The sequence below is a fragment of the Epinephelus fuscoguttatus genome, linkage group LG9 (assembly GCF_011397635.1).
Source record: "Epinephelus fuscoguttatus linkage group LG9, E.fuscoguttatus.final_Chr_v1".
In the NCBI taxonomy this organism is placed as follows: domain Eukaryota; kingdom Metazoa; phylum Chordata; class Actinopteri; order Perciformes; family Serranidae; genus Epinephelus; species Epinephelus fuscoguttatus.
In genome coordinates, this window is record NC_064760.1 from 3,615,163 (window position 1) to 3,759,341 (window position 144,179).

At 43.8% G+C, this 144,179-nt stretch overlaps 7 protein-coding genes across 9 annotated transcripts in view; 3 read left to right on the forward strand and 4 right to left on the reverse strand.

The window, feature by feature from the left end:
- LOC125895002 (protocadherin-12-like) overlaps nucleotides 1-5,688 on the reverse strand; it is a 22,439-nt gene extending 16,751 nt beyond the window's left edge. Inside the window, exon 1 of the mRNA XM_049586769.1 lies at nucleotides 2,824-5,688. Coding sequence (XP_049442726.1) covers nucleotides 2,824-5,688 — 2,865 coding nt within the window. The remainder of the gene's footprint in view (nucleotides 1-2,823) is intronic.
- The window catches only part of LOC125894793 (protocadherin-12-like), a 24,566-nt gene extending 18,483 nt beyond the window's left edge, over nucleotides 1-6,083 (reverse strand). For both annotated transcript variants that reach the window (XM_049586415.1, XM_049586414.1), the window contains exon 1: nucleotides 2,824-6,083. In XM_049586415.1, coding sequence (XP_049442372.1) covers nucleotides 2,824-5,688 — 2,865 coding nt within the window. In that variant the 5' untranslated portion in view covers nucleotides 5,689-6,083. The remainder of the gene's footprint in view (nucleotides 1-2,823) is intronic.
- A 15,755-nt stretch (nucleotides 6,084-21,838) lies between these two features.
- LOC125894820 (ganglioside GM2 activator-like) lies at nucleotides 21,839-34,634 on the reverse strand. The gene is made up of 4 exons (XM_049586460.1): nucleotides 34,381-34,634; nucleotides 32,068-32,220; nucleotides 26,617-26,799; nucleotides 21,839-26,075 (listed from the first exon to the last, which is right to left on the reverse strand). The coding sequence occupies exons 1-4, from the start codon at nucleotides 34,477-34,479 to the stop codon at nucleotides 25,920-25,922; spliced, it is 591 nt and encodes a 196-aa protein (XP_049442417.1). The 5' UTR covers nucleotides 34,480-34,634; the 3' UTR covers nucleotides 21,839-25,919.
- Nucleotides 25,920-34,479, reverse strand: gm2a (ganglioside GM2 activator). The gene is made up of 4 exons (XM_049586770.1): nucleotides 34,381-34,479; nucleotides 32,068-32,220; nucleotides 26,617-26,799; nucleotides 25,920-26,075 (listed from the first exon to the last, which is right to left on the reverse strand). The coding sequence occupies exons 1-4, from the start codon at nucleotides 34,477-34,479 to the stop codon at nucleotides 25,920-25,922; spliced, it is 591 nt and encodes a 196-aa protein (XP_049442727.1).
- Nucleotides 34,635-37,886: 3,252 nt separating the features above from the next.
- On the forward strand, nucleotides 37,887-83,555 carry shtn3 (shootin 3). 2 transcript variants are annotated; one of them, XM_049586435.1, is made up of 17 exons: nucleotides 37,887-38,155; nucleotides 47,970-48,030; nucleotides 64,013-64,107; nucleotides 65,909-66,089; nucleotides 66,876-66,973; nucleotides 67,164-67,245; nucleotides 67,606-67,700; nucleotides 68,311-68,457; nucleotides 69,126-69,279; nucleotides 72,993-73,167; nucleotides 73,445-73,515; nucleotides 75,690-75,790; nucleotides 76,408-76,422; nucleotides 77,770-77,832; nucleotides 78,078-78,207; nucleotides 79,123-79,429; nucleotides 79,887-83,555. In XM_049586435.1, exons 1-17 carry the CDS (start codon nucleotides 38,084-38,086, stop codon nucleotides 80,020-80,022), a joined length of 1,983 nt encoding a protein of 660 aa, XP_049442392.1. In that variant the 5' UTR covers nucleotides 37,887-38,083; the 3' UTR covers nucleotides 80,023-83,555. The 2 variants fall into 2 exon arrangements, with proteins under 2 accessions (XP_049442392.1, XP_049442393.1); XM_049586436.1 differs by having other exon boundaries at nucleotides 78,081-78,207.
- Nucleotides 83,556-85,776: 2,221 nt separating this feature from the next.
- thoc3 (THO complex 3) lies at nucleotides 85,777-91,764 on the forward strand. Its single transcript, XM_049586452.1, has 6 exons — nucleotides 85,777-85,972; nucleotides 86,533-86,689; nucleotides 89,121-89,325; nucleotides 90,652-90,813; nucleotides 90,938-91,038; nucleotides 91,404-91,764. The coding sequence occupies exons 1-6, from the start codon at nucleotides 85,793-85,795 to the stop codon at nucleotides 91,565-91,567; spliced, it is 969 nt and encodes a 322-aa protein (XP_049442409.1). The 5' UTR covers nucleotides 85,777-85,792; the 3' UTR covers nucleotides 91,568-91,764.
- A 19,788-nt stretch (nucleotides 91,765-111,552) lies between these two features.
- Nucleotides 111,553-144,179, forward strand: part of LOC125894824 (complexin-2) — a 60,630-nt gene continuing 28,003 nt past the window's right edge. Inside the window, exon 1 of the mRNA XM_049586464.1 lies at nucleotides 111,553-111,648. The gene's annotated coding sequence lies outside the window, so the exon portion shown is untranslated. The remainder of the gene's footprint in view (nucleotides 111,649-144,179) is intronic.

Here is a 144,179-nt window from a genome sequence, read left to right on the forward strand (position 1 = left end):
AGTGGGTTCTTTTCCTCTTAAAACAGCAGCCAGCCGAGGCTCCGTCTCATAAACCCACAGAAAGTTTATGAAGACATCAAACACTGAATTTTAGTGAAATGACATCTGATCCTCTAAATTCAATTTTTATGATGAATTTCTTATAATCAGAGGAAACTTTGATCCTGCTGCAGAATTTATTTGAGTCACTGAAGAGGACACTTCACATGACCAAAATATGTCAGTAACTTCAGTCTGATTTTGTCCACATTCCTTTAAACACTAAGTTGAGATGAACCAGTCACATGTAACATTTTAACTTTTCCAATTTGATTTACTAAACATGGAGAAGTAGTTAAGTTTTTATGCACCACATATCTCTGAGTTCTTTTAAATGAAGGCCAAAGACTTTTTTGTTTGCTGCTGCCTTTAATGCAATCAAATATTTGTTTATTTATTCTTGTACTTCATATTTGGCTTGTCTTTATTTACTATTCTCTTGCTCCATAATAGCTGTTTTAAATCGCTTTTAAATGTCATTTCATAATGTGTTTCTTTTGCACTTTGTCTTGATGCTCTTAAAGTTTTACATAAAGTTTTACACTTTGGACTGCCTTGTTGTTAAGATGTGTTTGGTCTTCAACGGGGGGTCCGTAGAGTTACTGCAGGGGGAGCCGCCAAATTATTGTTTGGGAATTAAAGTTTTTTATTTTTCAAAAATTAAAATGTGTCTGTAAATACTCTTATAATACACATTATTTGTGAAAATAAATTGGCCTATTCATACAAGAAGCATTTAATTTACAGTACATTATTGATAAGGTTTCCTATGAATTCTTGTGCATTCATGTGAGCTAGCTCCACCCATTGACCCCCAATATGCCCCAATATGGTAAGTACACATTATTGTTTATTGGCCTTAAACTAATTAGTTAAACCAGTTTTATACATTTTAGTCAAATTAACTAAAAACTAAACTAAAAAAATTGTTGACTTAAACAATTCTGTCAAGCTCATGAGGGAAGAGTTTTTGTGTCAAGTGAAAATAAAGTTTTTAGCATTTGTGTAGACTTTACATTAAAATTTGGTGTCATGGACTGATTGGGGTTCACAGTGTGCACTGATTGAACCTTTTACTGCAAACACAGCAGTTTTCTAAACCTCAGTATGGTTTCATCAGTGTGTGTAAGGCCGTGCTTTATTGGATGACAGAGGTTTTAATGATGTTCACTGTGAGAGTGTGATATTGACCTGTGGTGTGAGTGTGAGTGGTGCTTCATACTGAATGTGGATTCACTCCTGAATGATCCTTGATCTGAAGAAGTTACTGAACCATCACAGCTGAAATAGTTCCCAGTAAATGTTCCTTCTTGTTTGCTGAAACTACAGTGACCAGCTTTTTATTAAAGGTGACACTTCACAGTTTTGGTCTTTTCATGTGATTTAGTGACAAAAAGAAAAATACAGAAAAAGTATCTCTGACTCTTCCTCTGTATCTGTGACACTTCCTCTGTATCTCTGACTCTTCCTCTGTATCTCTGACTCTTCCTCAGTATCCTGCTCTGAATTCTGAGCTGCTGTTTTTAGCTGTATTTCTTCCCTCTGCAGCAGCTCAGCTCGCTGACACTGATTTTTGGGTCATTTGTAAGTGACAGAGCAGCGTGTCAGAGTGGTGTTACCTTACACTACAAACACATCACCGCTTACTTTAGCTGGCCTCACCCCCCTTCACCTCCTCAGACCCCACCCCCACCCCCACGTCCTCCTCTCCAGGTTCCAATATGAATCTGATATGTGATGTTCAGTAAAAAGGACTGTCAGAGCTTCTCGGGGGGGGGACTTCTGTCTGTGACACATGAGCACCTGAATAAACTCCACTGCTTTCTGGCTTCACAGTGATCCATCTCCCACACACACATACACACACACAAACCTCCTCCTTACTCCAGCCTTCAGGCTGTCTGAGTAAGTCATCACATAGGAGGCTGAAAAAGCAGAGAGGCTGCTGGGAAAGTGTAATGGAAGCTGGTCTGTGGGGGGACGTCTGTTCAGATTAATCTCAGAGACTGCAGGGAGACTTAATTACTCCAGCAGTAACTGTAAGCACATGTTGAAATAAATGTGATCACACGTTTTAAATGGAAGTCAGTGACATTTAAATGAGAGCAGCAGCAGAGGAGCATTAACCATAATGTTCCAGCTGTTGTGGAGAATGTATAGAAAGACGTTTAGTTAAATCATTAATGAAATGTAAATAGAAGAAGCCTAAAAGAAAAAATAAATGGAAGCATGAGTTTTAGTCCTATGATGTGATGTTTGATGTATTTTAAAGGGATAGTTCAGATTTTTAGGAGTGGAGTTGTATGAGGTACTTATCCATAGACAGCCTATCACATACAGTAGATATCAATCGGCACGCCCCCGGTTTGGAGAAGTGTTTATATTACAGGCGGTAAAGACATTGTTGCCGTCACAAATGTGGCACAATACAAGAAAAAATCAGACATTTCCCTGGTTCCCTTTCCCCCAATCCCCTAAACCCTGACGGGGAGAGACCAAAGTACCGGAGATGCAAATACTAGCAGCTTAGTTAAGTAAGGCAGATATTGACTAACAATTATAATTGTCATCATAATTATTAATTGCAGTACACTGCTTAGCTTCCATATCGGACTCCTGCCTCCTGTGCGATACTGTACACCATACAACCCCACTTCAAAAAATCTGATCTCTTTCAGTTATTTAACATGTGACATTCACATACGAGCCAAGAAACCAAGACAAACCATTGCAATTCACTGACAGGTACCACAGAGGAAGAATCAATGAGAAATGGCAGCTCACCTGCACTTCTGGGGAAGCTGAGGAGAGCTCAATGGAGTCTCCAAACGCAGCCATGGACAGTCGAACCAGGTTTCGAAGCATCTGCCGATGTTCTGCATCGGGCCCCCCTCGTCCCTCCGAGGTCCTCGGCCTCCTGAGAGTCGCCTGGGATGATGAACTCAACCGTTCCGCCTCCTCCCCTCCAGCGTGAGCCTGACGCTTCAAGGTGCTCGAATGTGAGACTGAAGAGGATGACGAAGGGTTTCTTGCTTTCCGAAGACTCCTGTATGAGCTGGCAGGCGTCAGAGGCAAAGTGCCATCAAGTTCGATATTCCCAGGTTTCCGTAGCGTCTTGCTGTAGTGGGTGGCAGGTTGATCCCCTTCAGGGTAGCCTTGGGAATGGAAGCTTGTGTTCATGACTGATGGCGTTAAGGTATACTGCCTGTCAGTTTGTGGATCGTCTGACACCATTGGAGGAGGAGCCAGTGGCTGGGCTTCACTATCATCCTCAAGAGGCTCCTCCTTTCGCCCTCTGATGACAGGAATTAGCTGGATGTCAGACTTCCTGATGTTCTTCTGTGGGCGCCTCGGGTGGCGAGTGTACGTCGACTCAGCCTGTCTGCAGTTGTACGCCCGGCTGTCCCGTTTCTCTGGGCGGCAGAACGTTGTTACCAAAGCGATGGCCAACAGGAGCAGCAGGCAGGTGGCACCCAGGCAGATCGCCATCATCATGGTGAAGCTGAGCTGTCCGCGGGTGCCAGGTGAAGAGTTCTTCAGGTGGTCCCTGAGATTGATGAAAGTCACCTCCAGAGTGGCCTTGGTGCTCAGGCTGGGAGTGCCCATGTCGGACACAGCAATGTTCACCTTAAAAGTTTTCCCAATGAGCTCGGTGGCGTTGGTGGTGTTAACAAACAGCTGGCCTGTCATCTGATCCAACCAGAACAGCCCATCAGGGTTTCCATCTGTGATGAGGTAGCTGAGCTGTCCGTTCAGCCCCGAGTCTGGGTCCTCTGCCTTTATGGTGGATGCAAGGAATCCAACAAGTCCCTCTCTGACCAAGTGATTGATGGGCGAAGGGGTGGAGTCCTCTTCTGTATCATTCCCCAGCTCCGTCACAATCTCCCCCTTGTCTGTGTTGACAGGTACACTGAGAGAAGCCACACCTTTTCTGGGCTTTGGCTCCTTGATGACAGGGTAGTTGTCGTTCACATCCTGGATGTCTATTTGCACAGAGGCCGTGCTGGTGAGAGGCGGATGACCCTGGTCAACTGCCTCCACCATGAAAGAGTAGGAGCGGGATTCCTCGTAGTCTAGAGGACGCTGGACGCTGATGACTCCACTGGTCGGATTGATGGAAAAAGATTCGGTGTCAGTTTCCACTTTGTTGGGGTTGCGTATGAAGTAGGACACTCTGCCGCTGAACTCCAGGTCAACATCGTGGGCTTCAACTTTGAGGGCATGGAGGCCTGCCACATTATTTTCCTTGACGGAGGCCTTGTAGAGGGAGGTGGAGAACACCGGAGCGTTGTCATTCTCATCCAGAACATGGACAGGCAGGTGTTTAACACAAGACAGCGGAGGATCTCCGTAATCCTGGGCAAGCAGCGTGATGTTATACTGCATGACCTTCTCTCGATCCAGGCTGCCGTCTGTAACAATCATGTAATTGTCACCGTGGATGCGTTTAAGGCGGAAAGGGCCTGATTCTTCCTGAATGAGCGCCCTCACTTTGCCATTTTCTCCTGAATCGGCATCAGACACCATCACCAGAGCCAGGAAGGTGTCCAGAGGTGCTCCTTCCAGCACAGTGGCCACAGGTGAGTTGGGTGGAGTCCAGGTCATGTGTATCCTCGGGGCATTGTCGTTTACATCTTGAAGCTTCACGTGGAGTTTGCAGTGTGTGGGGATGGCGTTGGGCCCGCGGTCACGGGCCTGGATGATGACTTCATAAGAGGGCTGGGCCTCATAGTCCAGAGGAGCTTTGAGACTCACAGCTCCACTTTGTGGGTCCACATAGAAAAGTCTCTGTACCTCTGGGCGGGTATGCTTACTGAGTGAATACTCCACCTCCCCATTGGCCCCCTGGTCCGGGTCAGTGGCCTTGAGGTTGATGATGGTTGTCCCTCGGGCTGTATCCTCAGATAGCTCCACAGTAGGGGTGCTGTCCTCAAACACTGGGCTGTTATCATTTGAGTCCTGAATATTAACACGCACTAACGTGCTCCCAGACCTGGGTGGGTTCCCTTTATCCCACGCCACCAGGATGAGGTCAAACGTGTCCTGAACCTCCCTGTCCAGCTCTTTGATCACCACTAGCTCTGCCTGTTTGGTCCCACCTGGTGCGACTGTCACGTCCAGAGCAAAATGTTGGTTGACGGACAGCGAGTAGGTTTGAAGGCTGTTTGGCCCCGCGTCAGGATCCACCGCCCGGTCCAAAGGGATCCGCATCCTGAGGCTGGCTGTCTCTGAAATCTCCACTTCCTGCAGCGTGCTGGGGAAGCTGGGACTGTGGTCGTTCAGGTCCATCACCTCCACGCGAACTCGCAGGCAGTTCACAGCTCCACTTTTCCTGTAGAGGACGCTGAAGGCCAGCTCGCAAAGGTCCGACCCACGGCACAGCTCCTCCCTGTCCAGCCGGCCCTGGGTGGAGACGACCCCGTCTCGAGTGCTGACGGAGAAGGGAAGGGCTTTCCCGTGCTCCACCACCTGGAAATCCTCCAGGAGGCCGCTTTCATCCCTCTGCCGGAGGTCATCGACCAGCCGGCCGACCCGGGTTCCCGTTGGCTGCTCCTCCCAAACCCGGTACTGGATAGTTATTGATGACGGCTCGGTGGAGCGAGCGTCAGAGCAGAGACTCAGAACCAGAAGCAGAGCCAGCAGCATCATGACGTGAAGTAACAAAAATCTCTAATGGCTAAACGCACATTTCTAAAAATCTTCCTGTGAAGAGTTTAAAATTTAAAATGACTTTGAAACTGTTTTCTTTTGAAGTAGATGAGAAAAATATCCTGTTTATCTACAACGAGCATAATATAAGATAAAGATCAAATCCATTTTTTCTTCACAATAATCCCCAGTTTCTTCTCGTAAAAACAAAAAACCACAAGAAGAAAACAGAATACCTAGAAAAACTGAAGCTCCAGCCTGGTCAGGAGACACTTTTAGAAAGCTATCATTAAGATATCATCCTGTCTCCGTCCACACTCTCTGCCTGCTGGTGTTACTCACTCATACAGCTGCTGGGCTCCAGCCTCTCACTTCATCCTCCTCTACTCAGCAAAGTTTTGCTCCGACTGAGAAAGTTTGGATGTGGGTTTCCACATGCAAGCGGAGCCGTGGCCAATCCAAGGGGAGGAGGAGGGTCATATGCAAATGTATCCAGACTCAACACAAAGAAAAGCCCTCGTGCCCTGAGGAAACTCACCACAACTCTGGAGTGCTTTTAAAGAAACACGATACCACCTCTCGGTCACTTAAAGCCTTCAGTCTGCATAAACTCATCACAGCCTGCAGTGTGGGCCCTTAAATCATCTGGAAAATCTGTGTTTTGTTAACTCTCAGTGGGGCTTAAGCCCACAGCAGCACATATTTGTACTTCATCACAGTGACGTACGATATGAGATATCTGAGCTCCTATACAGATAGGAAGATAAAAATGCAGCGACAGTTTGAGTGCTGTCAGTCAGTAACTCTCTGCTTCATTAAATTCTCCATGAAAGCAGATGGGCTTTTTGCACAGAGTAAAAACAATAAATTATCATTGTTTAATCTTTAAATCCAAAGTTTGATGGGTCCACAGTCGAGGACGTCCATCACAATGACAGCTTTTTTTTCTCTTCTCCGAAGCAACAGTTGTTTTGGTTGTTTGTCCTTGGAAATGAACGAGATGATGTGGTAGTTTTCATGCAGGAAAAAATATCCTTGAAGATTCAGCCAGCTATGAAGTGAATGTTTAAAATTCAGATGCCTGTCCTTAATGTGACAAAACCCACATTCCAGATTTTCAACAGATGTAATTATGAAGCGTCAGAGCGTTCATCACCAACCACAGAGGTCAAAATCATTTCCAGCAAATCAGCAGGAGCTCATTTCAGTCATTCCTCTGCAGTTAAATGTTTCTTCATCAGCTCAGCGAGATAATTTCATCACTTTAGTGAGTCCCAGAGGAAAAATCATGAAGCCACAGAAAATGAATATATTACCTATTTTGTTAGCAGGCGATTTAGAATTCAATCACATGAAAGACGTGCTCCAAATGGACAACTCTGGGTTTCACAAAAAGTTTCATGTAAATTTTTTTGTGTCATGTTGATTTTATGTAGACGTTGAAAATATCTTACTGGGCCAACGAACAGTGCAGGCTGTGACTGATTAACTGTAATACTGATACAAATAGTACCAAAGCTGTGCAGACACCAGAAACATTACAGTATTTACAACTGACACGCTGAACTCAGAATAAGCCATATACTTCTGTGTCTTCTCCTTGAGCTGCTCTTCTCTGGTTGGATCAGAAACCTGCAGACACCACGTTAAAACCATTAAAACCAGTTCAAGCTCCACAGCTGTGGATCCACTGACAGGAGCTGAATGAGTTTCCCAGCATGCACAGCGCTTATTTTTCATTTGGTCCCCAGAATATCCTGCAGGCTGAGAGAGAGTCGGGCTGACGAAGGTTCAAGAGTATCACTTTGCTCTCACTCAGAGGGAGGGGGACAGTTTGAAACATTAAGATATCTGCCAATGAGAGACAGACTTTCACTGGAGAGACAGGTGGATGAGTGATGAGGTGACAGAGAAGAGCAAGGCACTGCTGACCAGGCTGGGGTTAAATTCCTTAATATATGGGAGAGGAAATCCAGGATTCCCTTTCTCCACCAAATGAGCTCTGGCTCTTGAACCAGTTCTGTTCCAATAATCCTGAAGGCAAAATATGTACCTGAGATTCTCATTTTGCTTTTACTTGCATGGTTTTCTTTTTACTACATACCAGCGTTCAATGAGAATTGTTGGAGGGAGCCTGAGATTCAACCAGTGTTCATTTCGTTGACAACTTGACGAATTCTTTTTGTCAACAACCTTTTTTTGATGACAAACACAGGACCGTGACGAGCTAAAAATAGATCTTGATAATAAAAACTTAGATGAAGTCATTTTTGTTGACGAGACGTGACATGAAGAAAACGTGGTGGACTATCGGACGCTGAAAGCCGAAAATGGCCGTGCTTGTAATTATCTTCAAATGCAGCATGAGTGACAGGCTGGTAAACTCCAGTAAATAGTCTGCACCAGGATGTTTGGGTTGGTGTGAGTTGTGAGCTGTAATTCAGCAGTAAATAATCAGCCGTGTGTGTCTGACTGTGGATGGTGGAGCTGCTGAATGGATTTGTGGAGTTTGTTAGTTGCAGCGGTGGCTGTTAGCAGCTAGCTCCGCTCGCAGCCTTCACAGCTTCACCCCGCAGGACTCCACTCAGTCCGGACTGGAGAAGGTTTGTGGGTTGATGGTGTTTGACAGGCAGGTAGGAGGCTCAGTTATCTGTGAGTGTAGCTGTGCTGTAAGTAAACAGTCTGAACTCAGATCAGTTTTCTCTGACAGAGATGAAAGTTTAGTTTGAATCACCAACTCTGTGAGAGGACACCAGTTTAAACCTCCAGACTAACATGTTGCACATGAAGACACAAGTTATGTTTCTGCTTCTTAACAGTCACATGGATAAGTCAGAGTTTACAATGAACCTGGGGACAAATCCTAGTTGGCTCACATTAGTTATTTGTTGAGAGCATAAATAGAGAGATGTTGAGCTTTTCAAATGATGATCAGTAAGTGTGTGCTCGTAAATCAGCCCTTAAACCTGTCACACACTGCTGGAGACATGACAGTTTGGAAGTGTGCAGAAATTATTTGTCTTAACTACATTTTATATATCCACACACATGAATTAGCCTCACTGGATTAGTTTAAAGATGGAAAACATACAGAAGACATCGTGACTAAAACATTTTATGATGGATAAAAATGTGACTAAAGCTAATAAATATTTTCGTCTCAAGACTAAATCTAAATCTAAAATAGCTGTCAAAGTTCACACTGGATCCAACGAGCGTCTCACGTTATAATAAAGAGCTTCAACTTATTTTAAATGGTCTTCAACTTTCTGCAGACGTCTGTCGAGGCGATCTGAAGCTGAGGCATCCAGGCAGAGCAGAGGTCAGCCAATCAGCTTAGAGTATCAGTAAAACAAACATAGTCAGCCTCGTGTGTGTGTGTGTGTGTGTGTGTGTGTGTGTGTGTGTGTGTGTGTGTGTGTGTGTGAGAATCAGTTAGAGAAGAATGCTTTTGCAGACACACACACAGGAACACGTCTGTTTCTAATTAATTCCCCACCTGTGTGAAAGTGTGTGTGTGGTCAGGACGTTACACACCATCACTCCTCTCTCCAGGACTCGCAGTGGAAGCTGTTCAGCATTAACTCTTTCAGTCTTCCATCATCTGGGTGGTTTTCCTTCAGCTGCTGTGAATTATGAACGAGACATCTGAAGCAAAAAACTGAGAGAAAAAGCAAACCGCTGAATGAAGAACATCTGCAGCAGCTGCAGTGATTTACAGTCAGGCTGTGATTAAGGTGAATGGTTTTTTTTTACAGTGGACCTGCAAGTTAATCCCTCTTTTCTCCAACACGGCTGATGGGACACAAGATAAGAAGAAAGATCACAGCACACTGACTTATCTCTCACACACATTAAACACATTCACTCTGTTTGTATTCAGTGAAAGGAAACCTCTCTGAACTCTACAGTAACCAAATTTCCTACCAATCAAAATGGATCAAAAAGCTCTGTGGACACGTTCTGCTCTATTCAGTGTTTCTTTAACAGGCACTGAGACTTTTCTGGACTTTTCTCGTCACCAGTTCAGTTTAGATTATCGTATGACAGAAGAAGAAAGAGCCCCAGTGAGCTGTAAGATGACTGGATGAACTGCAGGCTGTGTGAGCACCAACAGTCTTTAGTGTGTATCCCTTTAATGTGCTGCTCAGCCGTTTGGTAGGGCACATTTTAAGTCACTATATCTTAAGGAAAAATGTTTCTATCATTCAGTTCAGGTATTTTTTGCTAAAAAAAATTCAACTAGATGTCGCTGTGTCTTTAAATAGTCTGCCTTTTCAGATTGCCTCATACAGGAAGGTAGTAACATAAAATCAAGCCCCCAGGAAGTGCGCCAGGCTTTAATGCCAATTTTCATGTTGGACAAACAGTGGTACTACAACTTCCAGGGTCTGTCATGTGACGCCCTGTGGCCCAAAAATACTTTTTCCCGTTGACTAACATTGCAAAAGACATGTCTGTAAATCAGTGGATAGATTTTTTTTTTTGGGGGGGGGTGTCAGTACACCCATGAATTGATCTGATCCGATAATATTTGGAAATTCTAGACAACACATCCTCACTGTGACCGTTACATGTCCACGTTTGGTCATGGACTTTCCACGTCCACATATGACATCCAAGGTACCCTGGGTGTGTTGGTTGTTGACGTTCTGGGACGCCGTGTCAACTTCAGCCTGTGATGCAAGATGCTTGGTCGCACCCGGCCACTGCAAGTCTCCACTGCACTTGCTCTACAGGCCACACAGCGCAGAGGAACTGTCAGTAATCCTCGGATCATTCAGGTAACTTTATACGTGAGAGTGAAACTATTTTGGTTTCATGCCCCACTAAACAACTCTCATAAGAATGAACGGAGCCCCACGTTCACTGCTGTATCCAGTTCCCCGAACACATCCATCCATAACAAGTCACTCCAGACACTTATTGTTGTTTCAAGGGAATTAAAAAATGAGAGGATTTTTTTCTGTTGCTTTTTCTTGGTGTGGACATTAAAGGGGTCAATGACCAGACGACTGCTGCTGAGTCAAAGACGAGAGAAAGATCATGGTTATGGTTCAAACATGAACATTAATTACATGCAAACTCTGGTCCCTTGCATAAAAGCTGGATGTCTTTCACTTCCATCCAACACCCCGATCTCCACCCTTGTCATCGGACTAATTATAGAAAGGCCAAACTACTTCCTGTGATTGTACTGAACAAATCATGAGATGCAGAATCGTCCAGTATGGATGTAATTTCTCCAACATGTCAAGGTGAGCCAACACGTGGTTTTGTCAGACCCATCCACCGCCCCTCCGGCTTGCTCTATAGGGAATTTCCAGCTCCTTGTATTACATTGCTGCAGGCAGCGTTACAAAGTGACGCACCTTTTGCAGCATTATAAACTGATGCTATCATACCACCGTGAAAGGTGTCTTTTTGCATCAGTGTCTGACGCCGAACTCACTGGCAAAGCCGCCATATTTGATGAGTTCAGAATGAGAACAGGTTGGAGAGTGACACCTTTCACTGCCCTCCTGTTCTACAGATAATAACTTCTGCGGAAAAATGTAGGTAAATTTAAAGCTTCACCTAGTTGAATGTGTGTAGGTGCATGCGTGCATGCATGCATGTGTGCGTGCATGTGTGACCCCATTAGCAGCCATTAGCGGTGCAGTCGCCAGTAAATTCACCTTTTGTTTGGCCTGAAGTTGAAAGCAGTTGAAAAATCCCAACAGGGTGTGTGTGTGTGTGTGTGTGTGTGTGTGTGTGTGTGTGTGTGTGGTTAAAAGCAGGATGTAGCTGATCTGCTGACCCACATGTTGTCAGATAAGGATCAGAGTGGAAGAAGAAGACAAATAGTTCGCTCTGTGTTAAGAGGACACATAGTGATTGTGTGTGTGTGTGTGTGTGTGTGTGTGTGTGTGTGTGTGTGTGTGTGTGTGTGTGTGTGACCTGAATGAATGTTTTCATCAAATCTAATTTACAACATTCATTCCAGATTATGTGTCACTGACAACAGGAACTTCTGAACAAAATATTTCCCCACTCACTCTCTGCAGTCGACTGCTAACAGATAAAGGTCTTTGCACACTGAGTCTGTTTTATGGTCGCGTTCTTTTAATCCGTGATCCGAAAAAAACAAAGAAACCTTGCACACTGAGTCTGCCACATCTTAAATCGTTGCAAAAATTCATGATACAAGACAAAATGAAAAGACACCTTTCCTGCCCTGCTTCTCTTCTCTGCAGTTACCTTTCCGGATGTTGCCGCTCTTTCCTTGTGTCCTCCAGTTCTGAAAGAATACTGTGCGCCCTGTTTCTCTGTCTCGTCACAAATGTGTCCCACCGCCACATTTTCTTCACTGATTCTTGGTCAAACGTCTCTAAAGGCTCTGAGGGCTGCAAAAAATGTAGAAAATCAAACCTGGTCCAAAAACCAGTATTTTGGAGGAAAGTTTTAGACTCAGTGTGCAAACATGATTGACACAATGTCAAGTTGTATTTATTTTTTGACGTGCAAAGGGAGTTAGTGTGATTTTCTGTATTTCTTTTATTGCCAACAGCGGGCATGTTCTGGGACTCCCTGAGAAGAGCTGCCCACTGAGGAGCTTCTTAGGCATGTGAAAATGTTATGGTGGTTAGTTTTTCATATATATATCTCTTACTTATTCAGTCTCTCCTTCAAAAGCAGCGCAGACTAATTTGGATCGATGTTTGAGCGCTGCTTGGGCGGTGACGGACAGTGTTTTGTGGCGGGTGTTGTGTTTCCATCAATACCAATCAGAGCTGGAGCCAATAAATACCATGACCACAGCAGGGTCATTTGACCCGGCTGTGAATGCCCATCATGACATTTCCCTTTACATTAAAAAGTCAGGTGTAAGTGGGTTTTTGTGCAGTGGAAAAAAGGCTTTAGATCACTGAGGGTTTCTCTTGTGTTGGAGAGAACCTGCTCTGGAATGGGAGGCAAAAGGAGTCCCTCAAAATGGTGACCAAAGGCCCAAACTCACTGGCAGCGAACACAGCCCATCAAAAAATACCCTATCAATTTTTTGCGCCACCCTGCGACACTTAATGCCACTGTCCTGTTTCAAGCCTCGCCACTCCTGGAATTAAATGCATTTTTCCCCTACTTGCTCTCTGCTTGCATCAGACCAGCTCCCAAAGCAGCTCTTTGATTCTCTGCTCCTACAGCAGCTCGACTCCTCTCCTCACCATGGAGAGAACTCTGTAACTGTTGCTGTGTCTCGTGTTTGACAAAGAATGCATGAGGAGAGACTCCCGTTATTATGAAGACAATGGCCAAAGAAGAAAAGGGGAGTTCTTAGAAATATGCAAAAGTTCCTTCAGTCCAAAAACGCCTCATATTCATCTCACGTTCAGACTCAACCCAACAGTGAATGTATCTCCTCACAGGTGCAGTGTGTGTATCTACAGCCTGATGTATCTGCCTCCGCCATTATTGTTAAAAACACATGACTGTGTGAGTGGGTGATGTGTTCCTTCATCGCCACCAACACACACACTGTAGTTTATTTTGACTCAGTCCCACACACTCCATCCTACTGACACAAACACTCACTACAGCCCCAAATGCACATTAATCTGCTGCTGAAAATAGTCCCCAACAAAGTCACTATTTCCTTCCTAACGCCACACCTTCAGTCCCTTCGTCCCATTGGTGGATCCCACATGACAACAGGTGATGACAAAGGCCTGTTAAGAGCCAATCAGTGAGGAAGCTGAACCCGTTCACCTCCAGGTCTATTGTCCCCCTGAACCACTAATTTGTTTGTTTACATGTTAACCTCTGACCTCTCTGCTCCTCCTCTTCCTCCTCCTCATCACCTCCTCTTTGACTTCACCTCTCCACCCTTCTTTCTCTTCCTTCAAGATTTCTTTCCTCCTTACCTCCTCCCCTTCACCCTCCCTCCTCCCTCGCCTGCTCTCCTGCGTCCGTGAGCAGGTTTCCTGTCACAGGAAACAGCCTGATGGTGGAGGTCAGAAACAGGATGTCCTGCAGAGAGGAGGGAAGAAGCGGAGAGGAGAGGAAACAAGAGAGGAGAGGAGGAGAGGAGAGGACACAAGAGAGGAGAGGAGGAGAGGAGAGGACACAAGAGAGGAGGAGAGGACACAAGGACAGAAGAGGAATACAAACAAGGAGAGGAGAAGAGCAGACATGAGAGAAGAGGAGAGGAAATGGCAAAATAAATGTCTTCATCTCTCTGACCCACCAGGAGGCTTCTTTTTATTATCATACATGTACATGATGTCAGCAGCTGCCAGGTTACCATGGAGATACAACACAACATACTGTAACTTTTACTGACACGTCACCATACTGCTCTACACTGCCCCTATAAGCTGGCCCAGAGGCATATATACAGACAGTGCAGGCAGTGTAGTTGCACTCGGGGCCTGTGGGGTGGAGGGGTGCAAATGATTCAGATCACCACCTTGGAACCACACCTGTGTTCAAAACAGAACTCACATTAAATTAAAAGTGTTGCTGTCTGCTGTAGGCGATATGCCCTCAAATATGAAAACCCATCTCCATCATGAATTTCTTTTCTTTTCTCTTTTTTTGGGGGGGTAAAATAGTCAGCAGCAATCTATAACAAATGATATGCTTATTCTGCATAAACTATAAACACTATAAATTAACTATTTAAGAAGAAAAACCTATTCATTTAAATTAATGATTTCTTATTTTCTTTGATATTTTTGTCATAATGATCTGCACTGATGATTGTTGGGTAACATGTATGTTGATGCTGTCTAATGTCAAGTCTATTTGATCATGATACAAGACGATACGATACAGGAGCTAGTTTAGGTGCAAAATCTGTTGAGACCAACGAGCTGAGCACATCTGCAAGTCCAGCGAGCGGTCATAAAAGCAGCAGTAAGAAAGAATGAGACAGAAAAGAACAAGAGGAAGAAGTAGTGTTCATTAATTTTCCATATCCACTTATGCAGTTGGGGGTCACAGGGGGCTGGAGCCCATCCCATCTGACATTGGGTGAGAGGCAGGGTTCACCCTGGACAGGTCACCAGACTATCACAGGGCTGCACATAAGAGGCCATTAACCGTCAGATGACGGGGACGGTGAAGAACAGGCTGACTTATGAGAGAATCGCCGAAGGACTGTCCAGCCGCGGCTTCCCTCCCACGTCACTGTTTACGTCACACGCTGAGCTACACGTTTTGTTACTTGCTCACGCCCCCCATTGCCCCGAAAAAGGCACATTCTGTATAAACAAAAGTAGGTAGGCGGCATTTTGCTGCACTCCCCGATTTTGTTTTTATACTGCCAATACTGAAAAAAGACGGATTGGGCTTTCCTGCAAATTTGTACAACTCCTATCTAAAAAGGGCTATAGAGACAGACAACCATTCACACTCACATTCACACCTACAGACAATTTAGAGTCACCAATTAACCTGCATGTCTTTGGACTGTGGGAGGAAGCTGGAGCACCTGGAGGAAACCCACGCTGACACGGGGAGAACATGCAGACTCCACACAGATGGGCTCCCTCACCCTGGGGTTCGAGCCAAGAACCCTCTTGATGTGAGGCGATAATGTTAACCACTGCACCACTGAAAGAAGTAGCAATGCTCCCTAAATTAAATTTCAGTTGCCAGCTAGTAACTAGCGTGCACTGGGGTCTGTGGTAACCACCTTACACCCCCTCTATGCTGCCGCTCCACTGCAGCTACACTTCATGTGTGTATTGCATGTTGTGACTGAGAAATGTCATGAGGAGAATAGTGAGGAGAAGAGTGTCATCAAGTGCACGTGGAGTTAAAACTGAGTCTGTCTCTGGTGTAAAGGTTCCTCTGTGCATCAGTATCAGTCAGCTGGCAGTGGAAACAGGAGACACGATCACAGCAGATTCATACGATCACAGGATTTAGTGTTTTCACTTTCCATGTTTGTGTGACATGCAGCAGAACATTATATCTTCCTCCACATCAGCAGCAGCACACACAGCAGAGACACTCTGAGGAGGATGAAGACTTTTTCACATTAAGACATCAGCTGTGTCAGTTTACAGGTCAGTCCATACTAATGTTGTATTTTTAAAAACATTTAATGGGTTCATGTTCGGCTCAATGAAAGCGCTGCTGGCTTCAGTTATTGATTTCAGCAGGGAGGAGTCTGGAGCAGAGAGCTCGCTGGCTTCAGGCTGACTGACACCAGACTTGGACACAGACTGTGGAAAGTTTCAGATAAATTTGGGTCAGATCTGTGGGTGTGTGGACGGAGCCGCGTATTAGTTTGTTTCATCTCAATATGTCTGTTTGTTACACACAAACTCTGATGGTCATGTTGCTGGCGTCTTCCTTCCTCGATTTTAGACATCCTCCTCCGTATCTCATTTATTGTGTGTTTGTTTCCACTGCAGAAGAAGAAGTGATGATGCACTTTGTGTTTCCTGTTTGTTTGGAAGAAACAGGAGAAGAAGAGCTGGATGAAGAACCAGCGCAGCGACGATGGATCTGACTTCTCCTGGTTTATTTCTCTGCTTTAAAATGACTGTGTACTGTAATGTGACTGTGTGTGTGTGTGTGTGTGTGTGTGTTTTCTGTCACTGTGTTATTGAACTGCTTAAATAAAGGCGACACACTGAACTGCAGACGCAGGAAACAGCAGCATCACAACATTTCTGTCTGCAGGCTGAACTGTTTCTTCCTGTGATTGTGGATCTTCCTCTGCCTCACACACACACACACACACACACACACACAAAGAGCACAGAGGCAGGTTGTGTCTGTGGTTGCTAAGTGGCCATAACCAGCACCGCATCATAGACTACTTATAATCCTGAGTGCAGGCGTTGTTTGTGTGTAGGCCTGAAATATTGAAATATTGTCCGTGGGACGGATGTAAAGCTCTGACAGCTCTGCACTGAAATGATCAACTTCTCCATCTTTACCACAGACTGATATTTACAGAAGAAGGGAGAAGTATCTGCTGGCTGTGATTAGTTGTTCCTCGTCACATGACATGTGGTACATGCTACTTAAAGTTGAACAGAGTTTATCTCAGGGCTCAGCATTGCTCTTCTATTTGAGCACTTCTGCTGTACATTTACACTGAAAACAATGAATTTGAGAGCACAAAAAAAATGTCGCATGTGTACGGCCCCTTAAGATGGTTTTGATTTGGACTTTTAAAATACACGTAAACATGTTAGTCCGACTGAAATCGTACTAAATTAAATTTCTCAAAGTCTGACAAATACCCAGATAATGTGATGGATGTGATTGACTGTAACTGAGAGAGATTACAGTACATAATCACACCTCAAGGGCGGCACGGTGGTGTGGTGGTTAGCACTCTCGCCTCACAGCAAGAGGGTTGCCGGTTCGATCCCGGGCATGGGAGCCCTTCTGTGCAGAGTTTGCATGTTCTCCCTGTGTCAGTGTGGGTTTCCTCCAGGTGCTCCAGCTTCCTCCCACAGTCCAAAGACATGCAGGTTAATTGGTGACTCTAAATTGTCCGTAGGTGTGAATGTGAGTGTGAATGGTTGTCTGTCTCTATGTGTCAGCCCTGTGATAGTCTGGCGACCTGTCCAGGGTGAACCCTGCCTCTCACCCAGTGTCAGCTGGGATAGGCTCCAGCCCCCCCGCGACCCTCAAGAGGATGAAGCAGTTAGAAGATGAATCATGCCTCAAGTTTTGGGGACTACAGTTCCCAGAATGCTCTGAGGGCGATGCTGAATTAACTATGAGCAGCTCCTGTTTGCAGTGTGCCCATGGATGTACAGACAACGATCACTGGGTTATAAGGAGCTTCATTCCTTCTGTGATTTCAGAGCAGATGTTTGTTTCTGTAAAATTAAAATAAATTCAAAAAATTTCCTATTGACATTAATTCTTATCAACTCCAGAATTCGTCGTCGAGCTTTCAGTGACTCGTGAAGTTTATTCTAATTAAATCATCTTTGAAGTTCTGTCAGTAATGTGCTGGATCAGTTTGGCAGATTTACAGGAGATGAAGAACACAGATAACTCCTGGCTGGAACGAACTGCAAGTTATCATGTGAAAATAACAGCTCTGATCATTTCTTATAATTTAATTCTACTGTGTCCTGATAAACTGCACACAGAGCTGAGGGAGAGACGTCCAGGTCTAAACTGGGTCACAGTCTGACGGCGTCACTGAACTCCAACACACTCAGCTTTAACAATGGTTCAATACAGAAACAAAACCTGGGTTTGATTTACAGCTGCAGTCACATTACAATCAGTGAGGACGCTGTAACTCTTACAGACTACTACGCTCATGATTTGTGTTCTTATAGATTTATTATCAGTCAATGTTCTGCACTGAGATTCTTCTTACAATCAGATTAAACTGTGTTGAATATTTTGTCTCTTCACTGTGAGATGAGACAGCTCCGACAGTTTTAAGTTGCTCAGCTGCTCGTCCACAAATCACAGGGCTGATTCCTGCCTCACTTCATGTCAGTGTCCGTGAGCAAGGCACTGAAACACCATTATCTTAGAAGAATAAGCTGTAAATGTGCTTTAACCTGCAGCACAAGAGCTTCACAACATTCACCTGCACACACATTAACACATCATGTTTTTTACTGTTTCATTTCGTCACCTGTTGACATTTTTATTTCTTTGTGAAGCAAATATCTTCAGTTATGTGTTTTTATCAGATTCAAGTCGACCTCAGTCAGTGGATTCATCTCAAACATTATTTAAACACCTTTTTTAACAGAGACATGTGCACCAGGAGAAACAGATAAAGTTTGAAGCTCCTGGTGCACTGATTGGCTCCCTCCTCCCCCCTCCTGCAGCGAGAGGTCGTCAGCGATTCAGCACACCTGAGCAGGTGTTGCTCAGGACACTTTATAACATCACCTGCATGACGCTCTCACCTTCACTCTGAGCTGCCAGCTGACGCTCACACAGCTCAGGAGCATCACTGCTGCTGCCTACAGTCATCATCAGTTCTGTTACATCTTATTTTCACTGCTCAGCACTTAATGGTCACAGTCTAACAGGAAGTCAGTTAAACTTCAGGGATATCAATCAAGTGATTGTGAATCAGTTCCAGCTGCTTCAGTGCAAATCAAAGTGACAACAGGTGCAAAAAGGGAATGGTTTTACATGTGGTGTCCACAGACAGCTGCTCTCTGCTCATCCTTCCTGACTGATTCCTCGTCCCGCTTCTTTCTGACACCATCAGTGACGCCAGGTGTAATTTCCTCTCAGTGAAACCAGTTCTTCTCTGTGTTATAACTTAATTCTGCTGCATCCTGACAAACTGCACACACAGCAGAGAGAGAAACATCCCAGTTTAAACTGGGTCACAGTCTGACGGTGTCACTGAACTCCAGCACAGTCAGCTTTAATCCAAACCAGGAGCTCCACATTTAAAAAGAGACTCAACAATATTAAAATATGGAATTTAATTTAATAGTTAAAGTCACATGACCATGTTTGAGAAAACACAGTGAAACACGTGATGACGTGTGGTGTGTGTTTTCTCCTGAGACTTTGAACAGTTTAAGTTGGATGACTGTGTCTGCCCCCTAGTGGACAGAATACCACAGTGCACATATAATTCATAAATCCAGTGTGTGTGTGTGTGTGTGTGTGTGTGTGTGTGTCTGGTGTCCACATGCTCTCTGAGTGAAACCACATTATTACCTTCTCCCTGGTTAAAACACTGCAGCTGCTGAAGCAGAGCACTTCCTGCGTGAGATGAAGAGACGGCTGCAGACCACACGTTCATCTAAAGTCAGACTGAAATTGTATTCTGCTGCAGAAAACACACACTTACGCACACACATGAAACACGTGTGCCATGTTGTCCTTTAGGAAACGCTCAGAGGGTTTGTGCACCTTTCACTGATTTCACGGTCTGATCAACCTTCATGTTGATCGAGCTGTGAGAGAAATAAAAATGTAAAAATGGGACGTGTTTAGTTTTTTTTGCCTCTGAAGCACCTTTATTTATTATGTTTTATATGTTTTAATGTCTTTCATCGTAGTTAGCGACTCTTCCATGACGAGCAGCATCGGAAAAACACAATTTTTTAAGCCTCAGCGCTGGCGATGGCTGGAGGCTTTATGTCTGCGATGATGCAGAGCCAACACCAGAGCCTACGCCGTAGCCTGACGTGCACCTCCCCAGAAATTTAATGCTGCATTCTATTGGTAGCCGGAACCGCGATTAATACGGTTTCCGGTCCGGAAAGGTACAAAAGAACACCCGTTTTACCTGGAGGTCTCGTCATCAAACTCGGGCAAGGTCCAGGTAGACCGAGTCAGTAGAATTGTCCTCAATTTGTCCTCGTATATGCTGTTTAATTAAGCGTTTGTGTTGTAAAAATCATACAAGTACTTTGCAATGGCATTTCTGTTTCCACTGTTGATTTGTGTTGGAAAAAAAGTCTGTGCAAGCCCATTGTAGTCTAAAGTCGTTTGAACCAGCAAAGTCTCCGTTGCTCAGCAACCATGCAAACAAAAACAAACTTACGGCGTGCCGCCACGTTTTCTGGACTGTTGCAATGAAACGCTTTCAGATCAGACGTGTCATACGGTCATATAGATCCGACAAGGAATGACCGGCCTGGATTGCCAAAGAATGCGGCATTACTACACGTTGCGGTGACGCAGACCTCCTGTCTGTCTCTGTAAGCTGAAACCATTTCCCTCAGTGGAAACTTTTATTTACTTTAATTTCACAGATAAGAAACAATAAATTGTGAAGACAATAAAGCCTCTTTTTAAATCTTGTGTGTGATTTATCCTGTCTTCATATGAGTCGGGGAAAAGTCCGCTGGCCGCTAGGCTAATTTATACAATGTAAAATGCCATAGGCTTGTGCTAATAACGTTAGCATGTTGTATTTGTGGGGAAAATGTGTCCAGATAAAGACAAGTGTTTGTCTGTGAATGCTGCGAGTTATAGTGAAGCTGATTTGTGTACTTGTGTTTGAAACTGTCTCTATTAAGCCATGTTTAATGTGTGTTTAATGTGTGTTTAATGTGTGTTTTGAATCAGCTAAACTTTACAGTACTTCACAGAAACCCCACTGCTGACTAGTGTGTTGGAGGTGTAACTGCAGAGTGACACAGACACACCACCACACAAGTATAAATGCTCACAACAATTGGCTCTGCATAGAGCTGATGCACAAGTATAAATCCGCCTTAAGTCTTACACAGTGCTGCCTTAAACCTTCTCACACAGAAGCAAATGTACGAGCTTACTGTTATCTGCAGTGTTTCGGGGCAGTAAGGTGCAGAAATCAAGAGGAACACCCAACAGTTGAACACACTGTCTGCTGAGGCCTCATCACTGTCACTGTGTAACACTCAGCAGGTCAAAAATAAACCAGTTTGATCAGAACCTCCAGGTATGACTGGTGCTGATCAGAAAGAGGATCGAGTTTTGTCTCCTCTGACTTCAACCTGAACCCAACCTGCCGTCCTCTGCTGTGTAATCCAACCTAAGCCCTGGTCTCTGACAGAGTCCAGAGGCTGACTGCTCTGTTCCAGTTATTTTAAAAATCAGTGACTTCTGACCGTTGTTCCTCATGTTGATCTGTGTTTCCCTACACAGGATGAAGAACACATGTACAGTCCTGTAGTTCTGGCAGGATATGTTCTCCTGAATCAAAGCCACATGCTGCGCGGCTGCTGCTTCAGACGACTGTACTTTGATTTTTTAATTTTAATCCATTCAGTGCTGGTGGTGGTCGGAGGAGAGAGGTCACTCCATCAGAGGTTCAGGTCTGCTCATTACTCATGCACACAGAGAGAAAGGTTAAACCTGATTGGACGCTGTGGTTTGTTTCTTCTCTGGAGGTTCAGTCGCTCTCACTCGGTCTTTCATCTCTCATGAAACCACAGAGGAAGAGTTAATGAACAGAACCAGACGCAGCCGGCTGAAAACACATGTGAGCACCACTAACATCCTGTAGTTCAGGGACGCTCTAGTTGCTTGGTCTGGGGGCCACTTTTGCTAAATGACTGGAGGCCGGGGGCCAGTTGCAGTTGATAGGATTTGAGGCCATTTGGGGCCCCAGTCTGTGCGGAGAGCTTCCTGTGGCACTCTTTTAGATAAACAAGCTCTATTTTAATGCTTTTTTTAATGGCATCTTATGTAGATTAAAAGTACAAAACAATTTCCAGTGTGAATCAGTTCATTTTTATTGTGATTTAGAAAGTGGATGAGGAGCCACCCAGCACCCTATGGGGGGCCAGATTCTACCATAAGTTCAGTATCACTGCTGTACTTCATCGTTTTGTTCCTGGACTCTGTGCAGATTCTTTTTCAGTGAGCTTCGAGTCTTTGGGCCTGTTCAGTAATCCATCCACAGTTGTATATGTTTGCTTATGACACACACAGTCGGTCGGTCGGTTGGTCCACAAAGCTTTTCATGAATAACTCAAAAAGTCCTTGACCAAAAATAGTCAAAATTTGCATACTGCAATTAGAGACCATGAGTAACTATACTAGAAAAGTAGTAAAAATATAGTTACATCTAATATTATAAGAAAGTGTAGCCTATTATTTTTGGTTTTTGATGCATGGAGAAAGTATTTTGAGTATTTTAAATACAAAATTACTCCACTTAAAAGTATTTTGTTACAAATTACATTTGCTTTTTATCGGCCTTATCAAATACACATTACAAAATACTCAAATGTAATTGAAATATGTATTTTAAATACAAGTAATAGAAATACTGCCCATCCCTGCTCGTGATAATCTGCCTGGTTTTAAAGCTCTCATAAGGACAAGGTTGAATGAATTTGTTTGGTTCTTGTCATTATGCGTATGTGTTACAATATTTTTTATATTACTGTACATCTTTTATGATTTTTGTTGTTTGGCTTTAACTTTTTGTGTACTGCTCTCTTGACCAGATCTCCCTTGTAAAAGAGACTGCTGATCTCAACAGGATTTACCCGATTAAACATGGGTTGAATGAAATAAATGAATTATGATTTCTGCAAGATATTCAGTAGGTGTTACAGAAGACCTTTTTTTTTGTTAAATCACAAAAGAATAACAGTGAAAAGTGTTTTTTGGCTTTTGGTCCAGCGCAGTTTTTTTAGTTTCATGTAGTGTTGTATTATTAGTACCTGTAGTGCCAGCAGTGAGGAGCAGTGCTGTTTAACTAAGTGAATACGACAGTGTAAACGTCAGAGGAAGTGCTGCCACCTGGTGGTGAAACATGGAGCTGCTCCTTCACAGCTGCAGATTAAAGTGTCTTCTGATCAGTATGATGAATCTCCACTGACATATTGATCATATAGGAACCATTATTATGTTCTGAGTGCGTTTCTCACAGGAAACACACTGACAATAACGGCTTCACTTCCTGCTTGTTTTAGGGGATGTGTGTATTCAGTCTGGTCTGAGTTCAGCTGACGGTCAGGAACGTTTCACTGTTCTGCTGACATTAAAACATAAGAAGAAGAAGTCCTCGGTTTTCTTGTTGGTATATTTGGGATCATTTCCCTAAAACTGTGGGACACAAACACTTTCAGCTGAACGCAGGACTTCAACCTCCAAAACCACAAGTTGAATCCTGTTCAACTCAAATTCATCTTTCTATTAAACTTAACAAATGAATATTAATCACTGAAACCTTTTCAAACTTTAAATATGTGTTTTTTTTAACAATGTAGAATTATCTCCCCATCAATATCACAACAATCTGTTTTCTAAATATCAATACAGTATTGTATTGTGTAATTTGGGCGGCAATATTGTATCAATACATGAACACCAGGTGTCATTTCTTAAATTTCACAAATTAAGAATATTGCAAATGCAGATAAAACTTTTGGCAGCCTGCGAGAAGAATAAAATCAGTTCATTTTTCCGTACACTAGACACATTTTTATCCCAATAAAATGACTGAAGTGAGATGAACAGACTGAAAACGTCATCTTATTACATAAAAACTGTTGACAGTTTTCTTCTGGGGACAGAATTTGCAGTTGACATAAAGGTAATGAATTGCAATATATGTCAAGGCAAAACTAATTAAAGTATGGTAATAATATGGTATCATGGTGCCTCTGGTGATCCCCCCCTTGAAAGTATCTGAACACATGTAAACAAACATCGTCTATAAGATTATGTTTATTAAAAACTGTACAAACATAATCTATCGTCGTCGTTATCAACACTGAACATTTAGAACAAATTAAAATCATCACGACCTGATTTCTTTTCCTCTTTTGTTCATTTCTACAGCATCGATTCACTAACTCCTCGTAAAGATCTGATCAGGCACTCGGTAAAAACACAGAGATCAATAAAAATATGCCATATATTGGCTACGATCAGTTAAACTACATGAATACGCCGTTTTTATTCCCAGCAGTGATTCACTGACCCCTTTTTTTTTTTTAAAACATCCCGTTAAAGAAGTAAAAAAAGAAACAATTAATAACTGAAATGAAAACAACTTTAAAAAAGCAAAATCACACACAGAGGAAAGAGCACATGAGCACATGAGCATGTATGAAGGATGTTATTATTTTAACAGAGCTGATGCTACATGGATTTATCCATTACAAAAAACAAAACAAAACCTTGACTCAAAGTCTTTGACACGTGTGATGTCAGATCAGACTGAATCTAAACGTCTGCCCTCTGGACTTCAGGTGTTTGTACTGTGATGTGTTCACTGTCATCATGTAAAGTCTGCGACAACAGAGACTCGCTGTACAAACACGGACACGTTAGTAAATAGGGCCGCACGATGACTGATTACACCGGGTGTAAGTTACATTGGACCTTTGTTTGTTGTTATTTTTGGCTAATTTTCCGAGCCTATATATTTGGCACCACACTGCACAGCTATTATAAGGTTAGGCTGCTATAATGAAAAGCATATTAATCCCTCTATGGCCTCTGCTTCTACATATTGCTGTATCATATTGTGGTTTAATATTATTTCTGACCTACGTGATTCAAGTAACATTTTAATCCAATAACTGTTTTACGGTCATGATATGTTTGTCTTGGTTTTCAGTCAGTCAACTGAAAAAAAAAAACTCAACGTCATGTCTGTACTGCAGTGAACTGTGGGTAAATAATTCAGTCTGTATCTTCAGGCCCCTCGTGGACTGGATGAATTGTGGATTCAGAGCCCTCAGCACTCCCAGACTTCCCGAGAACCCGCCCGCAAAGTCTGCAAGAGCAGTGAAGTGCGGACGTTTGGATTCAGCCGTTGATCTGATGTGATTATTGGCTAATTGTCTCCAATAATCTGAAACACTGAATAATTCTTTTTCTCTGTGGATGAACAGAAATGAAGCAACGTTTCAGCAGCGAGGCACAACAGGGTTCATGTGATGGGATAATTTAAGATATTTTTTGGCACCTCTTGGTCGCACTATGACATCACACTGTCACACAATAAAGGCAGAATGTTTATGCGATTGTTTTTGACTTTGAGTCAGTGAACAACTTTATTAAAGGTCTCAAAGCCATCAGAGGCTGAAACTGTGAAGTGTCCTGGATGATGTCCTGGACATAAACTTAATTTATATCTGACTATAAGTTGAAATAAAAGTCTACTTATAGATTTTTAAAAAGGATCAGTGTTTCTGATTGAAATACATCGAACATGTTTCACCTTCTATAACAGTGAATACACCCATAACCAGTGGAAGAACCGAACACCAAACCTCCCAAAGTAAAAGTATTTGTGATGTAATCCCTGTGGTTCTCAGTGTTTGCATGTGATGATGTTAAAGCGTCGCTTTCATGCAAAGTAGCTGTTAATTTCCAGTGAAGCTGAAGTCTGTGTAAACAGAGACAGAGGTGAATATTGTTTCTGTGTACACCAGTAAAAAAATATCACTGTATTGCACCATGTTTGATGGTTAAAGGACTCTGTGAACATTGTTCGTCTGTTATTAGTTTTATCTGCAGTTGTCAGACGATTTGTTAGATTTCTTTTCCCAAAAATATCTGTCTCGTCTTTCTCCCAAAGAACTGTGCGTCAAAAATGTGAAATGAGCTTATCGTCTTTTTTTCTCACCGTCGTCGAACATAAAAAAACTTGAATAAACCCTGTGAAGTTTCTCAGTTTCACACTTTGTGCAACTTCTGCTTTTGTTTCCCAATTTTTTGACTGGTTTATGTGCAAATAAACGACAACCTGAAACCTCCCGAGTGTCTGCAGCAGCGGCAGCAGCAGCGGCGGCAGCGGTGGCAGCAGCGGCGGCGGCGTTGGTTTAGTCAGAGTGAAGGGACAGAGCCACTTTGAGGCAGCCCAGCTCTTTGCCCTGGCTACCCAGGATGCCCTGCACACGGTAGTTCCCGTTGGTCAGCCAGGAGGGAAGATCCATGTAGGGCAGGTAGAAGTCTGACTGAGGCAGAGAGTACGAGCCCTGAGGACACACAGAGGACACATAGAGGACACACTGTATTAGGACATGCTGGGAGTCGAACAAACTCTCTGTACAGCCCCTGCACACATTAACTATTACTGATGATGATAATACTTCTGGTCCAGTGTGTCGGATTTAGGAAGATGTGTTGACAGAACCTGAATATAATATGATAAGTATGTTTTCTTTAGTGTATAGATGGAGGACGCATGCTGATGACGTCTTCTTCTTGCTTATTGACGTCAATGGACGTATATCGTAGCTTGTGATTCAGTAGCCGCTGTCATCGTACAATCTGCATACATCAAACTTAATGATGTACCCAAGTTTACAACAGAAAACCAACAGGAAACACTTTGTCACCGTTGGGGAATATTTGCTCTGTCAAAACATGGAATACCACAAGGATCAGTTTTGGGCCCTGTTCTGTTAACTCTCCACTCGCTCCCCCTGGGACTAATTATACGTCATCACTCATTAAAACCTCCTGTTGGTCCCACAGTCTCTGTAACGACCAATAAGCAGCACACAGATGACTCACAGCTTTGAAGGGGCAGTGGCAGGGCAGGCCGTAGGTGTGCAGCGGCTCAGGACAGTCCTGACCAGGAGGGATCAGCTGGTTCAGGATGTCACAAGCGTCTGGATAGTGACAACTGCCCAGCTCCTCCAGGCAGGGGACGGTCACCCAGAAACCCGCCACCTCCTTCTCCAGGGTCACATTCACCTGAGGAGCAGAGACAGAGGAAGAGGAGACAACAAGGTGAGAGGCTCGCTCTTCATCCTGAATCCAACAACCTCACAGTAGACCCTTCCTTAAATATTAGGTTTAAAATAACACACACATCTACGGAGTGATAAAAAGGTGACGGTCTCATTTAAAAGCTGTAAACACAGACAGATGCAGAACGAGGTGTAATCAACATGTGGAAGTAAAATACAGCAGAGGAACCAGAGTGTGTACAAAGATCTGACACAGTAAACATGTGGTTCAAAACAGGAAATGCTGAGTGGAGCTTTGAGGAAGTGACACGACGGCAGAGAGAGAAGTGATAAGAATCTGATCAGGTCACAACGATGAGTGACCTCACATAACCTCAGGTGTGTGAAGAGGAAGCAAACACTATCACACACACCTGAGCTCTGCTGCACCTCACTGATTATGGACACGGCACTGTTTTGATCATAGGTTAATGTTTTTAATCATTATCCTGGTCAGCAGTGTGTGAAAACACACTTCACCACAGTGCAGATATCACACACACACACACACACACACACACACACACACACACACACACACACACACACACACACACACACACACACACAGTGCTGTGTGTTTACAGTGTAATCAGCTGGCTCTGTGTGTAAAGTCACATGTTCATGTTTGCTGCTGCTTCTGTGGTCTAAAATAATTATCAGTATCTGGGGCTCGAACACAACCGTCGACTGTTTGGGCCTTTCCCAAACCACCCTCTACACCCTCTCCCTACCCACCTCCACTACGTTTCTGTGCTCACGCAAAGAGTCCGCCACGTTAAGTGCCGTCCCAAACCAACAAGTGAGGAGTGGAAGTGTGTTACAAAACCCTCCAACACCCTCGACGATGTACAACACAGAACTGTGTTCGTCATCATAAGACGCTCGGTACAAATAACGCTCTGCTCATCTACTCTGAGGAATGTAAACTGCTCAAACTAAGAGACATTCAATATGTCACAGAGACAGTAACATCTTAAAGGCTACCTTGTATTTAGGTTCAAATATAAACCTCGCTAGTCAGTGTCACATTTATTTTATAGTGTAACAGGAGCAGCTTATAAACATCAGAGTGAAAAACGAGAAGATGATGAAAGTAGTAATGTCACCAATGAATCTCAGGGATACGTTTTATTCTTTCTTATGTATTATTTATTTATTTGTGTATTTATTAACTTATTTATTTGTCGATTCATTTATTTATTTTAATGGCCAAAGGATAATATACACTACCAGAATTCCTGTGAGCAGCAGCACGAACCAAATAAAACGTATAAAGAACATAAAATGGTGCAGCACAGTGGTGCAGTGGTTAGCATTGTTGCCTCACAGCAAGAGGGTTCCTTACACCCAGGGTGAGAGAGCCCTTCTGTGTGGAGTTTGCATGTTCTCCCTGTGTCAGCGTGGGTTTCCTCCAGGTGCTCCAGCTTCCTCCCACAGTCCAAAGACATGCAGGTTAATCGGTGACTCTAAATTGTCCGTAGGTGTGAATGGTTGACTGTCTCTGTAGCCCCGTTTCCACTGAACAGTTCGGTACGCTTTTTCCCCGTTTACACTGCAAAAAGGTGTGGATGGTACCAATGGAACTGTTCCTTAGTGTCCTCATGTTTGGTCCCCCCTCTGTTGGGGTACCTAGCACACAGATTTGGTACTAAAAGGTAGAGCTGTGAACACTGCAGCCTGATTGGTCAGTAGAGGACGGTCACTCTGCTCACTCTGTGTGGTGGAAACGCTAGGGTCTAGGTTCCCCTTACTGAAGGTGTTTGGTGGAAATGGGGCTTATGAGTGAGCCCTGTGATAGTCTGGCAACATGTTCAAGGTGTACCCGACCTCACGGCCAATGGCAACTGGAACAGGCTGGGAAAGCGACCCTAACAGGATAAGCAGTTACGGAAAACGAATGAATGACTGAATACGAATATAAAATGGGAGAAACTGTATTTTTCTCCATGGTTACCAAATATAACAACAACTTATTTTTCTGCCGCAGAGAGGGAAGTGTTTCCCAAAGCTTGCTGCTATATTTACACCCAACACCATGATGAAGGAGCTTTATTCAGCTGTGAAGCTAACTACAAACAAGTAACACGTGAGTCGGAGTTAGAGTTGTACCGATAGCAATACCAGTATCGTAAATGCCTCCGATACTGCCTAAAATGCGGTATCGGGTATCGGCGAGTACAGCCTATGACCAATCCGATACCACGTAATGCCTCACGTGATTACGCATACGCACGCTACGGGCAAACGAAACGGAAACAGAGCAGAGTTTAAAAAGCATTCTACTGTAGCCTTTAAAATGTCTTTTTACCAAATTGTGTGGCTGCACTTTAACCTGTGTCTTGATCTGTGTCAACACTGGATAATAATAATTTAAAAAAGTTTTATGGCATTCATTCTACTATTATGTATTTATTTCTTAATATTTTACAGAGTTTTAGGAGTTGAGACATACAACAATTCATATCCCATCCATTTTTATTTTACGCGCTGGTATTGGATCGGTACTCGGTATCGGCAGACACGTAAGGTTCAGGGATCGGAATGGGTATCGGAAAGGAAAAAGTGGCATTTCTAGTCGGAGTGGGAGTGGGTAGGGTCCAGTTTGGGAAAGGCCCTGCGTGTTTGTGACATCAGTTCTGTCTCCTAATATCCAGCAACAACTCAATCAGACAAAACAATGTTAAAAAATAATCTCAGATCATAAAAATACTGCTGCAGTCTGCATTTTTAGGGCCACAAATAATCAGAGAAAATTAGGAAGCAAAAACTTTATATTTAAATTACTGCTATCTTTTATTCGATTCAGCTAAGAAGCCTCAGTTTGGTCTGTCCTGCACTTAAACAAATTATAAACCAACCCTGGTGTTCATTACTTGGGAGCAGCTCACAGCCCTGATGTGTCTGTAGGTCAGTAACATGTTGTATGACACAGCAGAGGCTCAGTTTGGAGCGGGAGTTTTATACTTCAGCTTTTATTGCTGAGCGTGTGATCAGAGACAAAGTGTCTGAACCAAACCTGCTGAGTCAAGAGCTTTTGTTATCCTGCTGCTTTACACACATGACTGAAGCTTTACAGTCAAAACTGGAGCATAAACCTTCTTCTGCTGACCAAGCATTTCTACCTGCAAACCTCTGACGTACCACAAACTTTGACACAGACTGAGGGACGTTTTAAAAACTGTTTAACGTGGACGAAAGAAACACTGTGAGCTCTCTGAGGACAGTTTCTGACCTCACCAGGAAATAAAAACTGCTCAGACAAACCTGGCAAGATTTATGAACCTCGCAAACATGAATTAAAGACATAAAGCTTTTTATTAGCTGAACTCAATTGACATCAGAATTTTAGATATTTTCAGGACATATTTTCTTAAATTTGTGCTTTCTCTTATGAATAGTGAAAAATGTTTCAGCCTCTTTGGCAGAAATTTAATCAAATAAGTTCAGAAGATGAAACAGTCTTTGCGTTGAACAGCTCTGTGAGCTGTTCAACACAAGCTGCTCACATGAAGCTCACAGGATCGGACGCCTGTTTAGACTTCGCCCAAACACAACCTGATCACCACACACACACACACACACACACACACACACACACACACACACACTGCACAGTAAACACAGTGAGTTAGTTATTCTGTCCCAAGCAAGCTCTGATCACATGGACTGTAACCAGCTCCTAATGTCCTTATTGATTTCAGTGACGACCTCTTTATAACGTTTTATGACGCTTGTTTCCATGTTTTGCGCTGTCGATGTGTTTTTGAAACTCTGTTTTGCTCAGTTGTTGCTAAACAAATTCCTCGTGGGGCAGTTAAGGTTGTGTTTATTCATTCTCTGTATTCAAAGTCCAATAATCTCACTTTACTGACAAACTGGGGCGTATGACCCAACAAAGACGAGCTTTAAAAACAGTGTTTCAGGCTGTCACAGGCATCCAGGCACAAAGAGCAACAAGAGAAGACTTTATGTACCGTAAAACTTCAATCAAACGCCCAGTCTCTTTTACTAGCCCGGTGTGGCTGTACATTTTGACAAATAAAGGTCTGTCTCAATTAGAAGCCTGGTCTAGTTGCCAAGTAGTTTATTCTTATAGAAGTTCCTTGAATATTGAAACCTGCCTCTCCCCCACAGGGCTGTAGGCTCCATAGGAGTGTTAAAATGTGTTTGTCTTGTTGTGTTATTGGGAGCCAGAATAGAAGGAGTCATGGCTCAAAACCAGCCGCCACTGCCCGTCAACAAAAACAAAGACAACTATGGTTAAATGTGATAAGACCAAAGGACTGGACGGAGGCCATCATCATCATCATCATCAGGTCATCAGAGTGTCCAGAGTGCGCTCTGCCATTCTATAGCACTTTTTAAACAGGAGTTGTGCAAATTTGCAGGAAAGCCCAATCAGTCTTTTTTCAGCATTGGCAGTATAAAAACAAAATCGGGGAGTGCAGCAAAATGCCGCCTATCTACTTTTGTTTATACAGAATGTGCCTTTTTCGGGGCAATGGGGGGCGTGAGCAAGCAACAAAACGTGTAGCTCAGCGTGTGACGTAAACAGTGACGTGGGAGGGAAGCCGCGGCTGGTCAGCCCTTCGGCGATTCTCTCGTAAGTCGGCCCGTTCTTCACCGTCCCCGTCATCTGACGGTTAATGGCCTCTTCGTTTGTGAGGACAAGGAGGGCGCGCAATTCCTTGTCTCCCCAGTTGCTCATCTTTACAGTGTCTGTCAGGTTTGTGTTTCCCTCTTGCTACTAGCTGCTCGCTAATTCCTGCTATCAGCTGTTTCCTGTTTATCCACCGCCAGCGGGTCGCACATGTGGCGTCATCATCAGCTCCTCCCACAAGTCATCAACAGCCCCTCCTGTGGCGGAAGGCCACCTTGGTGTGCATAAACTAAAAGGGTTCCGCCAATATGACTACCCTGTGTGTCTAAACGCTCGCAGCTTGCTGGCAAAACATTTGCGGAAAATCTGGCCGTGTAAAAGGACTAAAGAGTGCGGCACCACTCACATCATCTTCCTCCATCGTCTAAAACAAGACAACAGACCTTACAAGCTAGCACTAGCTAATGTCTGTGGCGAACGGTTGTGCCTCCAGCTAAGTCCCACCCACCAAAAAAGTTTTGCGTTAAAGGGACTAAAGGCCTGTTGACTTCAGTGATTTAAGCAAATAATAGCCCAGGCTACTAATTAAAGTTTTACAGTATGTGTATAAAACAGTGTCAGTGTACTCACAGCCAGCGGAGCATTGAGCTCTACAGATGTGGATCCAGAGGCGGAGGCGGTCAGGTCTCCTGGGATGGAGATGGGATCTGGAGACACGCTCAGAGTCTTCAGGACCGCCGGAGCATCTGGCTTCCCACAGTTCTTCCAGTCAAAACCCAGAATCTGTCCACAGCAACAAAGTTAACATCCACAATCAGTTTTCAATTCTTTCTTTGACGTTTTTATTTTGATGGGACCAGGATTTATTGTAGATCATGGTTAAAAAAGACATGCATAATAATTTAATCGTGGTGAATTTCCATCCTCGGGATAGTCATGAATATTGTGTGCCCAAAGAGACTGTTGTTTGGTAACCAACAACAAAACAGACTCTAAGAACAGGCTGTAAACACACTGAGCTCTAAACACACAAGATCCTCATCAAGCATTGTCATATTCATATCAAAAGATTTGTCACCATTTTGAATAGTTGAAAAGGCTTTTTAAGACTGATTGATTGTTTGTTTTTCCAAAGGGGAACTGTTCTCTACTCATCAGAGGACGGGGGGTGGCTGCAGTGTGACTTTGGTTATTATCTTTTTTTGGTTGTTGTTTTTTGCAACAGATATTTTTCCTTGAGCCTCCCTGAGTGACTGGAGGACAATACGTGACCCTCCTTTCACCATTAATGACTTATTTGATATTTAAAACTTTGATGTTTAAAATGTTTGAAAGTTAAAAGTCGAAGACAAAATTCGTGGAGTTGAAAAAAGCCTCGGACTTTTACTCTTGTTGTGCAAACAGTTTATGTTTGGCCAAATTTTAAATGCAACGTACGATATGTACAATGAAATATCACTATTTTTAGCTCAGATCTGTTTTTTTCTGAGGAAGCCTTTATTGCACATGATGTGTCTAAGGACTGTTGGAAATGTGAAAATCCAACAATGTTTTCTGTCTGCGATAAATGCTGCAACTTTGGCAAATGTTAAAGAAAACATATCTTTCTCCAACAATCAGCTGACTCACTCGTCAATCAATGAGAATTAGTGACTGTGTCATTATTTGAGTTCTCTCTCTTTATAAAGGTACAGATGATTAAAGGTGGTGCTTTTGTTTTTTATCTGTCCCCTCAGGTGAAAGATTTACAGGGATAGTTTGGACTTTTTGTAGTGGGGTTGTATGTTGTATGAGGTATGTCTCCTCAGAGCAGCGGTTCCCAACTGGTGGGTTGTGGGTCCACTCTGAGTGGACCCCAAGTGACTCACAAACATGTCAAGTTTGTAAAAAACACATCTTCTTTTTAAGTACAGTGAATGTCTGGCACAGAGCTTTTATTTTTAAGTTCTGTTTCCTTCTGTCAAGTGAGTGACTATTGGACAACTTCTTGACAGAGACTGCAAACTATCTTGAGGACATGGCCAAACAACAGTATGACGCTGAATGTATTAAATTATGCAGACCTTGAACTAATGACACCTAAAATAGCACCACCTAATAAGAAATTAAAACAGTATAAATGTGTGCTATATTGAGAGCATTTTCACAGTTTCACCCTTCAGTCCAACAGGCCATAGCAGCTTCAGTTGCACATCTGTGCTCTCGTCAAAGTCACCAGACTCCATTGACAAAAACAGTAATTTAAGCTCTCTGAGCACAGGAGCTGCAGGTCTGCTACTGCATTAATCAGTTAAGTGTGTTTGTGTTATTGTGTGACTTTGATGACCTTGAAATGACCCTTTAAAGCGCCAAACTCATGCAATAATACAAACTAACTGACTGATGGAGGCAGCAGCAGACCAGCAGCTCCTGTGTAAAGCAATCTTAAATCCCTATTTTTCTCAGTGGAGTCTGGCTGTGAAGAGAGCAGTCAAATGGGTTCATTTTCCTGTTTGAAATGGTGTCTGACATTAAAGTAGAGCAGTGAAAATATTCTAAATATAGTGCACACTTAAACTGATATTGATTTTTTTGTTTTACATGGCACATTTTCAGGTGGCTTCAATACATTTTGTTGCTGACCCCTGTCCACAGCAACACATTGCTCAGCTCTGATGTTTGACTTTGGCCTGCTTTTCCAAACTGAGGGTGAACTGAGTGACATCTGCTGTGTCAACACACTGACTGTGAAGAAATGCAACACACAACCCCACTTCAGTAAATCTGAACTGTCCCTTTAAGGCTGTTTAACAGGACACGCTGAAGCCTGAACACAGTGTTACGACAGTATTAGCAGTATTACGGTATTATTAACATAATGCAGAAGTGTAATGGTGTGATACAGCTCTAAAGTTAACAGTAATGTAACGGTAACGTAATGGTAATGTAACGGTAACGTCTCACCTGAGCCTTGGTGACCCTCTTCAGTGTGGCGGGGCTGCAGGTGACCTGACTTAAAGCCACAGCCGTCAGCACGGTCACCGTTAACAGTTTCTCCATCATGTCCTCAGTCACCGGACACACCGACACAAACACGCCGGGAGACACACAGTCCGCTGCGGAGAGTACGACCCGTTATACTGTCCGTTACCGGAGCCCGACTGAGCACGAACTGGAGCCGCTGCCGTGTTTGCCTCTCCTGGTGAAGCTACTTCCGTGTTTACTATGGAACCGGCCCAGTCCGTCACGTGATCGCCGAGTCACGTGACCTGCGCCTCTAAAATAAATTTAATTAATAATAATAAAATAACAAAGATTGGAGTGGAATTTTTAATGATTTGACCCAACAATGTTTACTTAATATTTTTTAATTAAATTAAAAAATAGAACTTAATTTAGGAAGTGATTTTATTTACTTATATATTACGGCTACGTAAATGTAAACGTGATTTAAAATATGGAACAACTACAACTTATAAATGTTTACAACCCTGTTTTTTTTTTGTTCGTTTTTTTAGAGAGAGTTGCATTATGGAGTTGAACTCAGAAATTCATGTTTTTATTGGTAATTTATTTGATTTGGTAATTATTTTTTCGGCTTGTTTATATTTAGAATAGAATGGAAGGCTTTTATTATCATTGTACGACGATACTCTTGCTATATTATCACAAATCTGATCAAGTGCCAACTGTTCATTAAAACCAGCAGAGACTTGTCAATTTTAGGAAGAGTCCTTTTGACTAAAGCTGAAGGTGTTTCCAGATTTGTGTACCCAGCCCTCTCCCTCAATGTTTGTGATTCCACATGTAAGGATATTAATAACATGTTTGTTAACTTTGTATGGAAGAATAAGCACCATCATCTGAAGAAAACCCTGCTTTCTGGACCTAAAGATAAAGGTGGTTTTGATCTACTGGACTTCATGGACTTGAATTATACATTTAAGGCGAAATGGCTAAAAGAATGCTTAAAAGCTCCAGACTACATTATGGCATTTCATTCCACGCAACATATTCAAGAATGTTGAAGGTCTTCGGTTCTTATTGTCATGTAATTATAGTATCTCAAGGTTACCAGTTAAGATGGCGGAATTTCATCAACAAGCTTTGTTAGCATGGAAACTATGTTATTCACATAACTTTTCTCCACATAAATCTGTCATCTGGAACAACGAATGTATCACTAAAAGGAACAAATCACTCTGTTTACAAAATTGGATTGATAAAAATCTAATTTATTTAAAAGACTTATTTAACTCTAATGGCCAATTACTTAGTTACAAAGATTTTCTTACAGAAGGAGCATTCCCAATCAAATTTAAAGACTTTAGCTCAGAAATAAACTCCATTCCCAGCGGAATGATAGAATTAATGAAAAGCTATGAAAAACAGAATGTGCAACATACAACTGTTAAGATGTCAATACCATTTATATAAAGAATGTTGAGTAAAAAATGCATAATGCTAGGAAAATAACACCACGAGGGAAGCTTTTTTGGAATGCTCTTTTTGTGGATATTAATTGGCACAAGGCGTGGCTTGTTCCTTTTAAATTTTGTATCGCAAACAAATCAGAGAATTACATTTAAAAATACTACATAACATATATCTATCTAACACATACATCTCAAGATTCTGTGACACTGATAACAAATGTACCTTTTGTAAAACTGAACCTGAAAGTGTAACTCACTTGTTTTATGGTTGCTCATATAGTAGTACATTTTGGAAAGAACTTGAGAACTATATACTGTGCAAAACAACATATAACATCAACATAGAAGGGAAGAACATTATCACTTATTTTGAATTCAAAGAAAAGAAATTATGCACTATTGTCAATCTCTATATTTTATAATAATAGCAATAAAAACTGTATCTATGTTTTTGTTATGTACTTATTTGTGTGTTTCATTTATTTATTATTAATTTCATTTGACATCAGCCTTTATGAAAACCTGTATCTATATTTATATGGCAGTGACATTTTAATTTTAAACAGCACAATGCAGAGGCAGCCTAATATTGGCCGTTTATTAAGCTGTGTATAATGTTTGGGTAAATTCTGTATAACCTATATGGTCAGAAATAAAATGTAATTTAGTAAATAGCTTAATCTACCTTAATCTACTCATGTGTTTTCCTTTATGCACGTATATTATAGTAACAAATGTAAATCAGTCCATTAGGGAAACAATATTATTTATTTATTTATTATTATTATTATTATTAGGCTATAGTAGTAGTAGTTAGTGGTGTAAGGTAGTTACCATGGGCGCCAGCACACGCTGTTATGATGGGCCTGAGCACATGCCATTTTGCACATGGAAGCAGGGATCAGTCAAACTGAGACTCAATATCAACATGTGTGTTACCCACAATCATCATTGCATCTCTATATTACAGAAAATATCAAAGAAAACAAGAAATTATTCTTTTAATCTAAACCTTTTATACTTTATTTACAGTTTATGTAGACTAAGCGTAATTTTGTTTTAAAAAATAAAAAAATAAACTTGACAGAGATGGTTTGTCTTTTTGAAGGACATATATAGCAAATGGCACCTTTTTGAATTTCATGAGAATTCTTTGAACACAGGCAGATTTTCAAGGTGGTAATCACTCTTATGGGCCCATTCTCCTCCCAAACCCAATAGTTGTAAAGCCTGCTCTTTCTATGGGCCCCTGCCCCCACTTCAGGGGCCCCAGTGCAACCACACTGCTTGCACTGTCTATATTTACGCCCCTGGTGGTAGCAGTTGAGTCTGTAGTTGTAGTTGCATAGTAGCACCTCTAGATGTCGTTGTAGAACAGCTATTACAACACACACACACACACACACACACACACACACACACAGAGCTCAGTGTTGAAGGCTGACCTTTGCAGCTGATCTGAGTTCTCTGGAGGAAACAGCCAGTTTATGTAAATCTGCATTTGAATATAAAAAGGTTTACAAAAGAACATCCAGACGGTACAAGGTTCTCCACAGAGGAACATGTTAGAGTCTGTACACACGTTTATACTCCCATTAATGGTTTTATCGCCATCTCCTGCACATCAAACAAACAGACTTTAGAAAAGACAGTAGGCCAACATTATATTGGTGTAAAACTGAACCTGAATGCAACGCTGGTCTCTCAGCTGACTGAATTCCCGCATGTCGGACTCTCCCATCAACACCTGAACGCACCCTTGACTCCTCATTAAACTGACTGAGGTGAGACTGTATATTGGGGACTGTTTTAATATCAGTCCTCAGTGTGCTTGGAGACAAATTTAAATTCAAAACTGAGTAAAATGTGTTGATAATAAACATTTTCGTCTCATCTCGCTCTGCAGAAATGGTTCATCCCGACTGTGCCTGCAGCGCTGAGAGAGGAGAAAGAGGAGGGAGGAGGAAGAGGAGGGAGGGAGGAGGGGTTCAGGGGAGCCAGATGATGCTGTCAGTGAAAGGAGGAGGAGGAGGAGGAGGATCCTGTCCGCCGGCAGCAGCAGCAGCAGCAGCGGTACCGAGCTCCTCTCCATCCTCCCATGTGTTTGGAAGAATACGATCCGGACATGTGCTGCTAGAACTGACCTGTGTGCAGCTTCATCTTCTTTTCAATAACACTGTGAGGTTGGAAACAGGCAGAGGAGGGAATATTTGATCACTCTTTTCCTGAGGATGCTTCCCTGCTCTTCATCGGCGCAGATGGAGGGATGTGAGGAGGAGAGGGACTCGCACATGCGAACAGAGGTAAATCGATAAAAAGCATAAAACTGCTCCAATATTCACCTCTAATCCGGTTTATTCTGCACGTGAACATCTCTGGTGTGTGCTCAGCGGTCCGTGCATGTGTCTCTGGCTCAGATGGGACGGTTTGCTGGCTCATTTCAGCCGGTATAATTCGCCGGCCGGCTTCTCCTGGAGGTTATTGTAGACATCAAAGAGCCGGACCCCTCCCTAAATTCATCCTCTTCTCACCGTTGACACGGAGAGCAGAAATTATACCTTAAATGTATATTAGAGGTGGATTCAGATGGTTTCATGAGGAAGTTAGATGATTTGTGAATGGATTTGAGGCTTTTTCTTTGTAGAGAGAAATGTGCTGAGTGTCTCATTCTGGGCTGAATGTCTGACTTCATGTCTCTAACTGAGAAAAAAAAGCCTCGCCTCAGGTTTGAGCTGATATTTAACAGTTTGAGTTCATCACAGCAGATTTTCTGTATCAACCAAAACCTTCATTATTTCCACAGCTGCGTCTGATCTGCGTCTAATGGAGGATTTTACCCCTGAACACCTCATCTCCTGGTGACAGGGCCTCTATTACCACACAGAATTACCCCAAAAATCAAATTCATGACACTTGGTCTGTGTCAGTGCCTATAGCTCCTCCCTCTGACCCACAACCTGCAGTCAGTAGTGCCTTGCTTCCTTCCTTGAGTTAAACAGGGTTCTGAACCCTCATGCGTTGGGTGCTTCTCAAAGTCAAGGATGCTTTTTTAGTAGGATGGGTCGGGTCCAAAGAGGCTATTCAAGACTCCTTCCTAGCAGTAGGTGAACACCAGCGTATTCTCATAGAACGGTTAATTTGATATACCATGAAAAATGCATGCACAACAGTTTATCCGGCAGCACGGTAGTGCAGTGGGTAGCATCCGAACCCTGGGGTGGGGAGTTGTTCCATGATGCTCCGGCTTCCTCCCACAGTCCAAAGACATGCAGGTTAATTGGTGACTCTAAATTGTCCGTAGGTGTGAATGTGAGTGTGAATGGTTGTCTGTCTCTATGTGTCAGCCCTGTGATAGTCTGGTGACCTGTCCAGGGTGAACCCTGCCCCTTGCCAATGTCAGCTGGGATAGGCTCCACCCACCCACAACCCCCAGTACGATAAGCAGTTATGGAAAATGAATGAATGAACAATTTATCCTACAAATTAGCGCCCCGCAAATGATGTTACATCCTTAACGTTAAGTTACTATGGTTAGGTCTAGGAAAAGAAACATGGCGAGGACCTTAAAACGACTCAAAGTTCACAAGGTTCTGAACACGCGATTCGAGGGGAAAGCTCCAGGGAAAAGTCCTGGTTTTTGTGACCTTTCCAACACTCGAACATACCTCCTTACAAGACCACTTGGGACTTCTTCGTTCTTTACTCCCGTCAGCGCATTGGTCACATGATCACAGCGTTTCAAAATACTTGGGAAATGCACGAATTTGGGTGCATCGCTTTTCGTAGGAAAACATAAGAACAGTTTATGAGTACACCCTGGTGAAACTGCATTCCCACGTGTGCGTCGTTGAAGAGGCCCCGCCTTCAAGTCAAGCAAACCATGTGCGAAGAGTGCCCGCTGAGGATACGCATGCATCCTTGAAAATTCTCTGAAGGAAGAACTCAATCTTAGGTAGAATTCAAAGGATCCTTGACATTGATACAGTCCTTTGGCAGGATTCGATGACTTAGCCTCCTTGAGTCCGGACCATGATCTCTGATGGTACAGCTCCATTTTGTTGGTATCTGTAAGGGCTCATTTATGCTCGACGTCAGATATGGAGACAGACGGCGCCTTCTGTCCGTACTCTGCGTTCATTTCATCTGTATTTGTGCACATATCCAGAAAGCAACCATAGGAGATGATGGAGAAATTTAGATAATGACAATATGGAACAAACTGGTAACATAGTGAATAGAATACTATAATGTTGGGATGTTCATAACGGTTGCACAGACCACCGCCGTCTACAACACAGAGTATGTACAGAAGACTCTGTCCATCTCCATATCTTCCTTTGAGCATTAATGAGCCTGTAGTGCCTTGCTTCATCCAATATCCCACAATAAGAACATGGAACCAGCAGCCCTAGCTTGACTTTGACTCGTTTCCTTCATCAGTGTTAATATCTCGTTCTAGTCACAGAGACACAAGGAAGTGAACCCCCAACCCTGGAGGTGTGTTAGTGCCTTGCTCTGCCCATTGACCTACATATGCAGAAATAGAATTCGTTGAACACTGAAGGAATTCTAACCAGGAGAAGTTTCAGCTGGTTGAAATCTAAAATCCTCACCTCTAAATCCCCCTAAATCTGACACACTAATCATTTAACTCCTCCCCTCTTAACGTCTCACTCTGGAGTATCGTAATGAAAGATACAAGTCAAGTTACTCTGTGAGCATTCAACAGCTACACCTCCCATGATGCTTTGCCATCTCCTCTGAAGCAAATATGTGGATTTTTTTAGTTCAGTGCCAAACAAACTATACTTGTCTTGAGCAAGGAAGTTTAATCTGAGATCAAAGGTTCACTTACACTGTTCCTGATCTCTCAGCTACAGCTCATGGTTTTCACTCAGTGAGTGGAGCAGGTCATGTGACAGATGCTGGTCATCACATGATCCAAGCCCCACATGTGATGACACACCTGAACCTGCAGTGCTCACTGAATGAAGACCATGAAATGCAGCTGAAAGCTTGTAAGTGGACTTTTGAATTTATGAATATTTTAAGTAACAAAATGATGATTTAGGTTCAGATGATAAGTTGTACCGTCTATCAGCAGTGTTTACACTCTTTATCTTTTAAATACAGACAAGACTTCTGCTGATGAGTTGCTTCACAAACTTAATGAGAATTTATTTGGATAACTGATTTATCACAGAAGTCTATTCCCAAGTTAAACTGCCCAAATCTGTCCAGTGGCAGATTCTCAGCAGTGGGAATTTGCTGCTTTTTTGAGACAGTAAATTTGTCACCTTGCACTTTAGGAAACTGCACAAGGCACTGATCACTATTTTCTGACATTTTACAGACCAAACATTGAGAAAAGCAGTAGCTTCAGGCCTTGAGGACAGAAAACCCAACATGGTTCACCTTTTCTTTGTAAGACAGATGAGAGACTGCAGAGTCTGTTCTTCTTAAAACGCTGGTGGATCCTCAGTCCTGCCATGATGTCCCCAATAAATCAAAGCATGAGCCTGATGCAGCTGCTGCAAACACTTCCAACAAAGAACCTGAGTGCTGCTTCTAATGAAGAACTGTCACATGTCATTTAGTTGTAAGAGAATTTTTGGGAAATGAAATTCAGTGTTTTGCAGCTGGACTTTTGCATTATAGCAAAGAGGAAAATGACTGACTGCTGACCACACTTTGAGCAGCAGATGTGTGTCTGTGCAGTCAGATGAGTAACTGGGGATTTATATGTTTTTTTAATTGAAAAGAAATAACCGTAGTTGTGCATGGCCGTACTCACGGAGCAGCAGAGGGAATTGAACCGCTCACCCGGCAGCGTCAGAGCCTCGCTGTGTGCCGGTGAACCCGCTGCTCTCTGAGCTCCTCAGGGAAATGTGAGCTGACAGTGTGTGAGACTGCAGGTAGGGCTGCAGAGAGAAAGTGGGACAACTGCTTCCTGCTGCCGGAGGAGAGACGGAGAGAAGTAGAGAGATAGAGAGCGACCTTTTTCTCCTTTTTATCTGAGAATATCGGCGCAGTCCTGACGCAGTTACGCCCTCTTAAAAAAACTCAGGTTTGAACCATTAACATCGAACTCCCCGTCTGGGCAAGGTTCCTTTTCTTTAAATGTCACGAGGCATCTCTGAGGCATCTGTCATTACACTAGGCTCAGCCTAAATCAGACGAGGGTGCGCGTGTAGGGTTTGGTTGAAGTTTTTAATGTGTGTTAGTGTCTACATTAAGTGTGTTTTAATGTTAAAGAGATCAGAGCAGGCTCATCTGATTTAAAGGAATAATTCATCAATTTCCAACCAGCTCTGTATCACAACAGTGTGTGCAGTATGTGTAAATGAACTGTGATAAACTTTAGTATATCTAAACAGTGCCTAAATATCCATTAGCCCCCGGCAAAACTCTGCCAGATGATGCAAAACGCGCCATCCTGCAGAGTTTTGCTGACTCTGCTGGGCTGTTATTCGAACTACAGGCTGTACCTCCACATTTTCGTATTGCCTGTCTCAGCAGGTCGAGGCGGTTGTTCACTGATTCCAGGGTTGAAGATCCACCGTTTTCTTCCATCAGTGTGGGAGTGTGAATGTTATCACTCCTGATGATGGTCAGCAGAGGTCTCAGTCAGCGGCATTTGGCAGGAAGGTTCATAAAAACAAAGATGGAGGCACTGGAGAAGGAAATCAGAAACATGCCATAAAAGGTCTGGACTTATTTTGTATTTTTTAACACAGAAGGAAAGGAGGACTTGGATATGACACGTGTGATTTGCAAGCTGTGTCATGTGAGATTAAAATACTCTGTGAATACTACGAACATGAGGGCTCACCTCACACTCCACCATCCAGAGATAGTGTTAGCCGCTGACTGCTAAGCTAACGCTAAACCTGCTCCACTGAAAAATCAACCGACACTGGACACACTGAGCTAAAAAAAAAAGACCATCCAACTCTGGGAGAGCGCAGGACATAACGCAGTCCATCACCTACTTCCTGTGCAAAGATCTGTGTCCATGCAGCGCTGTTGAAAACAAAAGCTTTTGTTACTAAAAACACGTGAACCCAGGTATGTAACCCTGCATACTCCGTCCCTGTGGGTGGTGGGCTCACAGGCTGGCAGCTCCATGTCATTCGTCCAACCTTGTCCCATGACCCAAGATCCCACCACCACATGCTCACTGGCGAGTGCAACCCAGGTCTGGCTCCAGAGGGCGGCCCTGGTGTCTCCATACTGGGCGAGGTAGTCTTCTCCTGAATGTGCTGTTTCATCGAGGTTGCTCTTAGTCTGGCCCATCCTTTGGGACCACTTTGCCTTGGAAGACCCTACCAGGGGTTATTTGCCCCAGACAACACAGCTCCCAGGATCACAGGGATATGCAAACCCCTACACCACGTTACAGTGGTGACTCTTGGAGGGGAGGTCAAAACCTGAGGTGGAAACTGTGGTGCATGTGCAGAGCGCCTCGGCCAGTTTGGGTGTGACTGACTGTACATGCAGAAGGAATTCGACTCCCTAATCGCATTATCTGGGTGTGTTAGACACACTTTGAGAAATTTGATTTAGTAGGATTGACTAACACAACAAATCGATTTTCTTCAACGTCATGTAAACATACTGACTATCGTCTTATATTTAACATCACTGCAGAGGTTCACTCAGAGAGACAAAACTTTGACATTATTGGTATAATTTCAATGAACCTCCAGTTCAGATAACTAGAACTGATTAACATAAACTTGGAGATATACAGTACATATACTGTATGTAATGAATGACTGTACATGCAGTGAGTTCTCTTCTTAAACCCAAAGGGACTCTTGTCTTTGTTGACTGTTAGTTTTGCTACAGGAGGTCACTGGATGCTTTACGAGTTCCAATTATCATCGTAAATGAAGCGTGTGCAGAGAACAGCAGCACTGCGGATACTCTGCTGTTGACCGTGGTCACTCAGCGGGACTCTGTACATCTCTGTCCTATGAAGAAAAGAGGCAGTAACTCAAATCAGATGAGATCGTTCCCTGGTTAACCTGAGCTGAGACGGTAGAGGAATTGTAAGGAAAACATTTATCCAAGTGAAGGTTAGGGATAAGCAGAAACTGTCTCTGAGAAAATGTAGTGAAGATAGACACCTGGACACCTGATATCTAAATGTGGGTCACTGTTGAAAGACAAAATGAAGTCGGGTGAACTGGGTTTTGTTTTAATCAAAGGACTTGTTTTTTTTTTTATTTTAAATACATTTATTTATAATTGGACAGACAATACAAACAAGGAGTGAAAGCGAAGCCTCCAGTTTGTCCTTCAGCGTTGTTTAACCTCACTGACGTCTGCAGCTGCTGTCACCAAGTTTCATCCTCCAACATCCAAACGGTCTCCTCCACAGCTGCTCACCCTAAATTTAGCACAACAAGGGATACTTATATCAGATCCTGTGGCTGTGAAAATAAGCAGTTACGGCCTGTTTGCCTTTTGTAGGGCAGCGGGAGCAGAGAGTCAGTCTGTTATCAGAGGTGATGGGCTGTCGGAGGTAAAGTGAAGACCTGGATGGAGAAGGGCAGAGGAGGAGGAGCAGGCTAAATGAGTGTTTATATGGGGAACATGGTTCTGAGTCTCCTGAGACAGAAATGTTAGCTGATAAGATTTCCAAATCTCCTGTCTCTGGAACATTTGAAGATGTCAGAGGAGATAGACGGAGGCTGGTTTCCATTTATAACACTGTAAAGGTGCATCCAGAGCAGCACAGCAGCAGTTTATAGATCTGTGTAAGTCAGAATCAAATCATCTCTGAGGTTAAATAAATATTTTTTTTAGATATTTAAAAGGATAAACAATATTTTGTTAAAGTTCACTATGTTATTCAGAGACTGTCATGCCTCAAGATATGACCACAAAGCTTGTCTGTACCAAGCAGCAACCTCCAAGGCTAAAAATGAAGCCAGCGCACAAGTGCCAAAAACTGCAGTTCCTCTAATGTCCACTTGAGGCTGGCTCCAAGAGTGAGGCAATCCCCGTAGACCCCCATATTGAAATGTTCAACTTAATAGCAGAAATAAACATGTTTACAGCCTGGTACAGAAACAGTTTTGGTCTCTGTAGCTAATTCCAACATTCATGACGACTGTACACGGGCTGAACGTACTCATTTACATTTTATTGAGGCCCAAAGTTATCCATATTCAAAGGCGGGGCTGCTTGAGTGTCAGACTGTCTGTGAGGCATCCCTACAGTCTATAGCTCCCATTTACACTGCGTGTTCAAGGCGAGAATATTTCGCTGTTATGCCGCTTCACTTTTGTGTGAAAAAGGAACAGTCACAGAATGGTGGGACAGAGTTGTCTCACCTCTGCGCCAGGAACAGAGGTAGATATGTCACCTACACAGTGAACGGGACAGCCGGCAGGAAACATCATGGGCTGCACGAGTGTGACGTTTTGATCACGTGTTATGCATGTGATCCACTGCAAGGAGACTTTAAAAGTAGCTGATAGCAGTTAGTGGCTAACTCAAAGAAGAACAGCAGCTGAAAATGTGTCAGTTACCAAATAACAGGGAAGATAAATTATTGTTATTGACCAAGCAGCAACCTCCTGGGGTGACGGGTGAAGCCAATGCAGATGTGCCAAAAACTGCACTGACCACTTGAGGCAGGCTCCAAAAGTGAGTCAATCCCCATAGAGTGTGCCAGTAAACCCGGAACTCCGTTAGCGCTTTTAGCACTTCCGATTTTCTCGTCTAAAAGTCAATACGTTTTTTGAATGGGATTTTGGTAAAATGCCTCAAATAAGGTCTGTGGTTAACAAAAGCTTAAGCAAGTTTCAGGTTTTGTTCTACAACATAAAACATGTCAGTAAATACCCTACTTGTGAATTTTGAAGCTTTTACGTGTCATAAAAAAGGCGGTTGCTAACAAGATGCTCAATATGACTACAAACCCTGTCGGGGACATTAAACGTCATCACCCCCGAACAGGCGAGAGTGCTGGCAGTCCGCCATTACAGCTTCTTATTTAGCTTAAACAGTCCGATTTCCCCATTATACAATGTTTTTAAAGTAAAGTGGCCGAAATCAGTTGAAAGCTTAGTGGCAGTGACATCAAGAGTCATGCGACCGTGGAGTAGTCATGTAGTCCGTTAAAGCCTAATGTTAGCTTTTTACTTCTGGCGATCGCATTTAAGCTTCAAATGCGGTATGAAAGGTGTTCATATGTGAAGATTATCTCGCTGAACAAAACCTGTAAGTATCATAAACTTGTGTTAGCCACAGAGCTTATTTTTTGACATAACCCAAAACGCAATGCAAAAATCACATTCACTTTCTCTGCCGGGAACCAGCACGATGCTAAACTTCCAGGTTTTGACGTCAGCCCTGGCACACTCTATAGTACCACCATGTTAAAATGCTCAACTTTACAGCAGAAATAAACCTGTTTACAGTCTGGTACAAAACGGTTTTGGTCTCTATAGCTAATTTCCCCTTTCATGACAACTGTATGGGGGGTGAATTTTTTTTTAACTCATCGGTTAAATTTTATTAAGGCTTAAAATTGTGCATAATTAAGGGCGTGGTCACTTGGAGTGATAGGGGGCGCCATCACGGGTGGCTAACTAGCCGCTGGCTATGTGCTAGGCCTCATCTCAGCTAATTCAAATCATTAAACCTGACCTCTCAGCCGTGTTTGTGCCTTTTGGATATTTTGTTTCATGAGGGAGCTGGCACCAAGCAGGAGCAGCCAACACCACAGGGCTAGCCAGAGTAGCCTAGCTTGTTAACCTTAGCTAACTTAGCAGCTTCGAGCGAGATGGGCGTGTTTAGGCAACCAGGCTTCATTTGGCCCGCCTCTTTGCCCATTTTTGATTGGCCGGGAGTTGGGCGGAGTCAGGCACTGCCAAGATGGCAACGGCCAAAGCTGCTACTTTGAGCTTCAAACCAGCTCCTCAAAAACCAATGGGTGACGTCACGGTGACAATGTCCGTATTTTTATACAGTCTATGTTACTGACATGTCAGTGCCATAGTCACTGTTTATAAAATGCTGCCGACGCGTACATTATAAGTCACACTAGAGGCTGATGCTGTTGTGTTACACGCCTCTTTTGATTCTGCAATGTGTGAAACCAAAAGTCAGTTTTGATATATTTAAAGTCAATGTTTCATTTATTCACTTTGTGTATATAACGTACTTAACTCTCATCACATATGTACGTATCTACGTCAGTTGTAGGCTACATAACAAAAGTGCTTATTTTAACCCATAATCTTTTCCTAAAGCTAACCAGACTGCAACACTTTCACAGCGTAAACCACATTATGAAACTGCTACTGTTAATGGTCATAAATGTTGTTTTTGTGTTGTGCTACTTTAAGAAACGTTGCCGTGGGTCATATTAAGGCTCAATCATACTCCCTTTATGGACAAAAATAGATTTGTCTGATTCAAACACCATAAACATAACTGTCTTTTCAGCTTTTATGCACTGCTCACATGGATGCATTGTGATAATATTCCAATAATATGAAATACATGTATAGCACACTGAAATTATGCTTTAAATATCAAAGTAAAAGTACCCTTATACTGTATACAGGTACTTTTACTTTGATATTTAAAGCACAATTTGATGCTATATGTGTATTTTTATTTTAATGAGATTTTTACTGCAGGACTTTTACTTGTAGTGGAGTATTTTTAAACTGTGGTACTTTTATTTTCACTTGAGTAAAAGATGTGAATATTTATTTGTCAGTTTTTATTTGTACAATAACTCAACACAATTAATGTGAGGATGAGAGAATGAATGAATGAATGAATGAAGTAATTTGAGTTGACAGTATGAATTTTTAATGAGAGGAAGCACTTATTCATGCACACATTATTAACTGGATGGTTTATTTGTCAGCACAAATGATCAGATGTGTTTTCTCTCACATCTGTCAGTTTAAAATATTAATAAATATATTCAGGGTTTTATTGTGTTTAAAAAACTGGTGCTGTGTGACAGCTCAGTGTGTAGACACACAGCAGACTGAGTGGGTGTAACTGTACTGTGTGTTGGTGTCAGTGTCCTGATCTAATGACCTGCTGTCTGTCTGTCTGTCTGTCTGTCTGTCCCTGCAGTGCAACAGACTGACGGAGGAGAGAGACGAGGCTGAGAGACAACTCAAACACATCAAGAGAGGTGAGTCCAGCTTCCTGCAGCCTCCTCACACTCCTCCACCATCATCTTCATCTCACACACACACAAACATACACAGAGCAGCGTTTAGACTTCATCTAAAGGTTTATCTAAAGATGACAAGAACAATGGCCAAACTTAAAGTATGAGACCCAGACATGGTAAAGTGGAATTATCCTTTAAAAGGTTAAACACACACACACACACACACACACACAGTGTATCAGATATCATGGAGCACAAAGCACGGCGACACATCATCCCACCTCCAACCAGACAGCTGACACCTCCACCTCTTCAGCCTTCACACCTCTCCTCCTCACCTCTGTCGACATGACATCACACACACCCCCTCCTCTCAATGGGTGTGTTTAACTGTGTTTCCATGACGACTGTCAGGTTAAGTAGCCAACGGCAGGAGTTAACCTTCGATTATTAGCTGTTAGGAAGAAGGTGGAGAACACAGCAGCTCCTGTCAGGAACATTCACACAGGTAAGATGATTCATTAATAATCAGATATTAGGACTGATCAGATGTGAAGGCTGTGGGCGTCAGCACTGTCACATGTTTGTGTGAAGCAGAGAAACATCAGAGACAGCGAAGGATTTTAACTTGTGGTTAAATGAGCTGAGGCTCTTTGTGACTGTGGGCAGAGTTTATTTGGTTCAATGAAACAGGTCTTCATCAGTCACTGTGTCTTTATGTGACAGGTCTGTAAAATCATGTAATGATGCAGCAGGTGTGAAACACAGATCTGCTTTCCTACATGATGACACATAAACCCAGGGGTGGATGTTTCTGTGTCCAGTTTGCACCAGTTAATGATGTCAGTCAGTCCAGTCAGCTGTACAGAGGCTAACAGGAGAAGCAGGTGGCCTCCACCTGTGGGTCACCTGACTGTGACATTACAACAGCCTCTACATCTACCCTGAAATGTTCATCAGGGCAGGAAGCTGAAGGTCTGAGGGTGGAGGAGAGGACATGCCTGAGGGTGGAGGAGAGGACATGCCTGAGGGTGGAGGAGAGGACGTGTTTGAGGGTGGAGGAGAGGACATGTTTGAGGGTGGAGGAGAGGACGTGTCTGAGCGTGGAGGAAAGAACATGTCTGAGGGTGGAGGAGAGGACGTGTCTGAGCGTGGAGGAAAGGACATGTCTGAGGGTGGAGGAGAGGACATGTTTGAGGGTGGAGGAGAGGACGTGTCTGAGCATGGAGGAAAGAACATGTCTGAGGGTGGAAGAGGGGACATGTCTGAGGGTGGAGGAGAGGACATGTCTGAGGGTGGAGGAGAGGACGTATCTGAGGGTGGAGGAAAGAACATGTCTGAGGGTGGAAGAGAGGACATGTCTGAGGGTGGAGGAGAGGACATGTTTGAGGGTGGAGGAGAGGACATGCCTGAGGGTGGAGGAGAGGACATGTCTGAGGGTGGAGGAGAGGACATGTTTGAAGGTGGAGGAGAGGACGTGTCTGAGCGTGGAGGAAAGAACATGTCTTAGGGCACAAGATAGGAAATTTCTGAGGATGGAGGAGAGGACATGTCTGAGGGTGGAGGAAAGGACATGTCTTAGGGCACGAGATAGGAAATGTCTGAGGATGGAGGAGAGGACATGTCTGAGGGTGGATGTGAGGACATGTCTGAGGGTGGAGGAAAGAACATGTTTAAGGGCACAAGATAGGACATGTCTGAGGGTGGAGAAGAGGAAATATCTGAGGGTGGAGCCGAGGGCATGTGTGAGGGTGGAGGAGAGGACATGTTTGAGGGTGGAGGTCAGGACATGTCTTAGGACAGAGGAGGACATGTCCGAGGGTGGAAAAGAGGACATGTCAAAGGGTGGGGGAAAGGACATGCCTGAGGGTGGAGGAAAGAACATGTCTTAGGGCACGAGATAGGAAATGTCTGAGGATGGAGGAGAGGACATGTGTGAGGGTGGAGGAAAGGACATGTCTTAGGGCACAAGATAGGAAATGTCTGAGGATGGAGGAGAGGACATGTCTGAGGGTGAAAGAGAGGACATGTCTGAGGGTGGAGGAAAGGACATGTCTGAGGGTGAAAGAGAGGACATGTCTGAGGGTGGAGGAGAGGACATGTCTAAGGGCACGAGATAGGACATGCCTGAGGGTGGGGGAAAGAACATGTCTTAGGACACAAGATAGGAAATGTGGAGGATGGAGGAATGGAGGAAAGGAAAATATCTGAGGGTGGAGCTGAGGGCATATGTGTGAGGGTGGAGGAGAGGACATGTTTGAGGGTGGAGGTCAGGACATGTCTTAGGACAAAGGAGAGGACATGTCTGAGGGTGGAAAAGAGGACATGTCAAAGGGTGGGGGAAAGGACATGTCTGAGGGTGGAAGTTAGAACATGTTTGAGGGTGGAGGAGAGGAAATGTCTGAGGGTGGAGGAAAGGACATGTTTGAGGGTGAAGGAGACAACATGTATGATGGTGGAGAAGAGGAAATGTCTGGGGGCGGAGGAGAGGACATGTCTCAGAGCAGAGGAGACGACATGTCTTAGGGTGGAGGAGACAACATGAATGAGGGTTGAAGGTGAAGAAGAGGACATATCTAAGGGTAGGAGAGGACATGTCTAAGGGCACGAGATAGGACATGCCTGAGGGTGGGGGAAAGAACATGTCTTAGGACACAAGATAGGAAATGTGGAGGATGGAGGAATGGAGGAAAGGAAAATATCTGAGGGTGGAGCTGAGGGCATATGTGTGAGGGTGGAGGAGAGGACATGTTTGAGGGTGGAGGTCAGGACATGTCTTAGGACAAAGGAGAGGACATATCTAAGGGTAGGAGAGAGGACATGTGTGAGGGTGCAGGAAAGGGTGTGTCTGAGGGTGAAGGAGAGGACATGTCCGAGGGTACAGAAGAAGACATATTTGAGGGTGGAGGAGAGGACACATGTCTCAGAGCAGACAACATGAATGAGGGTTGAAGGTAGGGTGCAGGAAAGGGTGTGTCTGAGGGTGAAGGAGAGGACATGTCCGAGGGTACAGAAGAAGACATATTTGAGGGTGGAGGAGAAGACATGTTTGAGGATGGAAGTGAGGACATGTCTCAGGGCAGAGGAGACGACATGTCTTAGGGTGGTGGAGATGACGTGTTTGAGGGTGAAGGGTAAACAGGAGGACATCTCTAAGGGTAGGAGAGAGGACATGTGTGAGGGTGCAGGAAAGGGTGTGTCTGAGGGTGAAGGAGAGGACATGTCTGAGAGTAGTGGACAAGACATGTCTGAGGGTGGAGGAGAGGACAGCTGTAGACTTTCAGTCTTCTTCACAGTTTGTTGTCCTTAAACAGTCAAACTGTCTTCAAAGATGACCTTTACCTGGGATCATGGAGTCAACACTGGACAGGACCAGATCTGTTGGGGTTCAGGGGGGTCTGAGATGCTTTTAAGAAAACCTTTTAGGATAATACGTTCATTCATTGGATTAATTCTCCACCCTTTTATCATAAAAGTCTGTAATGATATTACAACTGATGATATCTGTACTTCTTTATGAATCATTTTGTTGATGTTTTATTATAGTCAAAGTGACAACAGAGATGAAAACAGGGAAGACATACCCAACATTAGTTTTCAGAAACTTGAGTCCAGCAGCAGAAGTGGAGCTCCTGATCCTCCCGCCACACCATCATGAGTTCACTCTTTCATTCATTCACTCATTTATTCATCCTCTGTCTCTCCCACAGGTCACGTAATGTGATTCCATCAATTATTAAAACCTGCTGCTGTGAATTATTCAGCAACAAGGGATGAGTGGGTCTTTGTGGTTCTACCTGCTCTTTATCCTCTGTGGTTCTACCTGCCCTTTATCCTCTGTGGTTCTACCTGCTCTTTATCCTCTGTGGTTCTACCTGCTCTTTATCCTCTGTGGTTCTACCTGCTCTTTATCCACTGTGGTTCTACCTGCTCTTTATCCTCTGTGGTTCTACCTGTTCTTTATCCTCTGTGGTTCTACCTGCCCTTTATCCTCTGTGGTTCTACCTGCTCTTTATCCTCTGTGGTTCTACTTGCCCTTTATCCTCTGTGGTTCTACCTGTCCTTTATCCTCTGTGGTTCTACCTGCTCTTTATCCTCTGTGGTTCTACCTGCTCTTTATCCTCTGTGGTTCTACCTGCCCTTTATCCTCTGTGGTTCTACCTGTCCTTTATCCTCTGTGGTTCTACCTGCTCTTTATCCTCTGTGGTTCTACCTGTCCTTTATCCTCTGTGGTTCTACCTGCTCTTTATCCTCTGTGGTTCTACCTGTCCTTTATCCTCTGTGGTTCTACCTGCCCTTTATCCTCTGTGGTTCTACCTGCCCTTTATCCTCTGTGGTTCTACCTGCTCTTTATCCTCTGTGGTTCTACCTGCCCTTTATCCACTGTGGTTCTACCTGTCCTTTATCCTCTGTGGTTCTACTTGCCCTTTATTCACTGTGGTTCTACCTGCTCTTTATCCTCTGTGGTTCTACCTGCCCTTTATCCACTGTGGTTCTACCTGTCCTTTATCCTCTGTGGTTCTACCTGTCCTTTATCCTCTGTGGTTCTACCTGCCCTTTATCCTCTGTGGTTCTACCTGCCCTTTATCCTCTGTGGTTCTACTTGCCCTTTATTCACTGTGGTTCTACCTGCTCTTTATCCTCTGTGGTTCTACCTGCTCTTTATCCTCTGTGGTTCTACCTGTCCTTTATCCTCTGTGGTTCTACTTGCCCTTTATTCACTGTGGTTCTACCTGCCCTTTATCCACTGTGGTTCTACCTGTCCTTTATCCTCTGTGGTTCTACTTGCCCTTTATTCACTGTCGTTCTACCTGCTCTTTATCCTCTGTGGTTCTACCTGCTCTTTATCCTCTGTGGTTCTACCTGCCCTTTATCCACTGTGGTTCTACCTGTCCTTTATCCTCTGTGGTTCTACTTGCCCTTTATTCACTGTGGTTCTACCTGCCCTTTATCCACTGTGGTTCTACCTGTCCTTTATCCTCTGTGGTTCTACTTGCCCTTTATTCACTGTCGTTCTACCTGCTCTTTATCCTCTGTGGTTCTACCTGCCCTTTATCCTCTGTGGTTGTGCCTGTTCTTTATCCTCTGTCGTTCTACCTGCTCTTTATCCTCTGTGGTTCTACCTGCTCTTTATCCTCTGTGGTTCTACCTGCTCTTTATCCTCTGTGGTTCTACCTGCTCTTAATCCTCTGTGGTTCTACCTGTTCTTTATCCTCTGTGGTTGTGCCTGCTCTTTATCCTCTGTGGTTCTACCTGCCCTTTATCCTCTGTGGTTCTACCTGTTCTTTATCCTCTGTGGTTGTGCCTGCTCTTTATCCTCTGTGGTTGTGCCTGCTCTTAACCCTCTGTGGTTCTACTTGCTCCTCCATATCAGATCGCCACAGTTTCTGGCAGGTTCTTGATTTAAGGTTTGTTTGAATCTCAAAGTTCAGACTGATGGTTCATTAGTCTGAGACTCACTGCTGGATAACACACTGATGATGGACGCTCATGATGGTGCAGTACGTCACACAGCAGCTCTGGGGCCTTTACTTCCTGTTCTGTTTCACTTCAACATTTGTGAGATTGTTACTTAGACAACCACCCTTTTTTAAATATGAATCACTGGTTGATCGACAAACAGCTGCAGTGATTAATAAACAACAGTAAAGTTTAAATACAGACACAACTGCATTTGTCTGATAGCAGTGGAAGTATAGGCCACACTCTCTGAACTCTGTTGTTCCTCTGTGTTAAAATAAAACACTGCCTCTTCTTCCCCGCAGCGCCGGCTGCATGTTGCTGAGCCGCTGAGCTGGTAGGAAGCTGGCGGAGCTCATGTCTCACACTCTGTAATTTAGGCTCTTTGTTATACTGCAGCAGCAGTTTGTCAGGAGCTGAGTGTCAGACAGGACGGGCTTTAAATAACAGCCAAAATTCTCCCTGAGCTTCAAATGTGGTGCAGAGAGAGACATGAGTTACGGCTGAGTTACTTTCATAGTTAATCTTAAGAAACTGGTCACTGGAAGATAACAGAAAATAAAGACATGCAGTGCAAAAAATGGAAATTAATAAAAATATTTTGCCTGAAAAACAAGATAGCCTACAGGAAATCAAAATGACAAAACAGCCCAAAAAATGAATGAACAGAGAGACATGTAGAAACATAACAATGACTTCCAGCATTGTTTTTCAGAGGAAATATCATCTAATGCTTCTATGACTGTAGCATGTAGCTGGAAGGTAACTGTGTTAGCACTCTGATCACCTTTAGCCGAAAGCAAACATCATCTAATGCAACTGTAACTGTAACATATACTGTAGCTAGAGGCTAACAGTATTAGCACTCTGATGGTCTGTAGTGCTGTTAGCTTATGTAGCCAAGAGCAAACATTATCTAATGCAACTGTAACTGTCACACGTAGCTGGAAGTTAACAGTGTTAGCACTCTGATGGACTTTAGCCCAGAGCGATCATCATCTAATGCTACTGTAACTGTAACATGTAGCCGGAAGCAAGCAATGTTAGCACTCTTTCGGACTGTAGAGCTGTTAGCTAATGTAGGAGAGTAAACATTATCAAACGTTACTGTAACTATAACACGTAGCTAGAAGCTAACAGTATTTAAGCACTCTGATGGTCTGTAGCACTGTTAGCTTCTGTAGCCCAGAGCGAACATCATCTAATGCTACTGTAACATGAAGCGGTAGGCTAACAGTATTAGCACTCTGATGGATTGTAGAGCTGTGAGCTTATGTAGCCCAGAGTGAACATCATTTAATGCTACTGTAACTGTAACATTTAGCTGGAAGGTAACAGTGTTAGCACTACAATGGGCTATAGAGCTGTTAGCTTAATGTAGCCCAGAGTGAACATCATCTAATGCTCTGTTACATGTAGCTGGAAGCTAATAGCATTAGCACTCTGATGGCCTATAGCCAAGAGTGAACATCAAGTAATGCTATTGTAGCTTTAACGTACCTCGAAGCTAACACTGTTAGCACTCTGATGGACTGTAGAGCTGTTAGCTTAATGTAGCCCAGAGTGAACATCATCTAATGCTACTGTAACTGTAACATGTAGCTAGATGCTAATGGTGATGGACTGTAGAGCTGTTAGCTTAATGTAGCCCAGAGTGAACATCATCTAATGCTACTGTAACTGTAACATGTAGCTAGATGCTAATGGTGATGGACTGTAGAGCTGTTAGCTTAATGTAGCCTAGAGTGAACATCATCTAATGCTACTGTATCGTGTAGCTGGGGGCTAATAGCATTAGCACTCTGCTGGCCTATATCCCACAGCAAACATCATCTAATGCTACTGTAGCATGTAGCTGGAAGCTAAAACTGTTAGCACTCTGATGGACTGCAGAGCTGTTAGCTTAAGTAGCCCAGTTCTTCAGTCAGCTGTGTTCAGATCAAAGCCTGAGGTTGATTACACACTGAGAGACACTAACAGACTGCTGACAGGAGACCCTGAACGTCTCATTGTCTCTGACTGTCCTCATGTGGAGATGATGCAGCTTTCAGTCAGTCACTAATTATAATGATAGCATGTTACATATTATTTATTGTTTCATTAATAATTCATGTTTTATGTGTGTGTGTGTGTGTGTGTGTGCGTGCGTGCGTGCGCGCATTTGGTTTTATCATGTCACACATTTTAGTTTTCAGTGGATGAAGCCAAACAGAAACATTTTGGATAATTGAATTGTTTAATTTTGGTATTCATAATGACATAAATGTGGTCGATGTGTGCTCTCACTGCTCTGGTGTTAATTTTAAAATGAACATTTAAAACTGTGTGAAGTGTTAGCTGAAGCAGTTGCAGGCAGGATTAGTTGTCCTATTGTTCAGGGCTCAGCTCAGTTAATGTTACAGCTTAAATTCCTCAGACTTTAATACTCTCACTCTTTTTGGTGTTCTTCTTCGGAGAGAAAGTCACATTTTCACTCACCAGTGCATCCCCCAAAAATTAACCAGAATTCACCAGGAATCATATTTAAACTCCTGCACATCAGGAGGGTTGGACAGGAAGCGTTCAGCAGCACTCACACGTTGTCAGTTATAACACCGTGTGCTGGGATGTCACCATTAGCGCTGGATGAACATGCTTACCGTTGGCTAATCCTCCAGATCATGTGTTAATAACATGCATCGTCTCTAAAGAGGCTTTCCCCCAGCTGCAGCTCTCTGCAGAAACACAAAGCAGCGTTCTGTTTTTAGCCTCTCTGTCGGATCATTACAGGTTTTAAGGGCACGTCATTTCTCTGATGAAGCCCAGAAGTGAGAGGAGCTACTGACCCAGAACAGTTAGTGACAGGAGACAGAGGCTGGAGGACAAAATGTCTGTCCCACTGAGAGGAGACTCTGTTGTCACACAGAGGCTTTCAGCTCTCACTCATGTTCCTGCGCTGCTGAGGCAGAAAGAATTCATCACCTGCAGAGGATTCAGAGGTTTAGTTGTCATGGGGCCTACAGAGATTCTATGTGGCATAACCGAAAATTAGCAACAGTCTGAATATGTCGACTTTGGTAAGTTTCAAAGGGTTATTCATATTTGGCAATTACAGGCTGAGCTAATAAAACGATGAATTGAGAAAACAATGATCTTTAATTAACTGATCCAGACTGTCCTTCCTGCAAAAAAGAGAGGCTGTTAAGGTTGTCTCTACTTATTGGCTTATTACGAGCCATATTTGGTCTTAAGGCCCGAACATACTCGGGCGTACTATAAGCGGAGCGGACTCCACGAGGAATGTCCGCAGTCGTTCGGGCTCCCATAGTCGAGCGCACTTCCGCGTTGTAGTTTCCTGTAAAAATGTCCGTGAAACACACTACATTACCCACAATTCTTGCGCGTCGATGTGAAAAATACATGCCGAGCAGTCACTGGTGCGTGGAGTGGAGTCCGTGCAATCGTAAAATCTGAGCTTTTCACCCACACTTGCAGACGTCCGCTTTTGGTCCGGGTGGACCTCCGCGGAGTACGCTCCATGTACGTTCCGCCCGAGAATGTTTGGGCCTTTAGGCAGCGACCTCTAGGGGCCGTAGTGATTATGACAGGAGCAAAGGAGGAATACAGGTGACGTAGCATAAAGAGCGACAGAGTCCACGTAGGGAGAAGGTGGATGGACTTAGACCCAGGAGACAGATGTTCATGTCTCACATGAACCCAAAAGTCAAAGTGAAGTTATTTTAACTTATATCATGTTGCGTATGTAACAAAAGTTAGATAAAAGTTAGGTAGAGCAGGTCATCCGCTTATTGGAGGGTTGGCGGTTTGATCCCAGCTCCTCTACTAGGTGTGGGGCAATACACTGAACCCCAAATTGCTCCCAGTGGCTGTGTGAGTGACTGTCTGAACTGAATAGCACGCAGCACCTTGTATGGCATATAGACATGGGTGCAGATCCCGGGGGGGACGGGGGGGACATGTCCCCCCCAAATTCTGAAAAACACAAATTGTCCCCCCCAATTCTAAATAGCTTAAAAGATTGAAATTGAACAAATGTATACAGTAGTCCTATATACTGGGAGAAAGGGAAGCTGATGAGGAGAAATGGGAATCCGTGAGAGGCAAGAGATGAGAACGTGAGTGGACATAACATGCCTGAGACCCTGAAACTAGAAGTAGCATTAACTAACAGCGAAGCAGTGAAAAGGAGGGTGATGGCTAGTTCTGTGTACTACTGGCTGTTTAAGAGAAATAAACAGTAAAGGTAAGCATATGATTCTCTTTGTAGTGCTTTTTGAATGACTTGGTGATGGTGATGAGCCTCTATGAAATCGTGAAATATGCTGGCAATCTCAAGCGCTCTGTGGGCATGATTTGCACGCGTGCAATTTAAAAAAAAATCACAACTGATTGTGTCCCCCCCAAACTTGTCATCAGATCTGCACCCATGCATATAGACTACACAACTCAGCCCTGAGCAAGAGTGACAGATCTGTATTGACCAATCAACAGACTGCAGTGTTTCTAGCTCCACCTTTAAGTACCAGATCAGTGTGCTAGGTACCCCAAAAGAAAGGTAACGAAATATCGGGACCATTCCATTGGTACCATCCACAACTTTTCACAATGGAAACGTAAAAATAACCGGTCTAATTTTGAGTGGTCGTAAGACTAAAACAGTGCTATAAGACCAGACGTGACCAGTTCAGTGTAGGTATGAGGACGTTTTAGTTGTGATCTGTCAGTAACGACTGTTGTTCATCTACAGCGTGAAGTGAACATTTGGTTTCACTCAGTTGTAGCAGCGAGTGACATTTCTGTCCGTCGTCATTGTCCGTCATTTTTCAACACTTTGTATTTTCCACATGGCTGAAGACATTTAAATCTGATATTTCAATCAGGAGAGACTTGTTGTAAGAGAAAAGAATATTGATTTACATGTGCACATAAGTATGAGAAATGTGAAAAGTCTTTGGCGATTAGACCCCATTGGGATGTCATATATTTCAGACGTAGTAGATCAGGGAACCCCCTGTCCTTATGGAGTCTTGACGCTGGTGGTGGTGATGAGATGAGATGAAGAGGGAGCTGAGGATCTGGATGTGAACGCCTATAATCAGCTGATTGGAGGAAGATAGGGAAGTGGCATAGAGAGAGAATTGTGAATGAATATAGCATAAAGAAAGTCTTCCTGATTGAACTTACACTGAGCTTCATTTATTGAACCTGTATGATGTCCCCAGTCTTGATCCCACTTCAGTCTCTGATTGGTGGACTGTTTTCCCTCAACACCAGACCATAGACTGCACCAGACCTATTTAAACTAGATATTGAAGACGAGACATCTTCAGGTAACACAAAGTCAAAAGACAGACACAACATCATATACACATCAACATAAGATGCATTTATGCACACAGTCTGAAATGAATTGTGCAACGGTTGGCAGAATGTAGAGCAAAACTGCTGCAGCATGTAGTGAAATCAAGATAGCCTGCACACACACACACACACACACACACACACACACAGACAGTGTTCCCCTGTGATGCCACCAGCTGCTGGGTTCTCTAGAAAGACACAGTAGAATGAAACTATAAATAGTCCAGTATGAGCTGCTCTCCACCGTCTGACCCACAGAGCTGCAGCTGAACCGCCGTGCAGCCGAGCGGAGGATGATGCGTGGCGGCGGCGGCGTGGGGGAGGAAGAGATGGTTACAGAGACTGAATGGAGACGCAGACAGGGAGAGAGGGGCCCATCCACAAGCCTTAAACATTGAATGAGGGGATTAAAAATAGATCCAGAAGCCTTCCTCGTCCTCCTCCTCTCTCACAGCATCCTCACTTTTCACCACGACTTTAAGCCAACAGCCTCACCGACACTGAGCTGATACACAGGACATAACATAAGAGGTCATCAAAGGTCACTTGGTGAGACGTGGATGTAGTTACAGTCAAGTTATTATTTTGATCTGCATCCAGAATTTTGCTCTTAAAGCTCCAGCGTGTAGGAAATGGAATATAATATAATAAGTGTGTTTTTTCTTTAGTGTATAATCACCTGAAAATAGGAATCATTGTGATTCGTTCCCTCAGAATGAGCTGTTTATATCTACATAGGGAGCTGGTCCTCGTCTACAGAGATCACCATGTTCCCACTGCCATGTTTCTACGGTAGCCCAGAACTGACAAACCAAACATTGGCTCTAGATAGAGACACATGTTTTTTGTCTCTGTTCTTATTGTGGTCTCCTCTTTGACTCAGTCTTTGCCCATATTTTACTGTATATGTTGTGTTGTATTATTGAATCACTCCATGCTCAGTAAGTGTCCACTGACTGTTTTAATTCTAAAAGCCTGACCAGGGGCAGGGGCTGCAGATCAGCCATGGCTATGAAGCACTGTCTTATGTATTTGTCCTTGTAAAGAAAAAGAAAAGGAGGCGCCAGATCTCCTCAAGGAGCAGTTCCTCCTTCTTCCTCTGCTCCTCAGCTTCCTCTAATGGATTTTATCTTCGGCATCACAAACAACAGAAAGAGACGTTTACAGTCAGCTGTAAAGTCCTGAGGACGAATCAGCCCGTCTCTTCTGGGTAAAAAGTCTCTGTATCTTAGAATCAGAAATTGAGAGGATTGTATGGCTTTGAGCTCGGGTGTGTAGTTTAGATTAGATCCAGGGAGGTTTTCTCCTGAACTATGACACTTAAGGGATAGTGACCCAAAAATGAAAATTCAGCCGTTATCTACTCACCCATATGCTGAGGGAGGCTCAGGTGAAGTTTTAGAGTCCTCACATCACTTGCGGAGATCCAAGGGGAGAGGAGGTAGCAACACAACTCCACCTAATGGAGGCTGACGGCGATAATTTCTCCTTAGTTTAGGGACTTCCATAGTTGCACAGAATCCCTTAAAAGGAGTTGCCGTTAAAGTAGAGTCCCCGTCAGAGGCCTTAAAACTCCGGTCTTTAAATCAGACTGTTGTTGTTAAAGTTTGAAATGAAGTCAGCTATCATGCGATTTATTACCTTTTTTCAACTGTGAATTATGACACCAAAAAAAAACTTTGTCAACGTCTGTTTTACCTAATAAGGTCAAGTGTTTTTAGTCTGTTCATCTGACTTAGATAATTTTATTTCCTGCTGCAAAATGTACTCAGTGGACTGAAAAAGCAATTGATTTTATTATTTTAGTAGGCCACCTAAAGTTGAATTTGTATTTGTAATATTAATAATTTATACATTAATTAGTCTATACTTGGCACTGTGTGAGGATACAATATTGCCACACAAAAATATAGCGATACCTTGCTATATCCCCCAGCCCTAATATATAATAACAGGCTCTGTCAGGGGGGATCGATCAGTGTTTCAGTGTGATCAGTTTACACACTCCTCTGTTATCTGTATGAAACATGAGTGTGTGCTGAGCAGGCCGGATGGTTACAGTTACAGCAGCAGCTCTGCCTCAATGACAGATTGACTCATTACCTGCTGAGGAGACGTGTGTGACACACTGCACACTGGACTGAACGATGACGACTGATGACTGAGTTTAAACTCCGTGATGCTTTAATGATCATAGACGAACACTGGAGTCGACAGTGAATGAGATGAAACACTGGATGTTATTATTGTGTTGTATTTATAGAACAGACTTAAAGTCGCAGAGTGTTTATGGGTCTCTACCTGCTGACTGTGCATTACCACAGCTAGCCGTGATTGACTTTGCAGTTAGGTGGTTTGAGTCTTAGATCACCAGACCATGAGGTCATACTACAATCATCAGTGTGACATCATCAACATTTGCAGCAGAGATTACATTTCCAAACCAGAGGAGAGTATCTAACTCCGGGTGTATCCTCATGAAGCAGCATTTAGAATTAAAGTCTGTTTTACTGAATTCTCTTTCAATAGTTCATAACTTTATTTCTCTTAAAACGTCAACTAGTCTCACTACCACCTTTAGTACCAGTGTTTAATTAACCGCCATCCAGGTTGTTTGAGGCTCTTTTTCAGGTTGTCTAGAGCTCTTTATCAAATATGGTTGTTTTTTGTCCGGATTGTTTGAGACTCTTTTCTCAGCTTTGAGGCTCTTTATCCAGGCTGCTCAGGGCTCTTCATGCAGGTTATTTGGGGCTCTTTTTTGGGGGGTGTTTGAGGTTCTCCATCCAGGTGTTTGAGGCTTTTTGTTCAGGCTGTTTGAGGCTCATTATCCAGGTTATTTAGAGGTCTTTATCCAGGTTGTTCAAGACTCTATTACAAGAATTTTAAGACCATATCTAGGTAGTTTGAGGTTCATTATCCAGGTTATTTGGGGCTCTTTATTCAGGTTGTTCATGGCTCTTTATCTGGGTTGTTTTAAGCTCTTTTTCCAAGTTGGCAGGAGCTCTCTATTGAGTATGTTCAAGGCTTTTTGTCTGGATTGTTTGAGCTTCTTTTCTCGGATTTGAGGCTCTTTTTGCAGGTTGTTTAGAGCTCTTTATCAAGTATGTTTGAGACTCTTTATCTGGATTGTTTGAGACTCTTTATCTGGATTGTTTGAGGCTCTTTATCTGGGTTGTTTTAAGCTCTTTTTCCAAGTTGTCTGGAGCTCTTTATTGAGAATGTTCTGAGGATTTTTGTCTGGATTGTTTTAGCCTATTTTCTCCGATTTGAGGCTCTTCATCCAGGTGTTTGAGGCTCTTTTGCAGATTGTTTGGGGCTCTTTATCAAGTATGTTTGAGACTCTTCATCCTGGCTGTTTGACACTCTTTATCTGGATTGTTTGAACCTCTTTTCTCTGGTTTGAGTCTCTTTATGCAGGTGATGTGAAACTCTTCATCCAGATGGTTTGAGGCTTATTATTTAGGTTTTCTGAGGCTCTTTATTTGGGTTGTTCAGGGCTCATTATCCAGGTTGTTTTAGGCTCTTCATCCTAGCTGTTTGAGACTCTTTATCTGGATTATTTAAGACTCTTCATACAGGTTGTTTAGGGCTCTTTATCCAGGTAGTTTGAGGTTCACTGTGGCAGAAGTTCAGGGCAGAACGCTTTGTCAGCCCTGTGTGTGAGAGCAGTCTAATCAGATTTGGGGCTTGTACATCGACCAGGAAGGAGTCTGTTAATGGAAAAGTGATGTTAGCTGCAGCTTCCTGCTGGCTGTAACACAATCCATTCAGTCCAGGTCTGACTCTGCTCCAACAAGCAAACTGAAACCATCAATGAAGGAGTGAGAGAAAACTGCAATTCATCTAGAGAAAGAAAGAAATCTCAGACAAAACAGATTTTTATTTTAATCTAACACTTGAATACTTGTATGAAAACAATTCAGTTATCACAGTAATCTGCTAGAATTCAGACTTCATCCACAGCAGAGGAAGTAAAGGGGGAAAGGAAAGAGACGAGTGGATGAAAGCTACTTCATCCGGTCGAGTTTCTAGCCTTGGCAGAGTCTCCATATCTGGGTCATTTTAAAATAACTGAGGACTAGCAGAGCTCTGGTGACACGTTTGACAGCTGCAGGCGTCCAACAACCTCAGGCTCACTTTTTTTTTAGCTGTTAGTGTTTGGGATGGTTTTACACCAAAACACAGTCAGTACGTTAACGACATCAGAGAAAATTGATTTATTGTGTCAGTCCGGCTAAAACTGGACTTTTATAATCCCTGTAAACATGAAAACTATTCTGACTGAAATCGTACTAAGTGAATTTCTCACAGTGGGACTAACACACCCAGATCATGTGACTCCTGCATGTATACAGTCAATCAGACCCAAACTGGCCGAGGCGCTCTGAGCATGCTCCACAGTTTCCGCCCCGGGCTTTGACCCTGAAGTCCAATAGCATTAAATGTGTAAGAGAAGAAGAAGCCGGTAACAACATGGAGAAATCTACATCCAGAGCCGTGACTTTTTGGATGGACCAAATGTACAGAGCTGTAAAGTTGTCCACCATGGTAGCAGTTAGCAGCTAGCTAACCGTAGCTAACTTGTTTGTCCATTGTTTGGTCTGTGACGTAATAGGTCAACAGGAAAAAGGTCCAATACTAACAAGCTGAAAGGGGGCATATCTCCACCTATCGTAGAGGAGTCGCACATACTTGGCTCAATAAATGGATTCCCCTCCCGTGCTTGTGTACTGGGACAAGGACAGTAGACTTCACTGTCAGTGATGTTATAATGAATGTTTTGGGTGTCTGAAACTTTCTACTCCGTTTGTTTCGTGAAAAATATTTCCTTGATTGTTTGTTTGTATGATCAAGTTCAACAGATTTAATGTCCTCTTGTTTTCTGTCTGTTCTTAAAGGAAAATTAGTTTATCACAACTGGGTTTAACGTGTATTTCTCCATCCCAAATAGCTCTGACATATTGTGTGTATTAGAATCAAGTCTTATCAATAAATTGTCCATCAATACTTCTCACAGATGTTTGTAGGAATGCACATTAAATCATTAACTTTTATTAATGATCCGATCAGAACTGTGAAATCAGTCATTATACAGTGTAATGTGTGACCCTAAAACTGTGTTTGTTTGTTTGTGTGTGTGTGTGTGTGTGTGTGTGTGTGCGTGTGTGTGTTCCCTCAGTGTCTCAGATGGTGATTGAGGAGGTGAGCGTTCTGCAGACTCAGCTGGAGATCGAGAAGTCGTGCCGGGAGAATGCAGAGGCCCTGGCCACAAAGGTCACACACACACACACACACACACACACACACACACACACTCACACTCTCAATGATCAATACTATAGGATCAGCAGTGTCGGGGGGGTCCAGCTGGCATTAGCAGGAGAATAGAGAGAGCAGCTGAGTCAGGATGACTCTGCACAGAGACCATGTGACTGTGTGTTACTGACTCCACAGTGAAAGCTGCGTTCTTAACTATTAAAATGTTATAATGTTCAGAGGAAGTTACAACAGGTGCATCATTTATTTTTAATATATATATAACATTTAGTCCACTCGCTAGAAGAAATTTTCCATTGCACGTTTCTGCAAACCTCAGTTACGTTACATTTGTGTGCCTCGTATTGGTCACAATAATGACATCATCGTCTTGTTAAGGTCGGAAAAAATGTTGGAGCTCAGGTCCATATATCGTACGATATTGCCTGTTGGGTTTACATGTGTGTTTGTTTGCAAGACTTTCAGCCAACATGACGGCACAATAAACAGCAGGGTTTCAATTTATTCATTTAATTTAAGTTCTTTATTGTCCGTTAACACAAAATCGTGGAAATGTAACTATAGCATATCCTTTGTGTTACACACAACACACACACACACACACACACACAGTTATGTGTGTAGGGTCAGCCATAACACGGCGCCCCTGGAGCAGTTTGGGGGTTTGGTGCTTTGGTGCTCAAGCGCACCTTGGCAGTGCCCAGGGGGTGAACTGGCCCCTCTCCAGCTGCCAGCCCACAGTCTATACTTGGTCCCTGCAGGGACCTTCTGGTCCTCAAGCCAGGTCTCCACAGATTGAGCTACTGCCACTTGAAAGAGTGCCCGCCTGGTTTCACTAAACCACGAGACTTTGACGCAGCACCTGAACACAATGAACAGAAAAAAGTATCTGTGCTGAGACATGTTTAGCTGTGATCAAATTAAAAGTTAAAAGTATTAACATTGTAGCACAATGCACATTTATATTTATATTTTATTGAATTTGTTTCTTGAGATTTATATACTTTTATTTCAGACTATTTTTTTTACTTATTATAATCCTCTATTCTTTACATTGGAGCAACTGTAAAAAATGACAATTTCCCTTCAGGGATCAATGAAGTATTTCTGATTCTGATTCATTACTCTTTGAAAGGGGGTTCTTGCTTTATTATACTCTCATATTGTCATTATGTCAGTGGCATAAAATTATCTTAAAATGACAATATTAATTGTTTTAGCGCAATTGTTTTTGGGACCATATATCCTCCAACAGAGGTAGTTATTGTGACAGGCCTAGTTTCATACATTGTGACGTAGTATATGAGTTGCCTTTGCCATCAGGAAGGGAGGGGATGGTGGATGTGGTTACACCTGCAAGAGATGTCTGCCAAGCTGCAGACCACTGATCAAAAACAACAAACATAAAAGGTTGTTTTTTAGTGAGTCATTGCTGTTTTTAGCTGCATTTTAGCCACCAAACTTTTATTTTAGTGACCTGTCACTGTGTTTCCACCGAAGCTTGTGCCAAGTGGTTTTTGTACCTAAACATAACTACATGTTCACCACAGCTTTAGCATATCCGCTACGTAATAATGTTCTTAACATATCCGCGGTCTGCACAAACGTACACTGCCAACATTTATTCTTGCAGCTGGGTTTATAACATTTTATATTTGTCACAACATCAATGAATATGAAATGTGCTTAATGTTTATTTCAGAGACTCTTTAACATGTGAACACTTTCAGGACCATGAAGCTGTTTGATTTATAGTTTTAATGACGCTGTCATTGACCCTGTGACCTTTGACCTCCAGCTGAACTGTGAGAACAGGAAGTTGAAGTACCTCAGTCTGTCGTCTCGCCCCTGTTTGGACGAGCTGCTGCCCAGCATCTCAGACTGCATCGCTCTGGAGGCTGACGCAGACGCAGACGCAGACGCAGACGCTGCTGACGGAAGTCCTGACACCTTCACACAGTACCAACAACAGGTTAAAGGTACAATACGTACAATTCTGTTCACACAGCACCAACAGCAGGTTAACCCTTTGAACTCTGCAGTAGAAACGGTCTGCCAGTGCATATGTTGGTATTTTTGCTTATTATGATGTCATTTCTTGGATTATTTTCAAATGCTTTATGTCCCTAAAACCTGGACAATCTAAACCTAAAGGTATGTTAGTCAATAAACTGTAATAACTGATGTAAGTATTGAAATAGCATCATCATCAAAAAGAATACAGCAGACATTCTGTTTAACCTGCTTCTCTGTGCTTCTGGCACCTCTGCACGTTTTAGCCGTCTTTTGGATTGCTTGTAGCATAATGTAATGATATCATCACACACAGGCAACATGATGCCGTAGAAGACAGAAGCCTTAGCTTTCTGCTGCAAAAACAATGAGTGCTCTAGCTATTATACTTTTTATTATAGATTGATTTTAAACAGGATCACGTAAACAACGATCTCCTGCGGCCTCGACAGGGCCTTTATCTGCCTTTATATCCATGCTCTCCACAGGATGAATCCTAATTTCCACAGCCTATATTAGGAAATGTCTGCTTCGAAACATCACAGTTTTATAAAACGTATTTTCCATAAACTGTGCTGTAGATACTGATGGTCATGATGATGGACACACCAGAAATATCAGGGTCTAATTGTCACATGTACTGAACACATTGAGGAAAAACGTGGCAGACGCTCTGTTCTCATGCTGATCGTGCAGGATGTAGTCTGTCAGGAATAAACTGTGCCGTTCTGTTCTACTATGTGTTCTGTCAGAGCTGAGGGAGACGGTGAACACATTACTGGAGGAGAAGAAGAACTTCATGTGTCAGATTCACGAACAGCAGAGACGGATAGAAGAGCTGAGTTCACAGGTGAGGAGGGAGCAGCAGCATCATCAGGGTGCACCTGTGGAGATCTTCATGTCACTTCAGAATATATCACAGCGTGTCATACAGGGGTTAATATAGTTTTATGATAAGTTTTCGGCCTGTGACTGAAGACAGGCTGTGAGTTTTAGATGCTGGAGTCTGATTCACTTGAATTCTTCTTCACTGTCTGCAGTCGGAGAAAGATCAGGCCGAGATGAAGGAGCTCCGTGAAACTGTTGATCAACAAAGTAAAACCATCAAGAGGTTCAACAGAGGTGAGTTACAGCACGCTGCAGAGCCACCGCACCTCACACTGAAGATGAAGTGGAGTTCTGAGGCTGTAAAGTTTAATAAAAGTTAAATACAAAGATGAAAATTAATTAAGAAGACGTTAGTTGAAAATGCTTCGACTTGAATGAACACTGTCGGACTTTATTTCATGAGCATACAGAGACACAACAGGAGCAAACTGACTACATACTGTGGCTCCTGGTCACCCGGCATGCTAATATTAGCATGAAACAAGCTAATGCAGAATGTTAACTGTCAGGTCAACATGCTAACTGTTTGACTCAAATACAGGTTGAAAATAAAATATGAGTCTAATCTGTTGTTTTCTGTCTCTCTGTCTGTAGTGTCCATGATGGCGGCTCAGGAGTATGAAGGGATGAAGGACCAGCTCGACTTGGAGCAGAGCCTCAGAGTCAAAGCTGAGACCTACGCACACGAGGTAAAGAGACGATCATGGAAACACGCTTGTTAATCAGCAGCTGTGGCTCTGGAGGTAGCAGGTCATTCAGCGGTTCGATCCCTGGCTCCTCTAGTCCATGTGTGGAAGCATCCTTGGGCAAATACTGAACCCCAAATTGCTCCTGATAGTTGTGCCATCAGTGCACGAGTGTGTTTAAACTTAGTTGTGCAGTAGCCAAGTCCATCCATGCTTCTCCTCCAGGTGTGTCTGGTGATGTGTGGCACAGCAGCCGCTGTAGTGGAATCAATCTGCAGACGCTCCAGTTCAAAATGACACCAAACTTTTATAGGACTGTTCATTTTCTGAGCCATGATGAAGGCTAAAGGCCTGTACTCCAGTTGGGTGCTGCTGTTGTTGTTGGTAATTAATGTGCATGTTAATAACGTACCTGATGAATGAAACGTCCTGAATGTGGTGTTTACTGACCTGAACAATGAAGAGCCTGCAGGATTCAGTCTGTGTGTGATATGTTGTGTTTGTATGTAAAAATGTAGATTTCTCTCTCTTCATTCATCTTTCTCCTCCCCTCCCCCTCATTCCCTTTCACCTCCTCCTCCTCCTCCTCCTCCTCCTCCTCTCTGTCCTGCAGATGCTGGTGAAGCAGAAGGAGGCCAACAGGCAGAGCATGCTGCTGCTGCAGAATGCTGAGCCCAGCGTTCAGCTCCTCAAAGCTCTGGAGGACGTCGCTGCCATCACCAAAACCCTGGAGGAGGAGCGCCTGCAGCATCAGCAGAAGGTAAACCTGCAGTTTACTGTCAGGAGGAGGTGTGCGTCCTGACGGAGCCGACGGCTGTCATCTCATTTCATCCAGTCTGAGTGACAGGAAGTCACAGTGAAGGACTGAGTCATCAGCAGAGAGGTGTTCCTAAACAACACGATGATTCATCAGGAGTCACCTGGTGATTGACAGTCCCATATTCTCTCTCGAGCCCTTTGACGCAGAGATCACGGTATAGAGCCGCTATGAGGTCCCTTCTTTATGTCTCCTGTGTGTTATTTTACACAGAGCCAAACAACAGCTGCCTCATGCCGCTCCCATGTGTGATTTTAGACATGTTGGCATCGCAGAATCCAAAGAGGCATGACGGGTGTGGCATGTAACACAAGGGGAGCCGCAGATTCAGGCGGCTATTTCTTTGGAGGTTCATCATATGGCACGCCTCCTTTCACCTCGCTTTCACATGGTCTCATTATTATTATAAAAAGATGAATTACAGCTGCTTCAAGGTGTGCTCACTGTGAAAAGGAGTAGAAAATTTCCTAAACATAATCGGAAATTACAATCTAGTTTGTACTCTGCTACAACGCTGTCATCTAGAATCAGTTAAAATAAAAACAGCAGGTGCATGCGGTAGATAGATGAAGATCCTCCATCATCACTATCATGTGTGTGTGTGTGTGTAGGTGGAGAGCCTGGAGGCCCAGCTGGAGCAGAGCTGTGTGAAGAAGCAGCTGGAGGCTCTGCAGAGGCAGCTGGAGCTGCTGGAGGTCGCCAAGAAGGAGGTGGATGGACGACTGGAGCAGGCAGAGAAGAAGAATGAGGAGCTGGAGAAAAGAGGTGGGTGGAGGTGGAGGTGGAGTTGGAGACACACACACACAGGGTGGAAACAGCAGGTGGAGTTAAACAGCTGATCAGTCTGAATTCTTCTCCAGGTTTTTAAATGGAAGCGTTCACTCAAGTTAGAGCGACAGTGCTGGTAATAATACAGTGTATTGTCATAGAACAGTTGGTGCGATATTCCACAAAAGTGCGCCTCACAAATGACGTACGGTCACGTACGTAAACGTAAAGTTAGGATGTTAGATTAATGATTCCCAGATTTCTACCAAACCCTTGGATTCAAGCACAGATTGTGAATGAGGCCCGTCAGGAGCAATGATACAGTGAACTGTCACATGCTAATTAACACATGCACTGGTACTCTACAGTCACCAGTGGCCCATGTTGTTTGACCCAGTTTGACGCTCTGATTGAGCCGACTGAACTCTGTAAAGTCTGGAGTCACGCTGCGTTCAAATGAGGTCGTGTTTACCATGTTCACGAGGAGAGTCCATATGAACACCCCGTCTGTTGTTGTGTTCACAGTCTTGTAAGTTTTGGGAGAGTTCACGACTGTCGTAAACGCAAGCTCACAGGTTCCATTTGAACGCAGCATCAGGTCTGTGGTTCATCATTAAAGCCCCCCTCCACTCAAAAATGAGTTCTTCTTCTGTTTCTGGTCCTTAAATGTGTGAACCGTCTTGTTTTGGAAAGATTTTGGATTTTTTGGATGTGATAGTCTGAGAGAGAGAGAGAGGATGACATGCAGCAAAGGGCTGCAGGCTGGAGTCTGAACTGTGGCAGCTGTGGCAAGGATGCTGCCTTTGTATATGGGATGCCTGCTCTATCCACTAGGCCACAGGTGTCCAAAAATGTCTTAATTTAACTTTACTGACTTGTGTCTGACATTAACATAACATTCCTCTACTGAAGGGGACGATGTCTGCACGCTTCCCTAAAATATGACATTCAACTTAGATAGGTCACTGATATGAAAGCCAATCATTGTCTAGTCTGAGTGGGCGGAAGTTCGCTGCATAGATCAGGCTCTCACTGGGCGGACCGAGCCACCCGCTGAAGTCCCGCCCACCATTGTCATAGTCGACAAACATCCTTTACTAACCTTTGCTGTGTTTGATCTTGCGGGGATGTAGCCATTTTTCTGCCATGGTTCACATCCTGTAGGAGATATTTTTGTGGGCGTGTTACACCAGAACCTGTTTCTCCCCTTTTTGCAAGTGCACCGTTGCTGTGGCACCGCCCAGAACGATTTTGATTGGTTGAAAGAAATACAGAAATACTTTATACTTTATTGATCCCCGAGGGGAAATTATTTATGTTAAAGGTGCTCCTTGCAAGAGAGGAAGATACGTGAAAATATAAGAAATTTAAACAATAGTATTAACAAATATATAGTTAAATAAACAGGAATTATTAACAAACATAAACGTAAATAAATATATATATATATACATATATATATTGTAAACTGAACAAGATTATTTACACAAACAGACATACAACATACAAGCAGCCGGGGCATTTTTTCCTCCAATCTTAAAGTGAGAGTCATGAGAAAGGTCTGGTGAGCGAGACTAATGGTGCATTACTTTGGTACTCGGAGGTCGGAAGTCGGAAGTGGGAATGACGTCAACTCTGAGTTGACAACAGTTTTTGTATTCTAGTTGGAGGATATGTGTATATGACCGGCAGCCATCATGAATTGAATAAGTCGGGGTTGATGCGGTTACTCCGAGTTTCTGAGTTGGAAATCCGACCTCAGGGTGCGAGTTTAAATTTCCGACTGGGAACTGGGAATTTCCGACCTCCGAGTATAAAACGAACGCAGCATAACTACAGCAGTAGGAAACTAATCGACAGAGGGACAGACTTCAAATCGTTTCAGGTCCCACAGTCTGATTTCAGGTTTTGTAAAGTCAAATAAAACACTAGAACAATAAATCAATAGATATTGAACAGAAGTTGTGATGTGAGTTGTGTAGGGAGTATATTAACAGATCATTACGCATGGCTGTGGCTATTATAGTGCCAGTACCACAAATTCATCACGTGTATCTGTAAACCATCATCACAGTTATATTTCAATCATTATTATTATTACACTTCAGACAAATAGTTGACGATTAATTTATAGCTCTGATATTGAAACACACTTTATAAACTGATTGATTTTGGATTCAGGATGAAATCAAAAGATAAAAGAATGTGGAAATAATGGCTCAAATGGTAAGCTAATTAAAAGAATGATAACAGCAATCATTGTGCAGAGGCCAAATAATTAATTAGGCTAATTAAGTTTATGAATGTGCCCTCTGGTAATATTTCGCACAACACAGTGTAGACTGCAAAATAACATAATCTTTTCCTTTACATTTATGGTGAGAGCAGCGAGAACTTTGAACTTGATACTTAAAAAACATATATTGGTGCATAAAACGTAGCCAGAATACAGGAAATTAAGCATCAGAAACCCCAAATCTCCTGGAGAAGGACCCCCAGGACGCCTCATTTGATTTGTGTTCCCCAGGCATGGGGCCATTACGGATGTGTCCCTATTTTCCCACATTGAAGGTGGCAACCGTAGTCTCCCCATTCCACAATTGTACCTTTTATAGAGTGGCGAGGTGGCATGACAGCGTGGTATTCCCGCCTTGAACAGGCAGAGTAAAGGCTTTATTTGGGGGGAATCTTTCTCTTTAGCTGCTAAATGCTTCACTACGTTCCCCAGCTGGTCTCTAACTGTGTCTGTGTGCTGCTGAACAGGTAGAGTACAGTGGCTATGAGAGCAGTGAGAGTAAGAGTACAGTATAAAAGTGTCAGCGGCGTTTATGACCCATCTGCTGCAGGGAGGCTGGCAAACATGCCCAGTTTCTCTCCCTGCGTGCAGCGTGGCATCTGTCTGCTTTAAACGGGTCACACGAAGTCGCGGCCAAAACCACCAACTGACTTCACCCAGAAACCGTTAAAGAGGGACACAATACACACAGAAGGCTCTTTCATGGCGTGCACAGATAGTGTGTTGGGTCAGAGGCTTCACTCTGTGGTTAAACCTGGAGGCTGAAGGGATTCGCATCATCAGAGCTCCAGCAGGAGGAAAGACGGAAAAACCTAAATGAGATAACGTGACGTGACAGCACGTACGTCAATAAAAACACGAAGGAAGCTTTTATTTTGACAAAATTAAAATGTCTTTAAACGAGTACTTCCTAATTAACAGCCTCCAAATTGGTCAAATTTGTTGCCTTATAAAACATTTTTAATCATAAATTAACATGTTTCAACCATTAAATGTGATCAGGTTTTGGACCTTGTCCACTTTTGTGTCAGGATCGGCTGCAGACTGACTTGGCAGAGATGGCTGCCATCTTGTTTTTACATGGATTAGACTATTAGACCACTTGATAACACAAAAAATGGCTGAGGACAAGAGGTCTAAGTTATGCAGAATTACGCATATGGTCCAGTAAACCCAAAGTGTGATGTCCTCATATGAAGACAACACAGGTCTCAAGAGGATATGCTAAATAAATTCTGTAAAATATTTTTACTGAATGTGTCAAACAGCATGATTCAGGTCTGACCAGAGAATAAATGTAAACAGAGACCCTGATGTGACGTGACACAGTGTGTGACACACAGTGTGACACACGGTGTGACCAGGCAGTGACTGTAGCAGGTGTTGTATTCACTGCTTTCCTTCCTCTCCACAGTCAACGAGCTCCAGGAGACCCAGAAAGAGGTTGCCGTGACGACCAACCCGGCGCCCCCTCCCCCTGCACCTGGGGTTGCCCCACCTCCCGCCCCTCCCCCACAGCCGCCTCCTCCCCCTCCTCCTCCTCCTCCACCCCCTCCGCCACCTCCCCCCTCGAGATGCAACCCCCTCAGGTGAGAGTAAGCCAGACACATGATACTGTGATCACTGTGGAGGGAGACGTTATGTTTTTGGGTCGTCCATCTTATTCTTGTAAACACTATATCTCAAGAACACCTTGAGGGGAGATTGAACCACCTTTAAAATCACATAAGGTTCTCGGACAGACATAAAAGCACCAACAGAAACGACAGAAACGGAGGTTGAAAACATTTATTTATGATCCATTTGTTTTCTGATCAGCTGATCCGTTCCTGATTGATCACAGCTGCTTGTCTCTCCCTCTGTCAGCTCTCTGATCGCCATCATGAGGAAGTCGTCCAAAGGCTCTAAAGCCTCTGTGAAGATCGAGCAGCCTCCAGGTGAGTCTCGCTGCACCTCCACGTGTCATTAAATAACATATCAGCACAATATTGTATCACAGAAGCATTTGATGTCAGATAAGAATGGTTTTTTATTTCCCGTCCACTCCAATGGACATAAGCTTTCTAGGATGTCTAGATCTATGGTTACTGTCCTCTGACTGGCACAGACTTATTTGACGGGATGTCTTTAAACCAGTCACAGTGTTAAACATTTTTTAAAATGGACTGCAGTAGTATGGAGCTACATTAGGGTCAAATGTTTTATACTTGAAAAAATAAAATTTGAAACTGAAAATTCATGTGTTGATCTTGAATTTTGAAAAATACAACAATGTATTCAAAATAAAAATAAGTATATGAAACGTTTTTTCAGGTTAAATATAATTTTGATTCACTTTGGTAATTCTTTTGAATGAATAATTTATTTTCACTTTTCACTTCCATATATATTTTAACATTTGAGGTCTTATTTTTTTCAGTTGCATGTTTTATCTTTTCAAATTCAGATTTTTACAGTTTCAAATCTTTTTTCATTTTCAGATCTTTTTTTTTTCTTCAGTTTCAAATCTGTTTTTTGAGTTTCAGACTTTTGACCCTGACGTGGTGTGGGGGGCGTGACATCAACTGAGAGGGGTGTGGAATCATGAGTGACAGTGCCTTCAGGCACACTTATATACACCATATTCATGTGACTGGCAGTGTAAAAATTGATGCCAGTGACAACCTTCCATTTAGAAATCTGTTTTAGACAGTACTGAGCACCAACTGCTGTATAAGAGCGATAAATTATGCCAGATTTTGCTGTTCAACAGCCACATTTTAAGTGCTGATATGTCCGATTTCCACATAGCACTGTGAACGCAGCGTAGTGTCCGTTTTGCTTGCGATGATGGCGTCCGGTCGGTCGGGTCATCTGCTGGAGCCCATACATCCAGCACACAGGTGAGAAATGTTAACTAAGCTTTGGGAAATCATATGAAATATTAAGGGGTCGTTTTTGGTGCCACAAAAATCACCTGGAGCCAGGTCAGGTGAGTAGGGAGGTGTTTTAGGATTGTTTCCTTTTCCCCAAGCTCAAAGGTTTCATCCAGGGGACACGTTTACTGGATGAGGAAGCATCAACAGGGCCGTGATGATGGAGCTGTGGACAATCACACTTCCCAGCTCTGACAAATTCGCCACTTAAAAAAAATGTATGTTGTCACAAAAACGACCCCTTAATATTTCATATGATTTCCCAAACCTTAGTTAACATTTCTCACCTGTGTGCTGGATGTATGGGCTCCAGCAGATTGACCCAACTGACTGGATGCCATCATCACAAGCGAAGCGGACACTACGCTGCGTTCACAGTGCTATGTGGAAATCGGACATATCAGCACTTAAAATGTGGCTGTTGAACAGCAAAATCTGGCATAATTTATCGCTCTTATACAGCAGTTGGTGCTCAGTACTGTCTAAAACAGATTTCTAAATGGAAGGTTGTCACTGGCATCAATTTTTACACTGCCAGTCACATGAATATGGTGTATATAAGTGTGCCTGAAGGCACTGTTACTCATGATTCCACACCCCTCTCAGTTGATGTCACGCCCCCCACACCACGTCAGGGTCAAAAGTCTGAAACTCAAAAAACAGATTTTAAAAAATAAAATCTGAATTTGAAAAGATAAAACATGCAACTGAAAAAAATAAGACCTCAAATGTTAAAATATATATGGAAGTGAAAAGTGAAAATAAATTATTCATTCAAAAGAATTAAGTGAATCAAAATTATATTTAACCTGAAAAAACATTTCGTATACTTATTTTTATTTTGAATACATTGTTGTATTTTTCAAAATTCAAGATCAACACATGAATTTTCAATTTCAAATTTTATTTTTTCAAGTACAAAACATTTGACCCTAATGTAGCTCCATACAGTAGAGCCACGCCCCCTTTTTAACATATGTCTGACCATGAGGCAAAGAGGAAGCACAAGGCATATTTCAGTCTGTTAATTATAATGTGATAGTTCATTATTTGAGTTTAAACTATGTTTAAAGAAAATCACGAGATGTTAAATTACCAACATAGCTCAAAAAATCATGTGAAAGATTTGCAGCTTTTAAATGGATCTGAGTGTCACAGAAAAATTAATAGCTAACGCCATGTTTGTGTCTCTGTAGCTGGCGAGGGCGACGACGTGAAGGCGAAGGCAGTGAATGAAATGATGGAGAGGATCAAACATGGCGTCGTCCTGCGGCCCGTCAAGAGTCAGGAGAGCAAGGTGAGGACGAGATGGGCACACTGAGACAGAGGTTTACTTTTATTTATTCTGTTTGATTAGTCCGTATTTTAGTTTTGGGATCATAAAATAATGTGGAACATCCAGAAGAATTCCCCTGCAGTGGCCTCCAGGAAACATTTGATGCACTTGATTGTCACAGTGCTACATGTTAAAAACACAGATCCAAACTTCTGAACCAACAAACCGGCTCACCTGGTCTTATCACACGTGTGTTAGACACATCTTAATCACTCCGATACCCCTGAATCCTGCACAGTAATACGACAAATTGAAAACATGTTTTACTTGTGATTTAATTAAGATATACAATCAGGTGCTTTGTTGCCCACAAACCTTTTCAAATGAACTCATTAATTTTGACCCAACAACAGTAAAGAGATCAAAGGTCAAAGGTCACAGCTCCCTGACAGCTGAGGCACTCAAACACTCCTGTGACCTCACAACGATAAAATAAAAACCATCTTCCTGCTCCGTCATCATGTTTTACTCTAACTGTGCTCCTGCTGTAAAGACGAGGCCGTCAGCGAACTCTGTGTGTCGTCTGAATGCACTCTGCCTGATTGACTCCTCTCTTTCCTCCCCATGTGTCTCCACAGAGAGCAGCTGTTAAAGTGAGTATATTGATGTTTGCATCAATCTTCACTGTCGCTGTCTGACCCCTCACACACACACACACACACACACACACACACACACACACACACACACACGCACACACTGCAGATACCACATACACATCTCTAACATCCATTTGATGGGCTGGACTCTGTGTGCCTGTCGGGTTCTTGTGCATTTAGGCCCCGTTTCCACCGAGCAGTTCAGTTCAGTTCAGTGCACATTTTTTCTGTTTCCACTGTGAAAAGTTGTGGATGGTACCAATAGAACGGTTCCTTACCGTCTCCATGTTTGGTCCCCCCTCTGTTGGGGTACCTAGCACACAGATCTGGTACTAAAAGGTGGAGCTAGAAACCCTGCAGTCTGATTGGTCAGTAGAGGACGCTCACTCTGGTTTTATGTAACCTCTGTTCATACATCAGTAAACTACAACTATAAAATGAAAGAGAAAAAAATCACTTCATTCACTGGGCCGACTGCCGGCAACTTTTAAGGTGGAACGTTAACTTGTAATGTTACTCAATGCATGAGTTGATGACGTGATCCATCAGCACACCTTAAATTTCACTGTGACAACTTTGACCATCACTTTAGTTTTTATATGACACACACTTTTAGTAATGACTTTAAAAATATAGATTCATTTGGAGCGGATTATGTGAAGGTCATATATTCTAATCCTCACTTCCTGTGGGCTACAGCAACACTAAACCCCTGAGCTTGCCTGAGAAGGACTAAATGCACAAAGCTGCTATTTTGAAATATCCCATGGAGAGAGACTCTCACTGCAGCCTGTTCTATTTTGTTGTGAAAATGTGGGCGTGCAGCCTCGTTCTGTGGACGATAAACCAGGTGCAGACTTCCATCTGTGTCACCGCTGATGAGGAAATACAGCGAGTGCTGGACGGAGCAGTGAGTGACAACAACCCCGCCCACATTTAAGAGGACTGTCTGAACACACCGAGGGTCTAGGTACCATGTCTGAAGGCTTACTGCTGGTTCCAAAGGGACTGGACTGAAAGGGTTTGGTGGAGACGGGGCTTAGGAACGGTTCTGTTGTTACAATCCACAACTTCTCACAGTCGAAACTGAGAAAATGTGCAGCAAACTGAACTGGTCCAGACTGCTCAGTGGAATTGTGGCTTTACTCAGTGAGTTCAGCCTCAGAAACACTTTGATGCTTCACTCAAATCAAAGATAAAAATCACAAAGTCCTGATTTGGTAAAAAGCTGAAATTTCCACCTGCACAGAATTTCTGAAATGCTGTAACTAAACATAACTCTACATAACTCCTGTTTTATGATAAAAACATAAATGAATTGTGTTTTTATGTTTTTTCCAGCCACCAGTGATCTGTGAGGAGAAACCACAGGAGAGCGCCATGGAGGAGCTGAAAGGCATCCTGGTAAAGATGACGCTTCATCAGCTCTGTTACACTGATGTGTCCAAAGGAAAATGTGTTTGTGAAATTCCATGACTGTTGCAGGTTTTCCATGACTATGTGATCATGTAGCTTTAATCCGAACAATCAAACTGTTTCACTGACACTGACACATGACGACACGCTGTCTTGACTGATTTCACTGATGAACAAAAGCAGTTGTAGATTTGGTGCGTGATGAACTGAGTGACATTTGTGTTCGGCTCTAGGAGACGGTGAAGCGGAGCCCCAGCCGAGGCTCTCAGGAGGCGGTGCCGTCGCCACCTGGGAAGAAGGACAGCGAGCTGGAGGTCATCCTGAGACGCCGACGCAACAAGGCGGGAGAAGCTGGCTCTGGAGGTAAATGCATCCTGCTGTCTCAACTGAGAGTTGAGTCTGTCAGCTCTCATGATGTCATGTGTAGTTTTACCGAGAAAACAGTCAACGACATCCTGCTGTATGAGCTGTGTTGTGTGTTAAGCTCTGAAAAACTCTTTAAACTCTTAAGTTTGTTGATAAAATATGATTCATATGATTCACTATAAAAACAGTTTGTGTGGAGGAGAGACGAAGGCAGCTGGTTCACATCAAACTGTCAATGAGAGTGAGTGCTGTTATTAACACTGCACGCCTGTGTGTGTGTGTGTGTGTGTGTGTGTGTGTGTGTGTGTGTGTGTGTGTGTGGGTGTCCAGCAGAGGGCGCTCTGCTCCACAGAAAGAATGAATGACACACTCAGTGGTGTAACCAGGTCAGATTCATGCTGCTGTGAACTGATCTGATTTTCCATCATCGATTGACCTCGTCTGGCTCGATGAAACACGAGAGCCTGATCTCAGATCTGTTAAATATTTAGAGTCAACACACGATGGACTCTGTCTGAAGGAACGATGGTTCAATCTAGACTTTATTTTCTTTCCTTTTAAATCATGATCAGTGAAGGTGAGAAGAGTCAGACAGGTTTCTGACTGTATCAGCAGATGTATAAAGTTTTACACTGTATTCATGGCTCCTCTACAGGTGATACTGCCATAATGTAATAGCACTAATAATGGAAGCATCATGGGTTTGTGTACTTCTGATATTAATGAACATTTGGCTGATAATAGTACTTTGACTTGGATCTTCTCCATCAGTGAGCACAGAGGCTTTGTTGTAACAGAAGCAGGACAATCTGGAGGTTCTGTGTTGGATCTTTGACTCACGTCTTCTTTCTATCATCCCAGCTGTGACTCACAAGAACTCATTCTGGATCTTTCTGTCTCTTTCCTGTCCAGATGAGCGGGAGGGCCAGATGAGCCACGTCTCCTCCTCAGACAGCCTGAACGGGGGGCGCACCAGCAGCGAATCGGGCAAAGATCCAGAGGGGCCTGGGGGGCTGACTGTCCCCTTGGATTCTGCAGGTCCCAGGGTCAGTCCCGAGCGGCGCGGGTCGGGGCCGGGGCCTGTCGTAGCCAGGAGGAAGAGCTCGGACACCACAGGCAGAGAGGCCAGAGTGGGGTCATGGCAGGAGAGGAGGTCCTGCAGCTCCCTGTCTGAGAAGGAGATGGCAGGGACTCCACTGAGCAACGGCTGCGTCATCAGGTGGAGTATCAGAGACAGGGAGGGGACAGCAGAGACAGAGGGGGACAGCAGAGATGGGAGGAAGGAGGGAGAACAGGCAGGGGACATGATGGGTGACTGCAGGGAAGGGACAGGGAGGAGGAAGCAAGGAGGGAGGGGGACAGAAATGAGGGGACAGCAGGGAGTGGACAGTAGAGATGGGAGGGGACAGAGAGGAGGGTAAAGGGAGGGGCACAGCAAGAAGGGGACAGAAGGGAGGGGACAGGGCAGAGACACTAAGGACTGGGCAGTGAGGGGACAGCAGGAAGGAGAGCAGCAGGGAGAGAGGGGGACAGAAATGAGGGGACAGCAGGGACCAGGACAGCGGGGAGCTGAGCTGCAGCTAACGATCACTTTCACTGTATTTTTAAAGATTCTTTAAAAATTAATTTTAGTATTTTGTATTAATATGTAAAATTTGTGTGTCCTTGCTGTCCAGCGTGGGGGACGACCATCAGAATGATCAGAATGGGACTGAGACGTGCGTCCAGTCTAACGGAGTCAAGCCCAGTGAGGACGAGCACGCCACCGTCTGCGCCGCTCCTGTTAACGGCAGCAGCGACGCCGAGTGTTAGGATGGAGTCTGAGGATCCCCGGCTCCATATCTGCTCTGTGCTTTTATTGGCTGATGTGAGAGTGATGTCATCGCTCTGATTTTCACTCTGACATCAGCAGGTTCAGGGTGCGATCACCCGTCTGTCGTCTGTTTATCAGGTGAAGTTTTGTATTTGTGTTTTGTTTTTTTCGGATTTACACATTTAAAATCTAACGAGGCGCTGTGAGGTCATGTCACATGACTAACATGTAGCTGATTCCATTTCCTGAAGCTTTCTCACCAATATGAGTTTAAATGTCACAAATGAAGTTGGACTTAGATAAATAAAAGATAAAACATGGTGGATGTGAACGCACCCTGACCTGAGTTGCAGCCATTGTAGAAGCCCTGAGACAAACTGCATCTGTTGCTCATCAGTAATACTTTCAGGCATCTTAAAATTATTCACATGTAAGACTGGAAAAAGTTAAATGTCACTCTTTAATTGAACTTAAATGAAGTTAAGTATTATGGATTGAATGTTCTCACAACTCAGTGAAACTACATGTAGAACAGACACTCTGAACGATGACAAACGGTGGCGACGGAACGGTCACTGTGGGGCTCTCTACAATGGCTCATCTTATCAGTCTGTCTGTCCACCACTGGATCCTGGAGGACAGACAGACAGACTGAACTGGACGAGGGAAGCTGCACTTCTTTGCACAGAACCTCAGTTTTCTTCAGACACTTGTACAATGACTGCAGAACTTTAGGTTGATGTTCTTTCTGTTTTCTGTTTGATGCACAGAGGATGTGTTCACGATCACTTTGTGTCATCAGAAGGAATGCACTGTACTTCTTAGAATCCAGCTCTCCTACTTCTGCTGCTCCTCTTCTTCTTCACTCTCAGAGCTGCACAGTTGATTCACATCTTACTAACATCATCAGTGGCGACACTGAAACACAGGTGACTTTGTTGAAGCATGCTTTTCCTTTCGATTAGGGCTGGGACTAACTGCTGACATGAGAACGCTGTTGATACAAACTGATGTTTTCATCACTCTCACAGTGTTTGAATCAGTAATCATCAGTGTGGAAAAAAGTCTATGCACAAAAATACTGTAAGTCTCAAGTGCTGCCCCGAGCACACACTGGAGGCGTCACACTGCAGCTCATCAACAGACGACCACGCAACATTATTGCTACTTCACTAAGGTCTTTTCTTCCTCCACCTCTGCATTAGCTTTTTCATGTGTCCACCGCTCTCAGTCAAACTTGATTTTTCACCTGAATAACTTTTTTGGCCATTGTCTTTATAATGCAGATAATGTGGCTCCTGCTAAACACCTCGTGAAGTGTACTGGGCTTTGAAGCCAATTTCCATAGTGGCCAGTGGTATGCAATTTTTTTCGGTCTGTCACTCGATGACCTGCGACCCAAAAAGACTTTTTACCATGGCAAAAGAGACGCCTGTAAATCACTGGATACATTTCTTTGAGCGTCACAAACCCTGCAAAATGTCTCATTTTACTATCGAGATTTGATCCATTTGGTCTAATAACATTTGGAGAGTCCAGAAGAGCCTCAAGATGACAAGGACATTTAACTGGCCTACTGTCCTTGTCCCAGTACACAAGCACGGGAGGGGAATCCATTTATTGAGCCAAGTATGTGCGACTCCTCTACGATAGGTGGAGATATGCCCCCTTTCAGCTTGTTAGTATTGGACCTTTTTCCTGTTGACCTATTACGTCACAGACCAAACAATGGACAAACAAGTTACGGTTAGCTACGGTTAGCTAGCTGCTAACTGCTACCATTGTGGACAACTTTACAGCTCTGTACATTTGGTCCGTCCAAAAAGTCACGGCTCTGGATGTAGATTTCTCCATGTTGTTACCGGCTTCTTCTTCTCTTACACATTTAATGCTATTGGACTTCCGGGTCAAAGCCCGGGGCGGAAACTGTGGAGCATGCTCAGAGCGCCTCGGCCAGTTTGGGCTGACTGACTGTATACATGCAGGAGTCACATGATCTGGGTGTGTTAGTCCCACTGTGAGAAATTAGATTTGTACGATTTCAGTCAGACTAGTTTTCAGTTTTAGTCGGACTGACACAATAAGTCCATTTTGTCTAATGTCATGTAAACTTACTGACTGGTGGCAGAGAGGTCAGGAGGTCACCAGATTCTCTGGGGTCCATAAGTGGACACAAGAAATTTCATAGTTTCACCATCATCACTCTCCTCAGGCCTCATCATCTGCAGGACAAAAACACACCACAAATTCTTCTCTCAATGCGATCAGTAATTGTTCATCTATCAGTCAGTGGTGCCAGCCCTAACTATGATATCAGAAGTTCCACTGAACTTGGTTTTCACTGATGAAGACTCCACCATGTGGCTGAGAGCTCCAGAAAAACAAAGTCAATCGACCTCCCTTCCTGTAAAACTGTTTTCTGAGGTCAAGAACGAACCCTCAGGCTCAAACTGACTGATGTGTTGAGGTGTGACTGTGCAGCCCTGACTGTCGTCTCCAGGTATTTAGAGTATCTCCCCCATTTAGTCCAACCTCTTCCTGAGTCTGAATGGAGGGAGGCTGAGTGAAAACATCCAGGAACAATAATTACAACCAGGGTAAATTTAAAGTACTGTTCAGAACACGCTGCACGAGGAGAGGATCTGTCCTGTTCCTCCTCTGCAGCTGCTGAGGCTCCAGTCCAGGTTTCAGCGTGTCGACTATCAGCGTGTCGTGAGGCTTGTGATGCATGTGGAACAGAAATGTGAGTGATACTTCAGGTTTAGAGAAATAACCGCAGAGACAGTAGCACACTTCCAACTAAACCACATCGAACCAAAATGTTCTCAGGGTCCTCGGGACAAACCCACTCTGCAGGTGTTGACAGCAAAGAAAACTGAAAGCCATTGTTTTAAAACGAGTGAAGGATCAGATCGGCTTCAGAGGAGTGAGGTGCTCTTTGTCTACCTCTCCACAGACACCTGTTCGTCCTCACTTACATATTATGCTGTGAAAACGTCCCTCCACCAGAGACAAGATGTCTTCCACACGCCTTCCTCACTGAAACTGAGACGCCCTCGTTGTTTCTGTGCTCAGCGTCACATTTCACCGTGCATTCCTTGACTTTTATTTCGTAGGGCTGTACTGTCTATATATATAAAGCTTTCCTGACACGTGATGCAACGTTAATAAGAATTTTGAAAAGTATGCAATTACATAAGGCACATTTGAATGATGCTTTCACGCCTTGTCATTCTTTCTTCAAACACAGGATCACATTTAAAAGTGCATTTTGTTCTGTCCATTCAGTGTATTTGATTCCAATGCAAAGGAGCAGGCATGAAGGGGTTAATCAGGCTGCACATTAATCAACACACCAGAGCCGCTGAGCTGCAACAGGCCTGATCATGATGCATACGGAGGCCTTGCTCCGGCCTGCAGCTGCGTTATGTTTTGGGTCCTCGCACTGATTGCATAGTTTGTGGAACAAAGGGATTTACTGTACCTGACAGAGTTTGGCTGACTATAGATATTGTGTGTGTTTGGGATATAAATGGAGTGTTGAAAAGTTTTTTAAAAACATGAATTTTCATTTTAGCATCACTTGAAATAAACTGAAACTAAAATGTGTGTGTGTCTTTATTTAAAAAAAGGACTCAACAAAAGCCTCTGATGGAAAGAAGGATATCTACTAATATATAGCTTTCTTCAATGTACTCACGGACCCTCACTGGTATCGATCCAGTTTAACTGATCCAGTTTGTGTCAGTAAGTTCTGCCTTTGGGTGAGCTTACCCTTTTAAGTTTTATTTTGTGAGACATAATTTTTGTACTTTATATCCGTAATAGTAGTAAAGTGCATTGGTTTTACATTACGACATTTTAGAGGGAGTATTGTGCTTTTACTCCACTGCTGACTGATCAAATCAGAACTCAAGCAGTAAAGAAAACAGAAACACAATTAGAAAAAGATATCCTGCAAAATCAGACACAATCCAGAGACTCAACAGACAATCTCCAGAGTCAGAGATAAAGCAGAGGGTGAAGAATGATCCTGGAACAAAAAGTTTAAGAGCAAAACAAAAAATAAAACATGGAGCTCTGAGGAACAAATATAAGTGACACGATCAAATGAATGCATGTCGTCTGTTGTAAAACCCAAGAAATGTATTACTGTAGCCTATAGTCTTGACACAGCAAGCATGATGCAGTTTTAAAGGACTTCCTGACTTCAGGAGCTCAGCAGAAACATTTGTGAACAGAGAGATTTGGACTGTATTTGGATGATACAGGAAGTCATTGAGGAAACCAGTTACTGAGCAAAATGAGTGGCTATGTGATGTAAACGATGATGTAGGAAATTATATTTCCACTAGACTGGCTTTAACATGATAGCTTTGATGTTAGCAAATATGTTCCCAGGCTAAGTAACTTTATTTTTATGTCACCTTTCAAGAGAATAAATAGAAATAAAGTGCCTTTAAAGAAAAAAAAAAAGCCCCTATTAGGCCTACTTTAATTTGTTGGCATATGACTGTGGGCTGACTACAGTGGCCCTTTTGGGCCATTCAGGCCAAGAAGAGGGGCCTTTGGAAGTGATGCCTCCATTTACGGCAGTGACACTTGGAGATCTTAGGCTGTACACAAAGAGAGAAACTGTGTGTTGACTCTAGATGTTGCCTCCCACATTACCCGAAACGTCAGGCTAAAACAGAATGCTATCTTGCCCATAAAAAATTAATATATTTTATTATTATTTTATCTTCATGAGTGTTTGAATTGCCTTTATTATGTCTTTTTTATTATGTGTTTACAGAATGGACAGTAAATATTAAACTAATGGTTTCTGTCTGTAAACACCTACAAAGGCTGGAGGACAATAATGAGCTGTTAACCCTTTGAGACCTGAGCAAATTGGCTTGATTTCTTTTTAAAACATGGGAAGAACGAAGAAGGCAATGAGCGACGACAGAAGAAATCAGAATCAGAATCAGAAATACTTTATTGATCCCCGAGGGTAAATTATTTATGTTACAGGTGCTCCTTGCAAGAGAGGAAAGATACGTGAAAATATAAGAAATGTAAATAATAGTATTTACAAATATATAGTTAAATAAACAGGAGTTTGTTAATAATTCTCTCTCTCTCTCTCTCTCTCTCTCTCTCTCTCTGTCTGTCTCTCTCTCTCTCTCTCTCTATATATATATATAAAAGCATAATTATAAGGCTACGAAAACCAAACGAATTTTATTTTATAGCGATTATATACTTATATAAACATATTAATGGGTAGAATATTCAGATTCAGATTCAGATTTGACAATAAAACATTCCAAATATTATACACTGGCCCTTTAAAGCAAGGCAATTAGTTAAAAAAAAAAAAAGAAAGAAAGAAAAAAAATAAAAAATAGTTTAAGTTAAACAAACAAGCAAATTAAGCGAAAAGAGTGTGTAAAAATAGTTTCCTAATTTTTGTTTTTAAATAATTTTCTAATTTTTTTTCATTTTTATAATTTTGATTTTATTTTATTTATTATTATTATTATTATTATTATTATTATTAATAATAATAATAATAATAAATAATAATAATAATAATAATAATAATAATAATAATAATAATTTTATTTTTACGTTTATTTTTTACACTTTACAGGACATTTCTGACCCGGTCGCTCACTGCCTTTTGCCCTGTAGAGCTCAGTTTACCCTCCGGACCACAAGATGGCGGTAACGTTCATTAACTAGTTTCCGTCCGTCACTGAAGCTTCCTGTCCAGTTTCCAAGATGGCGTCGCAGTACTACCAGGAGATGCAGGAGAGCTTCAGAAATAACAACAAGAGTCGAGAGTTCCCGGCTCACACAGCGAAGGTGCACTCGGTGGCGTGGAGCTGTGATGGAAGAAGACTGGCCTCCGGATCTTTTGATAAAACAGCCAGTGTGTTCATCCTGGAGAAAGACCGTCTGGTGAGTCACTGCGCTGCTAGCATGCTAACGTTAGCATAGCATCAGTGAATGAATGGACGGTGAAAGAGAGGAACCTCAAACGGACTGAACGTGTGTAAACATAATATCACAGCCGTTTAGGTAACTGTTTAATGTTATATCACACCGCTAACATGGCGGGTAGCCACGACATTAACGTGTGAAGTGTTAACGTTACGTTTGAGTCATTGTCCAAATGTATAAAGTTAACTGTCGGTGTCTGCTCACAGTTTGACCGCCTGAAAAATGACTGTTTTAAATGGTTATTAAACACTGAAACATCAAATCAAATGCTAAAACATTCACCTTCTTCCACTATTATTATTATAGTAATATAACCCTATACACAGCCAGTGTGTGGCTCACTTGTAAAGAGCTGAATGGCCTGGATTAACTGTTAATATGAGGTTTTATTTATAGATGCAGGTATCAGTGATGTCACCAGTTTGTGGGCTTTGATGCAGACTTTATCCACCAAATGGGGAATGTTTCAAGGTCTTTGAACATCTGTTGACTTTATTAAATGTTGTGTTTGTCCTCAGGTGAAAGAGAATAACTACAGAGGTCATGGTGACAGCGTGGATCAGCTCTGCTGGCATCCAACCAACCCTGATCTGTTTGTCACAGCATCCGGAGACAAGACCATCCGTATATGGGACGTCCGTACCACTAAATGCATCGCCACTGTCAACACCAAAGGTGGGTATCTCAAGGTGGTGGCTGGAGTTTCATAAAGTAGGGTTTTTTGTCTTTATGTAAGAAAAAACATACACAGCAGTCAGTCACAATCAGTCAGTCACAGAACAAATAACTTGATCGAAACATCACAAACAGCAGTACGATAGGTGCGCAAAGACCAAGCAGATAAACATCACTAACATTACTGTGCCGTTAATCCCTGTCCATGTTCAGGTGTCAACTCACACATCCATTACAGCGATGTTACAGCACATTAGAGTTAAAAATAATACAGTATCAGAGACATATCCATAGGAGATGCACTGAATTCAAGTAAGGAAGAACTGTATTTTAAGTCTGTTTGGTTAAAGGGTATTTTAATAAGCAGGAATTCAGCACAGTATGAAGGTGAGCGCAGTGCTCTGTTGATTTGATTTTTTGGTAAGAAAGTTTTAGCACAATTTTATTTACATTTAGCTTCTAGAAGATGCACTGATACTTATTAATTCTTATCATGATGCAGATATTTGTACATTAGCAGGAATGTAGCACAACATGGAAGTCGAAGCAGGGCTCTGTTGATTTAAATATGAAAGTGCAAACAAGAAATCTGTACCTACAAACAATAAATAATTCTAACCTTAATATCAATCAGAATAATTGTGATAATCATGCAGCCCTGGGTTATAGACACCTTCATCGCCATGTACACAGTTCTGCAGCAGACAAGTATGGAAAACAGCTTAGTGTACAGAGAGAGAAACGTGGAGGCCAGGGAAGATGTTACAGGGGTTACTTCTTTTTATGTCTCGTACATATTCAGTCTCTCTTTCAAACTGGGTGAAGAATATTTGGGACAATTTTTGAGCGCTGCTTGGGCGGAGACGGACGGTATTTTGTGGTGGTGCGTTGTTGCAATTCGCTGGTAAAGGGGATAAAATTAGCATGTTCACCCAGGTGTTGTATTTCCATCACTGCTAGTTGGACCCAGATATATCAGCTCTGGGTGTGAATGCAGATTGTTACCTTTTCCATTAAATACAAAGTGGGTTAGTGGGTTTTCGGGCAGTGGGAATGAGGCTTCTAGAGCAGGGGGGTCAAACATATGGCCCAGGGGCCAGAACTGGCCTAATAAAGGGTCCAATCTGGCCCACTGGACGACTTTGCACATCTAATGTTGAAGCACTTGTGAAGGGTTAGAGGTGCCAGGTTTCAGGTTTTTCCACCCCATCCAGAATACTGCTCTCTGATATAACAATGAATACTTACTGTGGTCATATTTAAAGATATTAAACATTGTGAAAAACATTGTCAACCAGAAGCTTCAGTACAAAAGAATCTGTGTCAGACTTCTATCTCAAAACAATATGGTGAGCCCTGTTCAGGGCTCGACAGTGCGAGCGTTTCACTCGCATTTGCGACTAAAAATAGGTGTGTGTGAACTGTAAAAAATATTTAGGGGCACATGTGCGCATAAAAAAATCAGCCGAAGCAGCCTATATTTTTGTCAATTAAAAAAATATGATAATCTAACTGCAAATGTTGGAGGAACTCCAGCCGCCTTCCCTCTTCCCCGTGTGACACAGTTAGGGGCGGTTTTCCAAGCCACTGTCGGCACAATGAATATAAGTCACACTGTCGGCAGCGTGGAAATAAGTCAAAGTGTGGAGGAGAGGGACCGGGAAAAGCGGCGGACCTCCGGAGAAGCCTGCTCCGTTCTCCCCGCAGTTAGGGACCGTTCGCTGCAGTTAGGGACCGTTCGCTGCAGTTAGGGACCGTTCGCTGCAGTTAGGGATTTGTAAAAGGTTTATAAGCCAGAGGATGACTTAACCTTCTTCTTCGATAGCTGCCACTTTAGTGTGAGTGGAAAGTTATTAAAAGAATGCATTGACAGTGACTGAATGTGGAAAAACTCAGACATGCTGTTGAATTTGCACACATTTTTCTCAGTATGTAGTGTACTGGCCATCATTAGTTTTGCAAATGGATGAACAGAATGAACTTCTTTACACTAAAAAAAGGGTTTGTTTCAAAGGGTTGTTATTGACAGGTTATTATGCATTAGTTTTACTGGTCCCGCCCACTTGAGAGGGCCCATGATCTAAAATGAGTTTGACACCTCTGCTTTAGAGTGAAGCGAGATGTGAATTCTGATGACCATAAAAACATGTAATCAGTAATATTTATGGATAATATCTGGAAGTTAGCATGGCTGCAGACTCAGAGCCTGAAGCTTCCCAGCAGGACTCCAGACACTAGTTTTTACAGTAACACGTTCTGAATGACACCTCCTACGACTGACAGAGGCGAGGAGACACCCTGCTCCCTCCCTGCTGCTCTGCTTCCCTCTTAAACAAAGAGTCAAGTCATGTGTTCAGGGCGCCACAAGTTAATAGATAATCCCAGATAAAGCACTGTCCTTTATAACAAGTCTCATATCGTGTTTTTTTAGGAGAGAACATCAACATCTGCTGGAGCCCTGACGGTCAGACCATCGCTGTGGGGAACAAAGACGATGTGGTGACCTTCATCGACGCCAAGACGCACCGCTCCAAGGCAGAGGAACAGTTCAAGTTCGAGGTGAACGAGATCTCCTGGAACAACGACAACGACATGTTCTTCCTCACAAACGGCAACGGCTGCATCAATATCCTGAGGTAGGAACCCACACAGAGTGACCAGGCAGTCCTGCCACACAAACAAACTCTGAATTTGTTTTTCACCAATGAAAAGCTGTCTGTACTGTGCTCTCGAGCAGTTTTCACACTCGGACAGCCGCCAGCTGGCGAGTGAAGCCACTATCTGCAGAAGGTGTCGTGGTAGAAACTTGAAGCCGTTTTAGTTGCAGGAGAGACGTTCTCTAGTTTTTCACATTGATCCCACCATCTGATGATGGGACTTCTTCTCTTCTATATTGTTTCTCTGAACATTGTTTTCTCACATTGATGGCATTGAACAGAATTCACGACTGAATTTTTGGTCATATGTTATTGTGCAACCAAAAGGAAAGAACAAAAGTTATTTTGATTTATAAGGAACACAGGTAACACATTTTATACTTCCTCTTAACATAATCCACTTAGTCCTGTATGGATTTTGAACATACACCTTATTTTGAAACGTGTAGTCACGTGTGTGTGTGTCTTGGGCCATTTCGAAGCATTTACCGTGAAGGTCAGAATACAGATGCACTGCTGGTTTGACCACAGATACTGTATGCAAATGGCAGCAGCTTTCTCTCAGTCAGCTCCTTCAGCTCGTCAGGTTGACAGTGTGCATCTCTTTGAGCTCAAATATTTTCATTGCCTTGGTTTTTCTGCCTCTGCGCAGGTGATAGTCGTGGCCGGAGGCGTTATGTTTTGGGGTTATCCATCCATCTGTCCCTCCCATTCTTGTGAATCCAATATCTCAACAACATCTGAGGGGAATTTATTTAAATTTTGCACTGTTGTCCACTTGTACTCAGCGATGAACTGATTAGTATTTGGTAGTCATAGGTCAGAGGTCAAGGTCATTGTGACTTGGTCTGCCTCATTCTCTTGAACAACAGACCTCAAGAACATCTGAAGGGAATTTCATCAAATTTGGCACAAATCTCGTCTTTGTTTTCACTTCAGTTTCTAAATTTCAGCCATCGTGGTGTTTTTATTTCAAACCACGAAAGAAATTGAAAGAAATGATCTGACACACGCTGCCGTCACGATATATTTTTATTTCTATCCTGTCTCGACACAACAACGACGTTCCAAAGGAAAACACACTCAGGTAAATGGAGCTTTTCTGTCAGGGATTTTGGGTGATCCACAGTTCATCAAACTACCAATGCACCTGGTGTCAACATGCTGTCAGATAAAGCTGTGTGTTCTGTAGGGGTGTGAACTCTCCGATACTGAGTGTGTACTTTTTTACTCTGTATTACAGTGTGTATGTGTGTGTGTTTTGGAGCTGAAGTGAACAGTGTGTGTGTGTGTGTGTGTTTGCAGTTATCCAGAGCTGAAGCCCATCCAGTCCATCAACGCTCACCCATCCAACTGCATCTGCATCAAGTTTGACCCCACGGGGAAATACTTCGCCACAGGAAGTGCTGACGCCCTCGTCAGCCTGTGGGACGTGGATGAGCTGGTGTGTGTCCGCTGCTTCTCCAGGTCAGTGTTTATGTGCTTCACATTTTCTCCGCCTGTGTTGATGAATCTGTATCATTATGACTCGACCCTGTGATGTTACCTTATCACTGAATCTGTCCTTTTACTGACTGTTGCTGACGCTCAGGCTGGACTGGCCTGTGAGGACGCTGAGCTTCAGCCATGATGGCAGGATGTTGGCCTCGGCCTCTGAGGATCACTTCATAGACATCGCAGAGGTGGAAACAGGTCAGTGTGAGAGATGATGACCGTTAACGTCTTAGGTGATGAAACCTGAGCAGTGGAGTTGGGCTCATGGGCAGTTTGAGTCTTTAGCGGACTTTTGCTGGTTTGTAAAAAGGCAGCTGTAGAAAAGAACAGTTAAAATCTGAGGAAGGCTTTCACATCATCACCATCATCATCATCCTGCAACAGTTAGTAAACACGCAGCTGATGTTTTAAATAATTTCCTGTTACAAGAAAAAAGCCGCAGAGATCCAGAGAGCTGAGAGTCCACCATCAACAGCTGCTTTAACTGAACCCAGTGTTTTAGCTCACCTGTGTGTGTGTGTGTCTGTGTGTCTGTGTGTGTGTGTGTGTGTGTGTGTGTGTAGGGGAGAAGCTGTGGGAGGTTCAGTGTGACTCTCCGACCTTCACCGTCGCCTGGCACCCAAAGAGGCCGCTGCTGGCCTACGCCTGCGACGACAAGGAGGGCAAATATGACAACAACCGAGAGGCCGGCACCGTCAAACTGTTCGGCCTCCCCAACGACTCCTGAGACACACGAGCTGAGGTTTAACTGGAGCGACGCAACAGTAAACACATGAAACATCCTGAAGCCACAGTAACCTCCTGCCTCCAGCAGAGAGCGCAGCTCACTCTTTCAATCTGTTTCTATACTCGACTGTCAGTGCTGTAATATATTGTTTTTATGTAGAATATGCTTTTTGATATTAAACCGAGTCTCTTTGTAAATGTTGTTTGTCTCGAGCTCTGATTGCTGAATTATGATTTGTCTCATTAATGTCGAAAGCTGAAAAAATAAAATCACAACAAAAATAGTGCCAGTAAAAATAAAATAAGCAAATGTAAATTTAAATGCCAAATGGGTCAAATCATGTCCTACCAAAAAAATGATGTTAAAAGATGTGTCCTAGATGTTTGTCAACACCTTTGTCAGATTTCAAAAACATAATCAGGTATAAAAGGAGTTTGCTGTATCCCGAGCACTCCTGCCTCGCTTTGTTTCCTTCATAATATCACTAACACCTCTAACAGATAAAACCCTGAAAGAGTCGTCAGCTGACAGCGGGCGTGTCTGTATCTTCTGTGGTGACAGACGGGCGCAGTGTGAGTTCCGATCTGAGGTGTTGGGCGTGGGCAGGTGACAGGTGGAGCCTCAGAGCTGCAGGATGTCTCACCTCGCAGTTTCCCGTCGTCACAGGAGGGATCATGTCACAAGACAACCCTCGGTTCCTCCTTTAATTAATTCTAATGTGCTTCATCTCCACGTGAGAGCAGAGCCGTCCAAGAAAGCGACGGCGCTCAGTGAGCTTCCTGTTGGCTGAAGGCCCTCTGCTGACTCACCTGCATCTCCTCACTAACTCACCTTTCCTTATTTTGTGAGGTGATACTTTAAGAATCTGTGCAGCTGCTGAAACAGACGGATGCACCTAACTGACGCTGTTAAACTGGATTCAGTTCAGTTAGATGAGGAGTAGGTCAGGGACTGTTCTTTACTCATCAGAGGGGAGGGGCGGCTGGGGTGTGACTTTGGTTTTGTTTCTTTATACTGTTGTGTTTTTTACCCTCCCTAAAGCTACGAATATTTGTCCTTAATCCTCGCTCAGTGACTTGCAGAAAAATGCACTGTATATGAGTTAGATTTTTAGAACTGACCCACTGATGTTTGAAAGTTAAACGTTGAAGATGAGATCCTGGAGCTGAAAAAAAGCCTTTTTTTCCTCTCATCGTTCATGCTAATTTACTGAAATATCACTATTTTCAGATTTGGTCATGTTTTTTATTTCCTGATCGCCAAAGCATCTGTTGCACATGATGTGTCCAAGGAACTCCAACAATAATATGTGTTTAACAGGTTGTGGCGATGATAAATGATGTAACTTTGATGATTTTCATGCTTTCTTTAAAAACAGATTCGGTAAAAAGAAGCCAAAAAACACACAAGTATATTAAAATGAGTACAAAATACAACCATTTAAACTTGTATGCCCCTATCCTCAGCCAAAATAAAAACTACAAGTCCTTTAAAAGTTCAGTTTTTTTTGTTTGGTAGCTTGGTAACGTAGTCCTGGGTTCTTTACCATGTTGGTAGTGGCCCCAGCACACGGCAACTTTTAGGTATTTTTGTGTTGTTTGCCACTGTAGCAGGTGTAAATGACGAGGAGGCCCTTCATGCAACACAAAGTCAATGGAGAGTGGTGAGTTGTTTTCCCCTTCAGCGGAGGCGGGACTTAAATGTGCTCTGTCTCTCTATCAGGGATCAGCAACCTGCAGCTCCGGAGCCACATGAGGCTCTTTAACCCTGTGACAAAAAAAGTAATATGGAAATGAATAACAGCTTTTTTATCATCGTTGTAGACCAAAGGAAAATATGCACCAAATAAAAAACATGTTTAACTTTTTGTCGACTAAAACGTGCTTCAGTCGTGTGTAGCCTGACACCTTCACCTCTACACTTTGCCAAACCTCAAAAGCGGTGGCTCCACAGTGAGGTTAGCAATGGATTGCAAATCCAAAAAAGTAAAGTTTCAGAGAACAGAGAATATAACAGAGCGTGGACGGCTTCATTTGCTTTTACCGCCAGCCTTGCAAAGTTAAAGTTCCAAATAATGGTTAAATAGCCCACTGCAGAGTCGCCACTTTGTCATAAAACATCAAATTAATGTTCATTTAGACCTGTTGATTTGATAATTTAGACTTATCAGTCTGTGTTCCCTTCATTATGAGGCTAAAATATATTTTTGTGGCTCCAGTTAGTTTTTGTTTTTATCATTTTTGGTCAAAAATGGCTCTTCTGATATTAAAGGTTGCCAAACCCTGCTTTAAACAGTTAGTCGTATTTTATATTTTCAGTATGTAACAACATTACTTGTCCTTCTTTACTCCCCAACCCTGCACTTTAATAAAATCATATTTATTTCAAGAATGATGAACTGACGCAGTCCTTTGACACAGCCCCTCATCATAAAGCACTCTGTAGCTAAAAGCTGAACGTAACTAACTACTATTGATAGTTTTATCATCCGTTATTTCACCATGTTTGTGGCTAAACGTGAAACAGGATGTGCTTCAGTCAATCAGTGTTTTCACAGTTTTATTTTCACCTGAGTGCAGTTTGAGTCGTCATGTTCTGTTGAACCGATCAGGACGCAGTGAGAACACAGAGTACAGTGTGTGTGTGTGTGTGTGTGTGTGTGTTTACTGAAGACTTCAGAGATGTAAATGATCCGAGTGAAGCACCTGGTGTATTGAGCTGAGCGTGGTGGCCTGATGTATGTGGATGGCCCTTGAGCGTGTCGTCCCATCAGTCTCCTGCTGATCCCAGCTCTTATTTACTGTGAAGAGGTGGGTCAGTATGAACGGATGTGATTGCCAGCGAGCATGTTGGGATAATAAATCAACGCTGCTGCCTGCAGGGTCTCCTTGTGTGAGCAGGAATCTGATTTGACTTTTAATGGTCTGATCTTCACGGAGCAGCCTCGGCGCTCCACTTACTGCCGGCCGATAAATCAGGGATGTTTTGGCACGTTGATGTGACTCTACAGAACTGCATTAGATACTGCTGGTGCTGTACACTTACTCAGAATCATCTGTTTAACCTCTGAGGACACTGCCATCGAGGTAACAGGAGAAATAACTTTACATTATTTCACTGCTGATAAATGTTTGTTCCTCTTCTCTCACTGTAGCAACACTCAGTCAGTAGCCTGCACACTTTATTTATTTCACTAAAGTCCAAACATGCCAGATGATATGTATATTTGAATACCCAGAGTCTGGCAGGAAATAGTGCCATTTAATATGAAACACTAACTATTTGTCTTTATGATCTCAGGTGACGTTTTTAATGAGATTTCATGAGACTCAACACCTCACCAATCAGCTGCGAGCACTACAGGACACATGGAGGACTAGGCGGTACAAAAGTGATGAGCGGTCCGATTCTTTTCACAGTTGCAGGTGTACAGTAAACATCTAACTTTTGCTAACCTGTCTATATGTTAAATAATGTATTTTGAGCCTGTGCTTGTTTGTATGTAGGTCATGTTAACCCAACCGTTGTTACAGAAATATGATCTGATCACATCGATTTGTCATCCCTTCCTGGCTAACCAGAATACGTCACACTTTGAGAGAACGGTTCGCTCTCTCTCGTTCTTTCAGTGTAGCAGCTTGGCTGTCTGAACTGGAGTCAGTCGCATCTCGTTCACTCGCAGGCAGTGTGAGTGGTACCCTACAGTAACCACGAGTGGGAGCAGGGATTCATGAGTGGACGTTGGACAGGCTGACCTGGTTCATATCGGACACTTAAAAAGATTTGCTCATTCGTTTTTGACCATCACCAGAGCACAATTTAGGTCATAATTTCCAACATGTTATCATCCCAAGTCAAAAGTCACATTGTCTGTGGACATTGTCTGTGGACTTTGTTTGGCTCTACGTTCATACAGGGAGTGAGAACTGAGCTCCCGGGTGAAAGTTGAGGGTTTGTTGGACCCATCCACCTCCCCTCCTGCCCGCCCTGTAGAGACTTTCCAGCTCCTGACCTTACTCCATACCATCACAGAACTTTGAACGTTGAGCTGATAACAATCTGGACAGTCCTTTTACTCCCTAGCCAGGAGAACACGGCGTCCACGATGGATCCATCAGACCACAGCACACTGTTCCACTTTGTGTCGGTCCCTCTCAGATGAGCTCGGGCTCAGGGAAGTCGGCGCTGTTTCTGGATGTTGTTGACATGAATGCTGAAAGGCACATGCAGGTTTTGGAGCAACATATGCTGCCATCCAGACAATGTCTTTTTCAGGGACGTCCCTGGTTATTCGAGTCGAAGAGACACATTGCGCACATGCTCCAACAGCGTGGCTTTGTAGTAACAGAGTGCAGATACTAGACTGACCTGCCTGCAGTCCACACCTGCCTCCCATTGAAAATGTGTGGGACATTATAGAGCCCAAATATACAACAAAAGAGACCCCGACAGTGTTGCAAATAGAGTCGTATATCAAGCGAAAATAGGAAAGAATTTCACTTTAAAAACTTCAACAGTTAGAGTCCTCAGTTCCCAAACACTCACTGAGTGTTGTTTAAAGGAAAGGTGATGTCACACAGTGATATGCTCCGCCCCCGACCTTTTTGGAACGTGTTGCAGGCGAGTGTGTGAGTGTGAACATCAAACATCGTGTCTCTGTACTGCAGTAAATTGAACATAGGTCAAAAAAGGATTTATATTCTGTGTCTACTTAGACCTGGGGTGGATCCTACAAACACGAACAGAAACAGTGTCAGGTATAAATCCAGTTTCACGCTGATCAATACTGTCTTTGATTGAACAGCGGCTTTTCTCAGGATGATCCTCCTCTGTTCTTCAGACGCAGGTGTAATCAGTGCATTCACACACTAATGTATGTGTGTGTGTGTGTTCACATGTCTTTGCTGAGTGTATCAGTGATGAGGTAATTGTGTGTGTTAAGGGAGGGCAGCTGTGTGCAGAGAGATAATCAGACCCACCCGTCTGTTTGCTGCAGTCACAACACATTAGTCTCTGGGTCTGTTAAAGGCCACTTTGGCCATTCGGGGTAATTGCTGCGCAGCGCTGACCCGACGCTTCCTGATTGATTTTTGGAGTTTTGGTGAGATGAGAATCTGTGATGCTCAGTCACTCCCTCTGTCCCTCAGCTTTCCTGATGGCTTAATAAATGTGTTTTATTTCAGCCTGACAGGAGGAAATCAACACAAATAACACGATTAAAGGAATTTATGTTTTATTCTTAATATTTTAGTCAAGATAAGATTTTCAGAGGAGTGTAATTAAACACACATCATATGTAGGTGCAAGGCTCTGTGGAAACAGCACTGATTAAAAGATTAACACCCGCACACTGACCCCTGGATCTTTGTTAAAATGGTTAAAGAAGATCTGTCAGAATTAACACATCAATCACGATGCAATTAGGGTCCGAACACTGTGCTTTTTTTTATCACATTAATTGCATGCTGCCATTTGTCCCTTTAATGCACCTTTACTTGTTGTCACGCTGCTGCAGCAGGACAATAAGACACCACTGCACTTTGGAACGGCTCCTCTCACTTTAAAAAAGCTCAGCTGACAAGTCAAGTCAAAAAATGATCTGCACCTTGTGTCAAACCAAATTCAAATATCACCAAAGTACTTTGAGTTTGAGCTGCAACCTACGAGCTGAGCACACAGCTGCAGCTAATCAAACTGATGTTACTGCATCACCGGAGATGGCAAAGTGCTCTTTAGGAGTGAGTGGATCACTACAGACCTGTCGATGGCACTAGCACTTGATAAATGGCTTCATATGAGTAGGGAGAAACACTGCTAGCTGCTAGGCTAATTTATGCAATGTAAAATGTAATAGGCTTAAGCTAATAATGTTAGCATGTTAATTGACAATTAATTTGTTGGTGAACTGTGTGAGTTGGAGTGGAGCAGAATTTTGTAATGTTACCTTTGTGACAGGGCTGTAGGCTCCACAGGAGTGTTAAAATGTGTTTGTCTTGTTGTGTTATTGGGAGCCAGAATAGAAGGAGTCATGGCTCAAAACCAGCCGCCACTGCCCGTCAACAAAAACAAAGATGGTTAAATGTGATAAGACCAAAGGACTGGACGGAGGCCATCATCAAAAATGCTCACATGTGCAGCGCACACTTCATATCAGGTTAGGGAAAAAGTATTTCCTGTTGTAGGGATGAATAAGGTTATGTGTATTAAGAGGAATATTGGATTTCTCTGGAACGCTAACTTTTTAACGCATTAGCTAACGTTAGCTTCCTGTGACATCATCCATCCAGTCTGGTCCCATTGGTTAGTGTTTACTTCTTCAAGTAACACTGGCGGTCCCGGAGAGTGAGTGACCTGACATGGTGCGTTGGTAAATTCAGTCTGACGCTCTACACTGGAACTCCTGAAAAGTGCAAATGCCGTCAGATTAACCGGGATCACTTCCTGCATTCTTGTGATGACATGATGACTTTAGCAGAACAGTGATTCTCCTGTGTAGTTGGATGGACGGTGGCGAGCAGAGACCTGTGGTTGCACCGGGCAGCCTCCACTTGTAAATGAGCAGTGTGAGTGTGACGGAGCAGGAGCTGCTGAATACATGCAGTTTGAGAGGAGACACATTTCTCTCTGCGTAGATAAACTGTGTGTGCTCAGCAAAGCGTCCCTGGATGGATGAAGGCTCCAGCTGCAGGTTCTTTATCACAGACAACAATACAAGACGTTCAGGTTTCTAATTTGTGGTTCTGACCTCGGGGAATAAGCAGCGAGGGCGCAGATTACTGCTTTAACTAGAAGTGCAGGAGTCAGGACTTTTCTTTCTGGAGAGGCAGCGAACTGCTGACAGCCGCAGCGCTCGGCTGGCTGAGCCCAATACTCCGGATAAAGACAAGAAGGTCACACACATGAACACACACACAGGAGCAGAGGAGAGAGATGTGAAAAGCGAGAAAGAGAAGTGTGGACATTTACGTTTTTATTCTCACTCCCAGCAGGCTCACAGCAGATGCTTCGGTCGTGTAGTTTTTATCGTTAACTCTGACTTTTTTTTTCAGCATCAATTAATGTGTCACTCAGTTTTTAATGAAGTGAGTAACAGTGTCTTTAAAATGCTTCTTTCTGTCTAATCAACAGTCCAAAGCTGAAAATATTCGACATACAGTGATATAAAGTGTGAAGCAGAGACGAGCAGCAAAGGTTCATATCTGAGAATTTCTCAGAATCAGAAACTGTTCATTGATCTGTCCTCTACTTCAGTCCGGGCTGAAATCTCGCATCTCTTGGAGGGATTGTCATTAAGTGTGAGAGCAACATTCACAGTTTGTTTTTTCACCTGTCTGTGCACATCCGACATACACTCAGCGACCACTTTATTAGGTACACCTTGCTAGTACCAGGTTGGACCTCCTTTTTAATTCTTGGTGTCACAGATTCAACAAGGTGCTGAAACATTCCTCAGAGATGTTGGTCCATATTGACATGATGACATCACACAGTTGATCCATGATGAGAATCTCCCGTTCCAGCACATCCCAAAGGTGCTCTATTGGACTGAGATCTGGTGACTGTGGAGGCCATTGGAGTACAGTGAACTCATTGTCATGTTTGAGATGATGTGAGCTTTGTGACATGGTGCGTTATCCTGCTGGAAGTAGCCATCAGAAGATGGGTACACTGTGGTCATAAAGGGATGGACACGCTCAGCAACAATACTCAGGTAGGCTGTGGTGTTTAAACCATGCTCAGTTGGTACTAAGAAAATCTCCCCCACACCATTACACCAGCAGCAGCAGCAGCAGCCTGAAGCGTTGATACAAGGCAGGATGGATCCATGCTTCCATCTGAATGTGGTTTTTCCAATCTTCTATTGTCCAGTTTTGGTGAGAAAACCCGTGTGAACTGTAGCCTCAGTTTCCTGTTGTTAGCTGACAGGAGTGGCACCTGGTGTGGTCTTCTGCTGCTGTAGCCCATCTGCTTCAAGGTTGGACAAGGTGTTGTTGCTTCAGAGATGCTCTTCTGCACACCTTGGTTGGAACCAGTGCTTATTTGACTTCCTGTTGCCTTTCTATCATCTTGAACCAGTCTGGCCATTCTCCTCTGACCTCTGGCGTCAACAAGGCATTTTGGCTCACTGGATATTTTCCAGTGAGCAGCTCTCCCCCATTTTCCTGATCGTACTTTATATACAGCACAGCAGGGTGGCATAACAACATGATATTTACTGCCTTGAACAGGTGGTGTAAAAGAGGCTACTGCATCCGCACTCTCGCAGAGCCGAGCAAACTCTGGTCACATGCAGCAGCAAAACAGCAGGTGCAGTGAAAGTGAAACTTCCGTTCCTGCTCCTCTCATCCATCAGTCTGATCTGATCAGCGCAGTTTGGATCAACTGATCGGTTATTTAGAGTTCCGCTTGCTCTGTTTTCATGGACCTGCAAAAACCTCAGAAAAAACGTCAGCGACCAGACGTATTTGCCATATTTGTCTCTCCGTGTCTTAAACTCCTGGGACGATGCCTCTAAACTAAGAATATATTTGGATATTTAAATGATGGATGTTTTCAGCGGCCACATTTATCAACTCCCGATAGTTCCTGCGCTGTCATCGGCCAGATGAGAACATTTCATTAATCACATGAAAACCCTGTCGTTAGATGATTTCTGTGCTCAGACTTGCGCTGGTTTCTACGTTAGAGTGATAAACGCGACCTGTACTCTTTTTTTTCTGTGAAAACAAGACTAAACTCTGAAGTTTGAGTTTATTTCAGGTGTTTTTATCTGCTGGAGCTTCGGCTCAGGTGGTGAAGTGATGTTTGCTGCTTGATGACAAAATTTATCACACAGGAGTTCCTGCTTTCACCTGATGACGCTCCATCATGTTTTTCTTTATTCTCTGAAGTTGACACCGTCAACTTAGCAATTTATCACATACTGAACCACCTGGAGTCTGTAAACACATATGCCCACATCTTCATGGATTTCACTTCTGCATTCAACACAATAAACCCGGTCAAACTGTTAAATAAATTACTGGACATGAACATTGACCCATGCATCTGTCACTGGATTCACAGCTTTCTCTGGAACAAGCAACAGAAGGTGAAGATCAACAATAACACATCCTCCACTCTGTTCCTCAGAACAGGCGCACCCCAGGGCTGTGTTCTCTCACCCTGGCTATTCTCCCTTTACACAAACCAGCTCACATCCCGCCACAGCTCTGTCAACCTGTACAAGTACGCAGACGACTCAACCATCATAGGACTCATCACCAACAACCAAGAAACAGAATACCGTGCACAGATCAACCAAGTAGTGACCTGGTGCACAGACAATGACCTCCTACTCAACACATCAAAAACGCAAGAACTCATCGTCGACCTAAGACGCCAGCCATCCCCCAAAACTCCTGTCTTCATTTAAGGTGAATCCATTTCCATCACTGACACATTCAAACTCCTCGGGACCCACATCAGCAACAACCTCAAATGGAAAATAAACACAGATCACATCTATAAAAAAAGCCCAGCAAAGACTTTTCTACCTGCGACAGTTCAGAGTAAGGTTTCATCTCCTGCTCTGCTTCTACACAGCCATCGTCGAAAGCATTCTCACCTCATCCATTACAGTCTGCTTCGGTAGTCTCGACACACTCTCCCGGAAGAAATTACAGCGCATCATTAAAGCCCCTACAAAGAACTTTCATTTTGGGTTGATTTTGGCGACCCTGTGGACAAAAGTGGTAGTGTTTCGCTGGAATGAAGCCTACACTTCCCATGAGCTCTAGCACGTATTGTCATAAAGACGCTTACCTGGCTCGCGCATGTGTTTGTTTTGGGGATGAATGAAACAACAAGACGGGAAAACTTTGCCCCCGCTCCTATCAGGGATCCCAGCTCACCTCTGCCGCGCCCCAGCTCCACCTCTCCGGGGTAAACGCAGCGGTCAGCTGGTAAGGCTGAAGGCCTGTTTGGCGAGCACTTCCACGGCTTCTTGGACTGAGTATGGAGCGGTGCCTCGCCTCTTTATTTCTCAGCACTCGCTGGACCCTGTCGACGCCTGGCTGGTACCTGTCGTCGGCCCGGATGAGGTGTTCCAGCCCCGCGGCCCCTGCTCTCCTCGTCCCCGCTGGCGCGGGGTGAATCTGTGCAACCTGCGGCCTCTGTGTGTGGCTCCCCGGACAGCTAACGCCGTGGACCCGCCGGCTCCTGCCAGGATTGGGCTGGTAAATGCTAGATCGCTAGCGAACAAAACGTTTATCCTGAAGGATTTCCTGACTTTCCGAGGATTGGATTTTCTCTGTGTGACTGAGACGTGGCTGACTGTTGGTGAGTCCAGTGCTTTCACAGAACTTTTACCCGATGATTGCTGCTATTTTAACTCCCCGCGGACGTCGGGTCGAGGAGCAGGAATAGTGACTATTTATAAATGTAAGCAGCTAGGTAAGATGACGTGTGCCGTCTGAGTGCCGTAAATCGCTTCGTCCTGGAAGCGACCTGGGGCGGACCCGGAGACAGTTTCCTAAAGGTATGGATATACACTATATAGAAATAGCTTATCTTCACACCGATGGTCTCATTTGCTGTTGTAGGTCACGCACAGACATCAGCAGAAACCAGAGACTTTTGCATATCCAGTTAAAAGTTCCTCGTAGCGGCTTTAACAGAGCATCCAAAATAACTGGCTCACCCCTACCATCCCTCGAATCACTTCACCGCAAACGGACACTGCGCAGAGCCCGCAAAATCATCTCTGATCCCACTCACCCTGCACACTATGCCTTCCAGCTACTGCCCTCTGGGAGGCGCTACAGGACAATTGCCTCCAGTTTCATTCCCATCGCAATAAACATTCTGAACTCTGAGGATTAAGCATGGCCCTTATGTATTATGAATATGTGTTTGCCTGTACCAGTGAGCTGTACTGGAAACAAATTCCACCAGCCTGGTCATTTAAAAGAATCAGAATCAGAATTTTACAAGTTGTTGACTGCGACCGCCGCTCCTCCTCTTCCTCTAACGAGAAAACGATGCCGCAGCAATTAATCTCATCTTTTCTTCTCTGAACTTTTCCAACAATGAACAATACTGATGGATGGTTTAGCGGAGCAGGAGCAATGGCCTGTTCACCAATGATGAAGCTGCTTTCGTGAACGTGTCCTGGAGGAGATGCTCTCAGATCATTTCAGCTGAAACTGGAGTTTTAATCTAGGGTGCGATGCGTTCCTCTGTCTTTGTCATCATTATGTGGTGAAGGGTTGTAATGAGTTTCCCTCTCTGCTGGAGATCTCCTACATTACCTAGAATGCCACTCAGTGTTGGTCTGAAAACAGCGAGAGAAAAAGTTGAGTGCAGTTCGTGTGGTACGAATGTGAAGCTCTCAGACTGATTATTAGTTTGTATTTACAGATATTTCTCAATTATTCATACACCAGCAAAGATGAGAGAATATTGTCTTTGTGTCTCTGAGACACAGGAAGCCTGTAGACACTGAACCTTAACGTGTTCTGCACGTGTGCTCCGTCTACTCCTCTGAAGGTTACTGCTGGACACTCGAATCAAACACACCACACTTGTCCTCAGACTGGACCGGCGCTGGACGATCTCTCATGAGGACAAATAAAGTGCTGAGTGTGTGTGAAAGGTGTGACTGAAACACTGTTGATTTTGCAGTGTGAAAACATGATGAAGTGTGAACAGACGGAGCTCCAACACATCAGAAAACACACACGCAGTATTTATTATTTGTGTATCAGTTATTCCCTGTGATCCAACTTGTTGTGTTTGGGAGCGACAACTGGTGACATCACACTGCTGCCACAGCCGCTGTATTCCCTGATGCTGAAACAGAAGCCGTATGTTGTTGTTATTGAGTCCATCTGAGGCCACTGCACAGTGACGTCGATGAATTTTATTATGATTATTTATTTATGTATTTTTTTTAATGGAGGAAAAAGAAAGCTTGGCAATTTTTACCAGCCCCCTCATCTCTTCATCCTGGCGCCCGGCCCGTCATCAGATATATATCTACCAAGTGTGAAGATGATCAGATGAACAGTTGAAGAGCAGACAGACAGAGACTCCCTCCATTTTAGTGAGTGTTAAAGACAATTTTCTGGAGGAGGTTTTCGTTATTTTAATGGAGGCTCTGAGGACTGAGGGTGTCATAAAGCATTTAATTAATATTGGGTTGTATAAATCAAACAGAGTTAAAGCTGCTGTCCTGTTTTCAGCCCCAGAGTAAGTGTCTCCAGCTCCCTCAGCTGTGTGCAAATCTTAAAGGGATAGTGCACCCAAAAATGAAAATTCAGCCATTATCTACTCACCCATATGCCGAGGGAGGCTCAGGTGAAGTTTTAGAGTCCTCACATCACTTGCAGAGATCCAAGGGGAGAGGAGGTAGCAACACAACTCCACCTAATGGAGGCTGACGGCGCCCCAGATTCAAACGTCCAAAAACACATAATTGAAACCACAAAATATCTCCATACTGCTCGTCCGTAGTGATCCAAGTGTCCTGAAGCCCCGACATAAAAAGTTGTTTGGAAAAACGTCATTTGAACTCTGTTTTTAGCCTCATTGTAGCTCTGACTGCCTCTCTGGGCACTGCGCTCACCTGTGTGCAACATGGGCACCACGTTCATGTGTGTTCACGTGCTTTTGCTGGTCCGCCGTGCAAGCGCGCACACGTTAGTGGGAGCACAGAGAGGCAGTCAGAGCTACAGGCTACAATGAGGCTAAAAACAGAGTTCAACTTTTTATGTCGGGGCTTCAGGACACTTGGATCACTACGGACGAGCAGTATGGAGATATTTTGTGGTTTCAATTGTGTGTTCTTGGACGTTTGAATCTGGGGCGCCGTCAGCCTCCATTAGGTGGAGTTGTGCTGCTACCTCCTCTCCCCTTGGATCTCTGCAAGTGATGTGAGGACTCTAAAACTTCACCTGAGCCTCCCTCGGCATATGGGTGAGTAGATAATGGCTGAATTTTCATTTTTGGGTGCACTATCCCTTTAAAGGCAGAGGTGGGGGACTTGAGTCACGTGACTTGACTCGATTCCGACTCCAGTCACAAATTTGAGGACTTGAGACTTGACTTTGACTTGGTTGTCATGACATAAGACAGATGACTTTAGAAAGATACAAACATTACAGTTTAGACATTGACAAGTTAATTCACAGCTGTGGAGGACCCGCCGGCTGATATTCGTGCCCACTTCTTCATACCTCGTACCTGCAGCTCTCCTCAGCGGAATGGCAGTAAATACAGCTTCACCATGTGCTTTTGTTCGTTTCTGTCTGTGTCATACATGTGAGTTAAGTTTTCAATAACTCATTCAGTAGTGAACGTGCTTTGCGACAAGCTCGGGCCGTTACACACACACAGTCACCACTGTGAGAGCTGATACATGCGCTGCTAGCTTTCTATGCTCAGGCTCTCCTCTTATTTGTACCAGGTTTTGATGCTGCCACAGTGTGTAACCACTGTTCCTGCCTGCTGTCCCAACATACGTTCACTGTCTGTGAGTGTGTATGTGCGCATGCCGTGCGCATCCGTGATTTTTTTTTGGGCCTCCTGTTCCTCCTCGGCTCACGTTTGGGGATTTTAACAGAACGTTATTATCTCACCTGCTAGACTATTTGTTTCAGAATAATGTTGTTAATGAATATCAAGTGTGACGAGCTCCTTTTACACTGCCAGATTTTCCGCGAATGTTGGGCTGTTTTGCCGGCAAGCTGCGAGCGTTTAGACATACAGAGCCGGATTTTCCGCCTCGTAGGGTAGACATATTGGCAGAACCCTTTTAGTTTAAACAGACTGAGGCGGCCTTCTGCCACAGGAGGGGCTGTTGATGACTTGTGGGAGGTGCTGTTGATGACGCCGCACGTGCGACCCACTGGCGGTGGATAAACAGGAAACAGCTGATAGTAGGAATTAGCGAGCAGCTAGTAGCAAGAGGGAAACACAAACCTGACAGACACTGTAAAGATGAGCAACTGGGGAGACAAGGAATTGTGCGCCCTCCTTGTCCTCGCAAACGAAGAGGCCATTAACCGTCAGATGACGGGGACGGTGAAGAACGGGCCAACTTATGAGAGAATCGCCGAAGGACTGACCAGCCGCGGCTTCCCTCCCACGTCACTGTTTACGTCACACGCTGAGCTACACGTTTTGTTACTTGCTCACGCCCCCCATTGCCCCGAAAAAGGCACATTCTGTATAAACAAAAGTAGGTAGGCGGCATTTTGCTGCACTCCCCGATTTTGTTTTTATACTGCCAATGCTGAAAAAAGACTGATTGGGCTTTCCTGCAAATTTGCACAATTCCTGTCTAAAAAGGGCTAGTGTTTTTGAGTTTGAAATCCAGTCTGTTAAATGTAAAGAAAATTACAAAATTTCCAGCATCTGGAGGTTTTCAGGGCCAAATGTTAAAGAACAAATTGGTAGAAGGAATACTTGTCTGCATGAGTGTCACTTAACTGTTTTCTGATGTTGATGTGGACTAAAACTGTGGTCAGTAGCAGCTGTGGTGTGATCGCCTCTCCACACCCAACAGTGTCACACATGCACGCTGATTCAGTGAATAATATGGAGCTAATGCTGCACTGCTTTCTATCACTGGTTACATTTAGTGAAGTGAGACTCAGCTTTTCTCAGTTTGTTAGTTCAGACTCTATAAAACATCAGACTGTTGGTGAACTCAGTGTTATTATATAAAGTTATACAGTCTGAAGTTCATCACAGAAGAACGTATAAATGGCACTAATGTCACCTCCAGCTGCAGGACAGTGTTGGACAAAGACAAAAAGAACTTTTTTGCACCAATAATTTATTACCGCCCCCCCACGTCAAGTATAAATCCAATGGCAATGGCATCGGTACACATAAAATGGCCGCCACTCTGACCATCCTGCTGTGCTGATTTGAATGGGAATGTCTGAACTACAGTCATTCTACTTCTGTGATATTAATCATCTGAATCTGTAAAGTAACCAAAGACAAACATTTCCCTCTGAGATGGAGGAGGAGGACAGAACAGCAGTAAAGGGAAACAGTAAAGCACTACCTGAGTAAATACAAACTCTTTTACGTGGTGTGATGTGCTGAATATTTTGGTGTGTTTGTTTTTTAGCTGCTTCCAAACTTCAGAAGAACTCTGTGAGAGTTTCTGCAGCAGATTACAGAAACATGAGTCACCAGGAACAGTTAGATAACTAACATACGAGCTGCGAGCTGAAACAACAGAACTGAACCTTCAGCTGTGGCTCAGTTGGAACAACATTGGAAAACTGTTTTGTTTCTGAATAAGACTCCTGCAGTATGTGGCTTTAAAGATTGTGCACTCTGTTGTCTTACATATGAGCTCTGTCTTTTAGTCAAACTGAGCCCTTCAGTGTCTCTAATTATCTCCAGTGTGAAACACCTCTGTCCCAAACACAGGTCCTGACTCTGACTGGTACTGAAGTCTGATGTGTTTGGACTAATAAGATGTTACTGGGTGCTGTTTGACCACTTAATTTCCTTCTTTTTATTTTTGCATTTAGTTGCACACTGACACATTTCAGTAGACTGTCACTTCGTCTTCTGTCCAGTCTAAGCTCACCACACACTCAGAGTTTATATGTCATGTAGAGCTGCTACATAAAAAACACAACCAGGAAACACGTTTAGCATTTCTTCAGGTGGGTCAAATGAATACCCTGCCTCAATATCCAAGTCGGCAAATACACTGTACAAAATGTCCTCGCCCATAATCCTCTGAATTCATAATGAATTCTGCCATTTTGGTGAACACACAGCCAGTTTGTGATGCGTAACAAGAGGGGAGATTTGTTTTTGGATGCATCCAGAGCACGGCCCCTGGATACCCAGAGATGGAGATTAGAAAAACATGCCAAAATAGCTTGTAGGTCTTCTGAGCACCGCTGACATCACCAGTTCTCAGAAGCAGGTTTTGAAGCAGCTCCTAAAGACACAAAGAGCACTATAAAAAACATTGTTTTATGTCACACTATAGCCCAAATTTGGATGGATGGAACTGATATTAAAAAATGGCAAAGTTATAATGAAGCAGCAACCTCCAGGCTGAAAAGTAAAGCCACAAACTGCAGTTCTTCTAATGGCCACTTGGGGCTGGCTCCAAAACAGAGTCAATCCTCATAGACCTCCATGTTAACGTGTCCAACTTTACAGCCGAAATAAACATGTTTACAGCCTGGTTCAAAAAAACAGTTTGGTCTGTATAGTTAATGCCGGCATTCATGATTTTTTATAAAACTCAGCTGTTTACATTTTATTAAGGTTTAAAGTTACGCTTATTTAAGGGTGGCAGCTTCGAGTGACAGGCGCTCTGTGAGGAGTCACCACCCCTCGCTCCTCCACAGCTCCACCCTTTCATCCAAATATGGTCACCTCTGGCTCCAAAAAACCAAGAGGACGATGGCTGAAATGCCGAACTCGAGGCCTCAAAGCAGGAGTCCGTATACTAATGGCTGACGTCACGGTAGCTACGTCCATTATTTTAAACAGTCTGCTCTTAAAACTATAGAATCAGAATCCAGTTTATTGCCAGGTAGGTTTATACAGACAAGTCATTTGCTTCAATGTGTTGGTGCAAACACAAGAAATATTAACACAGAAAACCTCACAATGAAAGATATTTTAAAATGCTATTTAAAAATTATCACTAATGTAACTTCAAGATGAGAAAGCAAGGCAGAAATGTGCAAAAATATATTCTTGGGAACGTGCAAAGGTTCACAGTATTAAGAATGTGTGTTAATGTGTTGTGTGTAGACGTTAATGTGAAGATGTTAACGGGCAGAATTACGAAGTCAGTCTGTTTTCTGTGCTCTCATCATAAACACGATGTTATTCCAAGTGTGTGTTTCGGTGTGTTTCTCTGTGGATTGTTTGCTTTGATTCCTCGTGTTGTTGGCATGACGTGGTCGTGGTGAGCAGCGGGCAGCACCTGTCCTGTCTGTTTGCTCAGTGTGTGTTTGCTCAGTGATAAATGAGGCTGGTAATGACACTCTGACAATGAGTGCATTAGTGTTACACCATCAGCAGCCTGCAGCATCAACAGACAGACAGGCAGCGGCGCCGGCTGCTCTGACAGACGACATCCATGGACATATATGTGGACGCCGCATTGACTGTGTCAGCCCCTTGCAGGGATACGTCAGCGGCACCGCCATGTTGGGGAGTGCAAGACCGGCCTGTGAACAAATGACAGTAATGAGGGGAGCTGCGGTTCTTCTGGATAAAAAGCACTTTAATGTTTATATTCCTCAACTGTTTGCTGTGAGTCTTTTTCATATTCAAGGGTTTATGATCTACGTGTAGTAGGAAAAAAAAGTTCTGTCTCCACTTAAGTACAGACGTCTGGACGTTCTGTAGAGTTATCAAAGAATGAGTCCTCAAACCCTGAAATGAGTTAATGCTTCAGGACTCTTGGTTCACTCGTCTTGAAGTCAGTGGGTTTATCGTTAGATGCCTGAAATAAGCTTGAGGGGCTTTCATGTTTTGTTCTACTAAATAAAATACGTCATTAAAAACTCTACTCGTAAATTTTGAAGCTTTCATGTGTCTTAAAAAAGGCATTGCTAACAAGTTGCTAAATGAGACTTATTCACAGCCGTGTTGTGGGGGCGATATTAAGTCATATGACCCTGGTGTAGTTTGTTTATAGCCTAGTGATTGCATTTAGGCTTCAAAAATTATGACAGCGGTGCTTATTTGTGAAGATTATCTTGCTGGACAAAACGTGTACGTATCACAAATGTTTGTTTGCCACAGAGCTTATTCTCTGCAATGAGCCAAATCCCAGTGGAAAAATCCCATATAGGCTTTTTGACGAGGGAATCAGGGTGATGCTAACTTCCATGATGGCCTACAGAAAAACATCATCCCTGGAGCACTCTACGGAGAAGTGTGTGTTCGGCTTACATGAACTAAAATACTTACGTGGTGTAAATTAATTCCTTGGCATTGAATGAATGGGTCCATGTCATTGGTTCGACATCCCATTAGTCTGACTGTCCGCGGTGCGGAACGGCTCGCGGTGGGCGTATGGTGCGCTGCGACCGGCTTGAGGCGGAGCAGGCTCACGGCACTTTCTTTTTCATTTTAACCCACACCATGATCTTTTCCTGACCCTAACCAAATGGTTTTTGTGCCTAAACCTAACCAGACCTTAACCACAGGGCATCATGATGATTTCGGAACGGACTTAGGAACAATGAGTTTAATATGGTCGGAACAATGGGATGTCGAACCAATGGGCAGTTCCCGAATGAATTTAAGGGTTGTGTCATACAGACACAGGTGTTCCTCCAATGGGGAAACACCAACATTCACGTCATCACTCACTCAAAAGCACTATTCAGACGGGATTAGTTTTACATGGGCACGTGGGGTAATGTCACTTTACCACAGGACGTCAGTAATATTAATGGCCAATTCGCACAGGATAAGAAATATCAGTAAAACTACCACAAGTGGGAGGGGTGAATCCATTCACGCACCGCCGTCCCCTCCTGTCATCATGTGCGTATGACGTTGCTTCCTGTGCGTACCACACTTGAACACACTTGGATCGTGTTCGTCGTAGGCCCACAGTACCTGAGGTTTCACACGGACTTGTATAACTGTGAAGTGCAAAACTGAGTGCTTCTTCAAGAGCCTCCATGCTTGAAAATCTGCGAAAAACCACTTATAAACAGGATATGACGAAATATCTACACACATATTTACTGCTGGTCTATTCGCACGGGATTAGTATCACCTGAGGTAATTGTCCGGGACCCTTTTACAGAAGGTAAAAGTCGTGGTAATCTTTACTGCATGGCACATTCGGACGGGACTAAATTCTCTGGTAATTAAAACTTTACCCCACGTAGCTATGTAAAACTAATCCCGTCCGAATAGGACTAAAGACAGACTTTTGCATTTATAGGTCTGGCTTCACCAAGAGCGCTGGGCTAGTAGCTCATCTGCGATGTGCCAAACTGTGTTGAAAAACACTGATTTGTAAACTGACACTGATTTATTTAGTGTTTTTGCTGGTTGAAATCATCTGGTCTGTTTGTTTTAGAGAGGAAGAGACCTCTGTGGATAATCCAGCTCCTGGTAAAAACCTCCTGAACGATGAAGGCATTCTAACCAGAAGTTTCCACTGGTTGCAGTCATCAATCCTCACCACTAGATGCCACAAAATCCACCCTAAATCTTACACACTGTACCTTTAAGATCTGATGAACAGTTAGTTGTTGTAAAGAAAAAAATCTCTGAAGGATTTTAGGATTTCAGTTTCAGGGTTGCTCTGTGTAATTCAGGAGTGTATTTATTGATTGGACAGAAGGTCGGGCTGCTGGTGCTGAAACCACAGGATGGATTCATTTCAAGTTGATGGGCTCATTTTTCAAACTTCAGATGCAGGAGCACTGAGCTGAAACATGCACACATGATTCCACTTTTAATGACCAAACTCAGTCAAACTGCAAAGTCAAATTTGAGAAAACACAGATTTGTAAGTGACACAAGTTTTGAGAGTGAAATCCTGATTTTTAGAGGACTTAAAGTTAAATATCTGTTCGTTCTGTTCTCCTTAAGACAAGGCACTCACATCAGTTTTAGCACTACAGCTAAATCTAGCCTCCTCGGCCCCTGAACGATGAGAGTGGCTCCAGTCCTGGCCTTACAATTTGGCTTGTTTCTTCTTTTATTGTGTCAGAGTTGTTGAAGTTACTGCTGCCTTTGGACCTGATGCTGGTTTGAATATCGCAGATTAGACTCTCTCCTGCTACTGTGTGTTTAGTAATGATGCACACAGACCTGCTGTGTCTCTGGTTTTCTTGCAGAGAATCAGTCGCCATATGCTTTGTGCTCTCTCTCTCTCTCTCTCTCTCTCTCTCTCTCTCTCTCTGCTGTCTTGGAGGAACAGAGCTGTGAGGTAATAGTGCGCAGGAGGGGGTGGTGATGGAGAGGGAGAGGGAGGGGGGATATAGGGCGGGCATCAGACGGAGGTTTGGCTGCAGACTGGTCGGTCGGGATCCCTTTCGCCACCTCGGTCGCTTCAGACGCATCAGGTTAGTGAAAAACGGAGCGCACCGTGCGCCCAAATGTGACAGAGAAGGTGTCGGGGAGGGGCGGCGGGATGCTCGGGTGTTGTCCGGGGTGATGTGTTTGTTTCTGTGAGGAGATGTTTCGGCTTTGTACTGCAGCTCGGAGGATTTCAGCGGTGTGAAGATGGAGATGAGAGTGAGATGCTGCGCACGGGTTTTAGGCGTCAACTGCTGCCGTGTGTGTAATGCGCGCATGTGTGCGTGTGAGTGTGTTTGTGCAGATATACACACACAGACGGTCAGCAGGCTGCAGGTAGCCTCTGTCAGCTTCACCTGGCTGCATGCTTTGATGCAACATGCGGAAACGGCCGCGCGCTGCGGATCGTACCCTCCTCTCCTCTCCTCTCCTCTCCTCTGTTATCTATCATTTCATCCAGGTGGAGGCGGACCTTGTTGCCTCTTTCACTGCCATACCTCTGCTGTAGGTGTGAGTGATGACACAGAGGGGAGGTGGAGGAGGTGGAAGGGGAAGCTGCAGCCGGTAATCACTGATGAGGATGAGGTAGTTCCCGCCTGGCCGGCTCCGCTCCTCCGCAGTGCCGTCACCAGCACCACCATCAGCACCACCACCACCAGCAGCAGCAGCAGCAGCAGCAGCAGCCTCTCTCGGCTGGTGTTGGATGGAGCGGAGCCTGAATTATTTATAGCTGCCGGTGCATTGATTAGCTTTATGTAACGCACCGAGTGTTTATGGGAGAGAGAGGGGCGGTGTGTGTGCGTTTGTGCACCAAGGAAATGAAAGGTGTGTGTGTCTGTACAGTGTTTCAGAGGTGGTGTGTGTGTGTGTGTGTGTGTGTGTGTGTGTGTGTGTGTGTGTGTGAGAGAGAACGGGTGAGAGACACAAGCGTCTTCCTGTAGCCAATCACAGACAGAGACTGAACCATAGTAACCTATAAAACAGCTTTATGGCTCAGTTAAAGGGAAATCCTGTAAAATAAGGAGCTTGTTTGTTGTTGTGGAGTTTTGGGAACATTTCCACTTCCTGTCAGACGTGCAGCCCACAGCGTGGCATCATGTTCAGATATTTCCATCAGCTTCAGTGCGGTGTTTCAGTGTGATATAAAACTTTAATGCTAAATGTCTGGAGTCTCATTTTGTAGCAGTGATCAGTCACACAGAGAGAAATCATCTCGGCCTGACTGTCCGGAGTTAAGGGAGTGTGTGTTTTTGGTTGCAGCTGTTTTGCATCTCTATGTCGATCCTTTGTGGTTGTTTTTCCTCTTTTTTTGTAGTTGTGAGTCAGTTTTGTGTCTTTGCATCTCTTTATGTTCACCTTGAGTCTCTTTGTAGTTGCTTTCTGTCTCTGTGTAGTTATTTTGTGTCCCCTTGTGGTTGTCTTTTCCCCTTTTTGTAGTTGTGAGTGTCTTTTTGTCTCTTTGCATCTCAATTGTGTCTCTTTGTGGTCATGTTGGATCTCATTGCAGCTTCTTTGTATCTCTTTGTAGTCCCTTTGTTTGTTTTTCCCCTTTAAGTAGTCATTGTGAGTCTCTGTCTCTTTGTGGTCATTTCTTTGTCTCTTTGCAGCTGTTTTGCATGTCTGTGTCGATCCTTTGTGGTTGTTTTTCCTCTTTTTTGTAGTTGTGAGTCAGTTTTGTGTCTTTGCATCTCTTTGTGGTCACCTTGAGTCTCTTTGTAGTTGCTTTCTGTCCCTTTGTGGTCATTTTATGCCTCTTTGCAGCAGTTTTACATCTCCTGGTAGTATTTTTGAGTCTCTGTAGTTGCTGTCTCTTTGTGGTCACCTTGAGTCTCTTTGTAGTTGCTTTCTGTCTCTTTGTGCTCATTTTATGCCTCTTTGCAGCTGTTTTACATCTCTTTGTGGTCATCTTGAGTCTCTGTAGTTCCCAGTTTAGGCGTTTGCATCTTCTTGTAGTTGCCTTTTGTCTCTTTGTAGTCCCTTTGTTTGTTTTCCCATTTTTTGTAGTTGTTTTGTGTCTCTTTGTGGTTGTTTTCCCCTTTAAGTAGTTGTTGTAGGTCTCTCTCTGTCTCTTTGTGGTCATTTCTTTGTCTCTTTGCAGCTGTTTTGCATCTCTCTGTCAATCCGTTGTGGTTGTTTTTCCTCTTTTTTTGTAGTTGTGAGTCAGTTTTGTGTCTTTGCATCTCTTTGTGGTCACCTTGAGTCTCTTTGTAGTTGCTTTCTGTCCCTTTGTAGTCATTTTATGCCTCTTTGCAGCAGTTTTGGTGCTCCAGCAGAGACGACATGTGGAGACCATCGGAGCTGTGATTGGTCAGCTCAGACCGCTCGTGTTAGTTGTTGAGAGTGAAGACAGCGTGAAGGAAACTGAAGAAAGTTTCTGTCCTCTGCAGAGACGCACGTCTTGCCCACTGTGATCACTGTTTTCTGTCACTGTGACTGAACACAAACTGAGCGATGGCATCAGTGACATATTCAGTCGTGAGACGAGGTGAGACAGAAGCCAAATACAAGTCTCTGTGTGTTTCCTCATTAGCATCAGGACTGTGCCATATCATATTCTGATACAAGCGATATTTTGACTTGTTGACATGTCGACGTCATACTGTTACTCACGGCAACAACAAGCATGGCTGAAAGCAAAATTATTAGCGACTCTGCGGTGGTTCCAAAAAGACGAGCAGCTTCAATAGTGTGGAATAAACTGTGGCGTCCTTACCACTCAGAGGGAACTCATTCAGCAGCTCCTCTGGCAGCAGCACAGCGTAATAATAGGAAAAACAGGACAAGATTATTACGATGACATCATGCATGTCGCGAAAGACAACCAGGGATTATTGGTCATGGACCAAGGTGTAGTCTGTGATGTCAGTCGACCAAGTCACAGAAAGATTTTATGACTCCACAGTCTCCTAATCTGACATAGTGACTGTTCGAATGGACAAAAATGTTCCGGCGTAAGAGAGACTTGGTGGCACGAAGGAACACATTCACAGGGTGGTAATTGTGGTTTGCACCAGGCTGTAAATATGTTTATTTCTGCTGGGCATTTTAACATGGAGGTCTGTGAAGATACACTCGCTCTTGGAGCCAGCCTCATGTGGCTGTTAGAGGAACTGCAGTTTTTGGCACTTCAGCGTTGACTTCTTTTGTTGCCGCTTGGTCATGACAACACAACATTCTGACTGATCACACTGCAATATCACAGCTACCAAACAGATCACATGTATTATGTGCTGCTGTTGTGGCGCTGACTTCAGTCTCACTGTGAGCGTGAGGAGAGTTTCTATTATCAGCTCTGCATCACTTCTCTGTTGTCAGTAGAAAACGTGTCTCAACAGATGAATAAACCTGGAGCTCTGAGAGCTTTGAGGATCCATCTGTCACCCTGCTGCTGGAAACACACCTCTGGTATACATGTGAGCTCTCAGTGCATCATCATCATCATCATCACCATCATCATCATGTGGTCAGTCAGTCTCTGGACAGACTCAGTGTTGCTCACAGCAAACATGGACAAAGTGTCAGAGGTGGCGTCTTATCTCAGAGTTTACTTTGCTGCAGCCAGATATTACTAATGTGATGACGGGGGCGGAGGTGAGGAGGGATGACCAAGTGAACAGGCCGAGACACCTGTCAATCAAACACAGTCACACCCAAAAATAGTCTTAAAGGCCCAGTCAGTGTTTGTGTCGTCCAGATGAGCTCAGTGACGTTTTGTTTCCTCTCAGATCAGTTTGAGAATGAGGGCAGGAAGATTTTCAGTGATATACCAGATTACATTTGCTTATCTACCAGGGCTGCTCCCAACTAAGAATTTTACTAGTCGACTAGTCTCCTGCATGTTTCTGATATGAATGTAATGATTAAATGATATATTTTGGTGGTTTGAGTTGAAGGTGTGAGAAAGAATAGTATCAGTAACATTGTTAACACTGTGCTACATTACAGAGAAATACAAACCGTACTAATGAACCTTCATTAATATAGGCCTATATTTTATCTCCAAGTGCACGTCACACACTGAGCGAGCCGCCTGTTAATGACGCTGTGGGCTAATGGGCATGTAGCTACTTCCATGTTTCAGATGATACGTCATGTTTGTAGTCGACCAATGAAGATGAGTTTACATATCACCTTGGGTTCGTCCTTCACCTTCTCAAAATGATCCCACACTTTGGATTTCCTGCCCGACATGTTATTAACTAGCCTGTGGAATAACCGCAGGTACCAGCCCTGGAGATTAACCTGACTCCTGTCTGACTGCTGAGCGTGGACACTTCCTGTGTCTGTCCTTTCACATTAAAGTCACACATGGTCCAGTCATACAGGTTTGGAGTTATTTTGACGAGGTGCAGCACCTGATAGAGTTTGTTTTTGTTTTTCTGCGACTAAGCAACCAATGAAATCTTGCCGACTAATGACCTTTCTGTTCGACTAACGTTTGCTCGACTGTTAGGGGGCAGCCCGACTTATGTATTTATTTATTCAACATATGCACATAATTGCAAATATTATGTTTCTTCTTCTTCTTGCTTTGTAGAAAACATTATGGCATATACATTTTATGTTTCTGAAAGTAACATCCTAGTTTATACAGTTTAATGTAGCACAGTGCTCTTATTTGTACATTTTACACACTTACAGACTCAACACAGTAAAGATATATAATATTTTATTCTTAATATCTTAAGTATCGGTGTTAAACACTGTAGCATAATGCACAGTTTATTTCTATTTAATGACTTTATATTTACATACTTCTATTTCATACTCTTATTCATACTTCTTAAAATTCTTTATTCTGTAACGAATCACAGTTTCCCCTCAAATCAATAAAGTATTTCTGATTCTGACATCAGAGGACCCCTCATCGTCATCTGTGAGGAAACCAGAAAAGAAAGTATCCACACACAAACCCATCCTGATGCTCTGGAGCTTATCATTAGCATGCTGATGAAGTGTGTGTTTGTGTGTGTGGAGATGATTTGGTCATGCGCTGACTCTGCAGGAGCCTCGCCACAGGAGCGATGTACGTCAGAGGGAATTCATGAAAGATGCATTATTTAAAACCTTCAATGAGGCTGCTCACAGTTCTTTGTTTAGACCCAATCTCTCGGTTTCCATGCTGTGAGACCTTTAAACGACTCTCACACACATTCAGAAAGTTTAGTCTGATAACGTGCAAACATTACATCTGCGTGTGAGAACAGATTGACGGTTTGATTAATTTATCACTGTTCAGTCTGCGCATGACCACATCAAAAATTCAAACTCTCATCTATTATCCAGAAATTATGACGTAAAGACCAGCGGGAAGAAAGAAGTTGCAAGGCATCATGGGAGAATGACTCTTCTGAGTGTTTCTAAATGTGAAGAAACTGTGATGTCTTCAGTTAACTTTTGTCCCACCAGCAGTCAAAGATATTTAACTCACAATAATACAGACGATTTCAAATGCTCGCTGTTTCCCTTGATAAATAACTGAAGCTGGATTGTCTTGGTAGATTTGTTGGTGATTCATTTTCTTTTGATCACCAGTCTGTTGTTCCTCTGTTGCTTTGTGCCAAAATGTCCTGCGTCAAACTGTGCTGGGACGACACAGGACAGTCCCATCAGTGGACAGGAAACCATAATAATAATAGTGGATATCAAAATTGATTGCAGTGTCATGTGGTAAAAATCAAAGACTGTAATAATAATGGACACAGCAAACATGATGTCACCCGGTGGTTTGTGGACTGCTGTTTTGAAGCCTCAAGTTCGGCATTTTGGCCATCGCCATCTTGGTGTATTGTATCCAAAAGTGATTGTATTTGGACTAGAGCTGTGAAGGAATGTGGGGTGAATCTAACTCAAAGTGGCCCCACCCTAAAATCTGCATAACTTTAAGCCTAAATAAAATGTACACAGGTGAGTGGTATGACAATTCAGCCCCAGTGCAGTTGTCATGCATCATTGAATTAGCTATAGAGGACAAAACCGCTTTTTGTACTAGGCTGTAAACTTGTTTATTCCTGCTGTAAAGTTGGACATTTTAACATGGAGGTCTGTGGAGACTGACTCGCTCTTGGAGCCAGCCTCATGTGGCTGTCAAGCCTAGTTCACATTACACGATTTTCACCACGATTTTGACGTCGCAGAGGATCTTGAGAGCCACCTCGGGTCGGAGATGAGTCTGCAGATAGTCTGCCACGACGAGTCCTCATGTGTGAACAAGCCTACGAGCAAGTCGCCCCCCAGATATCCAGTCTGTGACTGGGACTGGATATCTGGCATGCTAGAAAACTGGAGAAGTGTGACACAACTGACAAAGAGCATCAGCCAATGAGAGCAGGGATACGTCCCACGTCAGCACGCAGGAGGACGGAAGAAATGTGAGGAGGACAAGCCACAGGGTTGCCAGGTCCGCTTATTAGCCGCGACTTTGGGCTTGTTTCTAAAGTGGAGTTGCTTATTTGGGCTTATTCTCTTAACGTCACCTTCCTCTATATATATATCCATCGCTTCTTTTGGGCTTGTTTCCATAGCCCTGGTTGCTTGTTTCTCTCCCAAGATCTGGCAACACTGACAAGCCAGCAAGCAACAACAGCAACAATGGCGGCGTCCACAGGATCACGGGGAGCGCGTTGTGTTTGGAGGCAGATCTGATTCAACACTGGGAAGAATATCCATGCCTTTACGATGTGTCGTCTGCAAGTTTGGTGACATCACCGTGTTATCTGGGGCTCTGTCAGCGAGGGCTCGGTGGAGAAATCTTGTGGTGTGCACACACAGGTCGTAACGCAGTTGGCGAGACTCCCGCTGACAGAAACACACGCCGCCAAGATTACAATAGTCTCCGTGGCGAATTTTGCAGCGGACCTTTAGAGGAACTGCAGTTTTTGGCTTCACTTTTCAGTCCTGGAGGCTGCTGCTTGATCTGAACTAAAACTAGTTATACTGAGCAAAATGTCCTCACTGTTACAGCGGAAGACACTGGTCCTCACATAGATAGATGTACAAGACCACACACACACACACACACACACACACACACACACACACACACAAGGCTACATACTTCCACTGTGTCTGTATCAGTGTGGCTCCCTGTCTGTCTACCTGTTTCCGTCCGTCCATCTATCTGTCTGTTGATATTCCAGTGGACCTGTCTGTCTGTCTGTCTCTACCTGTCCTGGTTCACTGTGCAGCTGATGAGGCGTTTAACCGATGGTCTCCGAATTGATGACTCATCCTAAAAACAGTGTGAGTCACTGCTGCCTCTCCGGCTCATTATCAGTCTCTCACCTGTGATAGATTTCTCTTTGGTTTCTCATTAGATGACTCATAATAAAATATTTGGACATGTATCACTGTTTAATGAGCACTCAGACGTTTAATGGACTTAGCGGGCAGCGTAACGGGACATCGCTCTGACCTCTTCCCTCTCTGCCAAACGTAAACTCAGCAGGACTGCTTCCTCTCACTTTGGCTCCGTTAGCAGTGACAGTTTGTGCTCTCTGAAACTTCTCAACAGTTTCCTGGAGTTCAGTGTTCACTTCTTCTTCTTCTGTGTCCTGTCTGTGCTGCAGGTGAACCTGTATGTATATATGTATATTATAGGAGTTGTTGTCCCATCATGATGTTATTCATGCTGAAGAAAGAAAACGTGTGCTTGCTGCAGCTCAAACCGTCAGTTTAAAGCTGTTAGAATATGACTGTGACTTTACTACAACACGTTTAGCAGGAGAAAAGGGAGGAGGAATGTTTAAAGATGCAGCACTGATCAGAGCAGAGGAGCAGGTTCAGACGCAGCACTACCTGAACTGAGAATAACGCTCACAGCAGTATCAGTATTAGTAGTATTAGTGGTGTACTGTTGTTGTGTTCTTGCAGCATGTGTGTTGTTTGCCTCTTCCTCTCTTTAACTCCGTCCTGTAGCTGATGCAAAGTGTCACTGTTGCCGCGGTAACGACTCTTTGGCACCTGTTGCCGTGGATCACCGTGTTAGCGTTTGCCAATTGCTGATGTTCTGGCTGACTGGGGAGAGAAAGCAGCTTGTGCAGCAGCAGGGAGGGAGATCCAGGGATGGAGGCCCAGAGAGGGAGGTACAGGGAGGGAGGTCTAGGGAGGGAGGTGTAAGGACAGGGGTACAGAGAGGGAGGTACAGAGAGGGAGATGCAGGGAGGGAGGTGTAAGGACGGAGATCCACGGAGGGAGGTACAGAGAGGGAGGTGCAGGGAGGGATATATGGGGAGGGAGGTGCAGGCAGGGAGATCCATGGAGGGAGGTGCAGAGAGGGAGGTCTAGGGAGGGAGGTGCAGGGAGGGAGATGCAGGGAGGGAGGTGCTTGGAGGGACGTACAGAGAGGGAGGTGCAAGGAGAGAGATCCAGGAAGGGAGGTACAGAGATGGAGGTGCAGGGAGGGATATACAGGGAGGGAGGTGCAGGCAGGGAGGTACAGGGAGGGAGGTGTAAGGACGATGATCCAGGGAGGGAGGTACAGAGAGGGAGATGCAGGGAGGGAGGCGCAGGGAGGGAGATCCAGGGAGGGAGGTACAGAGATGGAGGTGCAGGGAGGGATATACGGGGAGGGAGGTGCAGGGAGGGAGGTGCAGAGAGGGAGGTCTAGGGAGGGAGGTGCAGGGAGGGAGGTGGAAGGAGGGAGATCCAGGGAGGGAGGTACAGAGATGGAGGTGCAGGGAGGGATATACGGGGAGGGAGGTGCAGAGAGAGAGGTCTAGGAAGGGAGGTGCAGGGAGGGAGATACAGGAAGGGAGGTACAGAAACGGAGGTGCAGGGAGAGAGATCCATGGAAGGAGGTCTAGGGAGGGAGGTGCAACGAGGGAGATCCAGGGAGGGAGGTACAGAGAGGGAGATGCAGGGAAGGAGACATAGGAAGGGGGGTGTAGGGAGGGAGATCCAGGGACGGAGGTACAGAGAGGGAGGTGCAGGGAGGGAGGTCTAGGGAGGGAGGTGCAGGGACTGGTACGGAGAGGAGTGGAGGGAGGGAGGTACAGAGAGGGAGGTGCAAGGAGGAAGATCCAGGGAGGGAGGTGCAGGGAGGGAGGTCAAAAAAGCGAGGTGCAGGGAGAGAGATCCAGGGACAGAGGTGCAGAGGAGTGGAGAGAGGGAGGTACAGAGAGGGAGGTGCAGAGCAAAATACAGCAGTGAAGTACAGAATGGTTTTTTAAATTCTTTTATTTGTTTTAAAGACACACACCTGCTCACATCTCTGAACTGCTCGTTCTTTATTCCACCTCCCGACCCCTCAGATCAGGAGTCATTCATAAAACAGTGTGTAGGACCTTTGCTAAAAATGTACGTACAGACAGAAGCAAAAACGGAGTGCGTAAAAAATTAGTTGACAATTTCTACAGTCAGGCTTCAACCTCACCATCTGCATCACCAAGTTCCCGTCTCCAAAATGTTTGTAAGCACGGGTCAAAGTTTCTCCCATCAAGTCTGTTTTTGTAGATCACAAATTTATAGTTAAAAACTAAAGGTGATGGAGCATTTTCAGTTGGAACAGTCTGTGTGATGCTTTTTGTGTCATGATGTTGTCAGAATAGTGTATGCTAATTTTACTCACATTCTCCCATTTATGACTGTTTGTTATTTCTTTGTGAAGAACGATGGTCAACATTTGCTGTTTTAAAACACGCTCTGTAAATAAATCTGTCTTGACCAGAACAGGAAACACATCATACTTTAGTGTTTCCAGGTCTCCTCCTCAGAGAAAGCTCCGTCTCTGAGCTTCACCCCTCAGAAAACACACAGATTTATTGTTCAATCAGCCGTGTAATGAATCCCACCATCCACAATCCCCCAGCTAATTAACTGCACAGCAGGTTCCTCTGCTAAGTTAAAAAGTTGTGGCTGGTCCACATAGTCGCCTCCTTGAAGCAGAGCCAATTCACTTAATACCAACTAAATATATATTCAGAACAAACGCTCCTGCTGAAACACTGCGATGAGTTTTTCATTTACAGTTTTGATGCTCTGCACCTTGACGCCATGGCTTTCTTTGAATGTCGTGCAGGAGCGTGTATTGGGGCATTACGTGAGTTTGGCGAGCTGCCGCCGCAGCTCTCTGATGTCCTGTTTAACAGCTGGCTGTCACTGCGTTTATCACGGAGCTCCTCACGCTGTCAGTCAGTGACAGGGAACGGGCCAAATCTCGGCCCCGATACTCTGTTGAGCACGATGTTGGCAGCATGACAGCAGTGTCTCATTTCACTGTACGACGCCTCAAACACGGGTCAACAGTTAGAATTAGTGTCAGAAACTGTACATGGAGGAGCTACAGATGGAGAGCAGGTCTGCTGCTGCTGCTGACATGAGTTTAAAGGACGGGTTGGACGGGACGGGTGTTAGATATTTGCATTTAACATGTCCAGAGTTTCATATAATGAGGTTAACGTATGTAAAAGTAAAAACCTCAGGCTGCAGAACGTTCTGAATACTCGAGTCCAACGAGACGCGCTGACGTCAGTTGGTGACAGATTCTTTGTGTTGTCATCTGCCTCCTCTCATAGAAATGCAAGTGTTTATATTACATACACTGCTACATGTAGCTACATGCTAACGTCAGGGAAACATGAACAACAACATCGATGTTGGACCATGTTTCTGCAGGAACATGTCTGGCTGTGTTTAGAAGAGTTTATCTGTGATTTTTAATGGCAAAAATTGACGCTATACGCTGTTACAGTTAGGGATGTCCCGAACCTATCGGCACCGATCACGATATTTTTATAAAATCGGAATTGGTAATAAAAGATCAGAGGAATCAAAACAACAAAAATGTCCAGGTTTTTCATCTATGTTGTTCATTGTTGCTTCCGCTTTCCAATGTATTGTAACCGAGCGTCCTGGGTTCGCCTAACTGAGTGCAGCTAATGAGCAATAAACGGACAGGAGTCGAGACAACAGGTTCAGCGGCCACCGTTTCTCTCTTTATTCCAAGTAGCACAGCCACACCTAATGGCGGAACCTCGCCTACCACAGCCCTACGGCAACTCTGGAGGGACAATTTGTTTACAATTTAGAATTTGTTTACATTTTGTGCTGCTGGACCACCGAAAAGCTTTTTGGATACTATTTAAATAAAAAACAAACCTTATGGGACAACTTGGATGCATTCTTTTTTTTTCTTTCTTAATGCTTTGCAAAGTATCGGATCAGACTCGGTTTCAGAAAGAAGGACTCGGTATCGGATCGGATACAGAAAAAAATGTGATCAGGACATCCCTAATTACATCATTCCCTGGCTGCAATGATGGCGCTTAGACACAGAGAGAAACACTGACCAATCAGAGCAGAGTGGGCTTTCACAGAATGCTGTGGGGTACTAAACAGAGCAGCGTTTCGCCTCAGCGGTTGGAGACCCCTCAGTCGACTGAGATCGCTTCAAGTTGAGCAGTCTTTTCTTTTTTTTTTTTGCTAGTAAGTGTGCCGAGGAAAATGCCCCCGGATGTTGCTGCAGAGTGAACTCTCATGCTGCTCTTAAAAAGATAAGGTAAAAAGTTTCTGCTCCTCAATACAGCTGCAGACATACTAAGGAGGAGAAACTTTTCACCGTAAGGCTCTGAGATAACATCATGTTCTCTGTTCTGCTTAGAGGTGGTGAATCCACAGCTCACAGGTACCTAATACAACAGTCTCTGACTTTTGTTTGATACCTAGTGTTGACAAAAAATGTCATCCGTTCGATCCGTTATTAGCGCCGTTAGCTTGTTTACAATATAACGTAAATGGCGCTGTCAGCCTGAAAATCCCTCTAAACCCTGTTCAAATTTAAACTTGATACTGAAACACAGAACAGATGGAATATTCACATGTAACAGACAAATGTTCTGGTAGAAACCTTGAATACAGATATGCACCTGAAAGTAAGCAGATCCTCTTCAGAGTGTTACAAGTTGCTGTAGTTGTTCCTCCTGTCCATAGTGGTTGTAATGAAATCTCTTCCTAAAGAGATTTCAGTGTAGAAGATCATCAAGGTCAGCTGAAGATAATATGACACAAATGCAGTCTGAGTACATCCTACAATTCATGAATGTATCGGTCAAAGATTACGAACTGGGCAACTGCCTCAGGGCTCAGACCTCCTACAAGCGGGAACTGCCCATTGGCAGTGACAAACACATAAGCCGTGAGCCTGCTCCGCCTCAAGCCGGTCGTGGCGCACCATACACCCGCCGCGAGCCGTTCAGCACCGCAGAGCTGGTTTCAAATCATCAGCTTCCCTTTAAGATACATGTTCATGTTGAAATAAATTTACCTTCATAGGTAGTTATATCTCTTGTTGTGTTGTTTGCTCTCTTTACGGACGTTTGAATTTTAGAAGGAATAGTCACAGGTAATTTTTTTAACAGTTCCATTACCTACTGCTCCCCCTGCTACCCCACGTCTCCATCATATCCTGCAGATATCTTGTCTTTAGATGATGTGTCTGTATGTGTGGCTCCTCTCTGCAGATCTGTGGGTGTGGGGCAGTGAGCAGTGACCCACTGCCAGCTCCACAGCTCTGTGTTCAATGCTCATCATGCATTGTTCCTGCTGTCACATCCACTTTGTCCAGGACCAAGAGCTTGGCTGAGCCTAACTGGATTATTTACAACACAAACCCCCACCCCCTCCACCCACAGAAACCCCCTACCCTTCTACTCACAGAGCATCATCTTTGAGTTAGCTGCTAACTGGTAACAGCTACTTTTAAAATCTGTGGTACATTGCATGCATAGCATGTTGTCAAAACATCACACCTGTGCCGCCCATGATCCCATCCTGCCAGCTGTCCTGTTTATACAGACATCGTTTTGGAGCTGTTACGACCTCTAATGACAGCTTAAAGGCGAGACAATTCCTTCCTCCATTCCACGATTGTACCTTTTATACAGAGCAGTGAGGTGGCATGACGGCGTGAGATTCCTGCCATGATGAGGCAGTGTAAAATGGACAAGAGAGAGAGTCCAGCTGAGGTGGAAAGGACACGTTAACATGTCAACCTGTTGATCCTGAGGGGAACATGAACGATGAACCAAATGTTGCATCAGTTCAATAATAGTTTAAATTTAATTTTAAACCCACAGAGATCAACCTGCTGGAGATAAAAACACATGATGTGAAAACCGTGAATGTCCTAACCACACTTTGTGCTGTTCCATCAGCTCTGATTTTTTGCGGACATTGAACAGAGATGTAAAAACTGTAACTGAGCTCTGTCCTCTTTGTTTTTATGCTTTGAGCCGTTATATTTTTTTTTACAGTGCAGCTCTCCATCTCGCAGCAACATTCATCAGTGTACTCGAGCAGTTGGCAGGCGTAGCAAAGCTCCCACCCACACAGCATCGCCGCCCACCTCCCAGCATGCTGCTGGCCATTTACCACAGCCCTCTTCACCCTGACAGAGGGAAGGAGAGGCTCAGAGAGAGCAAGAAACAAACAGCGTTTATATTCATCAATAATCTGTCACATTTATATTCCAGAGAACGCCTGATTATCTGACCCGTGTCTGCACATTGATCAGTGGTTCTCGCTGTGAGTGAGGCCTGCTCCTGTAAGACAACACCTCATGATCATATATGTTTTATTTTTCTGTGGATTTAGACGTTCATGGTCCCCTCAGGGTGAATGCTGCTGACTTTTCTTCTAGCGCCACCAGCAGGTCGACATGTTATGAGAAGAAATCTGGTGCAGACATTAACGCACTCTGTGGTCTGACTTATATACCGCCATCGTCAGGTTCAATTAGTCCCACACATCAGTTAATCTGTATGACAGAACTGTGACAGCCGCCATATTGTTAATGCATTAAGTCAGTGTATCCCTCCGCCATGTGAAGCACCCACGCTGAGCGTGAGCTCTGTAAAGTAGTTCCTCTTTTGAAATAATTTAATGGACAGGATTTACCTCCCTGATTCTGAACATTTGACTGAAACTCTTCGACTTGTTTGGACTGAAGGTGTCGCGACCTCGTTGGCGCCGCAGAAAGTCGACACGTCACTCTGTTTAACCCACATCTATCCGACAGCGGAGCAGACAAACCACTCAGCTGTCCATGCATTATGTAGCGTTTGTCTCTCTGAGGACTTCTGTCCTCCACAAACTGAGGACCGAGAACAAACACGGAGCTGCACAGCTTGTGATGACTAATTCAGTGTATCGTCTTTCTTCTCCTCCAGTTGACGGACACGTTTACCCAAAGAGCTGTACCATCACCATGACATCATTTTTGTAGCGTTTTGGAGAAAACAAACAAGCTTTGTGACTCTAACATTTGTAAACAGATGAATAAGAACAAAAACAGAGGCTGAAGCTGTTCTGTCATGATGTTTTGTCTCCGGCTCTGTATTTATTCTCTCTGCAGAGTTTCTGCTTTGTCTGAATGTTGTTCTCCTGCTGACTGTGTCATGTTTACACTTTAAATTCAGTTGTTTTCTAACTTCAACTTGATTTTCTCTGGTGGAAAAAAACTCCTCACAAGCCAAAGAGGATATTTGGCAGCTCCACAGATGAAATATGAACTTCTTAAAAGGTGAATTGGAGCTTTTAAGGCACTTTAATAGTCGTTTTATGGAGTTTTAATGTTTGTTCTTCTCAGTTTTTCAGCCTTAAACTTCTCTCAAACCACACATAGTTTCATGGTTGAATGATGATAATAGAACACTGACAGGTGGAGCTTTAACACCACCTTCAGCACCTTAACTAGTATTTCAGCTATGACACATCCATCAGTTTTCCTCCAGCAGCAGCAGCAGCAGCAGTGTGTGCAGCTGACACTCAGAGCAGATGTTTGGCCTCGGGGGTGGTGGTGGAGGGGGTGGTGTCACACGCTGACCAGGAAAGTGAAGGTGCTTTTCGCAGCTGCCAGCAGGTGACTTGTAGCTACAGCTCGAGTTAGCACCTGTGGGGCCGTCAAACTGTCAAAACAGGTCACCAGACCGTGAAGTGAAACAGGAGCACAGTCCATCGCCGTCCATCATGTGGTCTGACACCTCTGATGTCGCCTCTCTGTCTCAATGGTTTTTATATAAATGTGTGCAGAGAGGCTGCGCACTGAACCACAGTCACTTTAAAGGGAAAATACACATTTCCTTATTTCAGTTTGCTCTGCTGAGATCTGTCACTTAGATGTCTCTGTTCACCTTCATACAGTGGAGATGAATGGAATTGACCAGACTGTGAAATTTCTACTGCACTGAATAGGCTTTATGAGCGGTTGCCAGTCTCGTGGGTTAAAGCTCATTTATACTCCCTTTACATACAAAAATACGTACTTCCATGTGTCCTTTCTGTTGTCATAAATACAGCCAATAGATGGCACTAGAGGGCGGAGTCTAAAGTTTCACTCAACAACAAACAAGGTGACGGTGAAGGAGGTGTAATATTGTATTCTCAAACGGAGGCAGCGTTGCAGACGGCGGTGGAATGTGAGGCTGTTCTATACATCCCGAGATGTGGACGAAGAATTCTTTTCACTATATTTCTGATTCATCCCGTTCCACCATTATTTAAATTTCTTCTTCATTTCCTAAGGTCACATCTTGCTTGAAATACACTAGACTGTCTGCACGATCTCCGGTGGTACTGCTCCGTGTTGTCCGTATCTGTCTGCTTTCAGAAAACTTGTACGAACAAATAGAAGTCTCCGATCGTCTTGGGCACAAATTTGTGCACAAATATAAACACAATGAATGTAGCGTACAGACAGAAGGCCCCGTTAGTTTCCGTATCTAACATTGATCATGAGGTCTTAAAATGGGCCTGCTGCATCTACTGATAGGCTCAGAAGGCTGTTATCAGTTGTCATCAGGAATAGTTTTGTCACTTAAAATATGTTAAAGAGGCAACAGATAGGATTAGTTATTTTTAGCTTGGCGCCACCTAGCATTAGTGCTGTCGCAACGACCAAATTGACCGTGGGGATCAGAGATAATCAATAAAATGTAGGCTGTAAAGCCACCAGTATACCTCTATGTATATGTAGAATGAGAAGGTGTGTGGACACTCTACTAAATAAATGAGTAAAGAGACTGAGCAACAATTATCAGATTTATCTGAAGAAAAAACAAATAGTAATGCAAATAATTATACCAGAATGCACAGTATCAGTACAAACAGCTCACAGTAAATGACACCAATATGTACAGTACCAGTACAAACAGCTCACAGTAAATGACACCAATATGTACAGTACCAGTACAAACAGCTCACAGTGAATGATACCAATATGTACAGTACCAGTACAAACAGCTCACAGTAAATGACACCAATATGAACAGTACCAGTACAAACAGTAGACACAAGTTCAAATTGAATGGGAAACAAAGTCCAGTGTTCACTTAGCTGGGTGTAACTTAGCTGGGCGATGTCCGTGGATAGCTGCCTCCGTGAGAAGAGAACAGAAGGAAGGGAGGGGGGTATCACTGTCCGAGGGCTGCCGTAGAATGGCAACCAGGATGTCAGCCGACCAACACTCGCTACCCGCTCCCTGGTTGCGGCGATTTGCAATGCTGGCCAGCTAGGAATGAACTAGCAGCCAGTACAGTCCAGTCCTCTCTGGTCTAGCTAACATTTAGCCGTGTTACTTACTGATCCATTAGAAAGAAAGCTAGCTGGACATGGGTTTTGAAGCCTCTTTGGTCACGGAGCTCCCTCCATCTCTTGAACGCCTGACTGAGGTTTACTCTTGTTTTTCCTCTTCTTTTATCACTCTCCTTTTTGCTCTTCTTTGCCTCCTCACACAGAGGAGCTCCTTTTCTTTTGCTAGGCTGTTTTTCACTTGTCTCCAAACTTTGTCCGTCTGCCATTGTGCTCGTGACTCAACTATCTCATGCCCAACTCCTCATAAGGACCAGCTCCAGTCCCTGATTGGCTGACCGACCAATTTCACAATACATGATGCATTTCCTGCCGTAAAGCAGATTTTTTCCACAAAATTTCAGAACCGGTGGCAGAAGCTTATTGCAACGACACTAAGTAACCTACGTAAACGCTGATAGTCTGATTTTTCTGTGGCCACTACCCTGTGCAACCCACATTATTTTCAGAATGATATATTTAGGCAAAGATGCTATCTGTTGCCTCTTTCAATGACTTCCTCCTTTGCTCCTGCCTTACCTTTGGCAGCTAGACATCACTGCCTGATAATAAAGAGGACCAGTTTAATGTCTTGGTGTAGAAGGGGGCTTGTAGCCACTGATAACGCCTATTCAGTATAGTGATAACACTGAAGCAGGTGCATCATCTGCGTATCTATACACCAGTACTAGTGAGAAGAAAATGTTTTTTTGGGGACGGCTTTTTGCCTTTAATGTAGGGACAGTTTGAAGCGTGAAAGGGGGAAAGAGAGGGGACAACATGCAACAAAGGGCCACGAGTTTTTAGGATTTTTTCATTCTGGAAGTTTTGTCCAACAGCTGATAGACGTGAAAGTTTGTCCTGACGTGGATCAATTGAACATGATATCACCAGCTGTGTTACTGGGACCAGTTGTGAAGTTGGACAAGCTGCTGGTTCTGGAAGTTTTGTATTTATTTATTTATTTACAGTTTTGAGCTCTGTGATTGGATGCTTCTGAAACGCTCCTCGGAAGTCGTAGTCGACTTTTCTCCTTCAGTTTCTGTGTCCTTTTCTTTCACTCTCTTCGTCTCCTCTCCACCTTCACTATCTCCTTTGTGTCCTCCAGCTACAGCCTCCTCAGTCATTCCCTACCTTCCTCTCCTTCTCTTTGTCGCATCCTCTCCATTTATCATTGTCATTGACTTCTTCTGTTTCCCTCTCTTACCTTTCCTTTACACATTCCTCCCATTCGTCACTCTTCTGATCACACCTTCTTTCCTCTGCCACCTCTCCATCCCGTCCCTTCCTCTCTGATAATAACTCCTCTCTTTACATTCACTGTAGCCTTCGATATTTTTGCCCCGCAGTTTTTCCACCCATCATCCTCCTCCCCTCTCTATCCTTCCTTCCTACCTTCCCCCCCTTCCTCTGTCCTCATGTCTCTTCGTTACCCTCCCTTTCTCTTTACGCCCCCTCCCCTCCTGTCTTTCTTTTCCTCTTTCTCTTCCTTCAGCCACCCAACCACAAGACAAATGGACAAATGCCTCGTTGGTGATATATAGGCTGCTCGCTGCCCCTCCGTCTTCCAGCGCCTGCGGGGAGGAGTGGAGGAGGAGGTCTGCAGCTACATATAGAAGGATAGAAAAGTAGCCAGAGTCAGTGGAGTGTGGTTGTGGGGCATCATTGGCTCTGTTTCCATACATTAGTGACGATTCTGTTGCTGCTGTCTCTGGACTCACAAACACAGAAACACCATTAAAACACTGAGAGAGTGAAAACAGACGACTGAGGGTTAAATTAGATTTATAATGTATGCATGAACGGGATGATTAAGTGGCTGAGGAGTGGTTGATAGGTGAAGGACTAGGTGGATAACTGGCCATCGAAATAAATGGACTGATGCTGAATTAATGAGCGGTTGATGGAGAGATGGGTCGGTAGGTGGAGGTGAAGTGACAGATGATGGATGAAGATAGAAGCTGGTTGATGGATAAACACAATTAGTGGTGGTAAAGAAATGTGCAGGAAAACAGCTGCGAGGACGGATGGATGGATGATGGATGGATGACATTCTGTATCAATATGAATATTATTTATCATCAGATGAATGAATGTCATGGGAGAATCTTTAGTGTCTTTGAATCTTTTGTCTTCAGGCTGAATGAGTTCACTCTGAAAATGTCAGCGGCAGTTTGATTCCACTTCATCACCACTCGCCTCCTCTCTGCTTTATTTGTCCTTTACATGCTCCATGTAAACCACACTCCGTCACGCTGCTGAGAAGAGTTAGCATCAGGGCTGGGTAATAACTCAGTATCATGTTGATACGATGATATTAAAGCGAGGATTGTTTTCATCATCGACTAATCTGCTGATTAGTTTTAGGACCCCGACCTTGTCCCTAGGGCTGCAACGATTAGCCGACTAATCGACTATAAAAAATAATCGGTGACTATTTCAGTAGTCGACTCATCGGTTTGAGTCATTTTTAATAGAAAAGTACTATAAAGTCCCCCAAAATACTCTTATTGCAGCTTCTTATGTTCAAATATTGGCAGCTTTACACACTCTCCCATGACGGTGAACTAAAACCCTTTGGCATGAGTACGAAACAAGACATTAGATGACATAATTTTGGGGTTTGGGAGAGACAGACCGACATTTAACAATATTTTAACACATTTTTCGATAGAATGATTAGTCGACTAATCGAAGAAATAATCTACAGATTAGTCGACAATGAAAATAATCATTAGTTGGAGCCCTACTCGTCACATGTCCACGTTTGGTCATGGACTTTCCACGTCCACGTATGACGTCCAAGGTACCCTGGGTGTGTTGGTTGTTGACGTTCTGGGACGTTGTGTCAACTTCAGCCTGTTACATGCATTGTCTGTTTTCAAAATACACTTCTGTTTTCACAGGAAATGTACAGTTTGATACAGTCTCTTTCAAAATAAAAGCACTACGCTAGTACAACGCAGTGAACTGATGTTTTCATGCTTCTGAAACAACACACGTGGTTGGGTTTCGGAAAGAAGAATAGGGTTTGGATTTACATTCTTATGGAAAGCAAAGATCCAGTCTCCTGGGTGAAAGTAGGTGGTTGTTGGACCCATTCACCACCCCTCCCGCCCACCATACTAGGACTTTCACCCCCTTAACCTACGCTGTTGTGCGGCTGCATATCTCCCTGACGCCGCTGGTTGCCATTACAGAATAACGCCAGAATTCCGCTGGATGCGTGTCCGTTGCGGAATGGCAGTGCTGGTTATCCGCTGCGTGCTCCACCCTCCGTCAACACCCACCGGCTGCGTTTGCTGTGTGGAGCAGTGCAGCTCTGCCGGGAGACATCTGGGTGCACCTCCATGATTAACATCTCCTCGTCCATGGTGTCAACGGGGTGAAATGATGTCTGAAAACCTCTGACCTGTTGACTTCAGGCCTGCCTCCGCCCACTATGACGTTTTCAAGGTGTAGTGCAGGGAAATATGATCCGCCGTGAACACTGTGTATTTTATTTTGAAAATTAACCGGATGTTTTATTTTGTTTCTGTGCACGACTCCCTGCCCCGCACGATCTGCTCCTTGCTGAATTGCTGCGTTGTGCTCCGGCGTCCAGCAAAAATAGAAGTCCTGCGTATCTGTTGCGGAGGGCTCCGGAGCGCCGCAGCTGTGACGGAGCCAGAACGCAGCACAGCCGCAGCCGGTGGAAGCACACACATTGACTAGAATTGAAACGTATCGGCTCCGCTGCCGTTCCAGAGCGCAGACGCAGCCAACACGCATCTGGTGGAATTTGGGGGTTAGGCTGACCAGCTGTGTACTGTGCCAACTGAAAGGACAGCTTTTTTTCATTGGTGTCTGACGCCAGAAGTCACTGACCTAGCACCGGTATGTTATGAGTTTGGACTGAAACCATGTTGCCATTGATGACAATACGAATGACTTACAACTACTAATATTTTTAACATCATAAATCATAATTAATCAGGAAAATTAAAAGAAAATTAAGCACATACTGTATAAGGTGCCAAAGAGTATTAAAAAAAAGAAAACATACAACTTAAGGAAATTAACCTAAAAAACAAAATATAGCTTATTTTGAAAGGGACTGTATGAATGTAATGAACAGAAATTGTACATTTCCTGTGAAAACAGAAGTGTATTTTGAAAAGACACCATGCATGTAAGAGGCTGAAGTTGACACGCCGTCTCTGAATGTCCAAAACTGACACAAGAGGATATTTAGCGCATCATTCTTTGTCATTTGTTTTTACCCACTTAGTCATTATAACCACATCACTGATGATCAATTATCTCATGGTGTAAATATTTAGTGAAAGCACCAACAGCCAACTTTACAATATCATCACAATATAGAGATCATGGTCTGTAAATCTCTCCGTTTTACCGTCTCTGAACATCTCATCGTCTTCAGTCAGTGACTTTTTATATTTTCTGACAGAGCATGTTTCCAGATGTTTCTTTCAGCTGTGTTTTTATGTTCGTCCTTCGGTGTGTATAATTTGGGAAAATGGCAGCTCACGCTCCAGTTTTGAAGGACTGACACTAGAAGTTGTCGATTAAACATTAAATGTCATCGAACTCAACAACATGAAAATGCAAAGCAGCGTACAACATCAACATGAACAGAGGGAAAGTGTGTTTGAGCTGATTATTCTGCTGCTTTATGGAAATGTTTAAAGAGCTGAGACTGCAGGCGCCGCCTCCACGTTACTCTGCACAAATGTCAACCACATACATCATCTCTGTCATGTTCTCACTGCGGCGCCCTCCATCTGCTCATTTTTCAAAAACTATCCTTTTTCACGTCTTCATACCCCAACAACTAAACAGCTCATTTGTCAGCATCTTCCAGAGTGATGCACGGGGTGAAAGTCATTAGAGAACGTTAGGATAAACCAGTGCTGAGCTCAGGTAAGAGATGGGATGTAAATTGTGGTCCGCACTGCTGAAGGCGTCTATGAGAGGTTTGGGGGCTGTGCCTGGCTGAGACATGAAATATGAAGTTTGATTGACAGATCCATGAATTTAAAAGCATTTACAAACAGTTTTAAATACTCTCAGACAGGATTTTACTGCTCTGGCACTGATTTTATTAAAGGTTGTCAGATTTATAAGTATGGCCAATTAATTGGCAGTAATAAAACAAAATCGGGGAGTGCAGCAAAATGCCGCCTACCTACTTTTGTTTATACAGAATGCACCTTTTTCGGGGCAATGGGGGGCGTGAGCAAGTAACAAAACATGTAGCTCAGTGTGTGACGTAAACAGTGACGTGTGAGGGAAGCCGCGGCTGGTCAGTCCTTCGGCGATTCTCTCGTAAGTCGGCCCGTTCTTCACCGTCCCCGTCATCTGACGGTTAATGGCCTCTTCGTTTGCGAGGACAAGGAGGGCGCGCAATTCCTTGTCTCCCCAGTTGCTCATCTTTACAGTGTCTGTCAGGTTTGTGTTTCCCTCTTGCTACTAGCTGCTCGCTAATTCCTGCTAGCAGCTGTTTCCTGTTTATCCACTGCCAGTGGCTCGCACGTGCGGCGTCATCAACAGCTCCTCCCACAAGTCATCAACAGCCCCTCCCGTTGTGAAAGGCCGCCTCGGTCTGTTTAAACTAAAAGGGTTCCTCCTATATGTCTACCCTACAAGGCGGAAAATTGGGCACCTCGGATCAACTCACCAATCCGGCTCTGTGTGTCTAAACGCTCGCAGCTTGCCGGCAAAACGGCCCAATATTCACCGAAAATCTGGCAGTGGAAAAGGAGCTATTAGTTCAAGGTTCACACACTTCAATACATTCTGCGTCATACTTGCATTTGGCCGTGTCAAGAGCTAGTTCACTGTCTCTGACCAGTAGCTGTCCGTTAGTCACTCACTCTACAGCAGGAAACAGTACTTCATCATAAGAGGGCAGAGGGTACCTGTTCCTCGTAGTGGCTGTATCCTGACACCACCGGGCGCAGTTCAACTATAACAGCAACGATGTTAAAGGACGCCTTTTTTCATTGGTTTCTGATGCCACAAGTCACTGCCCAAGCACCGAATTTTGTCAACTTCAGAGTGAGACCGTGCTCACTGACACCAAGCGGTGGCGCATCATACTGCCGCAGAAGGTGGCTTTTGGCGTTGGTGTCTGACGCCGAAATCACTAACCAAGCAGCGGCATTTGAGAAGTTCAGAGTGAGAACAGGCTGGTCATTATGTTGGCCGTTTAAATCCACCATTGGTTGACCTCTAGATTTGATGTTTTGTGGTGACAGTGAAAATACATTATTCATGTCACAAAGTAATCCATCCAAAATGTTTGCATGTACGTATGTGATGATGATGTCATGTATTGATGTCAGTTTAAACATGTTCTGTTGTGCTGCGGCTGTTTATTCATTAAATCATGACGTCACTTAAGCCTGCGACCTTTTCAGTTCTCAACAGAAAAAGAAATCAGAAATAACCAGATCAGGTTACTGCTCAAATTAAACTACGATAACCTGTTGAATCAGTTCACACGACACCTGCGTGTTCCTGTGATAAGGCTCTGAAGGTAAACACAGTGAAGGTGGAGCCGATCAGGTGTCAGAGATCCTGATGAAAAGAAAGGCTCCCTCAGCTGCGGCGCCTCTGAATGGTTTGTTTCACGGCTGACAGCCTGAACAGCGTCTGAGCGTCGGGACTCGGCGCCGTATCGATTTCGTTGTTTGTCATGTGAACAGATGGCTGAGTGAACGCTCCGTACTGTCGCAGCTAATTGCTCCATTAATTACATAATATTCACCACGCTGCCTCCGTGTGTCTGCTTCACTTCTCCTCCAGAGTCATTACTACACTTTGAAACCTTCAGTCTGTTTGTTACTGAGACCCTGAAACATTATTCTCTGAAAACAAGTCAATAAAAAAATCATAATTTTCTGCACTGATCAACCTGATTCAAGAATTTTCTAGACTGAAGTGTATTTTTTCCTCATGTTCTGTCTGTTGGTGGGCAAAAAGTTTCCACTTTTAGATGGTGTATGCGTCATGTGTGTCCACCCTGGAGCACAGATCTATTTAAATGTTTTAAGTGCACTTGTGCAGATTTGACCTGTGATGATGTGGCTGTTATGACTCAACGTATGAAAACAGCTGTATGAAGTCCTGTGGAACGGCCTATTTCATCCTGCCTGAAAAAATAACCCTGATCATGTCATAGTGATGTCATCAGGGTTGCTAGGAGACAAAAAAATGTATAAATGTCACATTGAAGAGAAAAAGAAGTAGCAGACAAGCAGGGTCTGATAATAGGCACTACAGAGTGGCATCATGGGAAGTGTGATCCAGCATTTTTTGGAGCTTGGCCCATGCTACAGACTAAAATTCAGGACACCTCATAAGGCTCTGACACACCAAGCCGGCAGTCGGCCAGTGGTCAATGTCAGGCTGTCGGTGAGCGTCTGTCACGGTGTATCCCACACCGTTGGCCCTCGTTGGCCCCTGTCAACTGTTTTCCAGTCGATTCAGCATGTTGAATCAGCGTCAGAGCTTGTTGTTGTGAGAAATCACTCTGATTGTCAGTTCTGCTCAGCGAACGAAAAGAGAAACAAAAGTGAGGAAAACAAACACGGCTAAAGTCAAGAGGGAGAGAGAGCAAGCAAACGTCTAAGATTGTAAGATTATTTTTTAGCCATTGAGCTCTTCAGCAGAAACAGTCGGTACTTGTGTTGCATCAGGTTCACACTACACGACATCAGCCTTATTATAGCCTGATGCAGTGTCGTAAGGTGTCGCCTCGGATCGTGATCAATAGTGAGTGTCGTATGTGATAATCCATCGTTTTATCTCGTGTAGTTTGTCTCAGGTGGTTTATCACCAGACCGATAAACAAAGGGGCGTGTCTGGGGCGTAGCCTCATGACGCCATGACGCTGGACAGAGAAGTCTAGGTGTGTGTTTGAGGAAGGAGGTAGGTTGATCTCATTCATCACTACATTACTACATCCATACTTGATTTTACAGAAAATATCATTTATTTTCTGAATAATATAGAGAAGGGCTTCTTTACATTTGTATTGACAAATACTGACAGTTTATTTTCATTGATCAACAGTCAAATGATAAACAGTTTCTCTTCAAATAATAAGATGTAAATGAATCCCACATGCTCTGTGATCTGCTCTGAAAAGGAAAGGTGGGGTGAGTGACAGGAATGTTTTTCCTAAAGAAAGGGAACATGACGAAAAGACAACGAGAGAGAGAATTCGACTGAGATTCAAACAATAGAAGAAGAAGATGTTGGCAGAGTGAAACGATGAGGAGGAAGAGAGACAGAAACAGATGGAGCACAACAGAGAGCGCGAATCAACACAGTCTGATTCTCTCTCTGAGAACAAACCTGCAGCACACTGACACACCGATGCTCCCGTTCGCTGTCCGACCTGCAGCTGGAGTTCTTCTTCTCAGCAGGTGGATTCATGTCATCAGCGCTCAGCGAGTGCAGATGTTAAAACTGGGGGATTATTTAAGGTGTGGCACAAACACGGGACAGAGCTGCAGCCAAAAGCTAACACATCACCAAACTAACAGAAAAAAGGCGAAATTTATGTGAGGCAACAAATAAACAGGCAAAGAAAGAGCAACAAGACGAGGAAAAATATCTGTGTTTGTCACATTAACTATCTGATTTAGTAACAAACAGCTGCTCTGACTGTAGCCACATTTATTACTGCTACGTACCAAACTCTGAATCATATAAAGAGGTGTAACATCTCATCTGTCACCATCTCCTTCCTGCAGGAAGTCAGTGCAGTAATGAACGTCTATATTAAGTTTTATTAAGGTATAAAATATTCAGGTTAAAATTAGCCTCCTCGGTGTGACATCATTTCACAGAAGCTCCGTTAACATCCGAGGCGGGTTGGTCACTTTCAAAAAAAAAGAAAAATTAAATGGAGTCATGTAGCCCTCCTCTGCCTTGCAGTCTGTGCTGAGGGAATAATTACTCACACTCAAGTCACATGAATAAATGATGTCGCTGGCTGGCAGGTCTGAGAGCGCGGCCCGGCGTTAGCAGCTCATCATTAATTCATTCACCTGCGTCTCCACGACTTATCCTCAATGTGTTATTTTGTACAGCGGACGTAGGACATGTTTTTCCACCTGGTTTGGTGTGTGTGTGTGTGTGTGTGTGTGTGTGTGTGTGAGAGAGAGACTGTAGATACTGACCAGAGTACAGTAAAGTCAGTGTTGTTCCAGTGTTGAGCTTTCCCAGTGATGGCAGTGTCAGCAGCTTTGGCCCGATTCTGGGACGTTATTCATGCCGAGTCTCAGTCGAGTCAGACAACTGGACGCGGCCGAGCTAATTTGATCCCACACGCCGAGTTCAGGCCAATTCTGGGCCAGGCCAGGTCTGAACCGACGTGGAAAGTGAAGTTGTCTCTCTGTCTTTGACTCATTCTGCTCCTGTAACAGGTGTCACAATAGTGTTTCTTCGTGTTGCAGACGAGCTCAGTATATAGTCCTCTACATATGGAGTGGCTGTGGCTCAGAGGTAGAGCAGGTCGTCCACCAATCGGAAGATCGGTAGTTTGATTCGCAGCTCCTCCAGTCCTCATGTCGAAGTATCCTGGAGCAAGATACTGAACCCCAAATTGCTCCTGATGGCTGTGAGTGCGTGTGAATGGTTACTGAGTAGCAGGTGGTGCAGTGTACGATTGCCTCGGCCGCCAGTGTGTGACAGTGTGTGAGTGGGTGAATGTGACATGTAGTGTCAAAGGGCTTTGCATGATCAGAAACAATCCATTTACCTTAGAGCTCCCTAATACAGTGAGTAGGGAGTTGTGAATGAGTGAATGATTTCGGACACAGCTCACAGTTCTAAACATGGTGATGGTGGTGGTGGAGTCATGTTAACCTGCTTCATTCATCCACATCTCTGTATTGATTTTCCCATCCAGTCCAGCCAAGTGTCCCCGGGCTCAGCTCATCAAACGCTGTCTATCGACCACTACAAATGACTTTTGGTTTCTAACATCTGTCCTTGAAGCTGGTTGAAGGGGACAGGAGCATTTCACCGCTGATTTATTTCCTTTTACCTTCTCTACACTTCATCACATGTTTAGTTTCTGTTTTATGAAGCTGCGTTCAGATCTGAGTTGGGGTGTCCAGGTGTTTGGGAGACAAATAAAGGGAGATTCAGACTCACATGTTGACTTGTAATTATCTTGAGTCCAGTGCTGACCGCTGTACGTCAAACGTTCTGGTTAATAAGACCTGCAGCTCTGAGCTCCTGACAGAGTCTAATGAGCCTGAGAGCAGAAGGAGTTTCATTAAAGGGCCAGACCGCTGTTTTTGTTTTTTTAGCCTCTTAAAGGTCGACTTCATCTGAGGTCTTTCCTGTGTTTTTCAGATGGAAACGTTCACTCAGCTATTGGCAAAAACAGTGCTGATAATGATAATAACTGAAAGGGATCAGATGTTTTTGAAGTAGGGTTGTATGAGGTATGTATCCATAGTCAGTGTGTTACCTACAGTAGCTGTCGGTTTGGAGAAGCAGACAGGAGCATCACCTCAGACGCTCAGCAGTGAACTGCTGTGGGCGGGGTCAGCAGCTAAATGTATTTTAGACACCTAAAAAGATCAAAATCAGTTTAAGCTATATTAAGAATATTTTTACCTTCCCATCAGACAGCGATTTCTGACGGGGAACTGAAGCTGTTCTATCGCTCATTTGCCCTACAGAACAGAGGAGCTGTCAGCCCGTTCTCTCTCCCAGGAAATCAAATATTAACTCTTCGTCATGTCCCTCTGTGTCACTGAAGACGATCTTTGGTGTTTCTGTGAGACTGGCTTGTTCTCATTCCCAAGTCGTCAAATACTGCCAATTTGTCAGTGTGCTAAATGTTGAACTGATAAGATTTTGGTGGATAAAGGTCTCTGTAACGTCATACATCTCATTCTCGTGAACGCGACAGCTCAAGAACACCTCAGAGGAAATTCTTCAGATTTGCCACTAAAGCCCCTTTTACACTGCCAGATTTTCAGTGAATGTGGGGCCGTTTTACCGGCAAGCTGCGAGCGTTTAGACACACAGAGCCAGATTGGCGAGTTGATCCGAGGTGCCCAATTTTCCGCCTTGTAGGGTAGACATATTGGTGGAACCTTTTTAGTTTAAACAGACCGATGCGGCCTTCCGCAACGGGAGGGGCTGTTGATGATGACGCCGCACGTGTGACCCACTGGCGGTGGATAAACAGGAAACAGCTGATAGCATGAATTATTGAGCAGCTAGTAGCAAGAGGGAAACACAAACCTGACAGACACTGTAAAGATGAGCAACTGGGGAGACAAGGAATTGCGCGCCCTCCTTGTCCTCGCAAACGAAGAGGCCATTAACCGTCAGATGACGGGGACGGTGAAGAACGGGCCGACTTACGAGAGAATCGCCGAAGGACTGACCAGCCGCGGCTTCCCTCCCACGTCACTGTTTACGTCACACACTGAGCTACATGTTTTGTTACTTGCTCACACCCCCCATTGCCCCGAAAAAGGCACATTCTGTATAAACAAAAGTAGGTAGGCGGCATTTTGCTGCACTCCCCAATTTTGTTTTTATACTGCCAATGCTGAAAAAAGACTGGCTGCCCTATCTAAAAAGGGCTAAACATCTACCTGGACTCAAAGATGAATTGATTAGAATTTGGTGATTGAAGGTCGAAGGTCACTGTGACCTCACAAAACATGTTTTTGGCCAAAACTTAAGCATTCATACTGTAATTATAATTATGACAGAAATATGCAACAGGATAAAATGATGAAGCGATGACGATGGCTGAATCCAAATGTCCACCCTCTGCCCTCACGGACTTCAGTCGTACGTACTGTGATGAGTTCCCCATCAGAGACCACAAGCTGCTGATCGACAGCCCTCAAGACTGTTTTACTCGTTGCCATGGAAACGTTCAAGCGACGATTTCAGTCATTGTGACTGCTGTTATATTGTGTCTGCTCATCTCAAGAGATATAATTATGTGTAACGAACAGACTGCAGACAGAGATGTTTGTGAATAAGGATGGAGCTATGACTAAATAAATTGTGTTGGCCTGTTGGTGACATCATAAGATCTTCTTTTGTTGTTTCTTTAGCCACTTCTCTAGCCTATATATATTTGGTATTACACTGCGCTACCCATAGCTGCAATAATATAATGCATTTTGACTCAACAGCCTATATTTCATCTTTCTGTATCATGATGCTATTGAATTTTATTTCTAAACGACATAATTCAAGTGGAGTAAAGTTTTGTTTTTTTAGTTGGCTATTGAAAAAAAACCCCTGCAATACACGTCTGTATTGCAATGAATTGTGGGCAATTAAATCTGTGAAGTCTGCACCCCAAGCGGACTCTCTGGAAGTCTGCAGAAAGTCGGCTCTAGGCCCCTTGTGGACTGGATGAATTGTAGATTTGGAGCCCTCAGCACTCCCAGATTTCCCAGGAACCTGCCCACAAAGTCCACGAGTCTGCAAGTGCAGTGAAGTCCAGACATTTGGATTCAGCCATCATATATGCAAAAGGTCAAAGGTCAACTTCATTGTGACATAATGTTCTACAAAAGCGCTTTTCTATCCATTATTCAGCGTCATATCTCAGGAACAGAAGGGGAGACATTTAGTCAGATACTGAGTTGGTGACTCTAATATGTTGTTTATTTACATCATTAAAGTATCAGTGCTGTTGGATCCAGTATGTGTGTCCAGTCTCCATACTGGTGGTAACTCCAGTAATGGACCTGTCATCTCTGAATTGAAATCACACACACGTGAAGCGTCTTTCATTCCTTCCCTCCCTCTGACGCGTCTCCGTCGCCTGTCATAAACATGTTGCAGTGACAGACTCATGTTCTCTTTCCCGAGCCGCTCCCATCCCTGTCTCCGGCCGTGAAACTCGGAAACAACTTCCAATTAAGTGGATAGGATCAGCACGGCATCCTGCCCGGCCCTGATAACATTATCCCACGTCACGCACCGCTGCCAGCGCCTGGATTATGAAATTAAAGAAGAAGAAGAAGAAAGGCTGGTGGAGGAAGGGAGGGGAAATGGTGCTGGGAGATGATGGGGGGGCGGGGGATGCCCTTGGGTGCTGGCGTCAGTGATTGTATGGTATATTTGTCTCTGTGTGAAAGGGAGGGTTATGTAAGGTTTTAAAGCCCCTCCACCATCACCAGAATGGAGAAGTTCAGTCTGCTGGAGAGCTGCTGCTGCTTCAGCTTCCAGTCCAACGCTAACCGCCCACTGATCACTGCTCTTACATAACGACCGTCGCTCAGCCCTCAGTGGAGGCAGGTAGACGGACGCTCCTCTGTGTCACATGACAACATGCATGATGAAGTTGGAGCGGTTGCAGTTTGCAGGTGGAGGGCGTTGGGAACGATTACAGACTGTTTCCATCCTGATGAACCTCCCAAAAATTCTTTTAATTCTTCTAAATGAATCAGTGAAGGCTGAAATATGTTCTCACACCTGCAAACTATGACCCTCCAGGTACCTGTCCAGTTTCAGTTTTGGATGTCAGTTATCTTCAAATGCTTCATGAGTGACAGGCTGGTAAACTCCAGTAAATAGTCTGCACCAGGATGTTTCAGTAGCCAGCAGAAACAGTCAGAGCAGAGCAGCGTCAGTTGTGAGCTGTAATTCAGCAGTGGGGCGGCAGTAGCTCAGTCCACAGGGACTTGGGTTGGGAACCGGAGGGTCGCCTGTTCGAGTCCCCGTCTGGACCAAAATATGGAGCGTGGACTGGTGGCTGGAGAGGTGCCAGTTCACCTCCTGGGCACTGCTTGAGCAAGGCACCGAACCCCCCAACCGCTCGGGGCGCCTCATCAAGGGCAGCCCCCTCACTCTGACATCTCTCCACTTTGTGCATGTATAGGTCCTGTTTGTGCGTGTGTGTCTTTCGGACCTGTGTGTAATTGACAAGCAAGAGTGAAAACATTGAATTTCCCCTCAGGGGGTTAATAAAGGAAATAAACTTAAACTTAAACTTAAATAAAGTCGTGTGTGTCTGACTGTGGATGGTGGAGCTGCTGAATGGATTTGTGGAGTTTGTTAGTTGCAGCGGTGGCTGTTAGCAGCTAGCTCCGCTCGTTAGCAGCTGAACGTCAGCAGAGCAAGCGGCCACCTGCTGTCTCAGGGAGGTTAAATTGAAGTGGTTGTTGCATAAATACATATCTAACATATTACAGCTTTTGTCCTATATGCAAAGAACAAAAATCTAGTTTGCCTTTTTAGAAATCCGCACTGAAAGAAGCAAAAATCAGCTGCGTGTGTGTGTGTGTGTGCGCGCTCATGTGTGTACGCGTGCCGGTGTGTCCTTGTCAAACAGCAGCATTGCCTTTATTTCATTAGTGTGTCCTTGAGTCTGTTTCAGTAATGATAAGAGAAATGTTCTGCTGCCAGACCACACACACACACACACACACACTCACACTGTATAACTGTACTGTGATGTATTGCTGTATAAGATCCGAAATGAAGCCACAGTACAGAATCTGATGCACTGACAAAACACAGTAACATAAAATAATGTCAAATAGAATCACGTGACGATGAGGAAGAAGCAGCTTCTCGTTCTTCTTCTGTTGTCTAAAAGGTTTCCTCTTCAGCTGCATCAGGTGTTAAACATTACGTGCACAGTGAATAAAGTACGGTTGAACTGTGAGTGGAGGTGACCTCTGACCTCACTGAGTGAGGGCTCAGGTGTAGGAGATGTTTTAATAGAAAAGTACTGCCATCATGAGGGGGCTGCCTTAAGGCCCAGTTCAGACCAAAGATCTGCAACGAGATGAAACTGTTTTAGAACGTTGCAGAGAAAAGTTGCAGCGGTGTGAACTGGCTGGTCTGAGCTCGACTCAAGCCGGCTGATGATGTCACCTGCAACTCAGCTGGTCAAATCACCAGTGGCTGGTTTTAAAGCACGTCACCTGTTTCAACAGCCAATCAGCTTGTAGTGAAGTCTGCTGGTCAAGTCAAAATGACCACAGACGGCGTGTTGGCTTGCTGCAGCAGGTGCTCCGTCCCCACCGAGCCCTCTGTTTCCGTCCTCACGGTGTGCTGGTGTCAGACGGTGGGTTGCTGCTGCTGCTGGCTGTATGTGCTTATGCCCCGCCCACACACACACATTCTCATTGACTGATGAATCGGCGCTGGTTATTTATATTATTGTGGCGTATTGATTATGAATACAGTCCATCTGATGCTGGTTTTGTTTCATCACTGTAGCCAGTATCTCACTATCACTATCCTCATTCAGATTTTAAGAAGCAGGTCATTTTGACGCTGTTAATACCTCCGATACTTCTCTAAAGATAAGACGACTCTGTCTTCCCGTTCCACGACTGTACCTTTCATACAGAACGGCAAGGCGAAATAATGGTGTGAAATTCCCACGTTATAGAGGCAGTGCTAAAGGAGCTAGAGATGAAACAGAGACAGACCATGACATGCCTTACACCTCTTATTTATGTTTGCATTTATTCACGTTGTATGTTTACGCACAGACAAAGGAGCATTTGTGTGTCGAGTATCTGCATACATTTGTTAATGAAATCTTTGTGTGTGTGTGTTAATGGAAATGAGGCTGTTCACCCCCCGAAGCGTTCGGCGGTCACAGTTACAAAGTGATTGCAGTTCGTCCCTCTCGGCCCCGTCTCCCCTGTTGCCTCCCAGAAAAAGCCGTGCAGCTCAATCTGTCCTCTGTTACCGTCTCATCCCGGCTCTATTCAGCTCCGGCAAATATTGGTGTAGTGAAATGACACGGAGGCGAGGAGGAGGAGCAGGAGGGATCTGCTTCAAAATGGAAATGGTGTTCTGGTTCGCCAGGTGCAATAAATGTGGAGGATTTATCTTAGATGACACCGGAGCAGTGGAGGAGTTTATCAAATAGATACAGTGAGAGTATACAGGGACACAATGCAGGGAGGACAGGGACACAGTACAGGGACAAAATACAGGAAGTAAAGGGACACAATACAGGAAGTAAAGGGACACAATA

Excerpts from the sequence above, each read along its gene's own strand:
- thoc3 (XM_049586452.1), top strand. The coding sequence starts at position 85,793 with ATGGCGTCGCAGTACTACCAGGAGATGCAGGAGAGCTTCAGAAATAAC. Across the intron at positions 86,690-89,120 it reads CGCCACTGTCAACACCAAAG|GAGAGAACATCAACATCTGC; the intron begins GTGGGTATCTCA and ends GTGTTTTTTTAG. Across the intron at positions 90,814-90,937 it reads TGTGTCCGCTGCTTCTCCAG|GCTGGACTGGCCTGTGAGGA; the intron begins GTCAGTGTTTAT and ends GCTGACGCTCAG.
- LOC125894820 (XM_049586460.1), bottom strand. The coding sequence starts at position 34,479 with ATGATGGAGAAACTGTTAACGGTGACCGTGCTGACGGCTGTGGCTTTA. Across the intron at positions 26,800-32,067 it reads AGCTCAATGCTCCGCTGGCT|GTGAATGTGACCCTGGAGAA; the intron begins GTGAGTACACTG and ends TCTGCTCCTCAG. Across the intron at positions 26,076-26,616 it reads GCCACTGCCCCTTCAAAGCT|GGCTCGTACTCTCTGCCTCA; the intron begins GTGAGTCATCTG and ends GTGTGTCCTCAG.
- shtn3 (XM_049586435.1), top strand. The coding sequence starts at position 38,084 with ATGCTTCCCTGCTCTTCATCGGCGCAGATGGAGGGATGTGAGGAGGAG. Across the intron at positions 66,974-67,163 it reads TAGAAGAGCTGAGTTCACAG|TCGGAGAAAGATCAGGCCGA; the intron begins GTGAGGAGGGAG and ends CACTGTCTGCAG. Across the intron at positions 78,208-79,122 it reads GGGAGAAGCTGGCTCTGGAG|ATGAGCGGGAGGGCCAGATG; the intron begins GTAAATGCATCC and ends TTTCCTGTCCAG.
- gm2a (XM_049586770.1), bottom strand. The coding sequence starts at position 34,479 with ATGATGGAGAAACTGTTAACGGTGACCGTGCTGACGGCTGTGGCTTTA. Across the intron at positions 26,800-32,067 it reads AGCTCAATGCTCCGCTGGCT|GTGAATGTGACCCTGGAGAA; the intron begins GTGAGTACACTG and ends TCTGCTCCTCAG. Across the intron at positions 26,076-26,616 it reads GCCACTGCCCCTTCAAAGCT|GGCTCGTACTCTCTGCCTCA; the intron begins GTGAGTCATCTG and ends GTGTGTCCTCAG.